The 123,608-nt window shown below is 39.5% G+C and overlaps 14 protein-coding genes and 6 non-coding genes across 24 annotated transcripts; 11 read left to right on the top strand and 9 right to left on the bottom strand.

Moving 5' to 3' along the window:
- Nucleotides 1-16,219: 16,219 nt before the first annotated feature.
- On the top strand, nt 16,220-20,118 carry LOC141656627 (protein DETOXIFICATION 35-like). The gene is made up of 7 exons (XM_074463583.1): nt 16,220-16,288; nt 16,383-17,008; nt 17,227-17,283; nt 17,382-17,620; nt 19,523-19,641; nt 19,733-19,819; nt 19,986-20,118. Exons 2-7 carry the CDS (start codon nt 16,389-16,391, stop codon nt 20,064-20,066), a joined length of 1,203 nt encoding a protein of 400 aa, XP_074319684.1. The 5' UTR covers nt 16,220-16,288; nt 16,383-16,388; the 3' UTR covers nt 20,067-20,118.
- A 4,209-nt stretch (nt 20,119-24,327) lies between these two features.
- TRNAL-CAA (transfer RNA leucine (anticodon CAA)) lies at nt 24,328-24,411 on the top strand. Its single transcript has one exon. It is a non-coding gene; the product is annotated as a tRNA-Leu (tRNA).
- An 18,498-nt stretch (nt 24,412-42,909) lies between these two features.
- LOC141654759 (zinc finger A20 and AN1 domain-containing stress-associated protein 1-like) lies at nt 42,910-43,387 on the bottom strand. Its single transcript, XM_074461876.1, has one exon. The coding sequence runs from the start codon at nt 43,327-43,329 to the stop codon at nt 42,910-42,912; it is 420 nt and encodes a 139-aa protein (XP_074317977.1). The 5' UTR covers nt 43,330-43,387.
- Nucleotides 43,388-45,435: 2,048 nt separating this feature from the next.
- Nucleotides 45,436-45,804, bottom strand: LOC141654760 (carboxylesterase 1-like). The gene has a single exon (XM_074461877.1). The coding sequence runs from the start codon at nt 45,802-45,804 to the stop codon at nt 45,436-45,438; it is 369 nt and encodes a 122-aa protein (XP_074317978.1).
- A 95-nt stretch (nt 45,805-45,899) lies between these two features.
- LOC141654761 (carboxylesterase 1-like) lies at nt 45,900-46,373 on the bottom strand. The gene has a single exon (XM_074461878.1). It carries the CDS (start codon nt 46,371-46,373, stop codon nt 45,900-45,902), a length of 474 nt encoding a protein of 157 aa, XP_074317979.1.
- Nucleotides 46,374-49,599: 3,226 nt separating this feature from the next.
- On the bottom strand, nt 49,600-49,683 carry TRNAL-CAA (transfer RNA leucine (anticodon CAA)). Its single transcript has one exon. It is a non-coding gene; the product is annotated as a tRNA-Leu (tRNA).
- Nucleotides 49,684-52,350: 2,667 nt separating this feature from the next.
- LOC141654762 (putative zinc finger A20 and AN1 domain-containing stress-associated protein 8) lies at nt 52,351-52,770 on the top strand. Its single transcript, XM_074461879.1, has one exon. The coding sequence runs from the start codon at nt 52,351-52,353 to the stop codon at nt 52,768-52,770; it is 420 nt and encodes a 139-aa protein (XP_074317980.1).
- Nucleotides 52,771-54,665: 1,895 nt separating this feature from the next.
- On the top strand, nt 54,666-54,749 carry TRNAL-CAA (transfer RNA leucine (anticodon CAA)). The gene has a single exon. It is a non-coding gene; the product is annotated as a tRNA-Leu (tRNA).
- Nucleotides 54,750-55,125: 376 nt separating this feature from the next.
- Nucleotides 55,126-55,809, top strand: LOC141654763 (carboxylesterase 1-like). The gene has a single exon (XM_074461880.1). The coding sequence runs from the start codon at nt 55,201-55,203 to the stop codon at nt 55,807-55,809; it is 609 nt and encodes a 202-aa protein (XP_074317981.1). The 5' UTR covers nt 55,126-55,200.
- Nucleotides 55,810-57,216: 1,407 nt separating this feature from the next.
- LOC141654764 (putative zinc finger A20 and AN1 domain-containing stress-associated protein 8) lies at nt 57,217-57,862 on the top strand. The gene has a single exon (XM_074461881.1). It carries the CDS (start codon nt 57,336-57,338, stop codon nt 57,762-57,764), a length of 429 nt encoding a protein of 142 aa, XP_074317982.1. The 5' UTR covers nt 57,217-57,335; the 3' UTR covers nt 57,765-57,862.
- Nucleotides 57,863-64,152: 6,290 nt separating this feature from the next.
- LOC141654765 (zinc finger A20 and AN1 domain-containing stress-associated protein 1-like) lies at nt 64,153-64,539 on the top strand. The gene has a single exon (XM_074461882.1). The coding sequence runs from the start codon at nt 64,153-64,155 to the stop codon at nt 64,537-64,539; it is 387 nt and encodes a 128-aa protein (XP_074317983.1).
- Nucleotides 64,540-70,993: 6,454 nt separating this feature from the next.
- Nucleotides 70,994-71,077, top strand: TRNAL-CAA (transfer RNA leucine (anticodon CAA)). The gene has a single exon. It is a non-coding gene; the product is annotated as a tRNA-Leu (tRNA).
- Nucleotides 71,078-71,755: 678 nt separating this feature from the next.
- LOC141654766 (carboxylesterase 1-like) lies at nt 71,756-72,842 on the top strand. Its single transcript, XM_074461883.1, has one exon. The coding sequence runs from the start codon at nt 71,844-71,846 to the stop codon at nt 72,840-72,842; it is 999 nt and encodes a 332-aa protein (XP_074317984.1). The 5' UTR covers nt 71,756-71,843.
- A 2,072-nt stretch (nt 72,843-74,914) lies between these two features.
- LOC141654767 (zinc finger A20 and AN1 domain-containing stress-associated protein 1-like) lies at nt 74,915-75,334 on the top strand. The gene has a single exon (XM_074461884.1). The coding sequence runs from the start codon at nt 74,915-74,917 to the stop codon at nt 75,332-75,334; it is 420 nt and encodes a 139-aa protein (XP_074317985.1).
- A 6,105-nt stretch (nt 75,335-81,439) lies between these two features.
- LOC141656614 (pentatricopeptide repeat-containing protein At2g13600-like) lies at nt 81,440-83,935 on the bottom strand. The gene has a single exon (XM_074463565.1). It carries the CDS (start codon nt 83,670-83,672, stop codon nt 81,564-81,566), a length of 2,109 nt encoding a protein of 702 aa, XP_074319666.1. The 5' UTR covers nt 83,673-83,935; the 3' UTR covers nt 81,440-81,563.
- A 1,902-nt stretch (nt 83,936-85,837) lies between these two features.
- On the bottom strand, nt 85,838-90,488 carry LOC141656615 (rRNA 2'-O-methyltransferase fibrillarin 1-like). The gene is made up of 7 exons (XM_074463566.1): nt 90,375-90,488; nt 89,428-89,753; nt 88,390-88,485; nt 88,211-88,288; nt 87,955-88,131; nt 86,246-86,314; nt 85,838-86,147 (listed from the first exon to the last, which is right to left on the bottom strand). Exons 1-7 carry the CDS (start codon nt 90,391-90,393, stop codon nt 85,971-85,973), a joined length of 942 nt encoding a protein of 313 aa, XP_074319667.1. The 5' UTR covers nt 90,394-90,488; the 3' UTR covers nt 85,838-85,970.
- Nucleotides 87,367-87,437, bottom strand: LOC141658345 (small nucleolar RNA snoR60). The gene has a single exon (XR_012549236.1). It is a non-coding gene; the product is annotated as a small nucleolar RNA snoR60 (small nucleolar RNA).
- Nucleotides 87,524-87,595, bottom strand: LOC141658344 (small nucleolar RNA snoR60). The gene has a single exon (XR_012549235.1). It is a non-coding gene; the product is annotated as a small nucleolar RNA snoR60 (small nucleolar RNA).
- A 17,910-nt stretch (nt 90,489-108,398) lies between the features above and the next one.
- On the top strand, nt 108,399-112,922 carry LOC141656626 (BAHD acyltransferase DCR-like). The gene is made up of 2 exons (XM_074463582.1): nt 108,399-109,305; nt 111,577-112,922. The coding sequence occupies exons 1-2, from the start codon at nt 108,814-108,816 to the stop codon at nt 112,450-112,452; spliced, it is 1,368 nt and encodes a 455-aa protein (XP_074319683.1). The 5' UTR covers nt 108,399-108,813; the 3' UTR covers nt 112,453-112,922.
- On the bottom strand, nt 109,316-121,501 carry LOC141656625 (fanconi-associated nuclease 1 homolog). Of its 5 annotated transcripts, none has more exons than XM_074463580.1 (17): nt 121,288-121,501; nt 120,962-121,157; nt 119,722-120,254; nt 119,533-119,637; nt 118,882-119,146; nt 118,723-118,785; nt 117,117-117,191; nt 116,896-117,014; nt 115,934-116,004; nt 115,769-115,856; nt 115,548-115,688; nt 115,229-115,464; nt 114,555-114,828; nt 114,206-114,439; nt 113,312-113,991; nt 113,169-113,220; nt 109,316-109,600 (listed from the first exon to the last, which is right to left on the bottom strand). In XM_074463580.1, the coding sequence occupies exons 1-15, from the start codon at nt 121,381-121,383 to the stop codon at nt 113,548-113,550; spliced, it is 2,940 nt and encodes a 979-aa protein (XP_074319681.1). In that variant the 5' UTR covers nt 121,384-121,501; the 3' UTR covers nt 109,316-109,600; nt 113,169-113,220; nt 113,312-113,547. The 5 variants fall into 5 exon arrangements, with proteins under 5 accessions (XP_074319681.1, XP_074319679.1, XP_074319680.1 ...); XM_074463578.1 differs by lacking the exon at nt 109,316-109,600 and adding an exon at nt 111,977-112,105; XM_074463579.1 differs by lacking the exon at nt 109,316-109,600 and adding an exon at nt 112,097-112,147.
- Nucleotides 121,502-123,608: the final 2,107 nt, after the last annotated feature.

Consider the following 123,608-nt stretch of genomic DNA (forward strand, 5'->3'; position numbering starts at 1 on the left):
ACGGCAAGCATGTATCTAGTCGACGATGCCAAGATGTGGTGGAGGGCTAGGTACAAGGAAATCGATGTGGGCACGATTACGGTGACATCGTGGGCCGACTTCAAGAGGATCTTGAAGGATCACTTCTACCCCGAGAACACGGAGTTTGTTGCTCGGAAGAAGTTGAAGGAAATCAAGCACACCAAATCAATCCGAGAATATGTGAGGGAATTCTCAGCGTGCATGCTCGAGATTAGCGAAATGTCCGAGACGGATAGGACATTCGAGTTCATTGACGGGTTGAAGAGGTGGGCACAACAAGAGGTCATGAGGCAGAATCCCAAAACTCTGTCTTCGGCCATATCGGCTGCGGAGCGCCTACTCGACTTTCACGGAGAGCGAGAGGCACCAAGAGTTGTGGCACCAACGGGGAATATGGGTGCATCACAAAGTGGGTACAATGGACAAAGGCCACAAAACAGCGCCATTTCAGTTGGGAACAGTCGGTTCCGCTCACAAGGAAGTGAAGCCCAATCGGCGAGCACTACAAACTCGCCCTCAAGCTCGTCTTCTAAGGCGGGAAACTCTACTGCTTCCACAACGAAGAGACCGTTCGCGTGTTTTGTGTGCAAGGGTCCTCACAAGATGGCCGATTGTCCGAACAAAGCGGAGTTCAATGCCATGTTCAAGCAGATGCCGAAAGGGGCTCAAGAACGTCTTGATGGGGCGTTGGCTGACTATCACCAAGAGTGTAACGAAGACTCGAGTGATGGTGAAGACCAACCACGGATGGGCTCACTCCAACGGATCAGCGCGATGGGGAAATACGAAGATTCCTCCGCCAAGAAATCCAACGGGCTCATGTACGTGGACTTGATGGTGAATGGGAAGCAAGCACGAGCCTTGATCGACTCGGGCGCCTCCCATAACTTTGTTACGAAAGAGGAAGCGGATCGGTTGGGGCTAGTTCTGCGGGATGCTAACAGTGCTGAAGCGGTCAATGGGAAAATGAGAAGCGTCCAAGGAGTGGCTAAGAAGGTCGCGGTCCAAGTGGGTGAGTGGGCAGGGGAGCTCGACTTCACCACCGTTCATTTGGATGACTTCAAGTTAGTACTCGGGATGCAGTTCTTTCAGAAAGCATTGGTAGTATTGAAACCAAGTGACGGATCGATGCTACTAATGGGGTCTATCGTAGTGAATACGGTAGACGGCGACGAAGACAAGGGGCAGCATCGAATTTCGGCTATGAGAGTGATACCGACGCCGAAACAAGGGATGCGACCTTGGAGAATGCCTAAAGGTTCGGTGGAGCCGAGGGCGAACAAGACCCAGGCTAACTACGATGCTAAGTGGCCTGGGGGACGAAAGAAGAGTCTACCCCCTCACCGAGGAGTAGACAATGAGGGCCGAAATGCCCAAAGAAATAGGCCTCGTACCATCAGGGGGCCGCGTCGATATCTTTGAATCGACGTCCTGGGTTTTGGGTCGGTCGACCCAAGAGAGAAGGCCTCGTACCATCAGGGGGCCGCGCCGAAATGTTGATTCGGCGTCCTGGAGAACTCACTTACCCTCGAATGCAGGTACTGAAGTGGTGATGGACAAGGTGAAGGTGCGATGGAGCGAGCACCTTGAACGATCTCGTAAAATTTCCGCTCGAGCAACGAGGACTTGGACTTTCCAGAATGATCAGAGGCGAGTGATAAACTTGGAGGACATGATGTTCGGGAGTCTCGCCGTCAAGGAAATGCACTCTATTCTTGAAGGGACGATGAATCCGATCATGGTGTGGACCGAGAAGTATCTACAAGCCGGACTCAAGAGAAAGCCAACCCACAATGCAGCATGGACGACCACAGCTCACCGAGGATGTCTCACTGAAGCGCCGTTCGAGATTTTTGTGTTGCCGAGGGCGGCAACAGATTAGGTGGGGGAGAGTGTGACGATCCGCACACTTCGAACCCTTAGATTTATTTTATGCTTATGTAATTTCATTTCCCTTGTACATTTGTAGTAAGTATTTTCTTTGCAGTTTTAGAATAGGTTTCCATAAATAGGTATATCGCTATTCTGAACTAAACTTGTAAATTCAATGTCTCCTGCTACCAGGATGTAATAATCAAATTTCCCTCTTTAGGGAGTACTAGTGAATGAAAATCTACTTCCTACCTTGTGCCTTCGTATTGCTTGTTGTTGCTTTGTTGTGAACGACTCTTTGCCTTCACTTTACTAACAAGCCGTGTTTGTGGGATCGACACTAGGATCCCGACTCACACCCCGAGACCCGTGTATCGTGCTAGTGGGCGATCCCTCACTAGTACGAAGATCCTTGTCGCTTGCATCTTGCCTTGAGACGAGCAAGGGTGCACGCCACGGTCCGGCAAAAGTACCGGACCGTGACACTATGCTATAGCCGACGCAGTTTCAAAGCCAAAGACGTAGTAGCCTCAAATTTGGGCTATGGGGGCGAGGCTTACGAAGCCCAATATGATGAATCAATGTGTCCATCCCCCTACTACTAATAGAATAAACATTCTCAAAAATTTTCCCTCCAAACTCCACCTACTTATATAAGTGTTCCGGGTGTAATTCCAGAGCAGTGTTGTTTACCACGCAAGCTTGGTGAATGGATGTCCTTCCTTGCCTTGACTCTTCCTCTCGGTCTCCCCTGAAACGATGAACAAACTGAGGGCTCGGCTTTGCACCGAGCGTACTCACTCCGACGCTCAAGTCAGTGAACTTAAAGGGATTAAGTTGTATGTTACTTGACAAAGTATATTGTAGAGAGATAAGGGAGATTATACCAGATGAATAGTGAGTTTTAGGTTAGATTCTGGATCCTTTACTCAATGAGGGTTGAGGAGTATTTATAGACTTTCACCTTTTGTCACGTAGTGGCCAAGTGGCTAGCAGGTGGAAAGACTGATCTACCCTCGGCCGAGGGACCCATGGCAGGCCGGCGGGCCCTGTTGACTCCATGCCGAGGGGTCTTGGATATGAGTACGCGGATATGTGCCCCGGCTGGCTAGTTGTCCCAGCCGAGGCACAAGAGACAGGCCGACAGGCTGCGTCGGTTAGGCTGTCTAAAACGTTGACTTGCTGTGGATATCTTTGACCTTGCTCAATATGTTGACTCGGTCAGCGGGTGCAGAATATGCAGTTGGGCCACGGCGACGTTCATGGCTTTAATTATGGCCATAACGTATTCATTCAGAGGAAACCGGAGCCCATACTCCAGGTGTCTGATGTATACGCCGATTCAGCCCGGAGGAGGGCAACAGACGGCCTGACCCTCTCTAGGAATAACAATCTTATACTCCCTGCCGAAGGAGAAATGATGTTCGAAGAAGTCAGGACCAGAACAACGGGCAAATTTGTGGGTCCAAGCACGGTCAGGGCCGACCTTACAGGCGTCGCCGTGATCCAGGATGTACGGCCTCTCGTCATCAGGATGAGCCCTTTCCTCATCATCACCGTCATCATCAACATCATCATCATCCTCCCAATCCTCCAGAACTTTTGGATCAACTTCAGGAGAAGGAGACCTAGGGCCCCCAGACCTTATCGGAACGGCGGCTAGTGCCTCCTCTTCATCAAGACGCGACGGGGAACCCCCCGGCGCAGGATTACTAGGTCCGGCATCAGCAGAAGACATTTTCACAACAAAGAAACTTAAACAGTTAAAAAGTTGGAAAATTTGTTTGTTTACCTTGGGAATAGTGTTACGCCGAGTAACGCTTCGAAGACTAGAGAGAAGTTTCGTCAAAGAAAGTTAAGCAAGAAGAAGAAATTTTTTTGAGAAAATGAATTTGGAAGGCCAAATTCAGGGGCTAACTCTCCTATTTATAGGGCAAAGCCCACTCAATCCGACCAATCAGGGCAAAGCCCATGAAACGTCAACCAATCAACAACGAGACACATGTCAAGCATGCAGCCATCGAATGTCAATCGACAAACAGTGACAAAACTTCTTCAACACGCTCCTTGACAGAATGCCAATCGGCGTATCTTCTTCAACACGCCCCTTGGTATCTACTTGCTAAACGGCCCGCTGATTCAACCAAGCTTGACAGCACCGGCTGGGGGCAATCAAAAGCACACGACACTCACAACCTCGGTCTCGGCCAGCGCCACTTTCTTTTCCACATCTGATGTCCATTACACATCCATGTGGAGGGGGGATACGATACGGCACGGCCTAAGCAGCACCAAGCCGAGGTAGAAGAAGCCGGGGCAGAAAATTTTTACTTGCGCAGAATACGCTCAACACTCATCGAAGGTCCATACCACGGCATAGACTACGCTGGGGGCAAATTGATGGGGCATATTCTGCACCCGCTGACCGAGTCAACATATTGAGCAAGGTCAAAGATATCCACAGCAAGTCAACGTTTTAGACAGCCTAACCGACGCAGCCTGTCGGCCTGTCTCTTGTGCCTCGGCTGGGACAACTAGCCAGCCGGGGCACATATCCGCGTACTCATATCCAAGACCCCTCGGCATGGAGTCAACAGGGCCCGCCGGCCTGCCATGGGTCCCTCGGCCGAGGGTAGATCAGTCTTTTCACCTGCTAGCCACTTGGCCACTACGTGACAAAAGGTGAAAGTCTATAAATACTGCTCAACCCTCATTGAGGAAATGATCCAGAATCTAACCTAAAACTCACTATTCATCTGGTATAATCTCCCTTATCTCTCTACAATATACTTTGTCAAGTAACATACAACTTAATCCCTTTAAGTTCACTGACTTGAGCGTCGGAGTGAGTACGCTCGGTGCAAAGCCGAGCCCTCAGTTTGTTCATCGTTTCAGGGGAGACCGAGAGGAAGAGTCAAGGCAAGGAAGGACATCCATTCACCAAGCTTGCGTGGTAAACAACACTGCTCTGGAATTACACCCGGAACAATAAGGAAAGAAATAAAATTTTCCCATTAAACTATAATCTTTTTCTTAAAGCATGGCTTTTTTTTATTAAATTCTAAGTTATAATTATATAATGTTTTAATCAAAATAAAATAAAAGGAATATAAAATCATAAAATACAAAATCGTTAATTTTTCTTCGAAAATGACTTAATGCATACTTAAACTGTATAAAACAATAAAATAATATTATTAGCTACGTGAAAAAAACTCATTAAGATAATTTAAGCAAAGTTATAAAATAAAATCATTAACTTTATGTTAAAAAAAAAAAATCATGACATACTACGGTTTTTTTTTCTCATATTAAAATACAATTAGTTGAAATATAAAAACTTAAAGGTATAAAATTTGGAATGAATCCTCCTATATACTAAGAGAATACAATTCTCCAAAGTTTTCCTCAAAAGGGTATCAAGCTAAATAAGAAAACAAAAATACTTCTTTCTTTAAATTATTATCATTTCATCAAAATATAACCTTTTAATCAAATAATAGTATTTCCTTTGAAAATCTAAATTATAATATTTTAATTAAAGAAGATAAATTCACTATAATTTTATAAACTCTAAATTTCTAAATTTTTGTTATGTATTATTATATATGAGAGAATGACTTGACATATTTTGTATAAAACAAAATATTAAACTGATATAATTAGCTTCATCACAAAAAAAAAAAAAAAAATCATTAACATAATTTGAGAAAATTTATTATTTGTAATCATTAGTTTTATGTTAAAGAAAAAAATTATTAAACATATTTTATAACTTTACTAAATTCTCTTGATTAGTTCATAGTTCATTTTTTTTCTCATATCAAAATACGATGAGGTATATGAAAAATATGAAAAATTAATAATGTATCAATTTAAAATATTTAAATAATAACTAAAAACAAAACCTCTATATATACCGCAAATGTGCGGGAATTACACTATTAAATACCAATAGTATAATTGTTACATTCTCTAATATTCCTATTTAAAAAACCGCGCATTTGCGCGGGATCTATACTAGTAGGAGATTATGAGATGAATGACGAGGATCAGAAAGCCGGGGGGAGGGGGGTTTAAAATGAGTCCAATTTCTCTCCATTTCCTAAAAAGAAATGGAGAGACAAGTTCCTATTAATGGTTCAGATCGCATCTTGGTAACATCTAACGGTTCTCAATTTACGCATAAAAGTAAAGGAAAAATGGGAGTGAAAAGGGGTAATTATCATTAAAATAGATTGTGAGACGAAATGGAGAGAAAGGAAATGGAGACGATCCAAATCCGTTTAAAATGCGGGAAGTATAGGAGATTATGGAAACAAAGTTTTCTCGACCGTTTAAGAAAAAATAGGTCCAGTAGACAGTAGTTTATGAGAAAGTAGCAGGTCTAGGATCGAGGTGTGAGGTTCAGGAGCTGAGTGGGAGGCGAGGTCTACCCTAAAGTCGGACAATTGTGTTTTGGTGAAGCAGGGTAAGATGAAGTCCATAGAACCGGACAAGGGTATTTTTGTGAAGGAGTACTTGGTGGAGAAACTGAAGCCCGACAAGGAAGATCATAATAGGAATATTTATAATAGTTGGACCTCAACCATCACCTTAAGATTTTGGTTGAGTTGGTACATCTATCATGGTATCAGAGCCAGTGTGACCGAAGGTCACGGGTTCAAATCCTGGCAACCTCAAAACTCCTCAAAAACTCGAAGTGGAAACCCAGCACACGGTGCGGGGGAGCCGGCGCACAACTAACCATTCTTCAAGCCCGATGGGCATTTGAGTGAGGGAGCGTAATAGGAATATTTATAATAGTTGGGCCTAAACCATCACCTTAAGGTTTTGGTTGAGTTGGTACATCTATCAGATCAAGCCTTGTCTAAGGTTATTACTGAAGCCTTACCTTTTGCATAAGCAAGAGCATGAGGAGTATGAAATCGGCCTTAGACATTTATTAAGCTCGATATTTATTTCGTGCCTGAAAAAGTATCTCTTGGTGACGTTCGCATCCACCCTATTCTCTCTCGCTCTCAGATGGCCGACATTTTTACCAAAGGGCTTCCCTCCGTCCTTTTTGATGACTTTCGAGACTGAAGAAATATGATGCTTGAATATTATTGAGATCATTTTTTGTACACCAAAACATGAGATATTGTAGCCTCATTACAGGAGATATGATAGCTAATTAGTTGCTACAAAATCGGTAAAAAGTACTCGTAATACATTAGTCATAGAATATAATACATATATTTTAACACACCTCCGCAGTTGAAATGAGAGGAGGCCGAATGTTAAAACTGTTGCGAAAATCATTGAAGAGGATCGAGGGAAGTACTTTCATAAACATGTCGACCATCTGTGAACAAGAGGGAACATGGTGAACACGAATGTCACCTCGAGATACTTTCTCACAAACAAAGTTAAAATCGAGCTCAATATGTTTCGTACGCTGATGTTTTGTACACTCATCATCGCAATAGACGACTAGCTTTGCGAAGTGGGTGATCGAGCTCTACGAATAAATTACGTAGCCAACACGAATCCGAGACAACATTAGTTATGCCGCGATGTGCAACCTCATTGGACCGCGAAATGGCGGGTTATCTTTTGGATGACCAAGAGACGAGATTTTCCCCCGACAAGACGCAGTATCCACTGGTTGAGCAACGTTTATCTGGGTAGCCGGCCTAAAAAGCATCCATGTAAGACTCATGGGAGGCAAAGAACTAAGTTAGAAACCGTATGAAATAGTGCCTTGAAGATAGGGGAGAATGAGTTTCAAAGCATTCATGCGAGCCTTCATTGGATCATGCATAAATAAACAAACTCATTGCACCGCATAAGAAATGATGGGCGGATGAATGTGAGATATTGTAATGCACCTGCTAAGCGTCGGTACAGAGTTCAGTCATCAAACGGACTACTGGAAGCGGCGGAACTGATCTTTGGTTTCGTATTGACCGGCGTAGAGGATGATTTAATTTACACAAGCTCATACCAGCACGGTCGAGTACTTTAGCTGCGTATTTTTGTTGGGAAAGAAAAAGACGTGTCGCAATATGAGTAGCATTTATCCAAAGAAAATGGAGAGAGCCGAAGTCTTTCGTAGCAAATTCGGACCCAAGACGATTTAGAAGAAATACGCGCAGGAGCTCAGTTGAACATGTAAGGAAGATATCGTCGACATAAAGAATTAGATATGCAGTTTGACCTTTGTTATCACAATAAATAAAAAGAGAATTATCACACTTACTATGGACAAAACCAATCAATTCTACAAAGTCTGCAAAACGTTTATACCATGCGTGTGGCGCCTGCTTGAGACCGTACAATGATTTACGAAGGACACAAACATGATGAGGAAACCGTTTATCACGATAGCCAATGGGTTGATTCATATAAAAGGTTTCCTTTAGGTCGCCATGGAGGAAAGCATTTTTTACGTCTAATTGTCGAATAGGCCAATAGTGAGAAAGAGCAAGAGATAATACCGTGCGAATGATAGCTGGTTTGACTACTGGACTGAATGTCACACCGTAGTCAACTCCAACATGTTGAGTTTTCCCGTCACCTGCAACAAAAGCTTTGTATCTTTCAAAAGAACCGCCAGCTCTAAATTTATGGCGAAAAATCCACACGGACTGAATAAAATTCACATTAGCCAAGGGCGGATACAATATTACGAGAAAGAGGTGATATGACAACCGTGGTATTTAGAAAGAAAAAGGTCTTGGGTTTATGAATGTCATGGTCACCCCGTGTCACGGGTTTAGAGGCTAAAACACGTGTAAACGAGACGGATGATGTGGTGGTCGATGTGGTTTGAGGCGGCAGAAGACTGGTTTAAAAGTGTGGTTGGTTGGTGGGGAGAGGACTCGGTTGGGTTCAGGGTGAGAACAGTAGGAACGTGAGGAGTCAGGAGTGTCTGGGCTCATGTGATATGGTGAACAACATGTGGAGACAAACCATCATCTAAAAAATCAGAGGCACGAGAGTCGGGTGTATGCACTTTAGCGAATAAGAATAGTGATTCATCAAAAAGGACATGACGACTTAGAATGATTTTATAAATGGTGATTTCGAAACATTTATATCCACGAAGGTTACATGGGGAACCGAGTAGGACACAAGGGGTCGATCGGGCTTGGAGTTTATTTATAGTGGTAGACGGATAACGTAAACAACCAAAAACTCGAAGGTGAGAATATGAGGGTTGTTTGTGATACAACAATCTAACAGGGGACTCTAAGGCAACAACTTTGCTACGAAGAAATAGAGACAGGGACATACGCATGAATAAGTAAAATTCGGAGGATGTTGTTATGGAACGAATTTTACGTTAGGCCTTGCCTTTTGAGATGATGTGTGTGGACAGGATAGCCTAAAGGAGGACCCATGTTTTGAACAAAATTTCTAAAACGGGCCGCTGTTAAATTATTTTCCATTGTCACATTGAATAATTTTTATTGCACAGTCAAATTGTATTTTTATATAATTGTGGAAGGTGAGAAAAATATTATAGACTTGCGTTTTTTTTTTTTTTTGCAATAGGAAAAGTCCATAAAAAATTAGAATAGGCATCTAAGAGCAATAAATAGTAACGATGCCCAGAAAAGTTAGGGACAAGGGACGTCCATAAGTCGCAGTTAATGATATCAAAAGGCAAAAACGTTCTTGTTTTAGATGGCACAAAGGCTGTCTAACATGCTTTCCGAGGGAGAAATAAGGACACGTTGTTTGACTAGAATTAAAAATACAATTAATCAATTTATTATGCCAAAGAGAATTGGGACATTTGGATGACCTACACGATTGTGTCACAACGTGGACTCTATAACAACAAAGGTAGCTTGAGATTCGGCTGAGCGGTAGTTGGTAATGGGATAAAGTACGTCCCGACTCTCACAGCTCATTAGAGGTGTCCTCGTCATGAAGTCCTTCACACAAAAATCAAAAGGGTCGAATGAACATTTTCGACAAGAATGACATTATAAATAATCGAATTAATATAAGAATATAGCGTACTTGAATTCGACGTCATGTGGGACATAGCACGGTATCCATGCACCAATTCGTATCGGGAGGATGGATTCCAAGAGTGTACATAGCCTGTTGTATATCCGTTTGAGACGGAGAGGACTCGGCTGTGTAGACTTGTGGTCGATGAGTAGCGACAAGACGCATAGGTCAAGACCAAGAGGTTAGGGGATACAAGCAAGCGTATACCTCTATGGCGAAGGTCCCCACATCCACCCACCATAACCACCATATTGGGTAGGAGGTCATGGTAAGGGAGCAACTTGTGTTGTCGGGGCAGTAATAGTGAGGGTACTTCCTGTTAAATTTTTCCCGTTGTTACCCCTTTTTCCCTATTCCCTTTCTTCTTGTTATTGCGGTTCCCATTTATAGGAGAAGAATTGGAAGGACAACGACCCAAAATTGAAGCCCCGTCACCATCTTAGCGCCTAGCATATAACGCAGTCGGAAGACCTCCATTAGCAGCGGCTTGTTTTTGCAAGAACGGCTTCTTCCAAAGTAAGCATCACCCTATAGAAAAGCGGGAGAGGATTACTCTTGCGAATGATAGTACCTACGCCTTGACAGACAGTGGATATTCTTGAGACCATCAGAAGAATGAGACGGTTATCCGTCATAGGAGATCCAACGTTTTTAAGCTGGTCGGCTAGGCTTCTAAGTCGTTGACAATAGGCAGATGCGGTCGGAAAATCATCCATGGAGACATGATAGAACTCTTGTTATAGCATATCAGCTCTTGAGTGTTCGTTGTCTTGAAAAATGTCTCGAATTCGGTTCTACCATTCCGTGGCTATGGAGTTTTCTTCAACATCGGTTTCTAAGAGATCATTTATGACCGTAATGTAGATCCGTTGAAGAGCGATGGCATCCAATGTTTCCCATAGTCTTGGTCAGCGTCCGTGGACTGCTGTGGAACTTTACTCTTAGGATCGATTATGTGGTGGAGCACGCTGTTAGATTTGGCGTGATTTGTGAACAAGGCCACCCATAGTTGATACTGGTCATTGTTCAGACCAAGGGTAACAGTGTCATGGTTACGTATATTGGTCATGGCTAGAGCGGGATAAAAGACAGATGTTGCTTTCGTCCCTTTGTCGAGCATGGTGAAGAATGAAAAAAGGGCAGAAAAGAGGAAATATTTAGGCATGAGACCGGAAGCTAGGGTAGAGCAGAAGCGATTGGCCGTTTCCCTAAGAAGCTGATACCATGAAGGAATATGATGCTTGAATATTATTGAGTCTAATGATCCGTATTTGAATTCCTAAACATGAGATATTGTAGCCTAATTATAGGAGATATGATACCTAATTAGTTGCTACAAAATAAGTAACAAATTATTAATACACACTCCCTCCTATTCTGAATAACATTCCCTATTTCTTTTTCCGTCTATTCACAATAAGTTCTCTATTTTTATTTTTGGGAAGTGTTTGTGTGATCCAAATTTAATTTTATGGAAGGGTAGTGTGTTTATGTGGTCCAAATTTAATTATATGGTATGGTAGTGTGTTTCCTTAATCTTTGTGTCAAAATGAAAGGGAATGTTATGTAGAATATGAGGGACTATATTCTAACAAAGACAGTCTCAACATTCGTCCACCCCCCGTTTCAACTGCGGAGGTGTGATAGAATATATGTAATTTATTTGGTAAATAATGTATGTATGATTTGTTTCCCTAATTATACCAACTAATTAGGCATTATATCGTTTGTAATTTGGTGACGATATATCGTAATTAAGTGTACAAATACTCTTGAATTATCTCAATACAAGTGAAGCATTACATTCTTTTAAACCAAAAATCAAAATAACAATCCATGGATGCACCATTGCTAAAGAGTGTAGGTACGAAGGGTGTAGAAGATTATGGACCCGTGACGGATGCAAAAGAAGCGGCTAGGGTATTTTGGGTTGAGACGGTGAAACTATGGTCGATAGCGGCACCAATGGTGTTTTTAACATTTTGTAGCTATGCTACTAATTCCGTCACCACTATTTTTGTTGGACATCTTGGGGACCTACAGCTTTCCGCTGTTTCCATTTCTATGTCCGTTATGAACACCTTCTCCTTTGGCTTCATGGTATGTATGCTCTTCCTCGTTTTTATCCACCAATGGAGTCAACGTTGTTTAACACAGTAATAAACTGCTGGCGGGATTTGAACTCAGGATATAAATATTAAATACCACCCCTCATGACTTTACAGGCTATAATATGGTTGATTTACCTGCGTTTTTTTTTACGAGTATTTGAATAGAAAATAAAAAATGAGTTCGAGTTAAACTGTGAATTAGCAAAATGAGTTATAATGGGGGAGGACGGGATTGATACCGAGAATTTGTGAACAAGCGTTGTCATATCGTGCTTCCAGTCCCATGAGAAAATCCCGAGCCCGTTTCTTCTCCCTCCGAGCATCCATTTTTGTGACCCAATTACAATTGCACGGGTTACAATCACAGGTTGGCAGAGGGTCGAACATAGCAATATCGTCCCAAATTTTGATGATTCACCCATAATAAGTCATCAACGATTCTGTCGGGCCTTGACGACACGCAATCAGATCGGCTTCCAATTGAAAATGCGTGGGTCATTACCTTGACAGAATCGAGTCTTTATGTCAAGCCATATTTGTTTCGCTTCTAAACTAGTCGAAATAGTGCGTCGAGTAGATGGTTCGATGTAATTGAAAATCCATCCGGTGACCAAAGCGTTGGTGGCCCTCCAGGTGGAATAGGAGGCGGCAGTTTCAGCAGGTTTAGGAGTAGTGTCGTCGATATAGCCCTCCTTCCCTTTCGCGATGAGAGCAAGGTAAAAAGAACGGGACCATTCATCGTAATTGGACCCGTTGAAAGCGATTTGTGTTAGTACCGGTATTTTCGACTTGAATAATAGAATATTGTTGAGATGGCGTATAATTGATAACTTTAGAGCCATCCGGGTTCGTCATAGTGATTTGTAGTTCGATTTTTTTTTTTCCGATTTGTAAGCAGAGGAAAAACGAAAGAGGTAGAGTAAAACCTTAGCCTGATACCATGATAAGTTTGGAATATATGATGAATGGTTATATTGTATATGGTTAATCATACTTTGCAAAGATACATGAGTAGTTATTTATACAAATGTGCAATCTATCTATTTACGATAATTACAAAGCAACAGCTATAATATATTTCATATAAGGAAAGAATCATGGCAAATCCCATGATTGAAGGAGAGACCAACGGTTCTCTTGGATATGGATTGCTATTAAGTAAATTAATTGTGATAAAAATTAAAGCTTGAAAGGTCCGTCACATGATCGTAATGTACGCGAAAGTGTTAACTAACCTCCTTAGCTACTTTGCCTAATAGTGAAATTAGGCCCCTTAGATTTCATTTGTGGGAATTAACCCATAACTTTAGTTGAAAGTGAAATTAAACCTAGTTATTTAATTTTTCATTAATATTTCACCAAAATTCAATTTATAATTCAATGAATGAAATATAAAATTCAATTTTTATAACCTTTTAACTTTTCTAATATATATCATTGTAATAACGGGTAATTCTAATAATTTTACAATTGTTAGACATTTATTATAAATGTAAGAATAGTTCATGAAATTTTATATGTTATTAATTGTATATAGATTAATAAATTTAAAACTAATAATTTTTATGTGTTATTAATTGTATAATATCAATATAAACTGATTTTTTATTGAAGTTTTAGTGAAAAATAAAAATTAGGGTGAAATTTCATTTTTTGTTAAAGTTAAGTTACGTAATTGCCAACGTCGAAACTTAAGGGGTCTAATTTTACTATTGAACAAAGTTACCGGTTCATGAAATATACGTACGACAACTGGTGTGATTATTGAGTTTTATAATAATGTTTTTGAGTTTTGTTTGAAAAATTATATGTTTTTCCTATGTTTTACGATAACAATTTTGAACTCGTTCACTTAAACATTGGAGGTGTCTCAAACTCTCGGTTAATTGTTTACCTTTTTATTTTAGCAATATCTTTGATGAGTAATTTGATTCCCCACACTCAATTTAGTTCATTTTTTTTTGAAGGGAAAACGTGCCGTTTTATTTATTCGCCATTAGAAAATAAGAGGACATCATTGTTTACTACATCCGAGACTAGCTCCGGCATCGTACTTACCCACATTCTAGTAGAGTAATCTATGGGGTTTAGATGGGCAAGACAGTGAGCCGCTCTATTCCCGTCCCTACCAACAAAATTAAACACGATAGAATTGAAACAACTAGCTAGATTTAAAATCGACCGTCCCACGTTGCCCAAATAATTTGACGGAAAACTCTTCGCTTTCATCATGGTCACAAGCGCCATGCAATCCGATTCCACCACTATATTTTCAAGTCCCATTTGGCGAGCCATTCTCACCCCGAACTCCATAGCTCTCGCCTCAGCAATGTCTGGCTCCCACCGGTCCCTAACCTGCTTCACCCCTGCCCACTCAACTACTCCAGCATGGTCACGAACAATCGCTCCCAGACCGCATCCCATCGTCCCCATTATCGCTGCATCAGTGTTTACCTTTTTGAATCCTTCCTGTGGTGGCTTCCATTTTGTTACCTCCGCCGTATAACCCCTCCTCTGTTCCTTGCCTTTCCCTTGGACCTCGTTCCAAGCCTGCCAATAGCCCCACGCTGTTTCGACTACTTGGCTAGCTGTCAACTTCTCCCCCCCATGCAACTCCCTGTTCCTCTGATTCCAAATAGCCCACAGGACCATAATCAGCTTGCTCTGCTCATCCCCTCGAAAATTACTTATAATATGATCAATCACATCCGGTAACAGCAGCATTCGGTCCCAAGCCTCTTCGACCTCTATTCCCGCCTTTTCCCACACTGTCTGGGCGTGTGCACACCAAATCAACGCATGAGCATCACTTTCTATTTGTCCTCGACACCGGAAGCATGATGGGTCTGCTTCTTTTACTCGTCGTTGGATATTCATCGCACTCGGTAACGCTCCTTTAAAAGCACGCCATACAAAACTCCTAACTTTCGGTGGTACTTGGAGTTTCCACAGCTTTCCCCACACACTCAGTCCTTCACTCGCACTCCCCCCACCTTCCCTTTGCTCCTTCTTCCATCGAATGAAATGATAGCCCGTCTTCACCGTGTATTTGCCATGCTTCTCGTAATGCCAGATTAGCTTATCTTCTTCAACTCCCTCACAAAGTGGGATTTGTGCCACTTCGTGTACTTCGAACTCGAATAAGTGGTGCTGCAACTTTTCTATATCCCACCTCTTTGGTCCCTCCAGAATCCAGTCAGCCACTCTGCTCTCCAATTCCCCCCTAGCCGGTGAGATAGGCCGAAATGTAGGTCCTCGATTCAACCAGGGATCCTTCCAAAACGCTATATTCCTTCCATCTCCAACTAGCCATCTAATGCCCTCCCTAAATACCCACATTGCTTCCATCAAGCTCCTCCATATATACGACGGGTGGTGCCCCAAATCAGCGGATGTCATATCTCCATTCGGGAAATAGCGGGCAGCGAGGATGCGTGCTACCGGAGAGCTTGGGTTTTCATAGATTCTCCATAATTGCTTTGTGAGCATGGCTGTGTTGAATGATTCAAAGTGACGATATCCCAGGCCTCCGTCTCGCTTTGATTTGCACATTTTATCCCATGCAATCCAATGAATCCGGTGCTTTTCCTCTCCATGTCCCCACCAAAATCTCGCCAAGCTACCTTCGATATCAGCACATAGCTTCAATGGAAATTTGAACAAACCCATTTGGTAATCAATTTAGTTCATTTGCTATCCAATAATTGAGATTTTTACTTAATTGGGGTTGAAAGGAAACTATTTAACAAAAGTTAGTTTGAAACTATTTACCAAATATAAGTCTATATCATCATGGGGACCATTACTTCACTTTTTTCCCCAAAATACCATTTTTCTTCTTCTTCCTCCTAATAGATGAACCATTTCAACCAAAATTTTAAGGTGATGGTTGAGGCCAAACTATTATAAATATTCCTATTACGCTCCCTCACTCAAATGCCCGTTGGGCTTGAAGAGTGGTTAGTTGTGCACCGGCTCCCCCGTACCGTGTGCTTGGTTTCCACTTCGAGTTTTTGAGGAGTTTTGAGGTTGGCTCTGATACCATGATAGATGAACCATCTCAACCAAAACCTTAAGGTGATGGTTGAGACCCAACTATTATAAATATTCCTATTACCTCCATCTCCTACCTTTCCAGCCCAAATCTCCATTAAAACACACAATACAATGTGATTCTTCAAATATGAAACAGATGCAGATGAATAAATTGGGTCATCCAGTAATAACCTCTCTTGATCTATGTGCTTCAAAACACGACTAAGCTATCCGTTGAGGTACTGAGCTGATGTAGTTTGGTTTTGTTTTGAATGAATTTATTCTACAAATTTATTCTTGCAAGATTATGACATGTCTATGTTAAAAATGTAGCTTGGCATGGGAAGTGCACTCGAAACGCTATGCGGCCAAGCGTTTGGAGCAGGACAAGTTCATATGCTTGGAATATACATGCAAAGATCATGGATCATCTTAACCTTCAGCGCTCTGGCACTCACACCTTTTTACATTTGTGCAACGCCGATACTCAAACTTTTAGGCCAGGAGAATGATATAGCTGAAGCTGCAGGAAGATTCACAATCCTTACACTTCCAAATTTATTCTCCTTGGCCTTAAATTTTCCCACCCAAAGGTTTCTACAAGCACAAAGCAAGTTAGCCGTGCTAACGTGGATTGGGTTTTTCACTTTTATCGGCCATTGTTTCATGCTTTGGCTTTTCATATATATACTTGATTGGGGATTGGTCGGAGCTGCAATGGTTTTTAACATCACGAGCTGGGTGAGAGTCATCGCACAAGTCATTTATGTAATTTTTTGGTGTAAGGATGCTTGGACGGGTTTTTCAATGGCGGCTTTTAAAGACTTGGGGGCATTTTTTAGGCTTTCTATTGCCTCAGCTCTGATGCTTTGCCTCGAAATTTGGTATGTACCTAGCCTTTCTCTTATGGCTGGTGGACTTGAGGATGCTGTGGTTGCTGTTGGGTCTCTTGCTATCTGGTGAGTTGCGGATATAGTTAGCAATTTTTGTTTGTCTGTTGAGAAACTCATCTATCATACCTAGAGGCGTAACCACATATATGGTTGTGGGGTCTTGAGACCCCACAACTTTTCGACAATTGACTTTTTTTATCATTAAAATTTGTCCGTTTTGAAAACTTTATGTCTTTAAGACCCTGTAATAAGAAATGATTAACAATTTCATGCTTCTGATTCAGCATGAATATAAACGGGATAGAGCTCATGGTATTCCTTGGTATTAGTGGTGCAATAAGGTAATTTATCTCTTCCTCTCCGATATATTTTTTTCCTGGCAAAGATTAACCAAGAGTACTGACGATTTCTGAAATGGTTTTTGGTTACTATTATGTAGTGTTCGAGTATCAAATGAGCTAGGAATGCATCGTCCAAGGGCGGCCAAGTACAGTGTCTTTACAGCAGTTTTTCAGTCTTTAATTATCGGACTTGTATGCATGGTAGTAGTCCTTGTTGCTAAGAACCATTTTGCAATCATTTACACCGACAGTGAGGTACTAAAGCTAGCAGTTTCCAAACTTGCTTGGCTTCTTGGGGTCACCATGGTTCTTAATAGCGTTCAGCCCGTCATATCAGGTACTGAACATGCCTTTTATTGTTTTCGTTGGCATCTTCTGAAGAGTTAAGAACGATTAACACCTAAGAGGGGGAGGGGGTGAATTAGGTGTACCTTTTAAAAATTTTATCCTTAACTTAATTAATTAACTACTTTAAGCTAAGAATAAAGAAGTACAAGACTTGAGAAACTTAATTGAATGTAAGTTCACAAGAAGGTACAAAATGATTCTATGTCACAAGATATAGGTGACTGTGACACTGTAACTTGATTAGGTACATGCGAGAAATAGCAAAGTGGAAGAACGTAAAAGTAAATGAACAAACAAACGACATTTTAAAAATTGGTTCAGCCTCTACTCCGAGGCCTACGTCCAACCGTTATTTTATTGCTTGTTTAGAAATTTACTCAAACTTACTAAACCCCTTACAATGAAAATAACTCGCCAACCTACTCCGGTTGCACTCAAACTTAAAGCTACTCCGCTTCAAGAGTTTATGGGTTCTATCTCAAGGTGTTACAGAATCTTGAATCTCAAGAGTTCACTCAAATGAACATGGAGATTACAATGAAGATCTAACACGAGAATCATGGAACAAACTCATCATGTCACAAAGATCTGAATCGATACTTGGAGGTTTTGACTTTTTTGAAAACAATTTTGAAGACTTAAAATCGAAAAACGTTTTGCAAACACTTGAAGAACAAAGCTTTAAATGCACAAATGATTTGCAAGGTTTTTACAATAAATGCTTTGGAAGTCTTAAGAAATAAATGTGACTAGGACACTCTATTTATAGTGGATTTAGTCTTAGGTAAGTACACTTTGAAAAATTAAATCCAATATTAAAATGATAGCTTTGAGTGATGGTAAGTGTTAGACTTATAGGCTTGGGGCTTAAGAAATCAGAAAACTTAAGCTTCTACACTCAACATGTGACAATTTACCAAAATGGCAAAAAACTTTTCTTACTTTAGAAGTTTGACAAGTCTTTTTTGCCATTTTAGTAAAAGGTGTTTGCACAAATCTAGAGGCTTAGACAAGTGGGCTTGTGACTCCAAAATTTCAGATTATTTTCAAGCTTTTGAAAATTCAAATGTTTAAGGTTTAAAGTTTGCAAAGTTTTGACACTTAAAAACATTTGGTCGAAAATTCCTCCTCCGTATGATAGTACCGTAAAACAAAGATGTCAACAGATCGTTGCATGGTTTTGCCATTACTTGACTTAAATGAGAATGTTACACTTACTCTTACATATATCGACTAAGGCTTTGGAAAGTATCATTGTCTTGACTTCCTTGATTAGCTTGATCATCTTGAATCATTGTTGAAGGTCCATTCGATTGCTTCATTCACTAATTAATTCAACTAAGAGCAAACAATCAAATAACAAAGGGACTTGGCATCATCAATTCAATGTGTTCTAACATCTTCCAATTAATATTACGGAAATTTCGCAGCGTACCCCTTAATTTTGTCAGATTTCTCATGGTACCATTACTTTTAAGAATCTACCTATTATACCTTGAGGTTGCATTTTGTGCCCCATGGTACCCCTAATGTAACGAGCGTTAATGACCGTCAAATTTTAATGGTGTGGCAATGAATTCATAATTAAAAATTATTACATAAATATGAAAAAAAAATGAAAAGTAGGGGTACTATGGGAAATCTCACAAAATTAAGGGTACCACGGGAAATTAATTACCGTAATTTTCAATTACTAATTTATTGCCACATCATCAACTTAACCTGTATTTAACGACTGTTACATTAAGGGTACCTTGGGCACAAAAATGGAACCTCAACGATACCATAGGCAGATTCTTTAAAACAGGGTATCATGGGAAATCTGACAAAATTAAGGGGTATCATGGGAAATTTCCGTCAATAAAGTTAATCTTGATTGTAAATATTGTAGGTGTTGCTATCGGAGGGGGATGGCAAGCGCTTGTGGCATATATAAACTTGGGTTGCTATTATGCATTTGGAATTCCTGTTGGATACTTACTCGGCTATGTAGCGAATCTGGGAGTACAGGTCCTTAAGTTCCCTTTCTATTGTTGATTGTGGATAGTTCTATTTTTTCTTTGTCCGTCTCTGAAATATAAAGCCTCCGGTGAATGTGCAGGGTATCTGGGGAGGTAGGATTATCGGAACCGCTTTGCAGACACTGATCCTGCTGGTTATTCTTTACCGAACTAACTGGAACACAGAGGTGAGTTATTACCTCGCTACAATTTACCTATGCAGTACATTAAGTAATTATTCTTGGATCCTTCCTATTGGAGAAGTTCCCGTCAACAAAATATTAGCTGACGTTGAACGATAAAGTCAAATGGAGACAATATACTAACTACAGGTGAAATGTTTATTAACTACAGGTTGAAGAAACAAGCAGTAGAATGCAGAAGTGGGGTGGTCAGGACATCAAGCCTGTTAAGAATGGTGATAGTACCTTGTAACATAAGGCTGTCATATTTCGCGTTTCCGATGTATCGCCTGAGCCTTCGTTCTTTATGTCTTATTGTGCAGAAGTGGGACATTCTTCCATATGTAATGCTTCAGGACTATTATGCCATCCTTATTTAGATGTTTCATATAGATTCAGAATCCTTTGTTTCATTTTGTATCCCGTCCTATTTTTCTCTCTCGATATTACGAAGTATATAAGATCATAACGATGTGTCGATGAGAATGAGTGGAACACTAGATGGGGAATGTATCCGGAGATCACATAGAAAAGTCGCGAATAAAAGAGTGGCAAATTGAAATGTTCGGATTGCTAAAGGATACAATCAAAAAACGAGATAATGTCAATATGCGATTCATTCATTCATATCCCTTGTACGAAAACTAAAATGATTACCCGAGCAATCATCTTGGAGTCCGACTCTATGAGGGCCGGATGAGGCTCATCTCGTGGCTTAAAGAAAGGAACGCGCCCTCAAATTGTATGGGTAATGTGGTCTCGGATGTACTTGAACTCTATACAAGTTTTGATTCAATGTCCTTTAGTTTTATTAAGAGGAGTGGTAATGAGGCGACCCACTATATAGTTCATTACATCCCGATAGTTTGTGGGTTGATTCGTGATTTGATTCCGTGTTTCCATACCAAATAATAAAACTTTTCCCTCTTCAAAAAAAAAAAAAACTCTAAAATGTGAAATTTCTTAATATGATGTGAATGTTATTCTCCTTGAATAAAACCAACGATGTACATGGTTATATATACTACTCCTACAAGATACATTACCTACTTCTCCAAGATATCATCCTACACGTAACTAATATATCTATATCTATTTTACCTAAATACAAAGACATAATATACATCATATCTTTCGATCTTATCTTCTTAATATTCTTTCACCCCCCCAAGATGGAGCTCGTGGCAAACCGAGACCCAGCTTGTATTGTAGATGATCAAAAGACTCCCCTCCTAATGCCTTGGTAAACAAGTCCGCTATTTGCTCTTTACTCCGTATGTGAAAAGTTTTGATGTCATTCGAAACCAGATGTTGCCGTACGAAATGACAATCAACTTCAATGTGCTTCGTTCTATCATGAAATACCGGATTTTTTGCTATATGAATCGCGACCTGATTATCGCAGTACAAACTCATGGGCTTCGTATGAAATATTCCTAATGATGCCAAGAAAGCTTTTATCCAAATCAACTCACTAGTCGCTGCTCCCATAGCTCGATATTCAGCTTCGGCTGTGGATTTTGCAACTGTCAATTGCTTCTTGGCCCTCCATGACACCGGTGACTCTCCTATGGACACGAAGTAGCCACTCAACGATCTCCTGGTTAGAGGACAACTCGCATAATCGGAATCGCAATATCCTCTAACTTGTAAATCCGCTCCCTTCTTAAATAGAATTCCTTTGCTCGGGTTTCTTTTAATGTATCGAACAACTCTTAATGCGGCTTCCCAGTGCTCTTTCTTTGGTTCATTCACGAATTGCGATAATATATGAACTGCATAGACTAGGTCCGGCCTTGTAATTGTCAAATATACTAACCGACCCACCAGACGATGATACTTCATTATATCTTTCAAGACATATCCCTTAGCCATAGCCAAATTGTGTCTCGGCTGTATTGGTGTCGAGGCTGTCTTGGCTCCTGCCATCCCCGACTCCTCAATCACGATCTTTGCATATTTTCGCTGGTTTAAGAATAACTCATTCGTTCCATGTGCTACTTCTATGCCTAGGAAGTATTTGAGCTTCCCCAAATCCTTTATACCAAAACTCTTATCCAAGAAGGCCTTAAAGTTCACGCATGCCTTATTGTCACTACTAACTACGATCATGTCATCCACATACACAAGCACTCCAATAAAAACACCATTCCGATTATAGGTAAATAACGAGTAATCGGCCAATGATTGTACAAAACCATAATTCTTCATTGAAGCGGCCAATTTCGCAAACCAATTCCGAGATGCTTGTTTTAAACCATAAATCGATTTTAGCAGTTTACATACCTTATTTTTTGCATTCCTTTCAAAACCTTGTGGAATTTTCATATAAACTTCTTCTTCTAAATCTCCATGTAAGAAGGCGTTGTTCACATCCAGCTGCTCAATGATCCAACCCTTCATAACTGCAACGGCTAGCATACATCTCACACTAGTCATTTTTGCTACGGGCGCATAAGTTTCATGAAAGTCTATCCCTTCCACTTGCGTGAAACCTTGAGCCACAAGCCGTGCTTTGTACCGCTCCACTGTTCCGTCTGCTTTGTATTTTATCTTATACACCCATTTACATCCAATGAGTTTCTTACCTTCTGGCAATGTCACTAGTTTCCATGTCCCATTTCTTTCCAAAGCATCTATCTCCTTCCTCGTGGCTTCGCACCATCTCTTGTCCTTTGGCGCTTCATGATAATAATTAGGCTCGGTATTCTCATCAATTTTAGCTAAAAAAGCTTTATGGGGGTTAGAAAAACAATTAGTAACAACATAATCCGACAAAGGATAACGCGTACCTGACCTTGAGGATTTCGATTGGAGATGATGAGCATTTGGACTGTGGGTAATTACTCTCGTCGACTTGCAATAGTAGTCTTTTTTCCAACTTGGTTCGAATTTCTGTCGCGCTCCTCGACCCATATTTTCTTCATTCGAACCATCACTCGTCTGCACTCCTATCTCTGTCTCGCCATTACCATTCGAATCGTTCGAATCAGTAGCATTCGGATCACCTGTAGCATCTCCTCGTGACCCATTCTGACCTGTAACAATTTCACCACCTTCGGCCAGCACAATTTCTTCTTCCTCTGACCCAACACTCCCCCTCACGACTTGGGGTGAGTCCTCATAATCAATGAAATGTTGAGCCTCAGTATTGACCGCAAGTTGTGTGTCTTTTTCATTTGTTGTCACAGCATATGGATATATATTTTCAAAGAAATTGACATCACGTGATACGAAAACTCGCTTCTTTTTCAAGTCGTACACTTTCCACCCCTTTTTACTATGCGGGTACCCTATAAAAATACATCGTTTCCCTCGTTCTCCAAATTTATCATGTGGCTTATCTTTGTTGTGAACATAGCATAAGCACCCGAAAACTTTAACATTATCATAATTAGGCTTCTTTTGATATAAAATTTCATAGGGGGTTTTTCCGTCCAGTAAAGGTGTGGGTGTGCGATTTATCAAGTAAGCCGCCGTAAGTATGCATTCTCCCCAAAAAAACAGAGGTAATCCTCCCTCAAAACGCAACGCCCTTGCTTTTTCTAGAATATGACGATGCTTTCTTTCTACCCTACCGTTTTGTTGGGGTGTCTCTACATTACTAGTCTGAAATAAAATGCCATTTTCTTCATAATAACGTTGCATGGGCCCAGATAACAATTCCGTACCGTTGTCACTTTGAATAATTTTGACATTTTTCTCAAATTGTGTCTTGACCATTTGGCAAAATTTTTTTAAGTATTCACCTGCCTCGCTCTTATCTTTCATTAAGTATACCCATACTCCCCGACTGTGGTCATCAACTATGGTAAAAAAATAATGAGCACGACTCAAACTTGCTATACGATACTTTCCCCATATATCACAATGAATAAGGCCAAACAGAACATCACATCTTTTATTATTGATCCTAAAAGGACTACGAGTCCACAACGTATAAATGTGGGACAACCCTCACATGTGGGACTTTGGGTTTCTTCTCACTCCCCCTCACATGTGAGGCCCACTTTTCACACAGACTAGACAAATTCATTCAACTGAGCAACTTTGCTCGTCCGGTACAAACATGGCCAAAAGATTAACTCGCACCAGGACAAATTCAACTGAGCAATTTTTGCTCGTCCGACTGCAAACTTTGGCCCATGAAACCCAGGTCTTTAGCCATGGGCTCTGATACCATGTGAAATTTCTTTATATGATGTGAATGTTATTCTCCTTGAATAAAACCAACGATGTACATGGTTATATATACTACTCCTACAAGATACATTACCTACTTCTCCAAGATATCATCCTACACATTAGGTAACTAATATATCTATATCTATTTTACCTAAATACAAAGACATAATATACATCATATCTTTCGATCTTATCTTCTTAATATTCTTTCATAAAATGATTGGAGATATCCAGCAGAAGTGCAAACTAAAGTACTATGATACAGCGTAAAACAGTACATCAATTGTAAAACTTGTCAAATAATTAGTGTCAACAAAATAAGCAACAAAGTCAGGATGGCCGAGTGGTCTAAGGCGCCAGACTCAAGTTCTGGTCCTCTAACGAGGGCGTGGGTTCAAATCCCACTTCTGACATTTTTATTTAATTTTTTTTACACCTTAATTATGCATTGATACCTGCAGCTGTAATGTTTGTTACAAACCCTCAACAAAACAAAGTGCGGAGTGTTATATTAACTATTTTAGCGTGTAAAGAATAAAGACGGTTTTGTAATGCTTATACGATTACACATTTCATTTGTTACTATTATCAGATAACAAGGTTCTGGATAATAATCTATTTATCTATATTATTAAAACAAGCTTTTTTCGAACGATTATAGAGACTCCAACTTCGTTTAAAGACTAAAAAATATTTAAAATTAATCAGATGAGTTTTGCAATAGGAAGAGAATATAAGATAAGACTTAAGAGGTATGTAACGGCGGAACATATTTGTGTTTGTCTCATACACTAAACATAAACACAAATTCTTATTTGTGACGGAGGGTATCCGTCACAAACAAGAGACGGGTACCATATTGTCTCACAAAAAACCCATAGAGGGTGAGAGAAGGAGCACATGGGGTGGGTGCCCACCTTGTCCCCTCTACCCATTTTCACTCACAAAATACCCGTCGCAAGATCCGACCCGTCACAAGCAAGACTTTTTTTTTTTTTTTTTTTTTTTTTTTTTTTTTTTTTTTGATGACGAGGAGGTTGGATCCTCTCCGGATACAGGACCCCACCCTGCTAGGCGCCTGTACCATGTGAGTTCTTTCCCGCGGGGATTATTCCCTCTCCGGGCGTCAGGTCCCCAGGAAAGTGTTCATCTAGGGAATCGAACCCAGGACCTCGCAATTCCTCCTTAGGAGGCTTTGAGGTTACCCTGGAATTCCACTAGAAGTGCTTCTGTTGGACCTCAAACACCTAACATACATATAAAATTATAAATACACGTTTTATGCAAGGAGCAAGTAATATGCATGTATACACGTTTCTAGATTGTTCATATGTTTCTAGATTATTTTAATTGCTTTGTTGGCATTCCTTTTTATCAAAATTGCTATATCACGCCCCCTGTTTTACTTGTTACGCCCCCTACTTTTTCATTTATTCCTATTTTACCCTTGGACTATGTAATTAATTAAAGTAAAAAATATTTCTCGTTTTTTAGTTTATGATTTTCGGAGACGGTTTTTACAAAATTATAATCGGAGATGTTTTTTAAATTATTGTTTCATAATTATTGGATTTTGGTAATATCTTTTACAATAACTGATAATTGTATTATAGTAAATGATTTTGTTTTTTCATTTTTGATTTAATTATCGCTTTGTCGTAACTGAGTTTGGGGCGATTTTTAGAATAATTAATTTAATATGTACCCGGTCTGAAAAAGACGTATTTTCCACCAACTATTGCATTTACTTAAAATTTTGCTAAAAAAAAAAGTGGCCTTGTCTTGTGAATTACAAGACGTGGCCATGGTGGTGTCATGTGAATTACAAGACGGTGCCATGGCCATGTCGTGTGGTTTACACGACAGAACCATGGGTGTGTCACGTGGTTTACATGACAGGTCCATGGCCATGTCTTGTAAGCCACATGACAGTGCCATGGCCGTGTCTTGTAATTCACACGACAGGTCCTTGGCCATGTCTTGTAATCCACATGACGGGTCCTTGGCTGTGTCTTGTAAGCTACAAGACGAGGCCAATTTTCGTATTTTTTTAAATCGTGTTATGTGTGCCGCTAAATTTTATTTTATTTTTTAAATCTTGTAATCATTATTCTTGAAACGATATAATCTTTTCATTCATTCAAGACGATTTTTTGTAACGATTTAAAATCGTCTTGAATGAATGAGTATGATTTAATTTTATTTAATTTTGTAAAAAACCGTCTCCAAAAATCATAAAATAAAAAACTAGAAATATTTTACTTAACTAAATACATAGTCTAAGGTCAAAATAGGAATAAATGAAAAAATAGGGGGCGTAACAAGTCAAACAGGGGGCGTGATATAGCAATTCCCCTTTTTATCCCTGTTTGCTCATTGTTTACGTTTTATCACCCATTCCATTAATTCAAAGTAATTAATTTTTTTCAATTTGCTTATTTGTAGGTCAATAATCTTCATCGGGAAGTGGAAGCATTGGATTAGGCAATCAGACGGATACATGCATATTACCGTTGTAAGGCTTTTAACACAACAAATACAAATTTGTGGTCATGGCAAATTGATGGGGCATATTCTGCACCCGCTGACCGAGTCAACATATTTAGCAAGGTCAAAGCTAAAAGACAGCAAGTCAACGTATTAGACAGACCCTAGCCGACGCGACTGTCGGCTGTCACTGGGTCTCGGTCTCGGCAATTAGCCCGAGAAGCATATCCGCGTACTCACATCCGTCCCCTCGGCATGGAGTCAACCAGGCAGCCGGCTCGCCATGGGTCCTCGGCCGAGGGTAGAACAGTCTTTCCACCTGCTCTGCCACTTGGCCACTACGTGACAAAAGGTGAAAGTCTATAAATACTCCACTTCTCTCATTGAGAAAAGGATCCGAAAACTATCTCACAATCCACTAATCTGGTATAAACTCTCTTATCTCTCTACAATATACTTCGCCAAGTAACACACAACTTATCTCTCTAAGTTCACTGACTTGAGCGTCGGAGTGAGTACGCTCGGTACCAAGCCGAGCCCTCAGTTTGTTAATCTTTACAGGAAAGAGTGAAAGGAAGAGACGATCAACGACATCATTCAACAAGCTCACGTGGTCACAATAACTGCTTCGGAATTACACCCGGAACAATTGGAGCGTCTACATAATATTTAAATGTCACTACCAAAGGCGAGAAGGAACCTTAATGAGATGGTATGAGTACGTATTTTTTGGTCGATTTACGCATTTGTTAGGTTACGTGTAGTGCTTTGAACAATTGCAAGCACGAGTGTAGCCTATCCTAGGCGATGCACGGATTAGAGTCAAAACGAACCTTAGGAGACGATATTAGTCTTTTGATCGATTTTATCAAACGAACCCGAATTGAGAAAAGTTTAGGAGCCAAGTCATATCAATATCAACCTGGCAAATATCGTTCAACCAAACCCGAATATGGTAGTACCCGAGCATGGTCATGACGAAAGATGAGAAGAAACCTTTGATTTGAATAGTTTACCTATAAAGTTAGTATTTTATGCTGCAAAATCTAACTAAACAATAGTACGGAGTATAAAGAAGAGTTTTATTAGGTTTCATTCAACTAACTTTGTAAAGGCATATAAAGACTCCATAATATATAGAATAAAGATCAATCTTTTACCCATATTATTCTATTTAATAAAAGCGTTTTTCTAACGTGTGCCCTTAGGGCACACATTAATAACCTAAATGTGGTAAGATTCGCAAGTGATTCTCACTAATTATGGTAAATATGAATTTATGAGAATCTCTTGCAAATCTTACCATATTTAGGTTATTAATGTGTGCCCTAAGGGCACACGTTAGAAAAACTACTCTTTTATTAATTAAAGGTTTTTAAATTTGCAATTTGGCCGATGATGTAATATAAATATATATTTGCTACTCTGGATGGAAATTAATTTTTATTTGACGTAAACTAAGCTTGAATGGGATTTAAGAGGGTATGACCTTGAGATGGAGGGGTGTTTGGTTAACGGCCGCTAGGTAAATTATTAACATATTTAAGGATTGTATCATGTTTAATTTCCAAAAACTAATTTATTTGTTTAGTAAATGAGATATTGAAATGGTAGATTGAATTCCAATCTAATGTTTTCTAATATGCTGCTCCTTTAACATATTCACTTTATCAGATTGTAAAAAATGAATTGAGATATTTTATGTACCCCTCAATTTTTTCATTTTCTAAGATGTACTCTCTTTTCTTGCAAAAAAACTTTGACCGTCAATAACTCTTGGTTACAAGTTCAGAATACGATTTTTTTTGTTCAAATTGACCGTCTTTAAGAGGTCTTCAGATTGAAAAAGAGGTCACCGACGTCTCAACTCCTAGTCGGAATTATGGTCGGTCAAAGTTTATTCGTTAAAAACGCTTTCACCAAACATTTCTACTAATTTTGCTAATTAAAATATTAAAATATACTACTCAAACTCGTCAATCCAATTTATAATTTATAATCTACTTGACTAATCTATTTTTGCTAAAAACAACCTACTTAGTACCAAAAATGGTTGGAGTAATGAGAAGAGCTTATTATTGATTGAATAGGCAAAATAAAAATAAGGGTATTTTGGGTATAAAGGCAAAAAAATTTCTAAAAAGTCAGAAATTGTTTAAATGATGATATCGACTCCTAATGGGTAAATAATTTCAAACGAGCACTATTGATAAAATAATTAAGATTTAATCCGATTTAAATTAAAAATTCATTCAGTTAATAGATTATAAAATCAATTGTTCTATAATTGGCGGTGTAGAATTTGAGTTTTATCCAAAAATTTCCAAGTTTTGTTTTAAAAATTCTGAGCTATTATAAACTTTTGGACTCAACCTCTTTAAGTATAAAAGAAATAAATTCTATCAAAGCTCGAAAAAACTGCACATAAATTCAGTTAGATACTCCCTCCATCCCGGTCAATTGTTGTTCTTTGGTTTTGGCACAAAGAACAAGGAAAGGTGAGGGGGCCAATTAGTAAATGACAAGTGGAATCAATTGAGTGTGAATGATCAAATTACTCATCAAATTCATTCTTAAAATAGAAAGGATAACAAATGACTGAGACACCTCAAAACGGACAAAGGGAGTATATATTAGTTGTACAATGCCACTATATAATTGGTTGTAGAATAGTATTTGTGAAATTCATTGGGTCAAGATCAAACGGGCCCGGGGCTCAAAATCTGTAGGTCTTACCCCAAATAAAATGGATCAATTAATCAGATTTATGGGCCGAGTTAAATTTCACAAATAATAATACTATACATTAATCTGAGCTTATGTGTAATTTTTCTGAGTTTTGTAAGAGTTTATTTTTTTTGTTTAATTGTGTGAATTCAAAAACTTTACAGCATAACTCAAATTCTTCTAAACAAAACTCGAAAACTTTAGTACACAGCTCGAATTTTGCATCATACAACTGCAACAGGTTGTATAATCTACTCATTGATCAAATTTTGGGGTCTAGTTTAGTGCCATCTCATTTTATTTTTGTAATTTGTTTTATGCAAAGTTGCACACCCATGTCGGCCATGTGCCTGTGTCATGCGAGTATACGACGGATCTATACTCTACTTCACATTCATTGTTGTCAATAAAAGTCAACAACAACAAAAAAAACGAAAATGGATCTCGGAACAGTGTTATCGGTGGCGCAAACCCTCTTCGCCGCCTTGCAATGCAAGGAGCTCAAAGATATTTGCGTTCTTTTTGGATACGAGTCGGAACTGGAAAACCTCACGCGTACCGTGTGCACCGTAAGAGCCGTGCTCAAGGATGCGGAGGCCAAACAAGATGGTCTCACGTCATTGTCCAATCAAGCTCAGTTATACATTGACGAGCTCACGGATGCTGTTTACGATGCTGATGATTTGTTGGATGAGTTCATCACCATACATAATCGACCAAAAGAAGGAGCTCATAACTCAAAAGGGTGCAACTCTTGGTGAGGTTCGTCTTTTCTTTTCTCATTTCAATCGTCCGAGTTTCGCTCGAAACATGTCAAAAAGTGTTAAGAAGATTAGGTTGAAGTTGAATGCTATTGCTGTTAACTATAGTCAGTTCGGGTTTAAGATTGACTATGAGCCTCTTAAGGTTAGGAGGGAGGAGTCTTGTTCTTATGTCAACGAGAGTGATATTATTGGTCGAGATGCCGATGTCCGAAAATTGTTGGACATGTTGTTGGTATCATCTGAAGCTAATCATAATGGTTGCAATTTCCTTAGTATAATGACCCGAGGGTGAAGGCCATGTTTTCGTTGAGGATGTGGGCGTGTGTAAACGATCAAGATCAAGATCAAAATCAATAATAAAGAGTTGCCCAAAGATTTGAGAAAGCTACATAAGCTTCATATCTTAGATATATCCGGATGCAAAAGGTTGAAGTATCTACCATTAGGCATGGCTGAACTGTCTTATTTGCGCACACTGAATAGGTATATGGTGGGCCAGGTGGGGTCGACAAATTCGAGTGTGAAGGAATGTTTTGATCAGCTGGAAGATCTAAAGAATCTGACTAATTTGAAGGGTTCGCTTGAGATTGACATCCATGTGCCTAAAAATGCAACATATGTCAAGGAAGACCTGGTCGCGAAGATCGGTGAACAATGATCTCAGGGTTGGTGTTGAGCCAAATCCATTACCTCTTCCTCGATTTAAAAAGATGTTGTTAATTGCCTGCCCGAAAATGTCGTATACTCATGTGGAAGACCTAAAAATATATGTGATGGGGCATATTCTGCACCGCTGACCAAGTCAACATGATTGAGCAAGGTCAAAGATATCCACAGCAAGTCAACGACTTGGACAATCTAGCCGATGCAGCCCATCGGCCCGTCGACTGGTCTCGGCATGGTAACTGCCCGGTAGGGACACATATCCGCGTACTCATATCCAAGACCCCTCGGCGGCGAGTCAACAGGATCCGCCGGCCAGCCATAGGCCCCTCGGCCGAGGGGTAGATCAGTCTTTCCACCTGCTAGCCACTTGGCCACTTGGCCACTACGTGACAAAAGGTGAAAGCCTATAAATACTCCTCAACCTTCATTGAGGAAAGGATCCCAACTAATCCACAACTAAACCTAAATACACTATTCATCAGTAATATCTTCCTTATCTCTCTACAATACACATTCAACCAAGTAACAACTTATCTCTTAAGTTTACTGACTTGAGCGTCGGAGTGAATACGCTTGGCACAAAGCCAAGCCCTCAGTTCGTTCATTGTTGCAGGAGAGGCCGTGAGGAACGATTGAAACCAAAGGAGAATCCAACTCAAGACATCATTCAACAAGCCAAGGGTGGTAACTATACTTGATCTGGAATTACACCCAGGAACAATTGGCGCCGTCGTGGGGAAGACACTAGAAGCTAGTCACATTCATTCCCAAACAAAAAAAAAAAAAAAAAACCCACCCAAAAAGCTAAGAAGATGTCAAAACAACAAGACGCGGTCGTGACCGACGAAACCGCATTTTACCACGATGACACTTTCAACAGTGCAGAGTCGTGCGGCCCTCCACGCGGAGTAATCCAACCGGAGTTTGGGATGCCGATAATGCCGGACACGTCGCCGCCCACCAACCAGGTCACCATCATGGGACACGTGGTTGACATAGCAAAACTAAAGATGGTCCTGGACCTAATTAGTAATACGCCCGCTCCTTTGTCACGCCGACAAGAGCGGCGGAAAACGCCCAGGAGACCAGGGCCGAAACGTAACTCGAGAAATTTGAACGGAGCACCTTTGGGGAGAAGCCGACCCAGCCAAGTCGCGGGGAGCCCAAAGTGGGCGTGGTAGACCTAAGTCCTTCCCGCACTCATGGGAGGACAGCGTCCCCGCAACACGAACGAGGCTTACCCCGGAGGAACCAGAGGAGTCCGACTCAGCAGAGTTGGAGAAGAAGTCCGAGTCGAAGAAGAAGTCCTTCCCGCTACGAGGAGAGGAGCCGGATTAGGAATGCGAGGAGCCGATCGCCGCGCGTGGTTCGATCGCGGTCGACGGCCCCTCAACGCCCACGTCCTAGGCGTCCGGTGCCAACTAAGCTCAAGTTACCACCTCTATCATACAAGGGAGACGGTGATCCGGCCGACCACGCCGAGGCTTTCGAGTCTTACATGTCGGTATGGGAACGGCCCGATAGACGAGGTGCAGTGCCGAGTCTTCCCGACAACTCGCATGGGATGGCTCAAAGTTGGTACAAGGGATTCCCGACGGCTCGGTATACTATTACGCCGACCTAAGAGACGCCTTTCTAGCCCAGTACTCTTGCAACAAGAGAAGGGCCGTGGAGACATCGGACCTCCTAACTATCAAACAGGAGGGGGGCGAGTCTCTACGAAGCTACGTGAAGAGGTTCGACGGAAAGGTCCAGCAGATTCGAGAAATTAATCCCGAATTGGCAGCCTTGCGGCGATGAAAGGCCTCCCAAGGGGAGACTTGAAAAATGAGCTCATCAAGTGCGGAGGCCTGAACTTGGATGCCGCCGGGGAGGATGGCCGACCAGGCCATCAAGGTAGAAGACTATCACAAGACATGGGTAGGCCCAGCCGAAGCCGAGCCCTCCGAAAGAAGAGTCACCGGGAGGACAACCCGGATGAGAGGCGCCGTGACAACAACGGGTCACGGTCCGATGAAAGACGCCGTGACAATAACAGATCACGGCCCGACAAATCTACCAGGAAATGAACTCGGCGGATGCGGGGAGCTCGGGAACGTACTACAAAAAACGGTACGATGATCACACCCCCTTAGTCGTATCGGCCGCCGAGGTCTTCGCGTTGAGCAAGAACGAGGGCCAGAAGTGGGAAATACCCCCTAGGCCGAGGAGTGACGGTGACACGAGCCAAGATCTTGTGAGTACCACGGCCACACAGGACACTTAACCAACGATCGCCGACATCCGAAGAATGCCATTGAAGAAGCGATCCGTAAGGGGAGCCTCGGCAAATATGTTGCCGGGGCGAAACCGATGCCGGCAGTCGCATAGCAAGTCCGTCTCTGAACGGGTAGGAGTAATCCACGTGGTCATCGGAGGCAACGGGAACGATGGGTCCGCTCATGGGCACAAACGGCACCTGAATGAGCCATATCAGGCCATCAACTTCGTGCCCAATACTGACCACCCCGCTCCCAACATCCCCGATATGACCATCGGGCGGGGAGGACTACGAGGGAGTCATCGCTCCTCACGGCGACCCACTTACGGTCCACCTGGACATAGCCAACCATTTGGTGAAGAGGTGCACGATTGACACGGGCGCCGCACAAACATTATGTACGAGAGAATGCTTTCTCGGCCTCGAGAGTCGAAGATTTGAGCCCCCGCACCAACCCGTTGTACAGACTTTTCTGGGGTCGGCCGGTACCCCCGGGGGTCGGTCGGACCGCCGGTGAGGTTCGGCGAGGAGCTGAGCCGGGAATATTATGTCTGAGTTTATAGTTATCGACGGCACATCCGCCCACAACGTGCTCATAGGTCGGGTCACTTTGAGTGAAACCGACGCCGTAATTTCCATCCGGGCCTTGACATTGATATACGTCTCGGACCGGGGGGAAGCACATAAGCTCGCCTCGAAGAACGAGAAGGAACCCGGCGTATGGGAGATACACACCAACGGCCCCTCCAAGACGGATAGCTCGAAAGCCAGCATCGTTATTCTTAGCCCAAGCGGAGACGTGTTTGAGCACGCCTTGAAGCTTACCCCCTTGACCTCAAACAACGAATCCAAGTACGAGGCAGTGATAACCGGAGTCAGGCTAGCCAGAACCGCCGGGGCGGAGCATGTCGTGGTAAAAACAGTTCGCTCTTATTGACCAATCGGATCAAAGGAGAGCACAAGGCTCGGGACCATAGGACGACAAGGTATCTAGAGAGGGTGAGAGCCGTCGCCTCAAAATTAAAATCCTTCGGATACAACACACTCCCGGGGGCCGACGACGACCGAACCATCGGCATGGTCGAAGGAGCAGAGGCGAGGAGGTGGAGATTGACCCAGGCCGCACCGTAACCGTCGGTGTCAACACGGAACCAAAATTGAGCCGAACTCTGGACTGCTAAGGAAAAATAAAGACGTTTTCGCCTACTCAGCGGCCGAGATGTCAGGCGTGAGCCGGGAGGTAATTATTCACAAGTTAAACGTACTCCCCAACGCTCGCCCTGTCAAGCAAAGGATGAGGAACTCCTCAGTCGAGAAAGATGAGGCCATCAAAGCCGAGGTAGATAAACTACTTACGGCGGGTTTTATTATGCCTTGCACTTACCCTGAGTGGTTAGCCAATGTTGTGATGGTAAAGAAATCATCGGGGGCATGGAGAATGTGTGTAGACTTTACCCAACTTAATAAAGCCTGCCCCAAAGATTGTTACCCTTTGCCTCGAATAGATAGCTTGATCGACGCCACGGCGGAGATACACCATCTTGCGAGCCTGCTAGACGCCTTCTCGGGGTATCACCAGGTATTCATGGCTGAGGAAGACATGCCTAAGTGCGCATTCATCACCGCTAACGGCACATACATGTACAAAATGATGCCGTTTGGTTTGAAAAACGCCGGCGCCACGTATACAAGACTGGTGGACAAGGTATTCCAAAATCAGAAAGGACGAAACATTGAGGCTTACGTCGACGATGCTATTGTGAAAAGCAAGTCGACAATGAGCACCTGGCCGATTTACACGAAACATTTTGTTCACTAAGGAAATACAAGATGAAGCTCAACCCAATGAAATGCAACTTCGGTGTCCGGGCAGGTAAATTCCTCGGTGTACTTGTCAGTGCCAGAGGCATCGATGCAAATCCAGACAAGATCCAAGCAATCCTAGACCTTCCGGAACCAAGGAATCGAAAAGAGGTTATGATCTTGTGACCGGGAGAATGGCGGCTCTCGCCCGTTTCATCTCTCGATCAGCCGACAAGAGCACCCCATTCTTCAAGGTATTGAAAGGAAATAAAGACTTGGTGGGGGGGAGGAACAAAGCACGGCTTTCAAGCAAGCGAAAGCCCATCTTCGACTCTCCCAACTCTGTCCAGGCCGATCTTTGGGGAGACGCTATACCTATACATAGCGATTACCTCGCCACGGTCGGCGCCGTGATCATCGGGAAGAGGACAAACAAGCAACACCCAATCTACTTTGTCGACCATATATTTGTTGCCCGAGAGAAATTACCCACTAATTTGAAGCGCAGCCTTCGCGTAAATGTCGTCGTTGCCACAAGGAAGTTAAAACCCTACTTGACGCACACCCCGTGACGGTCCTAACCGATCACCACTTGAGAAAGCTTTGGAAAGATTCGAACAATCGGCAGCTCATCAAGTGGCGGTGGAACTCTACGGTTTCGGCATTCAAGTACAAACCAAGACCTTCGATAAAGGGGCAAGCACTTGCAGATTTCCTGGCCGAATGCACATATCAAGAAGAGCCAAACCCAGGCATATGGGAGGTTTACACCGACAGCTCCTCCACGACGAACGGCTTTCAGAGCCGGCATCCTTATCATCAGCCCAAACGGAGACGAGTTTGAGTACGCCTTGAAATTCACCTTCTCGGCCTCGAACAACGAATCCGAATACGAGGCGGTGATAACCGAAGTCGAGCTAGCTAGCTAGTCACGGAGCAGAACACATTGTGTTGAAGACGGACTCACTTTGTTGGTTACTAACCAAATCGAGGGGAGTTTGAGGCTCGGGACGACGGAATGGTAAGGTACCTAGAGAGGGTAAAATCCGACATAGCGAAATTGAAATCTTTCCAAATCCAATGCGTTCCCAGATCCGAAAACAACCGGGCCGACGCTCTCTCCAAACCGCCAGCTCAACCATCAAGAATGTCGGCCGAACCGTCTTTGGTAGATATCGAGGAATACGAAGAGCATCACGTAGACCGTCGGCATGGTAGGCAACATAGAGACCGAAACAACGTGGATGACCCCGATCATGAAATACAAACTCACGGTGAATTCGGGAGGGCCGCAATCCCTCGGCCAAAATAAAAGGATCGCCACCGGTACTTGATGTTCGAAGGGGAACCGTACGGAAGATCCGTAATAAGACCACTCTTGAAGTGTGTCGGTCCGGCCGCCTTGAGCGAATCTTGTGAGAGATTCACGAAGGCATCTGCGGACACCACATGGGGACAAGAACACTAGCCCATAAAGCTCTCCGAGCTGGCTACTTCTGGCCCACCATGCTTCAAGATTCCAGAACAAAGACCAAGAAATGCACAAATTGTCAGATGCATGCCCCGGTAATACACGCTCCCTCCAGGGACCTACAACCGGTGCTTAGTCCCCCCTTCCTTTCGCACGGTGGGGATGGACATGCTAGGACCCTTCCCCACGACCTCCGGAGGAAGGAAGTTCTTAATCGTCGCCGTTGATTACTTCACCAAATGGGTAGAAGTCGTAGCGAGTGACCCGGCCCGAAGACCACAGTAATTTGTCGAAAGGTAATTTGGGAAAATGTGATAACTCGCCGGGTTGCCCCAAGTTATGGTATTCGACCACGGCCGAGAATTTTGGAGCGACCTGATAATGAACTGGTTAGAAGAGCTTGGCATCAAGTTTGCGTACTCCTCGTCGCCACCCACAGAGCAGGGGCGGGCGGAAGCGCCAACAAAACAATCCTCAACGGTTTGAAGAAAACGGTTGAAGACCTTAAGGAAGGTGGGCCGACGAACTACCGGCGTCTGTGGTCCCTTCGGACCACGGAGAAAGAAGCAACGGGGTACACCCCCTTCCACCTGGTCTACGGTTCGAAGCGATCCTACCAATTGAAGCAACGGTGCCGACATTGAACGGCTACCTTTAACCCAGGTGAAAACGAGGAGGGCCTGAAAGCCTCCCTAGACCTGGTCGAAGAAAGCCGAGATACAGCACGTCTCAACTTGGCAGTATATCAAAACCGGATGAGAAGAGCCTACAACCGAAGGGTCCACAAAAGGGACTTAAAAATAGGAGACCTAGTCCTAAGGAAGTCGGCTGCCACCAACAAAGGAAACATTCACGGTAAGCTGACGGCCAACTGGGAGGGTCCCTACAAAGTGGTTGAAGAGATGAGGCCGGGTACATACCGACTGACGGATATGGAGGGTGTGCCTTTGATGAGCCATTGGAATACCGACAACTTAAGAAAGTACTTTGTATAGCGGCGGAGGTGTCCAAGCCCATTGTCGACACCCCAACGCGTAATCATAACAAATGAAGAATCACCCAAATTTTCCATCAAAGTGCTTGTCCCCTCCATAAAGTTGCCACCGGTCAGTCACCCAAAGAAGAAACGTATACTCAGTGCAGTTGAGACGCAAGTCTGGCGGTCAATATGCCTACAGTTACGAATGCTATCGAGCCATAACCCCGATTACCTCGGCCCTAGCCGAGAGCGCGACGGGACACAATGACCGATCACGCGCTATCGAGCCGTAACCCCGATTACCTCGGCCAAAGCCGAGAGCGACGGGAACACAACGACCGATACGCTAGAAGAAACGTATACTCAGTGCAGTTGAGACGCAGGTCTGGCGGTCAATATGCCTACAGTTACGAATGCTATCGAGCCATAACCCCGATTACCTCGGCCCTAGCCGAGAGCGACGGGGACACAATGACCGATACGCGCTATCGAGCCGTAACCCCGATTACCTCGGCCAAAGCCGAGAGCGCGGAACACAACGACCGATACGCTAGAAGAAACGTATACTCGGTGCGGTTGAGACGCAGGTCTGGCGGTCAATATGCCTACAGTTACGAATGCTATCGAGCCATAACCCCGATTACCTCGGCCCTAGCCGAGAGCGACGGGGACACAATGACCGATATGCTAGAAGGAACATAGACTCGGTGCAGCCGAGACGCAAATCAAGCAATACACTAAAGACGTTAGACACAGTTGAGATATGTATTCTAACTGCCTCAGCCATGCTGGCGGTAAAAACAAAGGCACTCAATTAATAACGCAAGAAAAGCAAAGGTTCGTGACCAAAGTCCCGGCCAAGCCGAGGACCGAAAAGACAAAACTTTATTGAAAATGATTGCAAGGAGAGTACAAACGACGGCCGTCCCCTTAGGGATAGCCTAAACTCTACCTACCAAAGCTTTACAAAAGCTAGGAAACAAAAAAACAAAAGGTTACAGACTTGGATTTGAAGCGCCAAAAGATGGCAGGGAGAGAAGGCTCAATAATTGGCCCCCGAACAGCTGAAGCTATCCGAGACGCCGGGTGAGTCTGGTGACGACCGCCCGTCTCCCTATGCCTGTTGCTTCCCTCCATCAGCAACAGCAGCATCTTCGGTGGCCGGCTCAGAAGAGGGCTCGACATTTTCAAGTACCTTCAGCCCGTCACCCTCCTTCACCTCTGCATCACGGGCCACCTTGGCCTCAGCTATCTGAGCCGCCTTCGCCGCCTCCGCATCCGCTGCTTCCGCAGCATCAGCCATCTCATCCAGAAGCTGGTCAAATTTATCCCACGGGAAGGTGCCGTCGGGGAGAAGTTTCTTAATTGCCTCCCTGGTCGCCTCCTCGGCCCGGCCCCAGCCCAGGCACACATTTTAGGGAGGAGATCATCTTGAAGCATTTCAATATCCTTCTCCTTTTGGGCAACGACAGCCTGCGCGTCCCGAGCGCCTCCTTTGGTTGTCGAACTGATCCTTCCACTGATCCCTCTTGGCAACCACGGCGTCATAAGCATCCTTATACCTGTTCCGCTCTTCCATCATCTTGGCGGTGGCGGCATCAGCTTCCTCAACTTTGGCCCTCTCGGCCCCTAGCAGCTTCTCAACTTCCTCCACACGCTTCGTGGCAGAAGAGAGATCCAGTTTAGCCTTCGCGGCTTCCCCCTTTGCGGCGAGAGAGATCCGATTTAAGCTTTGCGGCGATGCGACTTGGGCCATAGTTTTCTCTGCTCCGTGATGTAGGAGCCGGCCGATTGGGTCCACCTCCCAGCCTCTTATACGATTTCGCACCCTCGCCACAAGCTCGGAGGCGAGAAATCTTCGAGCCGAGGAGTCAACGATGACATTTTGTCACTAGCCTTCTCTGTGCTTCCACGATTGCCGTTAAAGAAGAACGGCGATCGTCGAGGGAGGATCTACAAAAAATTTACACAGAGCATCCATGTCACCTTGCATTGACACATCGTAAAGCGGTCATCGGGGATGTCCAACGAACCAAGCTAAATCCGAACCGCAAGTTAGATCCGTACCAGTTTGGACCCTCTTAGTTGGAGGGCCGGTAGGCTTCTCCCCGGCAACGGTGGAAGCAGGTGGTGGCTCCTTTCTCTTCTTTGGGGAAGAAGGACCCTTAGCAACGGTCACCACCTTGTCAGTGATGTCGATAATCTCCACATTATCATACGCACCACAGGGTCGAGGAGGAGTGGACACCGATGCCGTCGCCGCCGGGACGCTCCTTTCTTTGTTCTCTTGCACGCCTCCGAGAACCGTACTTGGGCCGCCGACAGATCCAACGACTTTTGCTTCTCCATAAGGTCGTTAGGAGCCGGTCTACGATCACTTTTTTCACCCGTAGGATCTTTGCTGAACGACCTTCCCGTCCTTATCAAGGCCTATCCTCTTTAAGGTACTCTCGGACGATTCGGCCAGGCCGGTGCAAGAAATCAAACAAGGAATTACATGAAAGAAATGAAACATAGCTCTAAAAACAGGAACATAACAAGCTAAGATGGGCCTCACACCGACCCCACTCACCCCGGGCCGAGGGCGGTATGAGGCCGACGTGGGGCTGGACTCATCTCGAAGAATAATCTGAGTCTGGGGCAGCCATCCCTTCTCGGCGTCAAAAGCAGACGCCCGCTTCTCATCCTCAAGAAGGACCATCGAAGCATCCATCTTAGCCTTACCCGGGAGATACATTTATCGTACTCTTCCGCTCTCACACCGAAAGTGAACAGGGCTCGGAAAGACCGAGGCAAAGGGTAATCCTCCCGGCACTTGGACATACACCCACCGCCGTTGCCGTCTTTGCAAGAAGTAAGCTTGTTCACGGAGACATAGCCGGCTCCGTCTGCTGTTGTACCACCCCACTTTACCGGAAATTGACGGCCGAAGACTGTGAAGTCGGCGGAATAAGTTGACTGTCGGGATCTCCCCCCTAAAGAGACAAAGCCACACAAAGCCAACTATCGTCCTCATGGCCAGCGGATGTAGTTGGGCCACCGCGACGTTCATAGCACTGATAATGGCCACGACGTATTTATTCAGAGGAAACCGCAGCCCATACTCCAGATGCCTGATGTACACGCCGGTGTGACCCGGTGGAGGGCAACAGACCGCCTGACCCTTCTTAGGAATAACGATCTTATACCCCTCACCGAATGAGAAATGGCCTCCGAAAAATGTCTCGCCGAACAATCGGCGAACTTATGAGACCAACCACGTTCAAGACCAATCGTGCAGGGCTCGCCATGATCCGGGACAGACACCCTCCCACCATCAGAAGGGGTCCCCTCATCCTCATCAGCATCGTCACCCTCATCCTCCCGTCCCTCCAGAATTGGTGGATCGACTACGGGAGAAGGAGACCTAGGGCCCCCAAACCTTATCGGAATGGCGTCTAGTATCTCCTCCCCATCAAGACGCAACGGGGAACCCTCCGGCACAGAAGTGCTAGTCCCGGCGTCGGCAGAAGACATAATAGCAATAATTGTTCAACAAAATAAAGAGAAGAAGTTTGTTTGTTTACCTTGAAGAAAAACACTCGCCGGAATGACAACTGAGAAAATTAGAAGACAAAGAAACCTTCGAAAGTTTAGAGGAAAATTTTGGAGAATGAAATTGGTGACCAATTTCACGGAGCAACTGCCCTATTTATAGGGAAAAGCCCACGAAGAAGGACCAATCGAGAGAAATGACCCATGAAGCGTCAACCAATCGGCGTGCGGACACGTGTCGGACATGCAACCACGGGATGTCAATCGTTGCAACGATTAGACGTCAATCAATGCAACAGTGACCAAGCGTCTTCAACACGCCTATTCATATCTCCTTGCCTATTCACCTTCCTCAACAAATTCCCAAGCATCCGCTCTCCACCGGCCACATAATCAACCAAGCTAAAAAGCGCGGCAGGGGCAATCAAAAACAACCAAGCACTCTCAACCCTGGTCTCGGCCAGCGTCACTTTCTTTTCCACATCGGATGCCCTTTACGCATCCATGTGGAGGGGGGATATGGTACGGCCTAAGAAAGACCAGGCCGAGGCAAAAGAAGCCGCCGCAGAAGAAGCCGATGCAGAAATTTTTTTACAAATTACTTGCGCAGAATATACGCTCAAACATACATCGGAGCCCATACCACGGCATAGACTACGCTGGGGGCAAATTGATGGGGCATATTCTGCACCGCTGACCAAGTCAACATGATTGAGCAAGGTCAAAGATATCCACTGACAAGTCAACGACTTGGACAATCTAGCCGATGCGACCCATCGGCCCGTCACTGGGTCTCGGCATGGTAACTGCCGGTAGGGACATATATCCGCGTACTCATATCCAAGACCCCTCGGCGGCGAGTCAACAGGATCCGCCGGCCAGCCATAGGCCCCTCGGCCGAGGGGTAGATCAGTCTTTCCACCTGCTAGCCACTTGGCCACTTGGCCACTACGTGATAAAAGGTGAAAGCCTATAAATACTCCTCAACCTTCATTGAGGAAAGGATCCCAACTAATCCACAACTAAACCTAAATACACTATTCATCTGGTAATATCTTCCTTATCTCTCTACAATACACATTCAGCCAAGTAACAACTTATCTCCTAAGTTTACTGACTTGAGCGTCGGAGTGAGTACGCTTGGCACAAAGCCAAGCCCTCAGTTCGTTCATTGTTGCAGGAGAGGCCGTGAGGAACGATTGAAACCAAAGGAGAATCCAACTCAAGACATCATTCAACAAGCCAAGGGTGGTAACTATACTTGATCTGGAATTACACCCGGAACAATATGATTACGCTATAGTTTGGAGAGCTGATAAGTCCCGTCAGAGGTGGAAGCAGGATTTGTAGTCAGCGGGACAAAAATTTCAGCATCGGCGAAGAAATAATTGTATAAGGTAACCTCGAAAAAATTCAAAAATTTTAACTAAAACTTTCGGTTGGGTTTGTGCTTTGATTCTGTTAGTTGACTATGCGGGGGTCTGTCATGGGCCTTTATTAGGTCATTCTGTATTAGGTCAAGCCTCCACCTAGCAGAGTCATGCTTATCATACCGTCTGAATCTGTAATCTGAAAAACTCCTCACATATCAATAAAACTCTCTCCCTTCTGCCCTGTGGACGTAGCTAACACACTGTTAGTAACACACGTAAATCTGTGCGTTTTGTCTTTATTATTCTTTTATTTGTTCTTTCTTGCTTCTGTTACAACACTTTCGAAAGTATAGGTTCTTTCTTTCTTATGTCGACATGCAAAAATTCTACTAGTCGTACAATTTATGGTATTTGTCAGCCTAGTTTAGATTACTCAAGGTCAGATGCAACAGCAATTCATATGAACTGTAATAGTGTACAGATTTACTGATTTACTTAATCTGAGGAGTGCAGCACCCTGTTATATTGTTTCCATTTAACTCAATGTCAAATTATTTATGATTTGGTGACGGAGTATCATTATTAGTTTATTACCCCTTAATTTTCACTAGGAGGATGGAGGCTATACTATAGCGAAAGTCTTTTATTTATGTCAGCCACGATAAAAATATGTTTCGTAATATTTTATTATAATTATAAGGCCGGCTTACATATAAGAACTAACGCGTATGCAAATTCTACAATCACTAGAATCAACACATTTACATAAACGACCATATAACAAAGAAAGGTAATCAGTGGATAATAAATCTGAACTATAGATTAAAATGATATTATGAAACGCTAATTACAAGCGATAATGAAGCTTATCGGCCTTGCATTCCGCCGCTGAATACAAAGTCTTGGACAAAGACTCAAGTTCGACTCCCTTGAAATCAAACGGACAAGAATGCAACTCAGGATACCTGTGGGACCCACAGTACACTTCTCCGCACCTGCACTCGAAACCCGTCAGCCCAACCCGTTTCTTGCAACAACCACACCTCTTCTTCATCTTCTTATTCAACTGGGTCTCACTCCCACTTTCGACATCGACCTTAGTGACGATGTCGTCTTTGTTGTTATTATTTGTACGAGTTTGTTGTTGTTGTACGACTGCTTGCTTGAGGGAATCTTTGTAACACTTAGAACAAAGATTGTGTTGGGTCGGATTCCCATAGAATCCGCATCCATTTGCACAAAGAGGTGGGTTATTCATGTTGCTCATCTTCTCGTTCGTTTTCAAGTAAGTCGCTAGAAAAAAGTCTCTTTTTGTATTAGGATGCCAATTTAGGATGACAGCGTATGCTTTGTTATTCTTAGCAGTTATGTGTAAATAATTTTAGTGTTAGATGGGGTTGTGACTTGTGACTTGTGTGTATATATATAGATGTTCAATTTTTTTTCTTTGATTTCAAGTACATTTCCTAATTCCATCTTGCCTAGGAAAGATTATGATTTAGGCTATATTAGGAGTATCTAGAACTTATAGTATTCAAAAATTAATTTAATAGAACTTGCCTTAAAACTTATTTTTATTACCTTGTAATAATTTCCAAAAATAGTTGCTAAATCCCGCACCTAAAATTACTTTATCCCACACATTTTGCCCATAAATTCCATAACTACCCTTCATCTTAAAAAAAGAATTGAATAAAGTTATCTCTATTCTCTCTCAAAATCTAACCAATTCGGCAATAGCTCAACATTTATGGATCGTAATTTGTAGACATCACCAGTGATTTCTCCGTTTTATCAACAATTTTATTAATAAACCTATCTTTTAATTGATCTAATTAATGTTCTATTTTTTTTAGAAAAAAAGGGATTTTTTTACAATTAGGGTTTAAATTGATGATGGATTACAATTTACAAGCCTAATTAATTACGAACAATTAGAACATGAATACTTGTTTGTTTAACAACTTTGAGTGAACAAATCAAGTGCTAGAGAAAATGGAAAACATGTTTGACAATTCTGCAAAACCATGCTGTGACATTTTACAATTGTAAAATTAGACCACGAACAGAAATATCGAGCGATTATCTTTGCCAGAGAAACCAACGAACGGTCATCAACCACATCGCTATCAACCTTCCGTCGTCGACGTCGGTTCAGTTTCGAGGTGGGGCTTGGTGGTCCGTCGATTTGGAATTTTTTTATTTTTTTATTCGGTTTTTGATTTGTCCCTCTCTTGGTGGGTGTGAGAAATGAGAGGGGTATATTCGGAATAAGGCGGGAAAATGTGCGGGATTTAGTAAAATTGTGTAGCATATCCCTTTCCAAAATATTACATACTAATTAATCAATAAGTCTCCCTTGTGACGGTCACAAATAAGAGACGGCCAAATGTGACCACTTTTTGATAAAATGTAACCACTCATAAACTGTTCATAAAATGTTACCTATGAAAAATGGTCACATTTTCTCATAAAATGGTCACATTTGGCCCGTCTCCAATTAGAGACGAATAGTACCCGTCGCAAATAAGAATTTGCGCTAATTAATAGCATAAGTGGGGCATGTTTATTTTAAGAAAAATCACCATATTCTGGTTTTTTCTAACTTTATAATTCAACCAAAACTCTATAGTATAATTAATATGTATATATTTATTTAAGTGTTTAATTACATTGAAATCTCTTAATTTCCGGATTATATGTATATACTATATAGTATTGATGGATCGTATGATAGGTTATAACTTGGGAGAATTCGCATAAACTCTAGATTTTAAAGAACGTGCAAAAAACGATAATACAGCTCGTTAATTTTGTTGAAACAAAACAATATTATCAAATTATACAATTTCTGATTTATATCTCTTTATGCTTTGTAAATAATGGCAAGAGATTGGCAAAAAGAACTTGCAGAGCGTCTTATTTATTCCGTTATTTAACCTGCTTTAGTCTTAGGCTCTGTTTGGTAAAGCTACTTGAAAAAGTAGCTGAAAGCTGAAAAAGTAGCTGAAAACTGAAAAGCTAACTGAAATCTGAAAAGATAACTGATAATGTAATTGAAAATTAGGAACTGATAATTTAACTGATTATATAAAAATTGTTTGGCAAACTAGCTGAAAAGGTAGCTGGTTTTTGGTAAGATGACGTAAAAATGTATGATAATTATTTAATACTCTGTATTAAAGATTGTTGAGGTAAAAAAATGGAAGAAAAGTTATTTCAGGTATTGAAATCTCAAATGCTACTTTATGTAGCATTTCATTTCAGGTAGCTTATTTAGACAAATAAACTACTCAAGAAACACATCAAAAAAAATCAGGCAGCTGAAATATTAATTAAATAAGCTACCTAAAGTGTCATGTCAAACAAAGACTTATGCGGACATGAAATCTTTTACAAGAAGAAGAAAGGAACGAAATTTAAGTTGATCAAAGACGTCAACAGCATGATAATCACCTTCAGTGAAATGCCCTTTCACCATAACTCCCTTCTCCTTCAAAAGCTTAACAAGTTCCACCTGACGATCCACAAGCGGATCTCCACTACACCCGGTTACCAAAACCCGCCACCCAACCTGCTTCATCCGATTCCACAATTCCATACCCTCGCCTATTTTCAGGTTACTATACTCATGGTCACGGTCTGCTCCAACTGGTAAACTCAACTCCCAAAACAAATCATTAGCTGATAACGGAACGTATGGATCATCGATCAGGTTCAGTTCTGACCCTGTTCGTACCATCCCTCCGAAATAAGGTTGGTGTAGAATCAACCCCTTAATCTCTAAGGGTCCCAAATTAGAAACTAACTTCAACACCTTTAACCCTACAATGTATGCTATATTCCCTCTTGATCATGCTCCTCATTTCGAATCCAACGCAACGCGTCTATGGAATCATCATACGCTGCAGGAAGGCGGTGTTCAGGCGCAAGACGGTACTCAACCGATACAACCAGGGCACTGGTGAATACAGCAAGTTCAGAGCACAAGTCATGGAACATGGTAGAATTAGCATGGTGGAACACGAACCCACCACCGTGAAAGTAGACTATAACAGGCAGCTTGGAGGAAGACGAGGAGGGATTTAACGCGATTTTAGGAAGGAAAAGTCGTAAGAAGGTGTTGTCGACTGTGTTGAGAGGGCAGTCTTTGGTGAGAACAAGGGAAGTAGAGTTTGGATCAGATGAAGCTTGGGTTGATGGAGTTTGTGTTAATCTCATTACGGATCCGTCTCGGTTTTGTTTGAGTTGGAGAAATTTGTAAGGATCAATTGTCGATGTTGGGTATGAAGGGTTGGTTTTGTTTGCCATGTTTAATTTGTTTGTGTTGAGAGATTTTTGCTGGGAAAAAAAAAGCATAAATTCTTTACTTTGTTGATATTACTAGATTTTGTGCCCGTACGTTGTACGGGTTATAATATTGATCTGTCTCTAATTGTATCTTCGCAATTGAGAAGCTATGTTTACTTTCTTAACATTAGTTTTCTCGTGAGAATGTGAGTATATACAAATACATTGAAATAATTTTTTAAGAATATGAGTATATACAAATAAATTAAGATTTTTTTTATGATTTGTGTATATAAAAGTTATAATCGTCATGCACGAGTAACTAAATAGTGTTCTGTTTGTAAGTGAGTTTGTACAAATGTAGTTTTTTTTGCATCTGGAAAATATAAGTTTTTGATCTTCGTAGAATAAATAATTAATGAGTTTAACATGTATGAACCGTGAGTTTGTACAAATGTAGTTTTTTTTGCATCTGGAAAATGTAACTTTTTCGACCCGTGACCCGTATAAGCCCACCCATATTTAGTCTGACCCGTATTCGAGTTTAACATGTATGAACCGCCTGACCAGCCGACCCATCCAGCCCGTTTGAGTGGTCTAGAGTTATTTTGTGAAGTGATATTAATAAAAAGAAATATTTGCCTTTACAAGTCCTTACAAATTTACTTTCAAAAAAAAAAAGTCCTTACAAATTTGTTAAGAATTGTTTGGTAAATATATGCAAACACTCAAATAGATTCTACTAATCTTACATAATAGGATATTGTTTGGTTGATAGAAAACAACATGAAAATTATGTTTTCTTTTAGACTTTATGAAGATACTTGATACTTGTCTATTACCTTCATCCAGATCAAATTACGACTAAAGTTTTTACTTGATATTAATAGGTCATGAATAATTAGTATAATTAGTGTTCTTTTCTGGTCATTTGTTGACCTATTTTATTTATGAGTGTCTTATTCATTTGTTAACCTTTCTATATTGAGAATAGTTTTAAAGCATAATTTGATCTTCCATCCAACCTATTTTATCCATTTGTTACTTAATCAACACCTAGGATATAAAATACCTATCAATTAATCGCATCAGTAGTATGGAATGATAGTGGATCCTTTGTGAATTATTACCTGGTTAGTTGGTTACCATGACATATCATAATTATTTACCGTCGTGGAAGCCTAATTAGTTCTAGCTGCACAAATATAAATTTATACTTGTAGAATTTTTACTACTCCGTTTCTTTCATCTAAATCCAATCCAAAACTAAAATTAGATGCAAAACCACTTATTTTAAGTCCGAATTTGCCGCACATTACCGAAACCACGGTCAATATGTAAGTCTCATAAACGAATTTCTATGATAAACAACTCTAATAACAAATTTGCAAACACAATACTGGTATACACTATAAAATATAAGATCAACATTGGACCTCACATTAATTATGTTTTGACGGTTTCCTATTTCTAAATGTACCAAAAATTATACTCCGTATTCTATAGTGTTTATTTTACTTTAAGAATCCTTTTGTGTTGTTAGAAAGTATGTAAATCGTCTATGCATAATTGGTATTGTTACAATTATTGAAATCGATCAAATAAGAAAAGAACTATGATATTCATTACATTGCTTGAAAATCATTCTTAAATTTTAACTTGGACTATATGTAAACACTCGAAAAGTTCTCATTCATCATGCTGTGTTCACAATAATAGACTACATAATGTTTGAGAATTAATTAAGCAATACTCGTACGGGATTATGCATGGAGAACCTCATGGTCCTCGTCTGTTAATATAGAGTAGATATGCTTTATGTCTGTTAATCATATACTCCCTAGTCCCTCCGTCCTGGTCATTTGTTTACCTATTCTATTTTAGGTATCTCGATCAATCGTTTACCTATATATGGCAAGCACTTTCCATACACAACCTATGTGTTGAGAGGGTACAACCTTTTATTTGCCAGGGAAGAGCTGCATACCGTATTAAATAATGGAATGTGGTAGAAAATTATAGTCATCATTAGAAATTATAGTCATCATTAACATAATACCCCTGTTAAAATACAATCATAGAAGTAAAACGGGTAAAAATTTCCTGCAAAAAAAATACCAATAGTGACAAATTAGATTTTGAATTAAAGCGTAAACAACGTAATCTCAACGAAAAAACTAAAAAGCATACTAAAATATAAAAACACCAAAGAAATTGTAGTTTGGAGACGAACCCAAGCTCGGTCCTCCTTTCGGTTAAAGCTCCTAAAATTGAACCTCCTATTTCAATCTTCATATTATATCCTGCGATACCGACGAAGTTTATTTAATAAGCATACATATCATAGGGAAATAAAATAAAGGAGCATATTGAATTACGTAGTGTGTAACGTTTGAAGGTAAATAAGAAGAATTCAATCACATTCGTACGTAATAAGATGAATATTATTGTATGAAATCGTAATCGTGCTGCGAAAAGAAAAGAAAAACAAAGAAAGAAATCGCCAATCAATGTAATACGACATGAACAAACCAAAAAAAGTTGCGTACAAAACAATAGAAAGAAGTCCAATGGTTTATGATTAAGCAAGAGGATTGAGTATATATAATACTGTAGCCGGTGTTATAGAAGTATTTGAGTCATATTAGACTTTTTGTTTGGTACAAATATGAGACTTATTTGACGTTTATTATGGCCTATATTACAAACTTTATCTTTTAGTTTGATTTGAGTTTGTTTAGATTTAAATTATTTATTTATTATTGTATATCCTTTGTTAATTGTTATACATATTTTATAAAACTTAGATAGATAGATATAGATATATTTTAGTGTTTTAGAATAGTTGGAGTCTCTCAGAATGCCTGAAAAAAGCCTCTTTTATATATATATATTGATTTTGTGTAATGATTCATTTGGCTTTATTAAAGTGAAAGATTCTGATTCTTGACCACTAGTTAGTTATCAAGTGTATTTTTATTAAGAAATTATAATAATGGGGTGTTTAGTGTATTACGGTCTACGGAGTACTAATTATCTCGTATAACAGCTGTACGTTATATAACAGTTATTATCTAGAATCTTGTTATCTGATAATAGTAACAAATGAAATGTGTAATCGTATAAGCATTACAAAACCATCTTTACTCTTTACACGGTAAAATAGTTAATATAACACTCCGCACTTTGTTTTACAGCTGCAGGTATCAATGCATTATTAAGGTGTTAAAAAAAAGTAAAAAATAAATGTCAGAAGTGGGATTTGAACCCACGCCCTCGTTAGAGGACCAGAACTTGAGTCTGGCGCCTTAGACCACTCGGCCATCCTGACTTTGATGACTTTGAGAAGCAGAAATAAGAATCTATAAACTTTGATGTATTATTAATCTGATTGAATTGTGTGATTACAAAAGTGATCTTTTTGATAATACATGACTACTATTTATCTTTAATCATAACCGACTCAACTAATACTCTCTCTGTTTTTTTATATGACTTTCTCACATTTCGAGACACTCTCTTCTCTCTTCAATATCTCTTAAAATATAAGACTAAATATTATGATATGTATACTCATATGAAAGAGTTTTTCGTAAGGAATTTAATGGTACCATTTTTATATTTTTTGAACAAATATATTTTTGTAAATATTAAAATCAAAGGCTTACCTCTTAAATGTAAAACGTCATATATTAAAAAATGGAGGGAGTATTGTTTGCTACATAAGCTATTGTGATAGGGAGTATTATTTTATAATAAATATAATACTGGTAAGTGTTTGTGTTTCTATTACTATTGAACTAGTATAGATCCCGCGCAAATGCGCGGTAAATATAGGTGTTTAAATTTTTAGTTTAGTTACAAATTTTAGATTTATATCTCGGGAATTTTTATAAAAAATAATTAATATTAAAATTAATCAAAAGAATTGAATAATTTCATGAATTGTGTTTTTTATGAAAATATTTTAACTACATCAAATTATTTTAAAGAAATTCTTTTTTCATCACGAAGTTAATAATAGGAGATACAGATTTTATGTATAAATTATTTTAAATGGAAAATTAGTTTAATAAATAAAAAACTAATTTGTTTCCATATATAAGTTTGAGCACTTTGGAAAGAAACTTTAGAGAAGTTGTATTCTCTTAGGGGACGTTTGGTTGGAGGGAATAAAGAAAAGGAAGGAGAATAAAAATGGATTCCTTTTGTTGTTGTTTGTTTAACACAAAGAAAGGGTAACCCATACCCCTACCCCCAAAACCATTCTCATCCATACCCCCCCCCCCCCCCTTGGGTAAGCCCATAACCCCATAATCTCTTCTTCCTCCTACTCCCTATTTCCACCACTCCCACCAACACCCACCACCCCCTCCCACACCGTCAACCACTGCCACCTACACCCTACATCCACCACACCGACACAACCACCACAAGCGACGCCGCCACAACCACCACCAACGACGCCGCATGTCAACGCTACCCCATATCCTCAACCACTAAACACCACATCAACACCTTCCAAATACAATAGAGAAGGATTTATACTTTTTAAATTTGCACCTCATTAATATTTATCAGTTCACTCTATTGTATTTTGATATGAAACAAAAAAATTGAAATGGAAAACTAATAAAAAAAATTATTTAAGTTGTGAATTTTTTTTAGTGAATGTTTTTTAATTTGTCATGAAGCTAATAGTAAGCATGTGTCAAGTTATTCTCTACAGTAATAACTAGTTTGAATGCCCGTGCGTTGCAACGGGATAATTAACTTATTTATAATGCAAAAAAAAAACGTTATAAGGGTTTAATGTTTACATTCTATGTCTAATGATTTGCTTACATATTATTAAAATATTCTTTCAAAAAAAAAAAGATTAATATATACGTGGGTTAACTCTTATTTATAATCTCCCCACCTTATATTAATCTTTTGATGTGGGACAATTATACTATTTATAAGCACAAATACTATCTTACAACCAGTTGTATATTAACATTGTACAACCGCCTCAGAGTTGTTGAGTTCTTTACACAAAGTTGTCGAGCTATTTTATAAGTTATTGAGCTAGTTTAAAAAGTTATTGAGTTTAATAATTATTCCTCTTAAGCTCAATAATTTTGTATTGTAACTCGACAATTTTGTTAGTAAAGCTCGACAACTTTATAACAAAACTCGACAACATTAAAAAGGTTGTACATAAACTACATACAACCAGTTGTATAATCTACTAATTGATTTATAAGTAACATTCACCAAACTTAGATTATTTTTCTGATGTTTCTACTATTTATACGTAGTATATATTTATCAAACCTGCATTATTTTTCAATGTGGGACAAATAACATACTCATAATTACACCATCTTTTTTGCATGTAGTTCGACATCCAACCAGATCCCGAATACCGAATACGGACAATTGCTACTCATTATATCTAATAGTTATATTTAAATTTAATAATATGATCAAGTACTCTTCATTAATAACGTTCCGACATTAACTTAGTTTGAATGCCCGTGAGTTGGAACGGGGTAATTAACTTATTTATAATGCAAAAAAAAAAACGTTATAAGGGTTTAATATTTACATTCTATGTCTAATGATTTGTTTACATATTATTAAAATATCTCTTTCAAAAAAAAATAAAAAGGATTAATATATACGTGGGTTAACTTATTTATAATCATATAATCACTCCGCCTTATACTAATCTTTAGTTTTGAATACTAAAAGTTCTAGAAACTTCTAATATAGCCTAAATCATAATCTTTCCTAGGCAAGATGGAATTAGGAAATGTACTTGAAATCAAAGAAAAAAAAAGTTGAACATCTATATATATACACACAAGTCACAAGTCACAACCCCATCTAACACTAAAATTATTTACACATAACTGCTAAGAATAACAAAGCATACGCTGTCTTCGTAAATTGACATCCTAATACAAAAAGAGACTTTTTTCGAGCGACTTACTTGAAAACGAACGAGAAGATGAGCAACATGAATGACCCACCTCTTTGTGCAAATGGATGCGGATTCTATGCGAATCCGACCCAACAGAATCTTTGTTCTAAGTGTTACAAAGATTCCCTCAAGCAAGCAGTCCTACAACAAGAACAAACTCGTACAAATAATAACAACAAAGACGAAATCGTCACTAAGGTCGCTGTCGAAAGTGGGAGCGAGACCCAGATGAATAAGAAGATGAAGAAGAGGTGTGGTTGTTGCAAGAAACGGGTTGGGCTGACGGGTTTCGAGTGCAGGTGTGGACAAGTGTACTGTGGGTCCCACAGGTATCCTGAGTTGCATTCATGTCCGTTTGATTTCAAGGGAGTCGAAGTTGAAGCTTTGTCCAAGACTTTGTATTCTGCTGCTGAATGCAAGGCTGATAAGCTTCATTACCGATTGTGATTAGCGATCCATAATATCGTCTTTATTATCTAATTATTACTGCTATAGTTCAGATTTATTATCCACTGATTACCTTTCTTTGTTATATGGTCGTTTATGTAAATGTGTTCTAGTGATTGTAGAATTTGCCTACACGTTAGTTCTTATGTAAGTCGGCCTTAATAATAATATATTACGAAACATGTTTTTATCGTGGCTGACATAAATAAAAGACTTTCGCTATAGTATACCCTCCATCCTCCTGGTGAAGATGGGGGGTAATAAACTAATAACGATACTTCGTCACCAAATCTTAAATAATTTGACATCGAGTTAAATGGAAACAATATAACAGGGGTTGCATCTGACCTTGAGTAATCTAAACTAGGCTGACAAATACCATAAATTGTACGACTAGTAGAATTTTGCATGTCGACATAAGAAAGAAAGAACCTATACTTTCGAAAGTGTTTAAAAGCGAAAAACAAATAAAAGAATAATAAAGACAAAACGCACAGATTTACGTGTGTTACTAACGGTGTGTTAGCTACGTCCACAGGGCAGAAGGGAAAGAGTTTTATTGATATGTGAGGAATTTTTCAGATTACAGATTCAGGCGGTATGATAAGCATGACTCTGCTAGGTAGAGGTTTGACCTAATACAGAATGACCTAATAAAGGCCCATGACAGGCCCCCGCATAGTCAACTAACAGAATCAAAGCACAAACCCAACAGAAAGTTTTAGTTAAAATTTTTGAACTTTTTCGAGGTTACCTTATACAATTACCTCTTCGCCGATGCTGAAATTTTTGTCCCGCTGACTACAAATCCTGCTTCCACCTCTGACGGGACTTATCAGCTCTCCAAACTATAGCGTAATCATATATTTTTAGGTCTTCCACATGAGTATACGACATTTTCGGGCAGGCAATTAACAGCATCTTTTTAAATCGAGGAAGAGGTAATGGATTTGGCTCTACACCAACCCCGAAATCATTGTTCACCGATCCTCGCGACCAGGCTTGCAGCTTTGGCAACCATTGTAAATGAACATGTACAAGGGAGGGAAACGGTAACAGTCCCCGTTCACTATATCCATCCACCACATATTCCAATTTTGAAATTGCTCGCAAAATCTATTTTTGTGTTTTTATGATGAAAATGCCCTTGTTTTATTCAGTTCTCAAATTATTTCCTCATCCATCAAAATTGTCCACCTTCACCTTTTAACCACTAACACCCACCGCAAACCACCGCAGTCACCCACTCTGTCCCCAACACCATACTCGTCGGAGTCCGTCGCCCCACTCTAAACACCCTGAGCATATTTCTACTTCATAAAGTTAACTAAACTATTAGGATATTAGGCCCATTAGGGCCAGCTATCGTCTTTTTTTTTTTTTTTTTTTTTTTTTTTTTTTTTTTTGTCAATCGAAACGCACACTTAGTCGCATTACAATATAGGGGAGGGGGGATTCGAACATCGGACCTATTGTTCACAATACCTCCGTCTTAACCACTAGACTAAGACATCTTCGGTTATCGTCTAGGGTTTATGATAATAGGTGTATTATATATACACTCATGTATTCAGTTAGAATCACAATCAATAATACAATTCCTTTTATACAATCATCTACCCTCTATAATCTTAACATAAACTGACAAATATTTATAAAATAGCTTTTGCTCTGTCGACATGATTGAGTATATACAAAGTCAACAGAATAACAGTTGACTATTAGTTAGTTGGCTAATTAGATATATAATTTATATTAATTGAGTCGGTTTTGATTAAAGGTAAATAGTAGTCATGTATTATCAAAAAGATCACTTTTGTAATCACACAATTCAATCAGATTAATAATACATCAAAGTTTATACATTCTTATTTCTGCTTCTCAAAATCATCAAAGTCAGGATGGCCGAGTGGTCTAAGGCGCCAGACTCAAGTTCTGGTCCTCTAACGAGGGCGTGGGTTCAAATCCCACTTCTGACATTTATTTTTTACTTTTTTTTAACACCTTAATAATGCATTGATACCTGCAGCTGTAAAACAAAGTGTGGAGTGTTATATTAACTATTTTACCGTGTAAAGAGTAAAGACGGTTTTGTAATGCTTATACGATTACACATTTCATTTGTTACTATTATCAGGTAACAAGGTTCTGAATAATAATTGTTATATAACATACAGCTGTTATACGAGATAATTAGTACTCCGTAAACCGTAATACACTAAACACCTCGATCATTATTGTAATTTCTTGATAAAAATACACTTGATAAGTAGTGGTCAAGAATCAGAATCTTTCACTTTAATAAAGCCAAATGAATCCATACACAAAATAATATCAACAAAGTAAAGAATTTATGCTTTTTTTTTTTTCAATAGTTCATCCTTTAAACTCAATTCCCAGCAAAAATCTCTCAACACAAACAAATTAAACATGACAAACAAAACCAACCCTTCATACCCAACATCTTCAATTGATCCTTACAAATTTCTCCAACTCAAACAAAACCGAGACGGATCCGTAACGAGATTAACACAAACTCCATCAACCCAAGCTTCATCTGATCCAAACTCTACTTCCCTTGTTCTCACCAAAGACTGCCCTCTCAACACAGTCGACAACACCTTCTTACGACTTTTCCTTCCTAAAATCGCGTTAAATCCCTCCTCGTCTTCCTCCAAGCTGCCCGTTATAGTCTACTTTCACGGTGGTGGGTTCGTGTTCCACCATGCTAATTCTACTATGTTTCATGACTTCTGCTCTGAACTTGCTGTTTTCACCAGTGCCCTGGTTGTATCAGTTGAGTACCGTCTTGCGCCTGAACACCGCCTTCCTGCAGCGTACGATGATTCCATAGACGCATTGCGTTGGATTCGAAATGAGGAGCATGAACAAGATGAGTGGCTTGCAAAGTATGGAGATTGTTCGAAATGTTTTTTAATGGGATCGAGTGTAGGAGGGAATATAGCATACATTGTAGGGTATGGAATTGTGGAATCGGATGAAGCAGGTTGGGTGGCGGGTTTTGGTAACCGGGTGTAGTGGAGATCCGCTTGTGGATCGTCAGGTGGAACTTGTTAAGCTTTTGAAGGAGAAGGGAGTTATGGTGAAAGGGCATTTCACTGAAGGTGATTATCATGCTGTTGACGTCTTTGATCAACTTAAATTTCGTTCCTTTCTTCTTCTTGTAAAAGATTTCATGTCCGCCTAAGTCTCTGTTTCACATGACACTTTAGGTAACTTATTTAATTAAAATTTCAGCTGCCTGATTTTTTTTCATGTGTTTCTTGAGTAGTTTATTTGTCTAAATAAGCTACCTGAAATGAAATGCTACATATTTGAGATTTCAGTACCTAAAATAATTTTTCTTCCATTTTTTACCTCAACAATCTTTAATACTCCCTCCAATTTCATTTATTGTTCCCCTTTCTTTTTGGCATAAGAAATAAGGGAATTAATTAGGACCACACAATACACATGACTCCACATCAAATTGATTTTGGACCACGCAAAGTTGTCCAAAAAAGGAAAGAGGGAACAATAAGGAAAATGGATGGAAAGGGAAAGAGGAACAATAAATGAAATTGGAGGGAGTATTAAATAATTATCATACATTTTTACGTCATTTTACCAAAAACCAGCTACCTTTTCAGCTAGTTTGCCAAACAATTTTTATATAATCAATTAAATTATCCGTTCCTAATTTTCAGTTACATTATCAGTTATCTTTTCAGATTTCAGTTAGCTTTTCAGTTTTCAGCTACTTTTTCAGCTTTTAACTACCTTTTTCAAGTAGCTTTACCAAACAGAGCCTAAGACTAAAGCAGGTTAAATAACGGAATAAATAAGACGCTCTGCAAGTTCTTTTTGCCAATCTCTTGCCATTATTTACAAAGCATAAAGAGATATAAATCAGAAATTGTATAATTTGATAATATTGTTTTGTTTCAACAAAATTAACGAGCTGTATTATCATTTTTTGCATGTTCCTTAAAATCTAGAGTTCATGCGAATTCTCCCAAGTTATAACCTATCATACGATCCATCAATACTATATATATACATATAATTCGGAAATTTAATTTCAATGTAATTAAATAAATAGATCTATACAAATTAATTATCTTATAGAGTTTAGGTTGAAGTATAAATTTTGATAACACCAGAATATGGTGATTTTTCTTGAAATAAACATGCCCCACTTATGTTATAAATTTTGAGAACACCAGAATATGGTGATTTTGGAAATTATTACAAGGTAAATACATAAAAATAAGTTTTAAGGCAAGTTCTATTAACTTTATTTTTGAATACTAAAAGATCTAGAAACTTCTAATATAGCCTAAATCATAATCTTTCCTAGGCAAGATGGAATTAGGAAATGTACTTGAAATCAAAGAAAAAAAAATTGAACATCTATATATATACACAAGTCACAACCCCATCTAACACCAAAATTATTTACACATAACTGCTAAGAATAACAAAACATACGCTGTCTTCGTAAATTGGCATCCTAATACAAAAGAGACTTTTTTCGAGCAACTTACTTGAAAACGAACGAGAAGATGAGCAACATGAATAACCCACCTCTTTGTGCAAATGGATGCGGATTCTATGGGAATCCGACCCAACACAATCTTTGTTCTAAGTGTTACAAAGATTCCCTCAAGCAAGCTGCCTTACAACAAGAACAAACTCGTACTACTCGTACAAATAATAACAACAAAGACGACATCGTCACTAAGGTCGGTGTCGAAAGTGGGAGTGAGACTCAGATGAATAAGAAGATGAAGAAGAGGTGTGGTTGTTGCAAGAAACGGGTTGGGCTGACGGGTTTCGAGTGCAGGTGCGGAGAAGTGTATTGTGGGTCTCACAGGTACCCTGAGTTGCATTCTTGTCCGTTTGATTTCAAGGGACTCGAACTTGAGTCTTTGTCCAAGACTTTGTTTTCTGCGGCCGAGTGCAAGGCTGATAAACTTCATTACCGCTTGTAATTTGCGATTCATAAATATCATCTTAATCTAATTACCGCTATTAATTTCAGATTTATTATATCCACAGATTGTTTCCAGTGATTGTAAACATTTTTTCGAGTTCCTTGAGCCAATTGAAAAATTATTTGAGCCGTTTTAAGACATAGAATTCGCCTACACGTTCTTATGGAAGTCGGCCTTTTAAATTTTTTATACTACTTCATCTATCCCAATGAATAGTTTACATTTGCTTTATTTTGTAAACTATTCGCTAGGACGGAGGGGGTAAGATGTAAGGCAAGCTGTATCCTAAACGGCATAAACAAAAGACCTACATATATGATACGCCGTGTTAGAGGCTGCAGTGAGCCACTGATGCACTAATCAACAAACAACACACCAAGGAATTGTAAGATATTGAAAGGTTATAATTTTATTGAATGAATAACAATAGATACAAGAGACGTTTATATACTCGATACAAACTTGGAGAATAAGAAAGGCTAATTACATAAATTCCTAAAAGAACATAAGGAAAAGATATGAACAAAATATTGACAAGGCAATTAAGGAAAGACAAATAATACAAACTATAGCTACGAATATATACGAAATATTTACGAGATATTTCTAACACGGTCCCGCAAGATGGACGACCCAAAGGCGAGGCCAATCTTGGAAAAGAGATCAGAAAAACGAGCACGAGATAACGGTTTAGTGAGAGCGTCCGCAAGCTGATCATTACCGGAAATATGTTGAACACGTAAGTCACCATTTTGCACAAGTTCACGAACAAAATGAAATGCAATAGCCAAGTGCTTCATACGCGAGTGAAAAACGGGGTTGGCAGAGTAGTGGGTGGCAGAAAGATTATCACAGTAGATAACCGGTGAAGACGGGAGAGAAACACGAAGCTCACCAAGCAAAGAACGGAGCCAGAGAAGTTCCGCGGTTGTTTGAGCGACAGCGCGAAATTCCGCCTCAGTAGAAGACTGAGCTAAACCACGCTGCTTTTTAGAACCCCAAGAAAGCGGATTTCGACCAAGATAGGTAACAAAACCAGTGGTGGAGACATAAGAATCACGATCACCACCCCAATCGGCATCACTATATGCATGAAGCCGGGAAGGAGAAGTGCGATAGAGTTGAATCCCAGCATGAGTGGTACCATTAAGATAACGAAGGACACGTTTTAAAGCCATCCAGTGATGATCGGTGGGGCATTGCATAAATTGAGCAAGTTTATTAACACAAAATGCAATATCAGGCCGTGTAAAGGACAGATACTGCAGGCTGCCAACAATGGCACGGTACTCCGTCGGGTCGGAGTGAGATGGACTGCCTTCTCGACACAGGGTAGGGGAAGACGCCATGGGTGTTGGACTCGGTTTTGACTCAAGCATTTTGAAGCGATCAAGAAGGTCATGGGTGTATTTTGATTGAGTGAGAAGTAGTCCATGGGTGTTGGGGGTGACCTCTACACCTAAGAAATAGGACAGTGGTCCTAGGTCCTTAAGGGCAAACCGTGATGAAAGACCCGAAATAAAAGACGCAACATGAGATGGGTTCGGACCGGTAACGATTATATCGTCAACATAGACAAGTAAATAAATAGTGATAGACGAGGTGACATACAGGAATAAAGACGGGTCAGATTTTGCGGGTCGAAAACCACACGAGACCAGGTAGTTTTTGAGAGTTGTGTACCAGGCACGCGGGGCCTGTTTTAAGCCATAAATGGCTTTTGATAATTTACAGACAAAGGTGGGATTAGACGGGTCGACAAAATCAGCCGGTTGAGACATGTAAACGGTATCAGTGAGTGCACCTTGCAAGAAGGCATTATTGATATCAAGTTGTCGTAAAGGCCAGCCGTTGGTGAGAGCAAGAACAATAAGAGTACGTACCGTGGTTGGTTTAACAACCGGACTGAAGGTGTCCGAGTAGTCGATGCCGGGTCGTTGATTGAAACCCTTGGCAACGAGCCGAGCTTTATATTTATCGATACTGTTATCAGGTTTGTATTTGACCCGATAAATCCATTTGCAACCAATCACGTTCTGAGAGGGGTGAGGAGGAACAAGCGTCCCAGTCTCATTGTTTGTGAGAGCATTGTATTTGGTGAGCATGGCATCTCGCCATCGTGGGTCTATAAGAGCCTGTTTGGTGGTATTGGGAAGACGAGAGGGAGGTGTAACCGTGGCAAGCTTGGCATATTTCGGGTTGGGCTTGCGAATATCATTGGTGAGCCGGGTGACAACAGTTCGTTGTGGTGGTGGTGGTGGGGGTGGACGGGTTGGTTGGGCTGGAGTTATGGGAACAGAGGTGTTGGATGGTGGAACAGGGGATGTGGGAGGACTGTCGGATTGAGGAGTTGAGGGAATTTCAGTGGTGGGTGTGGAGTGGGAAGGAGGATTCTGGTCAGAGGAGTGGGCAGGAGAGGCAGGTGGGGTGGGTGGAGGTACCACTGTCGTGGTGGTAGGGATTGCAGCGGTGGTGGGAGGTGTGTCTTCAGGAGGAACGGGAATAAGGGTATGAAACCAGTCAAGGGGATTGGGAGTGGAAGAAGAGGCAGTAGTGGCGGGTGTAAGGTGTGGGAATGGGAACTCAGTTTCGACAAATTTTACATGTCGGGACACATATATCTTATTTGTGGTTGGATCAAGGCAGTAATAACCACTTTGGGTTGGAGAGTAACCGACGAAAATGCAAGGTTTGGAACGAGGTTCCAGTTTGTGTCGTGTGTAGGGACGTAACCATGGGTAACAAAGACACCCAAAGCTACGTAGTTTGTCATAATTGGGAGGATGCCCGAAGAGAGCAAGGAAGGGTGAGTTGTTGTTGAGAGTAGCAGTCGGAAGACGATTAATAAGATAAGTAGCTGTGGTGAAGGCGTGAGGCCAGAAATCCGTAGGTAAATGAGCATGAGTAAGGAGTGTGAGTCCGGTTTCGACGATGTGTCGATGTCTACGTTCAGCATACCCATTTAGTTCCGGAGTGTGAGGTGGAGTGGTGAGATGACAAATACCATTGTCAGCTAGAGTGTGAGCCATTTTGATATATTCGCCGCCGTTGTCAGAGTAAATTTGTAAAATAGGACGGTTGAAGTATTTTTCGACAAGCTTGCGAAAACGAATGAAAATTGCAGTGGAATCAGATTTGTTTTTCATAGGATAAAGCCAGACAAACTTGGTGTGATGATCAACAAAAATGATGTAATATTTAAAATTATCATAAGATAGTACGGGTGATGTCCAAACATCGCTAAACAATAGCTCAAGTGGAGCGGTAGTAGAAATAGTAGATTTAGAAAACACTAGCTTGTGACTCTTATTAATGTCACAAGAGTTACAGGAAGAGAAAGCTTTATTAGAAGACTTTAAATGAAAATTACGACTTAAGAAATTAAAGATATTCGCCGAGGGATGTCCAAGACGATGGTGCCAATTGAAGGTGGAGGAGACGTGGCTGTGATGGACGGCACTGACAGTGGGATGCCACTCATAAACGCCTCCATTAGACCTTCCGTGGAGGAGAATTTGACCTGTGTCCCGGTCCTTAAGAAGAAAAGAGGAGTTAGTGAAGACAAAAAAGGCGTTGTTGTCGGTGCATAATTGAGAGACAGAGAGAATATTACGAGAAATACGAGGGACACAAAGGACATTGTTAAATTGCAAGGAAGTAGTAGAGTTGAGTTTTAAGGAGAACGAACCAATATGAGTAATATCAAGGGCAGAGCCGTCTCCAATGAGAAGTTCATCGCTTCCATCGTAGGGAGCATGGAGAGCGAGGTTAGCGAGATCATTAGTTACGTGGTGTGTAGCACCACTGTCAAGTAGAAACGGGTCAGAAGAGGTAGATGGACGATGGGTGGTGGCAATATGAGCTTGATGGCGGGGTGGGTAACGAGAGCTAAGAGCAGCAGAGGACGGGAACACCACATCAGGATAGTCACGCTTAAACTTGTAGCATGAGGAGATGACGTGACCAGTGGCACGACAGTACTGACACTTGCCTTTGAAGGGTGTTTCAGTGCGAGTGTCAGGTTGGGATTGGGGTTGTGGTGAGGAGGTAGGAGCAGGAGTGTTGGTACGGTTGGGCGAGGCATAAGAGCGGTTGGTGTAGGGACGGTAGGATGCAGCATTAACAGTAGCAGGGAAGGGTTGAGGTGGGGTTTGGGTTTTCAGTTTGAGTTCAAAATTGATTAATTTTTCATGTAACGCATCAAAAGAAATAGGTTCATCACGAGCATTAACGGCATCGATGATGGGTTTGTAGAGGGTTTGGTCAAGGCCTTTCAAAACTTTATCAATGATGTCCTCGGGGTCTAATGGTTTGCCAAGGATAGCTAGTTGGTCAGTGCAAGAGCGGATGGAGTTCATATAGTCTGAGACGGTTTGGTTATCTTTAGAAAGAGAGTGAAAGCGATCTTTTACCTGAAGAATATGACCGCGGGATGGATTGGCATAGGTGGAAGAGAGAATTGTCCATGCTTCACGCGAAGTAGTTGCTCTCATAACAAGAGATTGAACGGTTGCAGGTAGAGTGCCAAGAAGGGCACCTTTGATGAGGTGGTCCTGGCGTAGCCAGGTTGCGTATTTGGGGTTTGAAGTGGTGGCAGCCTTGTCATCCGTGGAGGTTGTGATGGTGGCAGGAGGACACGGGTGTGTGCCATCAAGGAATTTGAGGAGATCGTACCCAATAAGGAACGACTCGACTTGGGTTTTCCATTGTTGATATGTGAGTGGGGTGAACTTGTCAACCATGGAAAGATTGACAAGAAGGAGAGGAGCAGACGGCTCAGTGGAGTTGGGAATTGTTTGAGCGGAAGACATTGTTGGTGTTTTTAGGGTTAGGATCGTTCCTAAGCTGATACCATGTAAGATATTGAAAGGTTATAATTTTATTGAATGAATAACAATAGATACAAGAGACGTTTATATACTCGATACAAACTTGGAGAATAAGAAAGGCTAATTACATAAATTCCTAAAAGAACATAAGGAAAAGATATGAACAAAATATTGACAAGGCAATTAAGGAAAGACAAATAATACAAACTATAGCTACGAATATATACGAAATATTTACGAGATATTTCTAACAGGAATAAAGAGGACTTCCGTATTACATTACGTTAAATATGACATCGAGTTAAATGGAAACAATATAACGGAGACTAACTGACGCCAACAGTAGCTGCACTCCTCTGTGTAATTAGATCTGTACACTACTAGAGTTCATATGAAAAAAAGAACCTATACTTAGTTTAAGATAAATAGTACCCGTCTTAAATGAGAATTTGTGATAGATGCTACTCTTATCGTTTCAAACAATGAACATTATAAATACAAGTCGGAATTTTCAACTTTTCTTGGTAGTTACTTTTACTACAGATTTATAGATATAACTTCAACTTTGTTGATGTTTAAATTCCAACTTCGCCACTGGCAATTGAATTTACTCGTATGTAGAGGTAGCAATCGTTTACTCTTTTACACGAATCCAACACGACAAAGTTAGAGGGTTTGGGTTAAGACGTGTGACTCATTTAAGTAATTAGGTTAATACGGACACGACACGAAACTTAAATGCTGGATCGGGTTAGGGTTGAACTCTTTTGACACGAATAACCCATTTATTTAAAAGTGGCATAATATACTTAGCTTCAATCAATAATTCAACCAAACAATTTAAAAATAAATATTTTCATTCATCGGTTTTGGGATAATAGACCTATAAAGTGTTGTTTATTTTATTACTGTAGTTTATTGAATTATTTGGTTAAACGGGTTATGGGTTAAGTGGTTAAAAATGATCTGGTTGAAGATAAATGGGTTAAATAGGTCGAGTTGGGTTATAGAAAAATTAAATGGGTTGAGTTAAGGTTGAGAAAAGTGACTTATTTGTGTAATTGATTGTATTGTATCGATTTAGTGGTGAATGGTGATCCGTTTAATTAAAGTTGACACGAATAAGAATATGACATGACCTAATCTGTTTGATATCTATACTCATACGTAAATTTTTTAGGATTTCTTTCCCTGCATAATTGGAGCCAAATTCAAATTTTTTTAAGACTTTATAGTATATACAACACCAAGAGAAGGAAATAGACAGACCAATAAGGCAAGTTCTATTAATTAACTTTATGAAGTTCTCAAAAGTTATAGAAATTTCTAATATAACCCAAGTAAATCTTTCCTAGGCATGATTGAAATAGGGAAAATTACTTGTATTTTAAGAAAGAATTTGCACGTCTATATTGACTATATATACACACATCACGCTTCACAACAAAATTATTTACACCCAACAAAGCATACGTACTCTTTATATATTGGCATATACAGGAGAGGTATTTTTCGAGCGACTTAATCAATTAAAAACGAAGGAGAAGATGAGTAACATGAATGATCCACCTCTTTGTGCAACAGGATGCGGATTCTTTGGGAATCCAACCCAAAACAATCTTTGTTCTAAGTGTTTCCGAGATTCCCTTAAGAAAGCAACCGTAAAACCAGAACAAACTCGTACGAGCAGCAACAAAGACGACATAGTCACTAAGGTCGCTAATGTGGGCCAGACAATGAAGAAGAGGTGTGGTTGTTGCAAGAAACGGGTTGGGCTGACGGGTTTCGAGTGCAGGTGTGGACAAGTGTATTGTGGGTCTCACAGGTACCCTGAGTTGCATTCTTGTCCGTTTGATTTCAAGGGAGTCGAAGTTGAAGCTTTGTCCAAGACTTTGTATTCTGCTGCTGAATGCAAGGCTGATAAGCTTCATTACCGATTGTGATTAGCGATCCATAATATCGTCTTACTCATCGAGTAATTATTACTGCTATAGTTCAGATTTATTATCCACTGATTACCTTTCTTTGTTATATGGTCTTTTATGTAAATGTGTTATGGTGATTGTAGAATTTGCCCACAAGTTAGTTCTTATGTAAGTCGGCCTTATATTAATATATTACGAAACATGTTTTTATCGTGGCTGACATAAATAAAAGACTTTCGCTATAGTATACCCTCCCTCCTCCTGGTGAAGATGGGGTAATAAACTAATAACGATACTCCGTCACCAAATCTTAAATAATTTGACATCGAGTTAAATGGAAACAATATAACAGGGTGCTGCACTATTACAGTTCGTTCATATGAATTGATGTTGCATCTGACCTTGAGTAATCTAAATTAGGCTGACAAATACCATAAATTGTACGACTAGTAGAGTTTTACTTGAATAAAATTGCTTTCCCTATATCGACATAAGAAAGAAAGAACCTAGACTTTTAAAAGTTTTCGTTAAAATTTTCAATTTTTTTTAAACTTACCTTATATAGTTATTCCTTCGCCGATGCTGAAATTTTTGTCCCCGTTGACTTCAAATCCTGCCTCTGCTGTTAGAATATAAAAACCGGTTTTGGGACTCCAACCATCAACTTAAGCTTTTGGTTGAGATGTTTTCTCGACACCACTGACGGATCTTATCAGCTTCCCAACTTATAGCGTAATCATATATTTTTAGATCTTCCACATGAGTACACGAAATTTTGGGGCAGGCAATTATCACCATCTTTTTAAATCGAGGAAGAGGTAAAGGATTTGGCTCAACACCAACCCCAAGATCATTAATCACTGATCCTCGGATTCCTCGCAACCAGGCTTGCAGCTTTGGCAACCATTGTAAATGAACATGCTCAAGGGAAGGAAACGGTAACCGTCCTCGTTCACTATATCCATCCACCACATATTCCAATTTTGGCATATACCTATTCAGTGTGCGCAAATAAGACAGTTTACTTATGCCTAATGGTAGATACTTCAACCTTTTGCATCCGGATATATCTAAGATATGAAGCTTATCTAGCTTTCTCAAATCTTTGGGCAACTCTTGCAATTCATCACAATTAGCTAATTTCAGCGTCAGCAGATTATGTAGCTTTATTATTGATTTTGGGAGTCCCTTAAGGATATAATTATATGAAAGATCTAAATATCTTAAATGAAGTAAGTTACCTAATGATTCAGGTAAAATTATGAGCGCGGTATGACTCAGGTCTAATGATCTTAAGCGCACACAATTCGTTAGTATGAAACCTATCAGTAGCTCGTTATCTTTCCCTCCAACTCCAAGACGACTACGAATGTGAATCTTAGCTGAAAACCTTTTCAAGAAATTATCTTCTGCGAATGACAGGTGACGGACTCTTTCACCCAATCCTATGGTATTCGAGAACACTTCACAAATTTCTTTTCCGGCCACATCTTGTGCAAGGTCATGCATAAGATCATGTATTTTGAATGAGACAATCTCACCGTACACGTTCCTCTTTACGTCTTGAAAGAAACATCTCCTTATCAAAATCAATAAACATTCTCTTTCCCTCCAATTCCATGGCCTTCACCCTCGGGTCATTAACTCATTATACACAAGTTGAGCAAGTGCGATTTTTCCCAAACCTCCAATACCCACAATACTAAGGAAATTGCAACCATTGTGATTAGCTTCAGATGATACCAACAACATGTCCAACAATTTTCGGACATCGGCATCTCGACCAATAATATCACTCTCGTTGATAAATTGGATTGACGAGTTTGAGTAGTATATTTTTGTTAGAATATGACTCGTCCGAGTCATTTTCGGTTTGGATATATGAGAGTGAGATTAAAAGATAGAGCAAAAATAAACTAAGCAAAAGACAAAGAACTCTTAACAGACGGACAATACATGCGTTTCGCATTGTTCAGTGACTTGCTTAGCGTTTGTTGTTGGATGCAAACATGGAATTGGAAAGTCAACGTTGCCTTCTACTTTCCTAAAGTTTAGTGGGTATTTTTACTTTCCAAATTGTTAAGTCTTTGCCGTATTAGTCACTGTAATTGGCTGGGACTTTAGTTTGTTTCGTACTCTTATTTCCTAATTAGTTTAGGTATATAGTTTTGGGTGGAATAATACTATATAAAGACCCGACTATATTCTAGGTTAATTAAAGAGAGAAAGGTAGAAAACTTGGTGAGGCAAGTTTGAGGGCTCGTCTTTTGTAATCTGTAATTCTCTCCATACATAGTGAAATATTTCCCTGGCCCTTGTGGACGTAGCTATCATATTGATAGTGAACCACGTAAATTCTTGTGTTCTTTATTTTGCTATTGTTTTTATATCGTCTCAACACGCTTCCGCGCATAACAATTGGCATCTGAGCTAGGTTATTTGATCTGGGAGAGATGATGGCACAGCAGTTAGCTACAAAGATCGACAGATTTACGGGAAGGAATAATTTCGGACTATGGCAGATAAAGATGAAGGCTTTGCTTAAGCAGCAGTGTATCTGGAGACCGTTGACGCCGGGTTTCTCCACAAAGGTGACAAAGACTACCGCAGGGGGCGGTGGCGAGTCTTGAGTCGTCGATCCACGGTGGATCGAGGATCTGAGTTGGTAACAATGGAGGAAAGGGCTCATGCTACAATCTTGTTATGTCCGGGACGATGTTATTACGAAGTTGCGGTGAGGAACCTGGTGGCTTGTGGGCAAAATTGGAGAGTCTTTATATGACTAAAACACTCACCAATAAATTGTTATTGAAACAACGTTTGTTTGGCCTCAGAATGCAAGAAGGTATGTCACTTCGGGATCATCTTGATAAGCTTAACTCTATTTTACTAGATCTACGTAATTTAGATGTTAAGATAGAAGATGAGGATCTTTGCGCTTATTTTGTTAGTTTCTTTACCGTTATCATATGAGAACTTTGTAGAGTCACTTGTGGTGGGTAAGGAGACTTTGACCCTAGAGGAGGTGAAGTCGTCGCTTCACACTAGGGAGTTACGCTTGAAGGCAACTAATGTTGTGGTAGATAATCGGGCTTTGGGATTGGTTGCTAAAGTGAAAAGGAAACAGATTCAGATTGGAGGGAAAAAGAAGAAGTCTTATAGGCCTAAGTCAAAGGGACCAAGTTCTAGTGATTATTGCCATAATTGTGGGGAAAAGGGTCATTGGAAGTTAGAATGTCCTAAGCCAAAGAAGGGAAATTTTGCTTCTTTTGCATTTGCACAACAATCAAAAAGTGATTACGACTACGAGGATGATCTAGCATTGGTGGTCCAAGAAAAGAAGCATCTAGGTGATAGATGGGTTCTTGATAGTGGATGCACATCTCATATGTGTTCTAAACGGGGATGTTTCGACATATAGTCATCATAGGAGCAATTTGTTACCATGGGTGATGGAGCGGTTTGTGAGGCTGTTGGAGTAGGCTCTGTGAAGTTTTTAATGCATGATGGAAAGGTTAGATATCTCAAGGGTGTAAGGCATGTTCCACAACTTAAGAGTAATCTTATTTCTCTTGAAATGTTAGACAGAAGGGGTTTTCGATTTCAAGGAAAAGGTGGAGTATTGAGTGTGTGCAAGGGTCCATGGGAGTTGCTTCGTGGTGTGAAGTCAAGTGCAGGTAACTTGTATCTTTTACAAGGTAAGGCATTGACTAGAGGGATGTCACCTTCTAAACATTATGGTAATGTAGAGGTGAGTCATACTAGGCATGTTGGTCTAGAGGGTTTGAATCTTGCTTCTGGGTTGATAGTTGATGATGTCGAAGGTGAGGTGGAGCTTGCCGAGGCTCTAGTGGTCGATGGATCAGGATCAACAAGAAGAAGTTCAACAACCGAATTGAAGAGTTCGTCTTGTCTTGAGGATGATTGTGTCAACTGGAAGGTGGAGTTAGGGGATACTCCTAAAGGCCGGGTTGATAAAACAGATCGTCAAGAAGAACAACAAAGAGTCTTTCAATTGCGGAGTGGTATGATAAGGTTTGGAAATTTCGAGCCTTGTATACTAAAAGGTAGCTATTTTGTCTCAAGCAACAAGTCTAAGCCAGAAGATGTTGGGTCAAGAGGTGATTTTATGGGGAGTCACCAGTTAGCTAGCGCGTCACGGTGAGGCGCGGGATCACCCTGGCGAGGGTGTGAGTGCTCCGGCGCGAGCACAGGTAAGGAGCCCCGACGGGGGCGTCCATGCCTCGGCGTAGGCATTAGACTCCGGCGTGGGTCAGGTTCTGGCTATAGTGTAGCTTATCTTGGCTAAGGTGGAGCTAGCACGGTGTCTCATGGTTTGAGACTGGTATCGGCAATCATAGTGTAACTATGGTGGAGGGCTCAGTTGACTGGAAGTTGTTCGTAGATCCGACTGTCCGAGTCAAGGTGGAGATTGTTAGAATATGACTCGTCCGAGTCGTTTTCGGTTTGGATATATGAGAGTGAGATTAAAAGATAGAGCAAAAATAAACTAAGCAAAAGACAAAGAACTCTTAACAGACGGACAATACATGCGTTTCGCATTGTTCAGTGACTTGCTTAGCGTTCGTTGTTGGATGCAAACATGGAATTGCAAAGTCAACGTTGCCTTCTACTTTCCTAAAGTTTAGTGGGTATTTTTACTTTCCAAATTGTTAAGTCTTTGCCGTATTAGTCACTGTAATTGGCTGGGACTTTAGTTTGTTTCGTACTCTTATTTCCTAATTAGTTTAGGTATATAGTTTTGGGTGGAATAATACTATATAAAGACCCGACTATATTCTAGGTTAATTAAAGAGAGAAAGGTAGAAAACTTGGTGAGGCAAGTTTGAGGGCTCGTCTTTTGTAATCTGTAATTCTCTCCATACATAGTGAAATATTTCCCTGGCCCTTGTGGACGTAGCTATCATATTGATAGTGAACCACGTAAATTCTTGTGTTCTTTATTTTGCTATTGTTTTTATATCGTCTCAACACGCTTCCGCGCATAACAATTTTAATATTTTAATTAGCAAAATTAGTAGAAATGTTTGGTCAAAGCTTTTTTAACGTATAAATTTTGACCGACCATAATTCCTGATTACGAGTTGAGATGTCGGTGACCTCTTTTTCAATCTGAAGACCTCTTAAAGACGGTCAATTTGAAAAAAAAAATCGTATTCTAAACTTGTAGCCAAGAGTTATTGACGGTCAAAGTTTTTTTTACAAGAAAAGAGGGTACATCTTAGAAAATGAAAAAATTGAGGGGTACATGAAATATCTCAATTCATTTTCTAGCATCTAATAAAGTAAAAAATTGAGGGGTACATAAAATATCTCAATTCATTTTCTAGCATCTAATAAAGTAAATATATTAAAGGAGCAGCATATTAGAAAACATTAGATTGGAATTCAATCTACCATTTCAATATGTCATTTACTAAACAAATAAATTAGTTTTTGAAAATTAAACATGATACAATCCTTGAATATGTTAATAATTTACTTAGCGGCCGTTAACCAAACACCCCTCCATCTCAAGGTCATACCCTCTTAAATCCCATTCAAGCTTAGTTTACAAAGAAATGCTTAACCATCGTCAAATAAAAATTAATTTAATTCCATCCAGAGTAGCAAATATATATTTATATTACATCATCGGCCAAATTCCAAATTTAAAAACCTTTAATTAATAAAAGAATGATTTTAAACATGATGTAATCATGAACGCGGTTGAATAATGAGTAAAATATCAATTATTTCTTTTTATAATACATTTTCAAACCTACTTCCCCTTAAAAAAAATTAAAAAGTTCACCCAAAAAATTGCCAATATTTTGAAATTGCTCGCAAAATCTATTTTTGTGTTTTTATGATGAAAATGCCCTTGTTTTATTCAGTTCTCAAATTATTTCCTCATCCATCAAAATTGTCCACCTTCACCTTTTAACCACTAACACCCACCGCAAACCACCGCAGTCACCCACTCTGTCCCCAACACCATACTCGTCGGAGCCCGTCGCCCCACTCTAAACACCCTGAGCATATTTCTACTTCATAAAATTAACTAAACTAATAGAATATTATACCCATTAGGGCCAGCTATCGTCTAGGGTTTATGATAGTAGGTGTATTATATATACACTCATGTATTCAGTTAGAAACACAATCAATAATACAATAATTCCTTTTATACAATCATCCCCTCTATAATCTTAACATAAACTGACAAATACTTATAAAATAGCTTTTGCTCTGTCCACATTATTGAGTATATACAAAGTCAACAGAATAACAGTTGACTATTAGTTAGTTGGCTAATTAGATATATATTTATATTAGTTGAGTCGGTTATGATTAAAGATAAATAGTAATGTATTATCAAAAAGATCACTTTTGTAATCACACAATTCAATCAGATTAATAATATATCAAAGTTTATACATTCTTATTTCTGCTTCTCAAAATCATCAAAGTCAGGATGGCCGAGTGGTCTAAGGCGCCAGACTCAAGTTCTGGTCCTCTAACGAGGGCGTGGGTTCAAATCCCACTTCTGACATTTATTTTTTACTTTTTTTTAACACCTTGATAATGCATTGATACCTGCAGCTGTAAAACAAAGTGCGGAGTGTTATATTAACTATTTTACCGTGTAAAGAGTAAAGACGGTTTTGTAATGCTTATACGATTACACATTTCATTTGTTACTATTATCAGATAACAAGATTCTGGATAATAATTGTTATATAACGTACAACTGTTATACGAGATAATTAGTACTCCGTAAACCGTAATACACTAAACACCCCATTATTATAATTTCTTGATAAAATTACACTTGATAACTAGTGGTTAGAAATCAAAATCTTTCACTTTAATAAAGCCAAAATGAATCCATACACAAAATAATAATATCAACAAAGTATAGAATAAAGAACAAAGTGTGGAGTGTTATATTAACTATTTTACCGTGTAAAGACGGTTTTGTAATGCTTGTACGATTACACATTTCATTTGTTACTATTAGTATAATCATATAACAAGGTTCTGGATAATAACTGTTACATAACGTACAGCTGTTATACGAGATAATTAGTACTCCGTAAACCGTAATACACTAAACACCTCATTATTGTAATTTCTTGATAAAAATACACTTGATAACTAGTGGTCAAGAATCAGAATCTTTCACTTTGATAAAGCCAAAATGAATCCATACACAAAATAATATCAACAAAGTAAAGAATTTATGCTTTTTTTTTTTCAATAGTTCATCCTTTAAACTCAATTCCCAGCAAAAATCTCTCAACACAAACAAATTAAACATGGCAAACAAAACCAACCCTTCATACCCAACATCTTCAATTGATCCTTACAAATTTCTCCAACTCAAACAAAACCGAGACGGATCCGTAACAAGATTAACACAAACTCCATCAACCCAAGCTTCATCTGATCCAAACTCTACTTCCCTTGTTCTCACCAAAGACTGCCCTCTCAACACAGTCGACAACACCTTCTTACGACTTTTCCTTCCTAAAATCGCGTTAAATCCCTCCTCGTCTTCCTCCAAGCTGCCTGTTATAGTATACTTTCACGGTGGTGGGTTCGTGTTCCACCATGCTGACTCAACCATGTTCCATGACTTCTGTTCTGAACTTGCTGTTTTCACCAGTGCCCTGGTTGTATCAGTTGAGTATCGTCTTGCGCCTGAACACCGCCTTCCTGCAGCGTACGATGATTCCATAGACGCGTTGCGTTGGATTAGAAATGAGGAGCATGATCAAGATGAGTGGCTTGCAAAGTATGGAGATTGTTCGAAATGTTTTTTAATGGGATCGAGTGTAGGAGGGAATATAGCATACATTGTAGGGTTAAAGGTGTTGAAGTTAGTTTCTGATTTAGGACCCTTAGAGATTAAGGGGTTGATTCTACACCAACCTTATTTCGGAGGGATGGTGCGAACAGGGTCAGAACTGAACCTGATCGATGATCCATACGTTCCGTTATCAGCTAATGATTTGTTTTGGGAGTTGAGTTTACCAGTTGGAGCAGACCGTGACCATGAGTATAGTAACCTGAAAATAGGCGAGGGTATGGAATTGTGGAATCGGATGAAGGAGCTTGGGTGGCGGGTTTTGGTAACCGGGTGTAGTGGAGATCCGCTTGTGGATCGTCAGGTGGAACTTGTTAAGCTTTTGAAGGAGAAGGGAGTTTTGGTGAAAGGGCATTTCACGGAAGGTGATTATCATGCTGTTGAGGTCTTTGATCAACTTAAATTTCGTTCCTTTCTTCTTCTTGTAAAAGATTTCATGACACTTTAGGTAGCTTATTTAATTAAAATTTCAGCTGCCTGATTTTTTTTCATGTGTTTCTTGAATAGTTTATTTGTCTAAATAAACTACCTGAAATAAAATGCTACATAGGGTAGCATTTGAGATTTCAGTATCTGAAATAACTTTTCTTCCATTTTTTACCTCAACAATCTTTAATACTCCTTCAATTTCATTTATTGTTCCCCTTTTTTTTGGCATAAGAAATAAGGGAATTAATTAGGACCACACAATACACATGACCCCACATCAAATTGATTTTGGACCACACAAAGTTGTCCAAAAAAGGAAAGAGGGAACAATAAAGAAAATGGATGGAAATGGAAAGAGGAACAATAAATGAAATAAGAGGGAGTATTAAATAATTATCATACATTTTTACGTCATTTTACCAAAAACCAGCTACCTTTTCAGCTAGTTTGCCAAACAATTTTTATATAATCAGTTAAATTATCAGTTCCTAATTTTCAGTTACATTATCAGTTATCTTTTCAGATTTCAGTTAGCTTTTCTGTTTTCAGCTACTTTTTCAGCTTTCAGCTACAAGTAGTTTTACCAAACAGAGCCTAAGACTAAAGCAGGTTAAATAACGGAATAAATAAGACGCTCTGCAAGTTCTTTTTGCCAATCTCTTGCCATTATTTACAAAGCATAAAGAGATATAAATCAGAAATTGTATAATTTGATAATATTGTTTTGTTTCAACAAAATTAACGAGCTGTATTATCGTTTTTTGCATGTTCTTTAAAATCTAGAGTTCATGCGAATTCTCCCAAGTTATAACCTATCATACGATCCATCAATACTATATAGTATATACATATAATTCGGAAATTAAGAGATTTCAATGTAATTAAACCCTTAAATAAATCTATACAAATTAATTATACTATAGAGTTTTGGTTGAAGTATAAATTTAGAAAACACCAGAATATGGTGATTTTTCTTAAAATAAACATACCCCACTTATGCTATTAATTAGTATGTAATATTTTGGAAAGGAACATGCTAAATCCCGCACACAATTTTACTAAATCCCACACATTTTCCCGCCTTATTCCGAATATACCCCTTTCATTTCTCACACCCACCAAGAGTGGGACAAATCAAAAACCGAATTAAAAAATAAAAAAATTCCAAATCGACGGACCACCAAGCTCCACCTGGAAACTGAACCCCGACGTCGGCGACGGAAGGTTGATGGCGATGTGGTTGATGACCGTTCGTTGGTTTCTCTGGCAAAGATAATCGCTCGATATTTCTGTTCGTGGTCTAATTTTACAATTGTAAAATGTCACAGCATGGTTTTGCAGAATTGTCAAACATGTTTTCCATTTTCTCTAGCACTTGATTTGTTCACTCAAAGTTGTTAAACAAACAAGTATTCATGTTCTAATTGTTCGTAATTAATTAGGCTTGTAAATTGTAATCCACCATCAATTCAAACCCTAATTGTAAAAAAATCCCTTTTTTTCTAAAAAAAATAGAACATTAATTAGATCAATTAAAAGATAGGTTTATTAATAAAATTGTTGATAAAACGGAGAAATCACCGGTGATGTCTACAAATTACGATCCATAATTGTTGAGCTATTGCTGAATTGGTTAGATTTTGAGAGAAAATGGAGATAACTTTATTCAATTCTTTTTTTAAGATGAAGGGTAGTTATGGAATTTATGGGCAAAATGTGTGAGATAAAGTAATTTTAGGTGCGGGATTTAGCAACTATTTTTGGAAATTATTACAAGGTAGTAAAAATAAGTTTTAAGGCAAGTTCTATTAACTTTATTTTTGAATACTATAAGTTCTAGATACTCCTAATATAGCCTAAATCATAATCTTTCCTAGGCAAGATGGAATTAGGAAATGTACTTGAAATCAAAGAAAAAAAAATTGAACATCTATATATATACACACAAGTCACAAGTCACAACCCCATCTAACACCAAAATTATTTACACATAACTGCTAAGAATAACAAAGCATAAGCTGTCTTCGTAAATTGGCATCCTAATACAAAAGAGACTTTTTTCGAGCGACTTACTTGAAAACGAACGAGAAGATGAGCAACATGAATGACCCACCTCTTTGTGCAAATGGATGCGGATTCTATGGGAATCCGACCCAACACAATCTTTGTTCTAAGTGTTACAAAGATTCCCTCAAGCAAGCAGTCCTACAACAAGAACAAACTCGTACAAATAATAACAACAAAGACGACATCGTCACTAAGGTCGATGTCGAAAGTGGGAGTGAGACTCAGATGAATAAGAAGATGAAGAAGAGGTGTGGTTGTTGCAAGAAACGGGTTGGGCTGACGGGTTTCGAGTGCAGGTGTGGAGAAGTGTACTGTGGGTCCCATAGGTATCCTGAGATGCATTCATGTCCGTTTGATTTCAAGGGAGTCGAAGTTGAAGCGTTGTCCAAGACTTTGTATTCTGCTGCTGAATGCAAGGCTGATAAGCTTCATTACCGATTGTGATTAGCGATCCATAATATCGTCTTAATCATCTAATTATTACTGCTATAGTTCAGATTTATTATCCACTTATTACCTTTCTTTGTTATATGGTTGTTTATGTAAATGTGTTGATTCTACTGATTGTAGAATTTGCATACGCGTTAGTTCTTATGTAAGCGGCCTTATAATTATAATAACTACTTTACGAGGGAGAAAATGACACTGCGACTTGTGAAGAATAAGTATTGCTGACATGTAGATGACGTAAGCAAGATAGTTAGTTAGGAATCTGTTATTAGAGCATGCTATAAATATAAGCATCAAGCAATGTAATTGTAACTGATTCACTACAATATATTACAACAACTTCTCTCTCTTACTTCTCTCTATAACAAACTCTCTATAATTGTTCATACTCATTAAGCTTTAGTGTAGTCATCAATGGAGGAACTACATCTTCACATGGTATCAGGAGACACGGGGGATTGATTCTGGTTCATTTCTGGTTCTTTTCGTCTCTAGCGTGTTGAAATTCTTCAGTTTGTGAGGATATCTCTTCTTCTTTCTTGTTTTTTTTCCAGCTTCCGCAGAATTTCTCCATTTTTGATTACTTTTTTGCCTCTTTTTTCTGCATCTGCTTGAAGTTCTTGCTTATTCAATCTGTTTGCTTTGAATCATCATAATCATGTCGTCTGATACTGCAAATTCTGTTGTTGCACCTTATGCTGTTCTTGATGATCCACTATACATCTCTAATACTGATCAACCGAATTTAAAGTTGACTGAGATAAAATTCAATGGAAATACTAGCTTTCTTCAATGGAAACGTGAAGTTTATAATGCTTTGATTGCTAAAAATAAGGAAGGATTTATTGACGGTACATGTAAGACTCCTGATAAAACCGGTAATACTTATCATCAATGGAGGAGGTGTGATCTATTAGTTATGCGTTGGTTGACAAATTCTGTAGAATCACATATTGGTGAAACCTTGAAGTATTGCTCCAATGCTAAAGAAATGTGGGAAGAATTACTTGAGAGATATGGTCAAACCAATGGACTAGAGATTTATTCATTAAAAAAGGAATTAGGCCAAATTTCTCAAGAAAACACTAGCTTAATTGAATATTATAGCAAGATGAAGACTGCCTGGGAGTGTCTTGATGAATTAGATCCTATACCTTACTGTTCATGTGGAGCATTGACTAGTTGTACTTGTCAACTGTTGAAAAGACTCTTAGACAGAGATAATACCTCCAAGCTTATTCAGTTTCTCATGGGCCTCAACCATGGATATGAGTCTGTTAAGACTAATGTATTAACCATGGATTCTTTACCACCACTGAACAAAGCTTTAGGTCTTCTTCAGAAAGTTGAGAAACAAAGACTGATTGCTGAACATACTGCTGTTCCTACAGAAGTGAATGCTTATGCTTCTGCTAGGTCTTCTGATGTGTCTCAGGGAGACTGGAAGAGACAAAAGTCTGATGTATCTGCTGATAAGCCATCACCAAAATTCTGCAGTAGTTGCCAGAAGCCAGGACATACTGCTGATGAATGCTACCATGGAAAACCATGTGATTATTGTGGCAAGAAAGGCCATCCTATTGCTAATTGTTACATCAGACTCAGGCATCTTGCTAACAAATCTGGTAGAGGCAGGGGCAGATACAATTCTGGTGGACGTTCTAATGTTTACCACAGACGTGCTAACAATGTTGATGTTATGCAGGGTAACAGTCCACTTGATGTCTATCCTGCAGGTAGTTCAGAATCTTCTGCCATAGAAGTTGACCAGAATGTAGTAAATGGGATTGTGAAGAATGTTGTGCAGCAAGTTTACAAAGCACTGTCAGACAAGTCTTCTGCTGCAGCTGCTGGGACTTCTACTGTGAACTTTGCAGGTACAAAGTTATATTCTGAGGCTTATACAGTAGCACAAACTTATGGGCAAATGGATTGGATTGTAGATACAGGAGCGTCTGACCATATGACCTCAAAAGTTGAAATGCTCACTAATGTTAGATCCCTGAATTCACCTATCTTAATAGGTCTTCCAGATGGTACTATTAAGTTAGTACATACTGTGGGTGATATCATGTTAACAAAAGCTATTAAGTTGCAAAGTGTTTTGGTGGTTCCAGATTTTAAGCAAAATTTGCTTTCAATTAGCAAACTAATCCAGCATACACCAATGACTGTCTTGTTTAATTCTGAGTGTTGTGTGTTCCAGGACCTTATCAGTAAGGCAACCTTGGGAATGGCTAAAAGGAAAAGAGGCCTCTCTTTGGTTTCAACTTGACTTTGGATAATAAGAATAAGACTGCCAGAGATGAAGAGTCAAGATTGTTGGTGAATTCAAGCAAGTTATCACAATCTAATGCTTGTAATAAAGAATGTAATCTTGAACTCTTACACTCTAGGCTTGGGCATAGCTCTTTTGATAAGTTGCAGCATGTAAAACATTTGACTGTCAATTCAATGCAAAAGTTCAGTTGTAATACTTGTCATTTGTCTAAGCTACATATGTTACCTTTCCAGAGAAGCCAATCACATGCTCAGGGTTTATTTGAGCTTATACACTTGGATTTATGGGGTTCATATAAGACACCCACTATATCAGGAGCTAAATACTTCTTAACCATTCTTGATGACCATTCAAGGGTCACTTGGATTTATATGTTTCAGAATAAATTTCAAGTTGCAGGTTTACTTAAAGCTTTCATGGCTTATATTGAAACCCAATTCAGTGGGACAATCAAAACTTTCAGGAGTGATAATGGGTCAGAATTTTTACAAGAGCAGTGTAGTGAATTGTTCAGAGATAAGGGTATTCTATTACAAAGGAGCATTGTTGGGAGGCCTCAACAAAATGGCCGTGTAGAAAGAAAACACAGGCATCTAATAGAAACAGCCAGAGCACTTAGAATACATGCTAATCTGCCAATCAAATTTTGGGGTGAATGTGTTTTGGCTGCTACTTACTTAATAAACAAAATGCCTACTTCAGTCCTAGAATGGAAGACACCATTTGAGGTTTTGTTTGGCAAACAGGCAACTTATGATGAATTGAGAGTGCTGGGTTGTCTATGCTATGCTCCCATGCCACCTACTCACAAGGATAAATTTGGTCCAAAAGGTAGGAAGTGCATTTTTATAGGGTATCCCTTTGGCCAAAAAGGATACAAATTGTATGATCTTCAGACTCATACTACCTTTGTAGCTAGAGATGTCATTTTTAAGGAAGATATTTTTCCTTATAAGGATCAGCAACCTATTACAGATGATATGCATTCTGTTGACAGTGATTTGGTTGATATTTTCCATTCTGATGATCCTATTTCCAATAATGGTATACCTGCTGTTGTTTCTACAGAGGTGCCACTTACATCTAGCATGCAACAGTCTGGAATACCAGGTGTACAGTCACAACCACAAGTCAGAACTGATACAGTTCAGTCTCAAACACAAGCTACAAGTGCTCCTGGTGTTTCCATCAGGCAATCAACCAGACCAACTCAATTGTCTACCAGACTCCAAGGTTATCATTGCCCTCAAAAATTGCCTGTTGATAAAAGATCTACACGACAGTCTGCTTTTCAAGCATCTGTGTTAGACACTATGGTGGAATTTTCCACAGAATATGTCAATTCTTTAGCTAAGGTCTTGACTGAGGTTGAGCCTACCAGTTATACACAAGCAAGTTCTGATCCAAGATGGCTAGAGGCTATGAACAAGGAATTAACAGCCTTGGAAGAGAATAACACCTGGGTGCTAACTGAACTACCAATTGGGCACAAAGCTATAGGATCCAAGTGGGTTTATAAAGTGAAGCATAAGGCAGATGGTTCTGTTGAACGTTTTAAAGCCAGATTAGTAGCAAAAGGTTTCAATCAGGTGAAGTATAAAGACTATGTTCATACTTTTTCACCAGTTGCTAAATTTGCAACAGTAAGGGTGTTATTGGCTATAGCAGCATCTAAAGGATGGCCATTGTTCCAGCTTGACATCAACAATGCGTTTTTACATGGGTTTTTAGATGAAGAGGTCTATATGAAACCTCCTGAAGGCTATGATAAAGCACAACCAGGGCAGGTTTGTAGACTCAAGAGATCCCTATATGGATTGAAGCAAGCTTCCCGTCAGTGGAACATAGAATTGACAAAATTTCTACAACAACAAGGTTTCACTCAATCAAAGCAGGATTACTCATTGTTTACTAGGTTTAATCCTGTTACAAGTAAATTTGTCATTGCTCTTGTTTACGTTGATGATGTCCTATTAACTGGAGAATCAGTTGAAGAAATTGAGGGACTTAAGCAAGGATTAGACAAGGCTTTCACTATCAAAGACCTAGGTAATATGCGCTATTTTCTGGGTTTAGAAATAGCCAGGAATGAAACTGGGTTGCTTCTTAATCAAAGAAAGTACACTTTGGACATTATCAAAGATCTGCAAATGGAAGAATGCACACCAGCAGATTTCCCATTACCAAGAGGTCTGAAATTGTCTACTGATGCAGGTGATATCTTACCTGATCCAGAGAAGTATAGACGCATTATTGGGAGATTGCTGTACCTAAATATGACGAGGCCTGATATATCCTATGCTACTCAACACTTGAGCCAATTTTTACAGCAACCACGAGTACCACACATGCAAGCAGCTGTTCACGTGGTTAGATACTTAAAGAAAGATAAGTCAGTGCGGTTTACCTGCTCATACTCCTTTAAGCGTAATGACCTACGGTGGCCGTGATTGGGCTAAATGTGTGTTTTCTGGACGATCTCTTAGTGGCTACTGCGTTTTTATAGGTGATTCCCTAGTCTCATGGAAGACTAAGAAACAAAAAACCGTGAGCAAAAGCTCAGCAGAAGCTGAATACCGTAGTATGTCTGCTACAACAAGTGAAATGGTGTGGATTGCTAATCTGCTATCTGACTTACGCATTGCAGTGCCTAAACCCATTCCTCTTTTCTGCGATAACAAAGCAGCACAGCACATAGCAGAGAATCCCATTTTTCATGAAAGAACTAAACATCTGGATATCGATTGTCATTATGTTAGGGAAAAATTACAGGAGGGGTTCTTGATTCCTCATCATGTTCGTACTGGACTACAGCTTGCTGACATTTTAACAAAAGCTTTGGGAACGCAACAACATGAATATCTATGTTCCAAGCTTGGTTTGCAGCATCATAGAACAGCCAAGCTTGAAGGGGGGATGTGAAGAATAAGTATTGCTGACATGTAGATGACGTAAGCAAGATAGTTAGTTAGGAATCTGTTATTAGAGCATGCTATAAATATAAGCATCAAGCAATGTAATTGTAACTGATTCACTACAATATATTACAACAACTTCTCTCTCTTACTTCTCTCTATAACAAACTCTCTATAATTGTTCATACTCATTAAGCTTTAGTGTAGTCATCAATGGAGGAACTACATCTTCACACGACTCCATTCCAAGAATCAAGAACAACAACAATTAAGTCCTAGTTCAAATATGATTTTGTAGAATTAGGTAACATGAACCGTTTTCTAAATTATGACATACAAAAATAAATATATAAACATATTACGTGTACTTGAAAAAAAAAAAAAAATTTGAAAAATTACGAATATATAAACAAAGGGCATTTTTTTCCATGGAGCCAAAGACTCATTACTTTTGATTGTTGATTATGCTGGAATAAAGCAAAATGGCTAGCTAAAGTAGCAGCTCTTTTTTCTATTATGAAGTACCCGTCCTTCCCAGTTCTAGACGAAATTTTCATTTTGCGTCATTCGGAAACAGCCTCTTTGTGTTGCTAACACAAGAATAGGGCTGCGTACATCCGACCCCCTCTTACCTAGCAATTTGCGGGAGCCATTGATGCATTGGAGTAATGTTGTTGTATAAACAAAGAGAAGTTTATTCTGAGATGAAAAAGATCATTGTAGAAGGACTACATCTTTTAGAAGTAAAACTATTCATGGCCATTTTCACTTAACCGAAGCTACGACAGTCTTCTTCCTAAGGATACTGACAGCAATTTATTTGATAGACCCTTCCACTTGTTTAAGCGATGAGTGCCCTTACTACTCACATCAATTAATTTTGATTTGCGAAAACCATTGATATTTCAACCAAAATGTCACATGTTCATAGTCTAATTAGTTTCCTGGACAAGGAGATGCATACAGTATTACTTAACAGCAAGACAGCAACGTTTACCTGATCACTGCAATTGCAATATACTTTGAGCTACAAACAGTAAGGCAAATAACCTTCCGATTCGATCATCTCTTCCTCGTCATCAATCTCATAACCACCAATAATAGGAACAGATTTAACCAGCTTAATTTGCTTAGTAAGAATCTTGAGGATGGAATAGATATCATTTGTCTGGGGGTGACTTTTATCCCTAACCATAAAGACGTGTACACGGCTCTGTATCTCAATCCAACTGCACCCCGGCTGCTTAACAACTCCCCTTTTCACCATAAGTTTACGAACCTCATTAACATCTTTCCACCTTCCAAGTTCTGCATACATGTTAGATAGAAGAACATAAGGACCCGAATTACTAGGATCAATTTCCAATAGCCTCTCTGCGACATACTTTCCCATTTCGATATTCTGATGAATTTTACAGGCCGATAGCAAAGAAGCCCATACAACAGTGTCAGGCGGGATTGGCATACTCTCAATCAAATCTTTTGCTTCATCAAAGCAAGCCGCTCGACCAAGTATATCAACCATACACGTATAATGGTCCTTCCATGGTTCAAGACCATGTAACTTAATCATTGAGCGGAAATAGTAACGACCCTCTTTCACTAGACCAGAATGACTACAAGCACATAGCACACCAAGCATTGATATGTGGTCGGGGTTTTCACCGGACATCAACAACATTTTCTTAAACATCTTAAGAGCTTCAATCCCATATCCATTTTGAGCATAACCTACTATCATTGCATTCCAAGAAACATGATCTCGATCCACCATGTTCCGGAAAACCCCTAATGCATCATCAACCGACCCACATTTCATATACATATCTATCAGAGCATTCCCTACAAAGATTTCAGAATCTTGCCCTGAATGAAAGCATGGTCCATGTTTTAACAAGTGAGCATGTGATTGCATGCCAAGATTCAAATCAGCCAGATTGGCACAAGCGTTGAGAAGATTACCAAAAGTAAAATGAGTAGGCCAAACAGATTCTTTCTTTAATTGTCGAAAAAGAGCGAGTGCCTTCTCGTTTTCTCCATTTTGTGTGTAACCTGCCATAAGTGCATTCCAGGATACTACATTCTTATCAATCATATTTGTAAACAATAAGTTAGCAGCATCTACACTTGCTGCTTTTGCAAAACCACTAACCATAGTAGTCTCAGACACGACATTCCTACAAGGCATATTTTGGAAGACCAAAGTAGCTTCCTTGATTCTACCGTTTTTCGCATACATATCAACTAATGCATTACCTAAAATCAGATCGTTCCTAAATTTGTCGTTTTTCACAACCAAACCATGAATTTGTCTACCTTCTCTAATTGCTGCTAAGGTTGCGCAAGCACTAACCACACTAGCTAGTGTAATCTCATCAGGGTAAACCCTATGACACATGATCATACTTGAAAACACCTTAATAGCTTCGCTCACAGGGCCATTCTGCTCGTAACACGTTATCAAACTATTCCAGGTCACTCTATTTCTATAATCCATCCCATCAAAAGCCTTCCTAGCCAATACCACTTGACCACATTTAGCATACATGTCGACAAGAGCAGACCCCATATACACATCCAACAAACAAGGCGTCTTAGCCATTGCGCCATGAACTTGAGTACCCATCTCCAGATCAACTAACCCAGCACAAGCACTAACAACACTCCCAAACGAGTACTGATTCAGCACAAATCCCTCTCTATGCATCCTCACAAAATACTCAACCGCCTCCTCAAACCTATCACACTGAGCAAACCCAGACACCATCGAATTCCACGAACACTGATCACGCTCATCCCCGGGTATCGCCTCAAAAACCTCTTCAGCTTCATCTACAAAACCCCACCTCGTCAAACCACTCAAAATTGTATTGAAACTAAAGATGTTTCTTTGCGGCATTTTATCAAACACCTTACGTGCACCATCCAAGAACCCACATTTCCCATACATATCAACCAGACGATTCTGGATAAAAACCTCCGAGTCAAACCGGGATTTAACGATTTTAGCATGGACACAACGACCATGGCGAACAGAGTTTGATTGAATGCACCAATCCAATAATTTGGCAAATGCTGATGAATTTGGGAGATATTGGTTTTCAACAATTTGCTTAACCACCACATTTCTTGCCATCCCATTTATTCAAATTATATTATTATACTACTGTAATTATCATAATTTCGCGAGAGCAAGAAAAGTGATTTAAAATATGCAGCCATTTTTCTGGGTTGATGATTTTCACAAATTGTTCTATATGACTATTTTTAACAAAAGACTAACCTAATGGCCCAAAACCCAACTAAGCAAGTTAATAAATTGTTAAAAAATTGTTTACTTTAGTAGCATAATACTTTATCGTAATAACTTGCATATTTAAATATGTCGGTATTCGTTATAAGATATCGGGTAATCAAAATAAAACTGAAATATAAGTAAATGTAATTATATGTTAACTTTGGGCTTTTCTCCTTTTGGGTCAGTCATATGTTATAGGACTGTCCTATAAGGAAGTTGCTGGATGATTTTTGACTCGGAAGATGGGCAGTGATGGCATCGCAAATTCATTCAAATGGAGCCCAAACAATAAATAAACCTGGCAAAATAAAACTCGAATCCGGAAAATCGAACGAAAATATCTAAATTGCTACCGATCAATCGCTTGATACGAGTAATGATGCGTGCCTTTTGTATACGTTCATTCACATGTTTGGCACGCATTTCTATATGCTTATTTGATTATTTCATTCCATTTCCTCCCGTATTTGCTACTTTGGGTGTGTTTTATGTCTCTTGTAGGTTTGAGACTCACTTATGCATTTAGAAGCCAAATCCGTTCGGTAAAGGAACAAGAGAGAAGCTTGGAAGAGTTTAGACGAGCTTAGGAGAGCAAGGAATGGAGTTTTATACATGATGTCTATTAACTTGGTGCTATTGTCAATAGACGGGGGGTTATATGTCGTTAGACATTGCCAATAGACACATACTCCATCAAAGATTGAAGTTTTTACTCTTTGTTTATTGACAACATACACGTTGTCTATTGACAAATGACACCTATATGCTGTCTATATACATTCAGCTGAGTGTCGATCGGCCATCCTATAAATTGTCCATAGACTTGCTGCACTATGTCGATAGAAACCTTTATTAGAGACAGATTCACGTTATATTGAAGGCTTTGCTCAATGTCGATCGACCACTTGCTCTATATGTCGATAGACATTGTTCATTCGACACAGGAGGAACACTGTTGGAGAGTTTTGCTCTTGTCGATCGACCTTATACACACTGTCGATCGACCAAGACCCATTGTCGATCGACATAGTACACGGATAGTCGAGTTTGTGTTTAGTTTGTTTATTGTTTTGGGCTTTAGTATAAAAGCTCTTGTATTTTTCTATTAGGTTTACACTTTTCACACTTACTTTATGCAAGCAGGCAGTTAGAAACATTATTACGTACTCTCTTATTTAAAATTTCCAATCGGGAATTTTAATTCCCTTTTCTCCTTTTCGTTCATCTTGTTTAATTGCTATATTTTCTCTTCTTATTATTGCTAGTTTTATTTTATTTTATTTTATTTTATTTAATTTCTCAATTAATTTAATTATGTATTCCTATTTCCTTCCCTCTATCGTCTTATTCAATTGTTATCGCAAGTTTCAATATGAGTAACTAAATCTCCTTTTGCTAGAATTTAAGGGAGATGGATTTAGACGGTCTTAATTGGGTGATTAGATTGGTCAATATAATTGGTTTATGTTGTTAATTGTGATATCCAATTGTACTGGTGAGCCCCGACCTAGGATCGAAAGCCTAGAAAGGGTTAAACCTGTCAAACCTGTCACACACATTAGAGTGCCCTAGTTATTTCAAAAGTAGTCTTTTTGTGATAAAGAAAATCCTTTTTTGAAAGAACTTTAATGATAAAAAGTTACGGCTATAGAATATGTTATTAGTAAATAATTGTAAAATAACATTATTAATTTTTCGGTAAAAAAAAACTTTCCAGAAAATTACTTATTTCACTAAGTTTGACGATTTAATTTCTTATTTATCAAATCAAAATATAATTATGAGAAAAATGAATAATTAATGAATTGTCAATTCAAATTCCACAAATATAACAACTCTATACTTGCATATATTGCACGAGGTCTATACTACTAATACTAGACCATAACTCATTGCGAAAGTGTAGCTTTAAGAAAACGAGTGCCTTCTCTAACATATCCTTCACATATCAGATGGTATGATATAAATGATGTCTTTCATTCTCTCTCAAAAAAAAAAATGAGGTCTTTCATTTCGTTAAAAGTAACCAACATCTCACATACTACTAAAGCAAAAGCTAAACTAGTACTGTTACTACTGTATATAGTACGGAGTACAGAAATACCGACATCAGTCACCCTAAGGCCTAAACTATTTTCAGTCTTTCTTCTTCTCCTTCTTAGGCATGCGGTAGCCACCGATAACACAAGCATGGTCACGCTCAAATGGCTCAAGGGTGACTTGTTCAGCTGGCTTGAACTGCTCTTGTTGCAGTTTCTTCACTTCTGAGGCAAACACAGCCTCGGCAGGCATTGTTGAGTCGATGCAGTTAGCCTAAAATTTTCAGATGTTTTAGTAAACAAATAAATAGTGAGGATTTACAGAACTTTGGTCAAGGCCATAAACCAAGTTATCGAATGATGAATGCTAACCTTGATAGATATAACAAAGTGGCCACCTGCTTTCAGAAAATATGAAGCATTGAGAGCCAAAATTCTAGCCTGAAACCATATTAAAACAATCAGTTCCAGAGAAAATGGATCATATTCTCAGAATTCAAAAACACTGGAAGAATGGACAAAAAGCAATTAAGAATAATATAACCAAGCCTAAAGCACGTCGTGGTGGGTATTTGCTTTATTTATGCCTAGGAATGGCTATCGGGTGAAAGCTGGGACAAAGAGCTAAAAAAAAACTAACCTGGCCACTTTCCAGACATTTTTGAATGGGTGCAAAAAAGGATGCCATCAATAAACTCACAGTAGTAAGATACTAGTTACAGGGTTTTTGTTTCAGATTTTTCAATTTTAAGTGTTTTGGTGAGGCTGATACTCTGATTTTTATCATCTGCCCTATTCCAAGTAGTAATCCTCTACTGCTTCTACAGTAGAAGCTTCTGCCTAAAAAATTGATCGATTAAGATTTTTTCTTTAGACACGCGACAACCTAAGAGGTTGTCAGCTTACAGTCTATGTTGCTCAGACTCGTTTAGAAGTATCCGACATCGGTGCGTGTCCAAGTGTCGGACTCGAAAAATATGCATATTTTGGTCTAAAATGAGGTGTCAAGTATCATACCTATGTCCGAGTGTCAAGTGTCGGACACGGGTACTCGAGGAAATAAAAAGAGTCGGAGTAACCTAGCCTATAGCACAAACAATAATTTGGTTTTGGTCTGATGGTCTCTACAATCAACAAGGAGGGCAGGTGGCTAGACTATAGCATTATCACAAACGATTAGAACCATTCACCGACAAATGAAAAACAACTAAAAGAGGAACCAATCCAATGCAATCAAAAACTAAAAAAAGGACGCTGTGAAGATGAGTCTTGCCTCTCACACAAGCATTAGATTATAGTAGTAATAACGTGGAGATCCGGCAACTAACGTGTATAAGAAAAGTAACAAAAGTAACATTTGGGATAAACAAGAGATCTAACCACCATCACATAGGTGAACAAACGGCACAAAGGGTAGTTAAAATACAAGTAAATTAAAAATACAGTTTCAAAATTTATAGAGGAAAAGTGTTCATTATCAGTTTATCGTTAACATCATCAGATATTCGGAGCTTACATCACCCATAAGTCTTGAAGGGGAATCCGATAAACTCATCACGTGATTGATTAATTGATAAGAAAAGAAGAAAAACTTGGTTCGTTAGGGGGAAAAAGGAACAAGGAAACAAATAACAAAAATAAAGAGCTCAATGCATCAGAAACTCGGTTTGTACATCACCCAATAAGTCTTGAAGGGGAATCCGAGAAACTCATCATGTGCTGAATTATGAAATTAACAAAATGTCCACTTTTAAATCTAAAGTATACTGAAAAAAATGACTTTAAAATAAAGTACAATCAACCAACTTTCACTTTTAAATCAAAGCAGTTCAACATTTTACAAGAATTAGAAAAGAAAAAAGCAGAAGTAACAAATTTCTTTGTAAACAGTTTAAGGGAGGAGTGCTTGAAGTAAAAGGATTCAAGCCAACAAAAATTTCCACATTTTCTAATCTGCTAAGAAAACTAGTACTAAATCCGTGTAACAAAAATGATTAGAAGCAGGCATAGCCACATAGGTATACCAAAGTTCAAACAAACATGGACCAAGTTAACATCAACACGAAGCAACAGTAACAGACCTGATCAGGTTGAGCAACATCCGAAAAAATTACATCAACCATGCCAACCAGCATCCTGTATTTTGCAGGATGTCTAGCATCCTCAATGATGGGAATGACATTAGTCCTTTTCTTTGCCATGTTAACCAAATCTCTACCACTCCTGTGCGAGAACTCGACTGCATAAACAACACCCTCCTGCCAGAGCAACTACATCGTCAAATACCATTCAAGGACAATTCACTTAAGCTTATCATATGTAGGAATAATCACTTACAGGTCCAACAACATCAGAGACATGAGAAACCGTGGTTCCAGAAGCAGCACCAAGGTACAACACTTTAGCACCAGGTTGCTGATAAAAACAAAACATTAATTCAATTCGTCAACCATTTAGTCCTGAAGAAACAAAAACGACAATCACAAGACATTAAGCAACAGAAAACTGAAACTCACTATCCAAATATTGTCAACTCCACCAAGAATAGCAGCTGCCAACTTCGAACGGAAAGGGTTCCAAACCCTGTATTCAATCTTGGTTCCATCATCTTGCTGCAGACATATATAGGCATTTTAAAATCCTTTCTCACATCACAATGTAAATACTATGGATGTAAAATTCGAAGCTAACAGCAAGATATGGCCATTAGTCTTGACTCTTGAACAACGGAATAAAAAAACGTAGTTGTTCTTTCATGAATGAGTTTTACTCTTTCATGTACTTTTTTTCATTTTTCTTCCATAGTATGCCCTTGCATAGAGAGAGAAACAAAAAACTCTCTCTAATTCTCTTCCTTCCAAGATTAATCGAATTCATCAAATTACACAACTATGGATGATAATTCTCATATCGGTCAAGTAATAATTCTAATGATTGAGTTTATCAATTATATTATATCAAATTAGGGAATTAGTTTACACTACTAATTAAATTAGGGTTTGTTTTAAAGCATCGCGTCGTCCGACACAAGGCAAAGGAGTAAGCAAGATGCCGACATAAGACATGGGAGTAAGACGGAGGTACGACCTACGGCATGAGTCATTGCCTGTTTAACCCCAATTTGACCACACGCAATCCAGTTCCCCTGCCTGTTTAACCAAGAAATTTGATGAAATAGTTGTTCACGTTACTTCTTGTTCTATCTTTCTGTTTTTCATTTTTTTTTTAATAATTTGTAATTTAGGGGTATAATAGTAATTTAGGTCCATAGAAGAGTAAAACCCGTCCATGAATGAGCACCACCCTAAAAAAAACCTACCAACAAATATCAGAAGAATATGAAATTCCACTCCCCTACAAGTTTCGCATCTTCTATGGTACATCGGGGGCCGTCAGAAATACTAGCAATAACAGTACGAGGTTTTCAAAAATCGGAAGTAACTCTAACATGAATACATTAACTAAATACATCATTGCAACAACACCACCACACAATGCACCATAATATTTGGTCAAAATATACAAAATAAACACGAATTCAAAGAAAATTTCACCTGCACAGAAATCCTCTTCTCATTGTAAACCGATTCCCCGGGAACCATATTCTTAGTCACAAGAGCATCTTCTTTACCTTTAGCAATAAATATCCCACTATGCTTATGGGTAACAACAATAACCTTGTTACCACCCTTCATTCCTCCCCTACCACCTCCACGACCACCACCACCGCGTCCGCCACCACCGCGTCCGCCTCCAAACCCACCACGGCCTCTGCCACCGGGTTTCGCTACTCCCCCTCTAGCTCCCATCCCAAATCCCCCTCTGCCACCTCCTCGTCCTCTTCCTCCTCCATCTCGTCCACCAAATCCTCCTCTTCCTCCTGTTTATCATTCATTCATTCAACTTTTAATCAATCGCCGCGGCTTAAATCAACAGCTTTAATTGCAAATAAACAAACTTTCCAATTCCTACCTTACTTTATTCATCATACTTCCTCTGTTCCATAATATGATAGTTTACGTATACTTTATTTCTTTTGTTCATATCTTTAGTTACATATCATTAAATATTATAAAAATCTCACATAAAACTTTTATGTTAGACATTAGAAGTTGTATTGAAAATTCTTCTCACATATGAATAGTGTCCAAAAAGCAAACGTAAACAATTCAATAGAGCGGAGGAAGTATTAATTAATCAATTTTTTAATCATTCATTCAACGTTTAGCGAATCAGCTTAATTTTAATCAACATTAAAGCTCAATATTAAGTCACAAATACTCCTTATAAAACCCGACACGACTCTCCGTCTCAATCATTTGTTTACCTTTCATTAATCGAAGCATAAATCAAATAAGTAAGATTAAGATAAAAGTACTCACTGAAAGTTAAATTAGTCAACTTTTGAAGGATGAAATTGAATGAAACTTAAGATTGAAAATAACAAATTAGTAAAGCAGTTAAATTTGAAGTAAATGAAGAGTAGAGAAGAGATTGGTACCTCTTCCTGGCGGCGCCATTGATGTTATACTACAGGTGTAGAATGAGGTGGAGAGAAAAAGGAAGAAAGTAGAATTTTTTAGGGTTTAAATGAAGAGCGATGAAAGAAGGAAGAAGGGATAGAGAAGGGGTTTTATCGGGGTTTTTGTAAAGGGTTAGGGTTTCATTTGTTGTTAAGGTTATGGGCCACGTACCCTTGCAAACGGATAAAATGGGTCTGATTCGGGTTGGGCCAGATTTGGATCGTTTTCGAGTCGGACATAATTTTGGTCGAGTCGGTCAACTCGGGTTCGGATTATTTTCTGCAATAATGAGCATTTGGGTCAGGCTATATTTGATCGGGTCTATTCAAAATCAATCTCAGATCTTTAATTCTGGTGTCTAGTCTGGGTACACATCTGGTTCTTGAGTTTATGGTTTGTTGTGGTTAAGGGAGTAATTGGATCGGATCGAATTGGGTGCGTTTGTGAATTATGTTATGTTTTTGTAATAAATTTTTAATCTGGTATGGGTAAAGACTTAGGCTCTGTTTGGTAAAACTGCTTGAAAAATTACCTGAAACCTGAAAAGGTACCTGAAACCTGATAAGGTGACTGAAATTAAAAATTTACCTGAAAAGCTAGCTGAAAATTGGAAACTTATAAGGTAGCTGATTAATTGTAAAGTGTTTGGTAAACTAACTGAAAAGGTAACTGATTTTTTATAAAATAACATAAAAGGACATTAATAATTATAATAAATTAATTTAAAAAAATGGTAAATATGTAAAATAACTACCTGAAATATTAGTCAAATCAGGCTGTTTGATCAAATTAGGTACCTGAAATGCCTTGTCAAACACAGCCATATTTAATTTTTCTTAAACTTAATTTTTCTGGACCAAGTTTAGAGGATCTTAACATTTAAAATGAACTTAGGCCCTGTTCTTTTGGGCTGAAATTGTCTGAACTGAACTGAACTTAATGGAGCTGAGCTGAGCTAATAGTAATAGTAATAGTAATAAATGTTATAATAATATTATTCATTATTATTAATAATAATAAAATATCAATATAATATAATAATAATAATAATCTAATAAGTAATATAAAAAATAAAATAGTAATATAATAATAAATATAATAATAATAATAATATATTAGTAATATAAATAATATTATTAATAATATTATAATTTATTAAATAATAAAATTTATTAATAATAATAACTAAAAAACAAATATGATAAGAATAATATAAATATTATAAATAATAATAATAATAATAATGATAATAGATGTAATATAATACAGAGTAATTAATTAATATAATAATAATAATAATGTTATTAATAATATTAATAAAAATGAATATATTAATAAAATAATAAATATAATATAACAATATAATAATAATAGTAATAGTAATAGTAATAATAATAATAATAATAATATTATTATTAATAAATATTAATACCCTAATATTTCTATTAATCATAATAATATAATAATAAATATAAATACTAATATACTCCCTCCGTACCACACCAAAGGTAACGTAGGAAAAAATGGAATATTTAAGAAAAAGTGGAAAAAGTAAGGGTAAAGAGGGAAAAAATAGGTAGGGTATGTAATTGTGGGTTTAATTATGGGTTGGTAGGTGGGGTATGTAATGGCATTTTGTGTAAATATCAAATGGGTATAAGGATAACTTGGTAATGTGGTGGGCCAAATAAGGAATGTTACCTTTGGTGTGGTACGTCCATTTATAGTAAGTGTTACCTTTGGTCTGGTACGGAGAGACTAAAGAGTAATAAATATTAAAAATAAATTTTAATAAAATAATAACAATAGTAAAAAAAATTAATATAATAATAATGATAACAATAAGAATAATAATGTTAATGTTGAAATAAACTACTCTGAAGTGAACTGAGTTGAACTGAACTGATCTGAACTGAACTGAATGGAGCTGAACTGAACTAAACTTAATAGAGCTGAACTGAACTGAACTTATTAGAACTGAAATTAAATCCAAAAGAACAGGGCCTTATATGAATTGAAATGAACTTAGGATCTGAACGTGCAGGAAGGTGAGTTTGAATTGAACTAAACTTTTATAAACTGAACATATAATATTTGAATTTTTCTAAACTAAATTTATAGGATCTCAACTAACTCAAAGGTTTTGAAATTTCTGAACTGGACTTTATAATTTGAACTAAATTTATAGGAGATGACTTTAAGTTCAAAAGACCATCGTCTTAGCATGTTGTGGTTTGGTGTCTGTGTTTGGGTTGTATTTGTAGGCACGGAAAATTTATTAATGTGCCGAATAAATAAAATAAATTAATTATTTTGAGTTAATACTAAATTTTAACTTAATTTAATTAATTTGTCCCGATTAAATGAAATGTGGGTCGATTCGGATTACAAAAGGAGTTATTCGGATCACTAAACCCAGAAAGAATCAAATTTGGGCCAAGGTTGCTTATAAACCCACAAATGGGCCTGTGACCATCAAAGTCCAATAAGGGGAATTGAAATTCATAAATAGAGCTCTTCTTATTCATTCAAAGGGTTGGAAATTCATAATTGCAAAGGAGCTGGAGAGAACAAGGTACAAATTCCTACAAATCCTCTCTGTCAAAATCATTGCAAGCAGTCAACAAGCACATCAAATCGTGCCGCCTGCGTTGAAGATTCAATCACAAGTTCAAACCTTCAAGAGAGATTCAAGTCATCGCGACCCTCTCAAGAAATCAAATTTACATCGCGCGTAGAGCAATTAAATTTGTCTACACGCGCACCCCTCACGTGTACCCCGTACACGTACCCCTTACGGCATATTAGAATCAGAGGATACATTAGAGATTGTACACGCACTTTTGATATTTATTAATAAAATATAATTGTTTCCTTGTTTTGTATTTCAGTTATCGCAATACAAAATTTGCTGTTACAAATTTTGGTGAACCCGACGTGAAAATCTCTACCTCTCATCTCTACTGTTGTTTTATTCAAGTCTACCAAAACAAGAAGATGTCTACTAAGCAAAGCATCTCCTCCAGTCCATCCAAGAAGACCTATGCGAGATATCTGCAGGTACCCCATTCTTTGCTACCTCCCCTCGCTACGCGATCGGTTAGCATCTCCACAAGAGGAATGGCGAAGAAGGTGCTTTGTCAATCTGCTCGCTTGCTGAGTCTACGCTCCGCACACGTCCCAACTAGGCCGCACAAGTTCTCTGTCGCCTCCATAGCTTGCCGCTTGCTACGGCGCTCTGGCCGCCTCTTCTCCTTCACGCGAGGAGACTAGAAGTGTTAAGGTTGACAAGAAGGCTTCTCCATGCAAACCCAAAGCGTCGCCAAAGAAGAAAGAAACCTCAACTCCTAACGTTGCTTGATCATGGTGATAAGTGGCGATACTCTTGAGGATCGAATGCAGAAAATGAATGATCTCCTTGAAAAGATGATGAAGGAGAGTGAAGAAAAGAACAAGAAAATTGATGAGCTCCAAAAAGAGGTGGTGGCACTCGTGACGGGAAGGTCGAGAGCGAGCATGGTGACACCGATAGGGATGTTGATAGCGATAGAGAAGTTGGCGAGGATAGGGAAAAGCCAAAGAATGAGATCAGCAACTTCACTGAAGAGAAGCTGCAGGAGTTAATAGCCAAGACGATCAAGTGTCAGTTGGATGATAGCTCGACAAGTAGTGGACGCTACATCAAGCCTTACACTAAGAGGATTGACAGTCTGCGCATGCCATCGGCTATCGGCCTCCAAAATTTCAACGATTCGACGGAAGGGAACCCAAAGCAACACATCGCCCACTTCGTCGAGACATGCAACAATCTTTGGAAAGAAGGTGATCGTTTGGTGAAGCGATTCGTTCGTTCGCTCAAAGGGATCGCGTTCGCGGTACACAAATCGGACTCGAGTCAATTGTGGTGGGTCACATGGAAGATGAATTCCTCAACAGATTCTCTGACACCAGGACGTGTCGTCGGCATGAGCGAATTGACAAAGACATCTCAATGGCAAGATGAGCCTGTCGTCGATTACATCAACGGTGGCGTGCGGCGAGTCCGGAATGTAAGGATCGCTTAAGTGAAGCGTCGCGATTGAAATGTGCGTCAACGGGATGAAATGGGACATTCTTTACATCCTGAAAGGGATCATGCCAAAGAGCTTCCAAGACCTGGCTACCCGCGCCCATGACATGGAGATCACAATCAAAGAACATGGTAGTGCTCGACCAAGTTCTTCTAAGGTGCCAAGTGAAAAGAAGGAGTTCAAGAAAACTGATAAGAACTCCAAATCGTCGACAAAGGAAACAATGGTCGTCGAAACCAGCAGTGCACCTGTCAAAATCTCGTCAAAGCCTAAGTATGAAAAGAAGAAAGAGTCATTCTCTTACACCTACCAACGAGACAAGCCTACATTGAAAGAGTTGCAGGCTAAGAAATACCCATTCCCAGATTCTGACTTGTCTGGAATGCTCGATGACCTCTTAGAGAAGAAGGTTATACAATTGCCCGAGTCGAAGCGCCCCGAGCAAGCAAACAAGAGAAACGATCCCAATTACTGTCGTTATCACAGGCTGGTGAGTCACCCTATTGAAAAGTGTATAACACTCAAGGAGAAGATCATGCAGCTCTCCAAGGAGGGGAAGATCATTCTTGACTTGGATGACACAGTAACTACAAATCAAACTACTGTAGTCTTGGAGCAACCGGACGAGCCAATTATACAACAAGGACAATGTGTGTATATGTTGCAATTCGGGAGTTTTGAGCTTCGTGGCATTACAGATCCAAGGGTCATTGTCGTCACTACCTCCAACGTCATTGGAAGAAATACTACCTCCTCAGGATAAGAACGAGGAAAAGAAGCATGAAGATGACGATGAGGGTTGGACTTTGGTTACGCGCAAAAAGTCAAAGAAACAAACAAACAAGGCGAGCCGCAACTGTTCACCGTCGAAGAAAACAATCAAAGAAGACGAAACCTCGCAAGACGAAGGGAAAGAAAAAGTCCAAAATAGTTGTCAAACCACATGTCTTGCCAATTGATTTGCTGGAACAAGAACCACCAAGTCCCGTCACCTTAGAAGAATTCTTCCCGCGAGATTTCATGAACAAGGTTACTGCGTGCACCATCTCGGCCTTTGAAGGTGGCGACGATGAAAAGAAAAATGAGGAAAGGGGCCTAGATGATGCGGTATCACCACAAACGGTCTCATTACGAAAAAAAGAGAACGAAATAGTGGCTGCTCTCGATGCCCTTCCTACAAACATGGGGTGGAAACAAATCTTTCATCTACCTAAAGATAAGCGTAAGCTGATAATTCAAGGACTTGAGAAGCCAGAATTGTACGCAGGCAAGATGAAGGAAAAATGCGAGCCTCCTGAGCAATCAACTGGATGTGTCTCCTGCAATGCAGCTTTGAGTTTCTCAGATGAGGATTTACTTCTTGGATCCAAGCCTCACAACAGGCCACTTTATGTGTCGGGGTACATCCGGGGGCAAAAGGTCAAGCGCATCTTAATAGATGGAGGCTCAGGAGTCAATCTCATGCCAAAATCCACCATGAATGAATTAGGGATCACAATGGATGAACTCTCGAGTAGTCGAACAATGATTCATGGTTTCAACTTGAATGGGGAGCGTGCGGTTGGCATGATCCGTGTGAACCTTACCATGGGTGATCTTTCTTCCGACACATTGTTCCATGTCATGGATGGCAAGACATCGTTCAAACTATTGCTGGGACGACCTTGGAAGCACGAAAACGGAGTTGTCGCCTCAACCCTCCATCAATGCTTGAAATATTATCGTGGTGGCGAAAGGAAAATAGACGGAGACGCCAAACCTTTCTCTAAGGTCGACTCTTTCTTCGCTGATGCAAAATTCTTTGAAGAAAATGGTACTTCCAGTGAATTCATGCCAACCACCATCTCTTCAACGGGAAAAGGAGGTAAGCGGGAAAAGAACATCATCAAAGAAGATGAAGCTGCAAGTCTTGCTAAAGAAAATGATGTTAAGAAAGATGTAGACAAGGTCAACAGAACGACTACTCTGTTGCGTCACCCAAGAAGCAAGAGACGCCGCAGAAAACTACACCACCGATCTACGCTACATCCCGAAGTCTCGCCGCAAAGATGGGGAGAGTCCTTTTGCAGAGTGTCTAACACCAAAGATAGAGCCTAAGGATAAAAAGTCAAGTACGGTGTTCAAGCGAGAATGGGTAGCCAAAGTCGTTACACCTCTACCAAGTTCATCTCAAATGAAGATTGTGAGACCTCCTCCGAATGGTTTCGTCATTCATCCATCAATCATCAAGTGAGGAAAATAAGGGGATATTTGATTCCAATGCTTACAAGCTACTTGCGAAGGCTGGATATGACTTTACAAATCCGACTCCTCTCGGCAAAGTTATAGAAGTTGAGCCGTACGGTCTTAACAAAGCGCAACATGAAGTGTTCAAGCAAGATGGGAACTTCATGGTGACCGGGGGCGGCCTCGGATATGAGTCTCTGCTTTGTGAAGATTGGTGCTCGTAGAAAAGGGGCTACTGCATCTTCTCAGCACATCACAGTAGAAGAGGTCGAAGAAAATGAAGAAGGAGAGGAAAAGATGCATCCATCTTCAGTCTTCGATCGAATAAGTCCACCTGCAGAGAAGTGTCGTCCTTCTATATTTACAAGGTTAGGGAGACCAAATTCTTCAACCAAACACATTTCTGTCTTTGCTAGGCTTGGCAATCAAGGAGAAAGTAAGGTCAAAGTGTCAACACCTTCGTTGCGCATAAAAAAAAAGGGCGCAATACATGAACGCTTGGGTGTTCCATCAAAAACAGTCTTCAGTCGACTAGGGGCTCTCAAGAGGAATAGTGGTGAGGGTCGTCCTCTCTCAACTTTTGCAACACAAAATGAAGAAGAAGTAAGAGTAAGCGATGATTTGAGAAGCGCAATACCATCTCGCATGAAGCGTATGCAAGTAGTGGATATCATCCAGCATGAGCCACTCAAAGCAAGGAGGCGCATACTAGTTCTCACAGGCCAGTCAAAAAATGTTGAGCCTATTCCTTCCTCTTCACGTCCCTCTGATGTAAAGAAGCCAGGAGATTTAGAAGTTACAACGTCGTCATATCATATCACAGTAGAAGAGATACCTGACGAGAATGAAGAAGTTGAGGCGGATGAAGCCCCTAAAACACTCGAAGACGGGGGGCAATCGACTGTAGATGAACTCAAAGAACTCAACTTGGGAACTATTGAAGATCCTCGGCCCATTTATGTCAGTGCTCTACTGACTAAGGAAGAAGAAGAGGAGTACTACAAGTTGTTGGTTGAGTACAAAGATGTCTTCGCCTGGAGCTATAAAGAGATGCCTGGACTCAGCCCAAAAATTGCAGTTCATCGTCTAGCAATCAAGAAAGGCACCAATCCCAAAAAGCAACCTCAACGTCGTTTCAGGCCGGAGCTTGTACCGAAATTGAAAAGGAAGTCAATAAACTTATTGAAGCGGGTTTCATTCGAGAAGTCAAATATTCTACTTGGATAGCAAACATTGTCCCAGTCAGAAAGAAGAATGGACAAGCTCGCGCATATGTGTCGACTTCAGAGACCTTAATGATGCATGCCCGAAGGATGACTTCCCTTTGCCGATTCTGAGTTGATGATTGACGCAACCACTGGTCATGAAGCCCTCTCATTCATGGATTGTCTTGCTGGTTACAATCAAATACATATGGCACCGAAGATCAAGAAGCAACAGGTTTCGAACCCCAAAAGGGATCTTCGCTACACGGTCATGCCGTTTGGATTGAAGAATGCTTGGCGCTACGTACCAACGCGCAATGCAAAAGATCTTTGATGACATGCTGCATAAAATAATAGAGTGTTATGTTGATGACGTGGTTGTCAAATCAAAGAAAAGAGAAGACCATATCAAAGACCTTCGAACCGTCTTTGAAAGACTTAGAAAATGTCAACTCAAGATGAATCCACTCAAGTGTGCGTTCGGTGTCACATCTGGGAAGTTCTTGGGGTTTGTGGTTAGGCATAGAGGCATTGAAATTGACCAAACAAAAATTAAAGCCATCAACGAAATGCCGGAACCAAAGACGTTAAAAGAGTTGCGCGGATTGCAAGGACGTTTGGCATACATTCGAAGGTTCATATCTAACCTAGCGGGGACGTTGCCAACCATTCGGCCATCTCATGAAAAAGGATGCTCCATTCCAATGGGATGAAAAATGCAAAAATGCTTTTGATAGCATCAAGAAGTACATGGCCGGTGCACCGGTGTTGGGGGCACCAATTCCGGAAAGCCACTTGTCCTCTACATCGCAAAGACAAGAACGCTCACTGGGGGCAATGTGTGCTCAAGAAATTGAAGACCGTAAAGAGAGAGCACTCTATTACTTGAGTCGTACCTTGGTTGGAGCCGAGTTGAATTACTTGCCCATAGAGAAGATATGTCTTGCTTTGGTGTTCGCCATCCAGAAGTTGAGACACTACATGCAGGCGCATACCATACACGTGGTCTCAAAAGCCGATCCAATCAAGTACATACTCTCAAGACCGGTCTTGTCGGAAGACTTGCGAAATGGGCAATGTTACTTAGCGGTATGACTTGGTGTTCGTGCCTCAAAAGGTCATCAAAGGCCAAGCTATCGCCGACTTCTTTTTGATCATCCGGTGCCGGCAGAGTGGGAAATTTCAGATGACCTCCCGGAGAAGAAATTTTCTATGTGGACGTCCTACCTCCATGGCAAATGTACTTTGACGGTCTTGCGAGGAAGGAGGACGGGCTGGAGCCGGAGTTGTATTCGTAACTCCACAAAATCATCTCATGCCATACTCCTTTACGCTCACTCAGTTGTGCTCAAATAATATGGCAGAATACCAAGCTCTCATACTCGGCCTCCAAATGGCGATCGAAATAGGTGTTAGAGATATGGACATCTACGGCGACTCGAAGCTGGTGGTCAACCAAGTCCTTGGTGAATATGAAGTAAAAAAGGAAGACTTGATTCCCTACCATCAACGGGCATTACAACTGTTGAATCAACTTGAGGACATCCATGTTGGTCATGTGCCAAGGAGTGCCAATAAGTTGGCTGACGCGCTTGCTAATCTTGCGACCACTTTGGCATTGGGGCGAAGAGTCTATGCAAGTCCCAGTCTGCAATCGTTGGGTAGTATCATTGCTTGAAGAAGAGGAAAATGTAGATACAACCAACATGATATGCGTCTACACAGTTGATGAAGATGACTGGCGTCAACCTATCATTGATTTTTTGGACCACCAAAAAATACCCGATGATCCCAGACACAAGGTAGAAATACGTCGACGTGCTCCAAAGTTCATTCACTATAAAGGGACACTCTACAGACGTTCTTTCTCAGGCCAATGGTTGAGGTGTCTAAGCAAGGACGAAGCTACTGAAGCCATGCATGAAGCTCATTCTAGCATTTGTGGTGCTCATCAATCTGGGCCTAAACTTCATGATCGTGTAAACAGAATGGGGTATTACTGGCCAACCATGGTGCAAGATTGTATGGACTTTGCGAAAAAATGTGAACCCTGTCAGTTCTACGCAAACTTCATACACCAACCGCCGGAGCCGTTGCATCCTACTGTTTCTTCATGGCCCTTTGAAGTTTGGGGACTTGATGTTGTGGGACCTCTTACTCCAAAGGCCTCAAATGGACACGAGTATATACTCGCGCCACCGACTACTTCTCAAAATGGGCGAAGCCATCACACTACGGGAAGTGAAGAAAGAAAATGTTGTGGACTTCATTAGAACCCAAATCATCTCTGAGATATGGTGTACCTCAACGTATCACTGGCCCGACAATGGGAAACAATTTTTCAACCATCGATGACAAGTCTGGGAGAAAAATTCAAGTTCAAACAATACAAGTCATCCATGTACAATGCCTCTGCAAATGGTTTGGCTGAAGCCTTTAATAAAACTCTTTGCAATTTGTTGAGAAAAGTAGTAGCAAAGTCAAAGCGAGATTGGCATGAAAGAATTGGTGAGGCGTTGTGGGCATATCGTACCACATACAAAACACCTACTCAGGCAACCCCGTATGCGTTGGTGTATGGAGTGGAGGCCGTGTTGCCTTTGGAGTTGCAAATTCCTTCCTTACGCATTGCTATTCAGGAGGGACTCACAGATGATGAGAATGACAAATTGCGATTAGCAGAGTTGGAAGCTCTCGATGAAAAGAGATTAGAGGCTCAACAAAAGCTCCAGTGCTACCAAGCAAGGTTGTCACGCGCATTCAACAAAAAGGTGCGCCCTCGTTCTTTCCAAGTAGGAGACCTCGTCCTTGCAGTACGAAGACCAATCATCACCTCTCACAAGCCAGTTGGCAAGTTCACCTCTAAGTGGGATGGTCCATACGTGGTACAGGAGGTCTATACAAATGGTGCTTACAAAATCGTGGATGAAGACGGCGTTCGAGTAGGCCCAATCAATGGGAAGTTTTTGAAGCGTTACTATTCTTAAATCCCAACAGTGAAGGCTCTTAAGCAAGAGCGTAAAGCGCAAGTCCAAGCTCCTAAGCAAGAGGTTAAAGCGTATACAAAAAAAAAAAAAAAAAAAAAAAAAAAACAACAAAAAAAAAAAAAGAAAACGAAAAAAAAATCTCAAAAAAAAAATCTCCAAAAAAAAAAAAAAAAAAAAAAATACTCCTTCCTTTATGAACTACGTCGGCTTGATCTTGTGAAATATACTTTGTGCTTCACAAGTACGTAGGCAACTTGGGTGAACATGTAGCTCAAGTGCAGCCACACCTCCAAACAAAAAAAATCCCTCTCTTGAACTACGTTGGCTTGATCTTGCAAGTTGTCATCTTGGTAGCTTTGCGAGTACGTAGGCAGTTTGAGCAAACACTTTGTTCAAGTGCAGCCACACCCAAAAAAAAAAACCAAAAAAAAAAATTTCAGCGAAATAATTACTCCGGCCCGCAAGAGTTTAAAGTGTGTACGGCTAAAATTACAGTCAATCATCAAGCAAGGTTATAAAAGCAAGGCCATGTTAATCGATGATGAGTTCCGCTTGAGCTGGGTCTTTACACTATTTGCTTCACGTTTAGCCTTGGATAGATCTTTAACAAAGAGGGTCACATCGCATACAGGTGATGAAATGATGTAGCAATCTGGCACATAAAGGCTTGGAACTTCCTTACAATCGACGAGCGAGTTCATTGCATGGTAAATCCAAAGGGAACCCAAGATAACCCATCCAGGAGTGACTCGTACTCTCTTGGAGTCGACGAGTCCGGTCCATTGCGAGTTGCATCCCTGCAAAAAAAAAAAAAAAAAAAAAAAAAAAAAAAAAAAAAAAAAAAAGGGAAAACTACAAGTATAGAGAATATGAGGAAGTCTTTTACAAGTAGGGGGGGACATCAAATCAAGAATTGTATTCATCCGGCAGGTCTCATGGGGAGAGGATAATGAAATAATAGTCTTCATAAGGAGGTTCATTGCATGAGTCTTCAAAACTGTGTCGCGATGACCCGAATGGGTTCACCCTGACACAACCTGTCGCGATGACCCAAAAATGGGTTCACCCTAACAGGCAATAAGTCTTCAAAACTGTGTCGCGATGACCCGAATGGGTTCACCCTGACACAACCTGTCGCGATGACCCAAAAAATGGGTTCGCCCTAACAAGCAATAAGTCTTCAAAACTGTGTCGCGATGACCCGAATGGGTTCACCCTGACACAACCTGTCGCGATGACCCAAAAAAAAATGGGTTCACCCTAACAAGCAATAAGTCTTCAAAAGTGTGTCGCGATGACCCAAAATGGGTTCACCTTGACAACTCGACTGGAGGCTGAAATATTGTCTGAAGTAATAAGTCTTCAACGGTGAACAAATACGATGGTCTTGCGTGAAGTATTGATAAATTGAAGTTGCTTGGCTAAAAAGATGCAACATAAATCCCTGCATAAACCACGGACAAACAAGGGGACCAAAAGCAAAAGCATAAGACAAACAAATTATAGAAAAAAAAATAAATTGATAAGAGGTCTAGTATTTGGCTAGTTGATCGATCCTCCTGCTTGGTGAATTTATTAGCAAAAATCAAAGAAGACCTTGAAAGTTGTGATATGCTGTCATGCTTCATCAAATGAAATCAAATGAAAAGATAAGGCTTTGTCATCATCTCCAAATAAAATAAGTCATCCCAAATATGATAAAATTTCCTTCAGCTGGTTCTCACGGGAGTGTGAAACGACGCCATTAACTCTCATATGCCACGCCTTCATTCCTATCCCCGTCGTCATCACTGCTATAGGATATACAATTCGACAATGCTAGCCACGTAATTTGCAGTATCAACGACCCGGTTTTAGGATAAGGAGACGTCGATGGTTTCGTCGCATCAATTTGATTTTCCGGTACAATAAAGTTTCGTCTACCACGGTTTATATGCTTTACTCGTTATAAAAGCTCAGTCAATTCACAGCGGAATTTAGCCTTGATCAATTAAGGTTGAAAAAAAAAAAAGAGGAGTTCGAGTGGGATCAAAGTTCAAAAGAAGACTTAGGCGTCAGTAAGGCTGTGAGATGACAAGAGGATGTTGCCGAATCGAAAGACGAGAAAGACGAGATGCACATACCTCAGTGGCTCTTAATTCGTATCGTCGCAAAAGTTGAAAACCCGGAACAAATAGTTATCTGCATTAAGGAATTGAATTCGATCGAAAGTATCGTCAATATGTTGTAAAATTATGCACATACATGGCAAACTAAAGCTACATGACGCATACAAAATAAAGGGTGATTGTTTCAGACGGTCTTTGCTGAGGTCGTTGGGGGGTCAAACGATAACGAAAATCCGAGTTATTCGATGTTTCGGAATCGTGGGACTGCAAATTTTGTGAATATGGTAAGCTTTAGGGTCAAAGATCATTCTCCATGATGTAAAATTGGTCGACAACAGGGGCTGTCCACGCGCTCTGTTTTTCACGAAATCAGGGGACGATGTGGTGTAAAAAAAAACAGCAAAACCAAGAGCAGGGAAGAAGAAAAGGCAATAAAAACTTACCGAAAGCAGTCGGATTTGTCACACGATGAAGATGAACACGGAGGATTTAATGCAAGACGATATTCGATAACAATGGAACTGTGTCATATATATAAAGAAAGGCAAAGAAGTTAAGAGTATGGTGTCATGTGCTGCTAGAAAATTTAGCGATGGGCAAAGAATAACATGCTCTATTTGATAAAAGTTCAAATCTTTAAGCTTAGAAGAAGGATGGTTTTATACCAATGATACAAGAAAAAGAAGAAGGAATAAACAAACATCAAGCATACCTGTGTTCTTCTAAATTTTGAGCAGAGAAAACGAAGTTGCTTTGGTAAGCATGGAGACTTGTTTGTCGTTGTATATATAGAATTGGGTTTCTTCTCTAACCCTATTTAGCTTGCTGACAAAGGAGTAATTAAAAAAAAAAAGAGGCCGACACTTGATCCGTGTTTCCTTAATACGGAGTAGTTCACAACTACACATGGAATTTGACGTATATTTGGCTACTAGAATGGATTTTGAGCCTATAATTACTATTTGGGCTGGAGTTGTTAAGTTGTAAGTTGACAACGATGTTCAAATTGTTAAACAAAAAAAATCCATCCGTCAAGTCAGATAATAATTGTGACTCTGAAATGACGGGTTAACTTTATAGTAAATTTTGATTGTCGGTGATTTCCAAGTCATACAAATTAAAATGAAGCTACTACCCTTACGATAAGTTCGGGAACGCCATTCGACTTCCAAGTCAAGAAAAAATTCAAATGAGCTCTCTCTCACGACTGGAAGTCAAATAATGACAGGGTAACGTCGAAAGAATTCTATAAGCGACTACCCTTACGACGAGTGTGGGTATGACTCGCCTTCCAAATCGAACACAAATTCACCCGCCAAGTTAGATAATGACAGGGTGACATTACAAGATAAAAGGTTATCCTTACGACAAGTTAGGGTGCTCAATATCGACTTCCAAGTCAAGCCAAGTGGAGGAGCCCTTCGTGATAAGTTAGGGCGCTCATCATCGACTTCCAAGTCAAAGCAAAATGTATCGAGACCTCGCCACGTCAAGACACCAAAAAAGGCGCACGTGACAAGGTCCCGAGGGGGCAATTTGTAGGCACGGAAAATTTATTAATGTGCCGAATAAATAAAATAAATTAATTATTTTGAGTTAATACTAAATTTTAACTTAATTTAATTAATTTGTCCCGATTAAATGAAATGTGGGTCGATTCGGATTACAAAAGGAGTTATTCGGATCACTAAACCCAGAAAGAATCAAATTTGGGCCAAGGTTGCTTATAAACCCACAAATGGGCCTGTGACCATCAAAGTCCAATAAGGGGAATTGAAATTCATAAATAGAGCTCTTCTTATTCATTCAAAGGGTTGGAAATTCATAATTGCAAAGGAGCTGGAGAGAACAAGGTACAAATTCCTACAAATCCTCTCTGTCAAAATCATTGCAAGCAGTCAACAAGCACATCAAATCGTGCCGCCTGCGTTGAAGATTCAATCACAAGTTCAAACCTTCAAGAGAGATTCAAGTCATCGCGACCCTCTCAAGAAATCAAATTTACATCGCGCGTAGAGCAATTAAATTTGTCTACACGCGCACCCCTCACGTGTACCCCGTACACGTACCCCTTACGGCATATTAGAATCAGAGGATACATTAGAGATTGTACACGCACTTTTGATATTTATTAATAAAATATAATTGTTTCCTTGTTTTGTATTTCAGTTATCGCAATACAAAATTTGCTGTTACAGTATTGTGTACGGATTGTTACATCAATTGGTCTCCCTTGTGACGGGTTACCATTTGAGACGGATATTTTGTGAGATAAAATGGTAACAAAATGGGTTAGTGGAGAAAGGGGACCACATGAATAGTGTTGCAGAGAGAGAAAAAGTGGGTACATTGTGAGGTAAAATGGTATCCGTCTTCAGCTTGTAACGAATATGTCATGTCTTCAATGAGAATTTGTGTTGTTACATAAGCCTTGACTTGTACCAAATTTCATCAAAAAGGGAAGTTGCACCTTTTTTTGAAAAGAAATCTCACAAATATTTTTTTTCTCTATTTTAGTTGTGTTGTTTTCTATTTCTTTTTTCTATCTAGTCGGATTTTGTTGCCTATTTTCTTCTCTAGAAACTTTTGTGTCATCCAAATTCAATTGTAGTATTTTGTGTGGTTTAAATTCATTTCCTTATTTTTTCGCAATTGCTAAATTCCGCACACCCTTTTACTAAATTCCACACACTTTGTCCTACTATTCCGTAACTACCCTTCATAGTAGAAAAAAATCTAAAAAGAGTTATCCCCCTCTCTATTCCACAAACTTAACCAATTCATTAACAACTCGACATTTATAATTGTAATTCGCACATCCCACATGTAATTTTTCCGTTTTATCAACAATTTTGTTAATATTGTCTTTAGTTGATTTAATTAATGTTTTTTTTAAACAAAAAAAATGGTTTTTTAACAATTAGGGACTAAATTGATGGATTAATTTGATAGTCAATAGGTGGATTCAAATGAAACGGCAAACCTTTTTGCCAATTGAACATGATGCGAATTGCAAGGCTACAAATATAAACCCATTTGATTGATTTTATTGATGATGGATCAATTGAAGAAGCATTTTCCAGATTTGATTGCTGCAAATATTTATCACCGTCGCCATCGTCGGAGTACAATGTCTCTGTTGACGCGGAATTCACCTGTTCGGCCGGTGTAATGGGAGCTCGACGTTGGGAAGGGTGGCCAGGTGATGGGGGAGGGTGATTGGAAGGGGACGGGTGAGATGATGTTTATTTCTTGGGAGTTTTTCAGTTTTTCATTTGGTAGGTGTGAGAAATGGGAGGGTACATTCGGAATAATAGGAGAAAATGTGCGGGATTTAGTAAAATGGTGTGCGGGATTTAGTACGTCCCTATTTTTTTTGTCAAAAAAATGGAACAAAATAAATCAAATACCGAAGTCATTTGCAAAATACAGATATCATCATTTTTATAGGGTTTTTCTAATGTGTGTCCTTAGAGCGAATCCATTTTTGAAATAATGGTCAAAAATAAAATATTTGTCGTTTTGGGTCGGTTTTGAAAATATTTGTCAAAATGGTGTCCACGTAGACTCGGGATTTCTGGACCTAAAACACGCCACTACCAATGGCGTGTTTATAATGAGTACGGAAAGAAACTTCATTAAAAAATGGACTAAAACAAACACGCCATTGGGAATGGCGGGTTTCGGAGGGGAAACACGCCACCCCTAATGGCGTGTCTTAAGTAATTTTTTTTTTTTTTTAAAGTTCAGTCAGTTGAGGAAAAAAATTGTTGTAAAGACACGCCACTACTAATGGCGTGTTTCCTTCACAAAACACGCCATTAGTAGTGGCGTGTTTCAGGTCTAGAAATCCCGAGCCTACGTGGACACCATTTTGACAAATATTTTCAAAACCGACCCAAAACGACAAATATTTTATTTTTGACCATTATTTCAAAAATGGACTCCCTTAGAGCACACATTAATAAATCAAATAAGGAAAGATTTACAACATATTCTCATGATAAATGCAATTATAAACTTAGTTTTACCATAATTAGTGATAATATCCTATAAATCTTTCCTTATTTGGTTTATTAATGTGTGCCCTAGAAAAACCTTTATAACTATTGTAAATTTGTAACTTACAACGGAAGCATAAAGCTATTTAAGCCAACTTTGGAGGGGGTATTGGTGCATATTACCCTCTTCCGTACAGAGTAAGTTACAACTTTTACAAGTAAGATTTAACTTTGCAAATGTACTACAACAAAACTAAAAAAATATTGTACTTCGTAATAATAAGGAAAATATCGTTCTAGGTTGACGTAATAACCGAAATAAAGGTAATAAATTACGGTAAAAGACATGAATATATTCCACCACAAACTTCCGACTTGTACAACTCTAACGTTAGGTCCAATCTGTCAAACATCAAATAGTAGATCATTGTTAACTTTCTCTATCGCCTACTCTCCCTCCCTTTCTTTTCCCTTCAAATTCCTCAATCCAAACACACCCTTAGAACGAAAACAAAATCCCACCAACATAGGAAATATTCAGATAAGCGGCATTCCCTCTCATCTACTCCCCCTCTCTCCCGTCCATCCCGCTCCTCTCCTTCCGTCCTAAAATACTACTCAAACATACCATTGAAGGTATACGACTATACGAGTACATCATTATAACACTCTAATCAATGAGGACTATAAATTAGTAAATTACTCAATTCATTGTGTTGGTGCTGACATTAACTCAGTAAGCCACACAACTAAGGTCAGAGTTCATCATAAGACAAAAGTCAGCTTAGGAAGGTGAGGGAATGAAGTAATTAGGCCTACATTACATAATACATATGCCCATTATGTTGGTCAGTTGACCATCTGTTCAGAATGGGTGTGACAGAGCAGAGAGGGTTGGGGGAGGAGGGACTTTATTGATTCAAAGAGTCTGTACAGACTACAATAGTGTTTTAAGAGGTAGAATTCATGACAAAATATTAAAACACAAAATCTCATTATAGACGGCACATATCCGTCTATAACTAAAGACGGGTCAAATACAATACCACATTCCTAATAGGACAAGCAACAAGTGGCTGGTGGGGGCCAAAAATGTCACCACTTTCAAGCTATTTAGCTGATATTAAAAAAAATTATGGTTTCTAAAGAAAAACAAAAATATGAAACGATTCGACCGACCTGTTACGAATTTTAATGACTTAAAACTGAATCATCTCTCTTAAAGAATTAAGGAACAAGACATCCAAAACATACTCGAAAATGAAATCACCATCTCAGTCCAGAATACAAATATTCCCGAAAAAACTCGGACTGACACAGAAATAACAGATACCAAATGCGAATAACTCGCTTACCCAAAACTGCATTTAAGACCATGTATATGATGCTCCATACTGCTCTAAGAAAACAAAAAGAAAGTGACATTCCATGTGAGAGTATGAATAGTTTCCTAAATTCCACAAATGACAGCTTCTGTCAAAGACTTCAGGTATACTTTTGTATACGATGCTCCATACTGCTCGTACAAGACTTTAATATGAAGGGTTTAGTGGATAATCATAGAGCATGCACCTTAAACACAACCCCCCACCCACAACAGCATAATAACTATAAATGTTGTCGCAGCTGCTCTCGTGAATATTCATTAATGCCACTCCTTTGGCCAACTATCAACTATTCAAGCTCACTATAAAAACACTAGTAAGAAGTAATAGAAGTCTTACCACTATCTTGTTCAAGCAAATAAACAAGTACTAGTTCTACATTTGTTTCCTTAGTTCTTCAAAAACTACCAAACAAAAGGAATTGATAATTTAAGCATGGCGAAAGAAAATGGAAAGCAAGAAACAAGTCAATCAATCAAGGTCAAAATCACGAAAAAATCCAACGTTCAGCCCAAGAAAAAAATAGGAAGAAAAGAGTGTCAATTGGTCACATTTGACCTCCCTTACTTAGGCTTCTTCTACAACCAAAAACTGCTCATTTACAAAGGGAATGGGAGTGATTATGAGGAAACGGTGACGAAGTTGAAGGAGGGCTTGAGCAAAGTGTTGGAAGAGTTCTACCAATTGGCTGGAATATTAGCAAGGGATGATGATGGGGTGTTTAAGATTGTGTATGATGATGATATGGATGGTGTAGAAGTGTTGGAAGCCATTGTTGATCATGATGGTAAGGATGGTGATCATGATGGCATGATGGTGAGTGCTGAAGAATTGGCTTCAAAAGAAATAAGTTTCATGAAAGATTTGATCCCTTATGATGGTATCTTGAACTTGGAGGGGCTTCATCGTCCTCTTTTGGCTATTCAGGTAATACTACAATATTTGTTGTGGCTTTTACGAATTAATTTGCTCAAATACACATGCTGTTTCACTTCAATAAAAGAAATTCTATTCAATTCTCCATGCAAATTTCATTTTGGGTCATACAGAAAGAACGTTTGCGTGTGGCCAATACATGAGTAAAGTGACGTCTACCTCCCGTACCTGGCAATTTACGGATCCCTTAAGGGAGGTCCTGCCGTCCTGGTGTCGTTTCCAAGCTTTACTCAGTGTTAACATTGCTTCTACCTCCAACAAGACTATTATCACTCCACATTTCAAGCTATCATAAGGCAAATGTCAATACTAAAGTTATTAAAACAATTTGGGATAAAAGTATGTTAAACAGGATCGGGGTTCTTAACTATTTCGAACATGACAAAAGCTTAGTTCTTTTCTAGTATACCACTGAGTTAAAAGTGAGCTTTTAGTCAACCACTACTCATGGTGGTAGAAAACTTGAGCCAACTTTTGGAAAATCAGGGCAAAGAGCAAATACTAGAACACAAAATCTCATTGAAGACGGCACGTATCCGTCACTCTAGAGTGACGGATACCATTTCCTCTCACAAATGACCCAAATAGAGGAGAGAGGGAAGCACATGGGGGTGCCCCCACCTTGTCCCCCCTATCCGTTTTGTGAGTGGCATTACCCGTCACTTGCTCCGACCCGTCTTCAGCAAGACTAACCGATACTAGAAAGTATAGGAGAAGCAATAATCTTTCAGCAGAAATTGCAGGTGTGATCAGTGGTGACTGAAGTAAAGTGGTAGGGTCCCTTAATAAGTGAATAGATAGATTATTAAAGATTTTACTATCCTGATTATGGGTTTCAATAAAAAAAATTGTATTTATAAATAACTTGCAACTTCTGAAGTCACCGGACAGCATTCTGGAGAAGTTTAAAGTACCAATTTGTATGAACGACAAAACAAAGGGAGTCTTTTATAAGTCGGCCTCACAAACTTAAGTATTTTTCATTTAATTACGTTTAACAGGTATTCATCTTATTCATCTAAATCGTGAAATAAATCATTAGTATACGGAGTGGTTTTTAGCCTTTGCATCTCCGGACAAAAAGAGTACAGAGTATTTAGGTTACTTTCAAGGCTGATAAGCAAAGGCCAAAGGGTATAGTCTTTTTTTTTACAACAATAAAAGATAATCCTAGAGTTACAAAGATATTTATCATATTTCTGCTAGCCTACGCCTAATATCATTGATAGCGTGGTTTAAAAAAATCGGCGAAGGAGATGTTTTTACATGGCCAAAGGGGTAACTATTGTAATTATTCCTATTACGCTCCCTCACTCAAATGCCCATTGGGCTTGAAGAGTGGTTAGTTGTGCACCGACTCCCCCGTACCGTGTGCTGGAATTCCACTTCGAGAGTTTTTGATGAGTTTTGAGGTTGCCAGGATTCGAACCCGTGACGTCACGATGGCTCTGATACCATGATAGATGAACCATCTCAACCAAAACCTTAAGATGATGGTTGAGGCCCAACTATTATAATTATTCCTATTGGTACAGTAATGTTTGAGATCTAAAGATGTCCTACTGTTTTAGTACTACTGGTGTCGTAATTTTGCTAAGTCTAATGGCTGGGAAATTATTAAGGTGGGTATTAACTATTAATTATTTCCCTCTTCTGACAAGTGGTAATACCTGCGCAGTGTGCATGTGTTACATTACTTGTAGAAAGTGATGGGTCATTGAAACTATTGATGCTCTAAACTAAGAGAAAAAAATGAGATGATTTTTTTTTTCCCTTCAACCCTCTAAGGCTCTAACTCTATACAAAAACTCCTGTTTTCATAATATCAATGGGGGACTCATCATCGAGAATAATGCAATACACCTTTCAAAAGAATACCGAACTTACATCTCGAATCCTAGGTTAGCACTTTGCCCTTAAACTCACACCTTGGCACAAACTATGTCTAGCAACTTAAGTTTTCATCATAAAAATTTAGGATTCACTGTTCCTAACATTATAATCCATTAACAGAGAAATGAATCACAAAATATAAAAAATCATCAAGCTGGGTACGTCTTCAGTCACATAAAGTAAAACAAGCAACACGAACAAGCCAAGAGTACACTAACACATTTGCAACTTAGGAGTAAGTGAGTAACGAATGAACCAGCCTAATCTTTTTTTCCTGACATTGTATGAAAATTAATTGCATTCCCTCTAAATGTGAGGTCACATTGAAAAGGTATGATAAATTATGCTTTATTGTTATGTTTATAACAGCTTACCAAGCTTCGTAATGGACTTGCCATGGGCTGCGCATTCAACCATGCTGTATTAGACGGGACCTCCACGTGGCACTTCATGAGATCATGGGCTGATATCTGCTGTGGGGCCAACACAATATCCCTCGCTCCCTTTCTTGACCGTACAAAAGCACGCTCCACACGCGTCAAACTTACCATCCCCGAAGCACCACCACAACCTGAGTCAGTTGCCCTGCAACCACTACGTGAAAAGCTCTTCAAGTTTTCCGAAACCACCATAGAGAAAATCAAAACTGCACTCAACTCTGGAAAGAGGGATGACATCCCGCCTTTTTCCACTTTCCAGACTCTCTCCACCCACATCTGGCGAGCAGTAACAGCAGCACGAGGACTCAAACCCGAGGAACCCACAGCATTCGCCATCTTTGTCGACTGTCGTAAAAGGGTCAGCCCGTCAATGCCCGAGAGCTACTTTGGAAACCTCATCCAGGCTGTGTTCACCGGTACAGCAGCGGGACTGGTGACTGGAAATCCACCGGAGTTTTCTGCCAGCATGATTCAGGCAGCGATTAAAGCCCACGATGCAGCTGCCATAGAAAAAAGGAACAAGGAATTCGAGGGAAATCCATTCATATTCCAATACAAAGATGCTGGAATGAACTGTGTTGCTGTTGGCAGCTCACCCAGGTTCAAGGTTTATGATGTTGATTTTGGGTTTGGGAAACCAGAGCGGGTTAGAAGCGGAACCAACAACAGGTTTGATGGAATGGTATACTTGTACCCAGGAAAAGATGGTGGGAAGAGCATAGATGTTGAAATAAGCCTTGAAGCTAATGCTATGGAGAAGTTAGAGAAGGACAAGGAGTTCTTATTGGATGGTGAGGTTGTTTGATATATGCAAGTTTCAACTACAGCTATGTAGAGGGCAATTGCCAAATATGAACTATACTGTATTACTAAAAGTTTGCTTGGAGGGTAATTATTAATTTATGATAGCAGTAATGGAGGAAAAACAATGGAGCAGAGGAGGTATGCTGGTAAAGGAGAGAACTGGAGAAAGAGAGGCATACTTATCTTATAACAGGTGTGCTTTCGCTAGGTAACATTAACCCAAATGGGAGTAATAGTATTCCTCCACCTTTCTCCGCCTATCACTACCACCACTTCTCTCTTCCATATAAATGCTTTGAATTACACACTAGATAATTACACTAAATCTAAAGATAGTAGAGGAACTTACTCATGTTTGCCTATTTCAATTTTCTTGAAAACATGTGTGATATCTTATAAGAAGTAATTTGTATAACAATATTAAGCATGTTTTAGTTGGTGCTTTATCACAGTTACAGTTATGGTGTGTAAGGATTTGAATACCATTTGATGTTGACTAGTAAAAGAAACTCCCAAAAATTATATGGCATTTTTATTAAACTATATTATCTTCAACAATATATCAAAAAAAATAGGTAGTTTTTTGTTACTGTTACATATAAGCATACCAGGCATAACATAAACAGATAAAAAGCCCATAGTTCAATAAATACCACTTAAAGCTATCAGTAAATTCATTCATGAACAAATGTCTGTGAAGAAAACAAAAAAACAAACCTTATTCTTTTCGAGATCTTACAGAACAGAAAAGGATTCATAGCAGCTCCAGCTGGAATCATAAAAAAAAGGACGTCAGTAGGCCGTCTAAATGTAACTCTATGTAGGTTCATATTCCTGACAACAAATTGAGCTTTGCTTACCAGCTTTTTCTACACAGTCGACATTGTTCAACACTTCAACATCATGTCACTTGCAAAGTATTATGCATGGTGATAGACTTGAAAGTTCCGTTACTGCAAGCTTGACCTCTGAATTTGGTAATGTAACAGTTCCGTAGCCCCAAAACAATCCAAATAATTTGGAATTGTATAATTTTCGTTCCATCTCGCTGATTTTCATGGTAGGGTATCATCGTGAAGGCCATGAACTAACCATTTTATTTGGATGCTGAAGGACTCACTTTGCAGACTTCAACTGTGAAGCCACAATCCATCAAGGTGAGCAACCACGCTCTTTGCTGTTCAGAGAGACGATCTCTTGGGCCTTTAACTTCAACAAGCTTAGCTTCACCATTATAGTCTCCCTGGAAGCGCCATAATAACAGATCAGGCATTCCACTAGTCCAACTTCGGTAATCCTGGGCCAAAAGTCGGCATAAATTGGCCAGGCAAGGCCCACCAATGCAGGTAACAGCAGCACGGAGCTCAGAGAGTGAATGTTTCTCCCAATTAACACCCCTGCAAACAGTTCCTACATGAGACTCCCATGACATGATGAGAATTGTCTCACTAAGACCCTCGTGGATCTTCTGCAAGTGAGCTTCAATAATGCTTCTTCTGGCGACATAGAAATTATCACTATCCATGTCCAATGGTGCATTCTGTAAATGAAAATTTCCATTTGTGTGTTACTACAACTTTAAAGTTTAAAGAATAATAGACATTTCTTTCCAAGATGTAATAAATCTGGCAAAATTATCGAGTGTTTGTACTCATGATCTAGGATTTAAACGTCAACCTGCTTGTGACTCCCTTTAAACTCGAACAAAAGAGAAATTTATAGAAAGCGACTATTCATTCCATAATGTTACAAACCTGAAATCTGGTGCGAAAAACGTCCGGTACATCAGCAAATATAATATCCCACATAAGCAGGCCATAAATTGTCAACCAAATACCACTTTCAGAATGAACACCCTGCCAACCACCACCCTCTCCAGCGTAGAATTGTAAAGCAAGCTCTTCTACTCCACACTGTTCACCATCTTCACCATAAAACCTGCTCTTCATCCCGACTTCGCTGTTTAACGGTCTCCCTTGAACAAACACCTAATGTGATACACAATCCCAAAATTTAAACTGGAAGGTTGATGACTGAAGGACATTTTTTTCAGGTCATCAAAAAAGAAAAGGGAATACACTAATTGCACAAGCTGGAAGATACCTCAGTTATCTTCCTTTTGACTGAAGCAGAGTAGCTGGGAGCTTTCCAGCGCCTTGGTGGCTTACCCAAGCGCATGACTCGCCTTTGCAATGCCATTCTAGAACCTGCACGAACCCATGGGTCTAAAACTCCATCCTCAGCAATAGAGAGACTCTCTTCAATGAAACCAACATGCTCTAAATCAATAGATAATCTTAAAATCCAGTATCCTCTTCTTCCATCGGACGTAAAAATAGTTAGCAGCAGCTTCAGTAATCTTATGGCATCCTTGTACCTACAAAAGAGAGCATTTTATCCCCATATTCATAAGCCAATAAGACATTTATCATCGGGACAGTGACTAAAAGAAGGCCAACATACAACTAAAAAGCTTAGTCCATAGAATACAGTAGACATGGAAGGAAAAACTGGTCCTACAGTTTACTTTTTCCTTATGTGAGAGGCTTTAAAAAATTAAAAATAACGAGTACACAAATGAAAACCACAAGTCTGAATTTTAATTTCGTCAGTAGTAATTCTCTTCGCCCTTGAACGAGTTTCATAAAAACAGTTCACAATCAAGAAGAATCAAGAATGGGAAAGTATGGGCATCATCTTTTACTGAATCACAAGTGAAGATATACAAAACATTAACTAAAAAGACGGCAAAATGTGGAAGTATTTGTATAGTGTACCTACGTTCCTGTTCATAATACGAAACACCAAGCAATGCTGCTTTGGAATAGACCCATGATGCAGAAAAGCATTTAAGAAACGGAGCACTGAGTTCCGTCAACTGTGGAGGGTAACATTGATTTTCTTTTTTTGAATAGTTTACCAATAGAGATTCAACTATATCTATACACTGCAGCACCCGTTCGGAGTTGTCTTCATCTAGAGATTGATCTATGATTTGTGCAACTTCAATGGCCTGCAGGAAAAAAATACAACAATTAGAAAAGACAATCTAAGGTAAAATATGATAATTATTGATGTGCAAAGTGAAGAGAGAACCTCTTCAAAAGCAAGGAAGTCACTTCGGTTAGGGCATACATGATTAGAAATAGTACATTTGTACTCCGGATACTTGACTATTCCCATGTCAACCAGAAGAAAAGCAGACAAATCTTGCTCCCCATCTAGGAAGAATAATCTCTGCATGAAACAACTATAGGTTGAGGATGACAAATTAAAAATAAAAATAAGACCTACACTCTGAATGTGATAACCACCACCTGGATGCGCCACAAAAGTAATTCAGCAAAAGAAGAAACTCGAATGCACAATCCTGTCCTGTCCAAAATGAGATTTGGCAGCGAAGGACTGCACAATCCACAAATATTAAGAGTGACTACAATGGTCAAATGTTAGATTACTTCTTTAATAGGAATCCATCATACCATATCCCGTCTCCATATGCAGAAGTAAGAGCTGCTATAAGATCCTTCTTCCTTGTGCCCACTTTGGAATTCTGAAACCAATGGCCAACATGTTTCAAATAACATCAGACTAGAGCGATTTTTATTTTCTCTCTTTTAATTTCTACGAGCCAATTTTAAAATTTATGTATTTGGATTCTGGAATATAAAGGTGAGCTGGAATGGAGGCAAATTAATAAGAGTATCACATACACAGATAGTTAGCTCTTCGTCAACTAATTTCTAGAACTACTTTTTGAGTGTGTACAAACAACAAAGATTTTGTAGAAAAACAACAAAGCACAAACTTTGAAAGTGTGATAGCTCTAGCCTCTAACCAAACCATCACGAAAAGTACAATGAACAGACTTCGACAAGAGCAGCAGACCATAACGGTCGCCCTACCACTTGATGCATTCACTAAATATTACGAGCATTGGTCGAAGTCTCCTTTAACTGTAAGGCTCAAGTATTTCAATGTATGGCCTGTATCTGTCCTCACAGCAGATCTATCACTGTGCAGTCATCATAGGTCAAAAAAATTTAGGAGCATACATCATGAAGTCATCCACACTTAGAAAGACTCAAACATCATGCTCCAACATCTGTAATTTCGTACAGCACCAAAGGAGATAACGTAAAGCCAGGGACCAAAAATGTATGACCAGATCATATATACCAGCCAGAAATTCAAAAAAAAACATGCGGAACGACAAATCTCCTCAACATACGCGCATATTTTTTATATACAATGGAATTGTTAGTAACTACCAAGTTTTATGATCATCTGACTATCAACAGCGGCGTGGACATAAATAACCAGTTATATCCAAGAGAATAGAAAATACGATCTAAAAGCTGTCACAATCTGCAAGTTCTTTATGTAAGGGGATACTAGCACAGTTAAGAATTTAAAAGATAACCACATAAAGAAAAAGGATCACCTTCTTGAATATGCGCAGGATCTCATAGAGCTCCCCCACTGTAAGAATGTCCAAAATCTCTTGCAGATCCATGTCATCAACATCGTTTTTAAACCCAAATGAGAGTACGTAAGATGATTCTGTTTTACAACGATCATATAACAAAATCATTATTGTCTCTCGACTACAGCAACTACATTCGAAAGATAAAAAAGACTGAAGCAAAATGCAAAAGATGTCACCTGACAGTTCACGAGCCGCGTCATTGTAATCTAGTATTTCTGGATATGATAAATTAGAAATGCGAAACCATGGTCCTGGAATGAATAATTGGTTAGAAACAGAAGTTTAATAGTGGAAGAGGCTTTCAGCCATGATGTTTGTGCATTATCCCTGGATGTCTCATTGGAAACTGACTTTGTTTGAGAACATCAGAAAATCAGGCAAGTGCTGAGAAAAATAAGCAAGAAAAGACTTCTATGTATGACGTTATATAACAAACGATAATGATTTTCAAATATATTTTTAAGATCAAATGTTTACGTCAACTCTCGTGGTAATACTCCCAAACTAACATCAACATGCTTCTTCTTTGATATTGAGTCTAAGACACCATACAATACCACATTATCATCTACGACGTAGGTAGTAAGTGCTAATAAAACTTTATGAAAAAAAATAATAGCATGAACATTCATTTGTCACATTCCTACTTTGATAAACCTAGAATCCATTACCATTCCACAATTTTATGACCCGCATGCCAAATAAACCATTATAGATGTCCATATTTTCTCTAAAACAAATCCTTATTACAGACATGATATGGGATCAGCTAAACAGAGAAAGAAGCAACGAGGAGAAAGAACATTGAGATATACTCTTCAAAAAATAGCTGACATGTCCTACTCTGTTTCATAATATTCTGTCAGTTCATAACATCAATTCTAGTCATCTCATATTGTAAGAATTGTATAAAGATAGTTATTATTAAAAGCTTTAAGCTTTTGTTTGGTTGGAACAATTTTGAGGAAAGGGGAGGTGACAATTTCCTCTGATAGGTTAACATAATTGAGACCAAGGGAAACAGAAGGGAGGGAAAGGTGGATACCCTCATTTCCTTCCTACCACGCAAATGAAAATCCTTGCAACATACGAAAACTTGGAAGGAAAATGATATTGTTCCATTCCCCCTCCCCTCCCCTCCCCTGCCCTCCATTCCCCTCCCATCCCTAAATCTCCTTCCCTCCTCTTTTTGTATTTAAACAAAGTGTATTTGTGTAACACTATCTCCATAGTGGGAAGGGGAGGGGTGAGGCAAGCCCCTTCAAATGAGATTTTGTGCATGATGTTTCTGCAACAGATACAAACTTCGTATTGAGTAATACTAAGCGTATTTGTGCTATCTATTACCAGTACAAAGAGCGAAGGTGTTAAATAAAACACAGGCTCATTCTCAGTTCAAACCCAACAGCCATGTTAGAAAATTCTTAGTATATCATATGAAATGGAAAGGGTACTTATAGTAAAAGTTCAAAGTGAATCAATGGGAATACCATTAAAAAAAAAAAAAAAAAGGGGGCAGCCCGGTGCACGATGGCGTCCCCGCTAGGCAAGGGTCCGGGGAAGGGTCCCACCACAAGGGTGTAATTGGGGCAAGGGCAAGCCTTCCCTTGCCATTTTGGCAAGAGGCCGCTCCAAGGACTTGAATCCGTGACCTCACGGTCACAAAGCAACACCTTAACCCGTGCGCCAAGGCTCCCCTTCAATCAATGGGAATACCATATACAAACAAAAATAATACCAATTAAATACATTGAGAAACTATTATATGGGATGAGAATAGACCTTTTCTTGTGTAAAGTCGGACAAAGAGCCTCTGGCCATCATCTGACATGGAACTGAAAGATTCTGTTTACCCCAGATCATAAATAGAAGTAGTCTATCATAAGAGAAAAACCGCCACAATATAAATTATGAATCAAACAAGATTAGGAGATAGCCTACCCAAGAAGGTCTTCTCAGCATCTGTTAATAAGTGAGCACTGCTCCTTAAGACTTCTTCGACCATGAAACGAAAATTCTGTTGATACTTTGTAGTGCTTGGTGGACACTTCTTTCCTGAGTTAATTGAATGAACTACATTTTCACACAGAGACTTCAGGGTATGAAAGTCATAACTGGTCGCTTCATTACAAGATGGTGTTGGCAAACACGTAAACTCAATGGGAACAATTTCAGTGGAGCTTCTTGGGACAGAAGTGACCACCCCCTGAGAGAGAATTCCTCACATTAAATGGAAGTCATGGACTCATGGTACAATGTCAAGGAAGGACAGCAAGAAAAACGCATAATAAATGGAGCAGCCAAACATTTAAACGTGGGCAGATTTTACTATTTCAGTGTGCTTAATCCCTACACTATAAAGGGGAGGGGATATGTGCAAAGATTCTGCTCATCGTAGGACAAAAGTTCAATAATAACGATCGTAAAATAATTATATTACAGTTGAAATTTTGCAAACAAGTGAATATAGAATTTAAAGATTCGAAAAGGATGCCATCAAAACTCTGCCTCGAAAAGATAGGGAGATAAGAGGAATGTATGAGGAGAATTAACAAGTGGTAAAAACGTAAAAGTGGAAGTATTGGTTAGTACCTCAAAATTTAGCTGGTAGTTGTCAATCAAAGGTGCTAAATGCCGAGACAATTCCCGGGGAAGATAACCTAGTACCCTTTGGCTGCCAGGGTCTGGAGAAACAACCTGACCTCACACGAGCACATAAAGTCTTCATCAGGAATAGCACTTAATGCTCAAGAGTAAGAAGAAAGAAATACTAGGTAAAACCTTGATGGCATTAGGATCTTTGATGTTATCCTGGTCTCTTACAAGACTGAAAATTTCTCCACATTTGACTTCTGATACATCACCAAACTTACGACCAACAATGTATGTCTCAAGAGCCATTTCAGACAATGTACTAAGAACTCCAGCCACATCCAAACTTGACTCCAACTTATGACATAGCGGAGGATCATCACCCACGTCATTTGTACCACTCTCATTAAACCCGTTATCCAAGGAAACCTCTGAATTATGTGGTGTTGTTGACTCCAAATAGGAGGGTTTGCTTGGGGTGCTAATATGAGAATCACCCAATTCACATTGAGTTTTGGCATGACTTCCGTCATTATTGTCGACACAGACCAACTGTAGATCACTATTAGTAGGCTCATTATCAAAAGCAATCTGACATTCATCAGTGTTCACCGAAACTCTATCACTGGCACGCATCTTGCTTTGTGAATTAGAGCTGAAACTGAACTGAAGAAGGGTGCGCTGACTCAGCTTCCGCTTGGTACCTCTAACAAGACATAAATCTGAGGAAGGGAAGACAAATGTGATTCACAGAAGAAACACACAGCCTACGAAAACAAATGAACCAATTTTTGCTCACTAATGGCCTCCTCATTAGTACAAAGTTAGAAACCATGTATGGGGGAATAGAGAATCTAACAACAGAGGTCATAGGCACATAGAAATGGAGTGTACTTAATACGAGATTTGACATGCTTCTGAAATCAAGATTGTTAACTCATTACAAATAGGCTGATCAAACTCCGCATTTTATACCATGAAGAACAACATTTGCGAAAACAATCACGTTTAACATTGTGTTTCACTAACCGTAGTTTCAACAACTTGCCAAAAATCTGTGGTTAGAAATGTCTTTCAGCTTCTTAATTACGAGACAGGTAATCAAATTCAACATTTTTCTTTATTATCAACTTAAACCATTGCAACACAATAACAACGCAAAATCAGTTTGTCAAAAGGTGAATGATACCATCAGTCTTTCCTTCTATTTATCGCCTTCGTGGCCAGTACCTAAGCCTTAAAACACTAGTCTAAAACTTCGCCTAGCCGCTATCGCAAAACTCAATCAATACACTACATGGATGATTAAACTTGTATACAATCGTAAAGTTATAACTTGATACAATATTACTCCATTTACCAAATATTCAATTTAAAACCCTAATTCAGAAATCAGCAAAAAAAACACAATTAGAAATCGAATTATTACCAATATGTGAATTAACAGAACGATTATCGCCGCGAATTTGATTGCCGCAAACCGGACATTTGACAAATTCATCAATTTCATTCCCATTAATTACATCAATTTTCTCGGCTGAACAACCTTCGTCAATTAATTTCTCACTTTTCGCCGCCGAAACTAATGTCTCCTCATTGTTATCTTTCTGCAAACTCGACGAACTCTAAAAAAGAGAGAAAATAAAATAAAAATCGACGAAACGATTAATTCAAAAAAATATACAGAAAAATCGCAAAAAAAAAAAAAAAAAAAAAAAAAAAAAAAAAAAAGAGAGGAAGTGAAAGAGACAGTACAGGTGAAGGAGAAGAGGAGAGGATGCGAGGGAGATTGGGAAGGAGACGACGTCGTTTTCCGATTAGTCTTCTCAGACTTTCTCTCCCGGTTAACATTTCTGGGGGATGGGAAAGGGCGGTAAACGGTAAAGAAATTTTACCAGTGTAAAGAAGACCGAGTATTTATTTTAGGGAATCGATGTTTAGACTAGATTGTTGAGCACGCTTTTGTTGTACACTTGTACATATTCTTTCCCGCCATTTTGTGGGTATGGTTTTAACGGCGTTTGGTAAAAAAGATGATGTTAGTGTAGGCTGCCTGAGCTCTTCAGTATCGTCAAGGTTAAAATGAGTCGAGTAGTATTTTTCTACTTATATGACGTTCATAATTATAAGTTTATTATATTTTAATTTAATTAGATTATTTTTTTAGTTTTTCATATTTTTGTTGGGATACAAATAATGGAGTTGGAATTTCCCTCTCATAAAACCATTTTATATTATTTTTTTCATTTTATGTGCTTTTTCCTTTATTTTTTGTGCTAAAAATGAATCGTTGGATCGCGGCGAAATAGAATCTACATCGTTTAGAGGAAATGGACCCTCCATTTCTTTTAGGAAATTGAGAGGATCCTAACCCTAAATAATGGAGGGATAAAAAAAAAGGTTATTTAATGTCATTAATCCAACCTAAGCCTCTCATTTCCCATTTAATCCATCCTATTGATTATTCCATATTAATCATATCTTTACTATCATTTAACTTAGTTTGCACCAAGCATCATGGTAACTTGTTATAACAAGTGAATGTCACTAATTAGCAGGTTTCCTTCTTAATTAACCCTTTCTTAACTATTTTAACTTTTAATTGCATCTTTTATCTCTCCTTTTCTCATTTATCTGGGTTCTTCCTCTCTTCTCTCGCATCCCCACTGTAAATTTTTCGCCGCTTTCATTTTATCTTCATTAAATTCTAGATTTACCCCGACAATGAATAAGGCGGTCTGGTCTTCTTCTACTTCAACAAATTCCAATAGTAGAAATCACAAAAAACTGTTGTAAAAAGTAAAAAAAATGAAACCGCCAGCAGCCCAGGAGTCCTAGCCACCGTGGTCTACTTTCCCCCGCACAATTCGAACCACCACTGGCCCGCGCTTCACAAACAGCTACTTCGACCACCACATGCGAGTTCAGTTCGGCCCTCAATCAAGCTCTTCACCTCGGAATCGAAACCCGATTCGAAGCATCACTAACTCCAGCTACTCCATGCCCGGATTAGAACTTGCTCATCCCGCGCCCGGAGTTCCGCATTCAAGTCGAGCACCTCCTGCTTTGCTCACTCTCCCGGATTAGAACTTCGACTGTCATCGGGCCCACCACGGTGCTTTGCTCACTCTCCGATAACCACCAGTGTGCAACTGTGAACCTTGCAACCACCCCGTCTCAGTGCCTAGTTCGAATTAACTTCATCCATACTCCGTTTCAATCGTCAGTGATAAGTAGCATTTTAGTCGTATTTTGCCCCGCATTTATACTTTATTCCGACTCGATTTTGTGTGCTTAATTGTCTAATAATCTCATTTAATTACTAATTTATAATAATTAGTCGTATTAGTTATATTTAATAATTAGTCGGTTTTATATAATATTAGTATTATTTTATTATTATTATTATATTAATTTATTATTATATTAATTTAATGTGTAGGTGAAATGGGAAAGCCAGGCGGAATAATAAGAATCAAGACGAGTCAAAGTGACGGGTCAAAGCTACAAGTCATAAAGGAGGGAAATGAAGGTCAACCTTTGACCTCCAATTACCAAAGTCAACCCCTGCAACTCTTCTTCAACCTCCATTCTTACCACCACTTCATCACCATTTTCGACATCACCATCAAACTCGTCCTCCATTCACCATTCATTCACTCACCTCACCTGTTTTCTCCTTTATTCACCACCATCAACCACCACAACCTCCTTTTGCCTTGTCGGAGTTCCGAGCAGCCAACAATCGAACCCAAGTTCGAGAACACCAGCAGCTTCAACCTGCATTTCACCTCCATTTCCTCCGTCATCATCACTACCCATCACACATTCAGTCACCATAAACTCCATCCTCAACCATTAACAACCTCCATCTTCACCAAGCAACCAACAAACCCGACACCAACCTGCAACAACAATACAACCACCATCATACCCGCTACTTCCATTAATTCAACCTCCCCCATCACCAATTCACCAGTCACCATTATCTTGCATCTCCTCTGATCTCCCACGACTGAAATGCAAACCCGAAAACCCGACTTCAAACACACTCACACTCACCAACTCACCATTAA

The sequence above is a fragment of the Silene latifolia genome, chromosome 5 (assembly GCF_048544455.1).
Source record: "Silene latifolia isolate original U9 population chromosome 5, ASM4854445v1, whole genome shotgun sequence".
NCBI classification, from domain to species: Eukaryota; Viridiplantae; Streptophyta; class Magnoliopsida; order Caryophyllales; family Caryophyllaceae; genus Silene; species Silene latifolia.

What these genes read in the sequence shown, in the direction of transcription:
- LOC141656627 (XM_074463583.1), top strand. Translation starts at nt 16,389, where the DNA reads ATGGGAAGTGCACTCGAAACGCTATGCGGCCAAGCGTTTGGAGCAGGA. An exon ending in TAGCGAATCTGGGAGTACAG is followed by an intron (nt 19,642 to 19,732) that starts GTCCTTAAGTTC and finishes GTGAATGTGCAG; the next exon opens with GGTATCTGGGGAGGTAGGAT. An exon ending in GAACTAACTGGAACACAGAG is followed by an intron (nt 19,820 to 19,985) that starts GTGAGTTATTAC and finishes TATTAACTACAG; the next exon opens with GTTGAAGAAACAAGCAGTAG.
- LOC141654759 (XM_074461876.1), bottom strand. Translation starts at nt 43,329, where the DNA reads ATGAGCAACATGAATAACCCACCTCTTTGTGCAAATGGATGCGGATTC.
- LOC141654760 (XM_074461877.1), bottom strand. Translation starts at nt 45,804, where the DNA reads ATGGTACGAACAGGGTCAGAACTGAACCTGATCGATGATCCATACGTT.
- LOC141654761 (XM_074461878.1), bottom strand. Translation starts at nt 46,373, where the DNA reads ATGGCAAACAAAACCAACCCTTCATACCCAACATCGACAATTGATCCT.
- LOC141654762 (XM_074461879.1), top strand. Translation starts at nt 52,351, where the DNA reads ATGAGCAACATGAATGACCCACCTCTTTGTGCAAATGGATGCGGATTC.
- LOC141654763 (XM_074461880.1), top strand. Translation starts at nt 55,201, where the DNA reads ATGACAAACAAAACCAACCCTTCATACCCAACATCTTCAATTGATCCT.
- LOC141654764 (XM_074461881.1), top strand. Translation starts at nt 57,336, where the DNA reads ATGAGCAACATGAATAACCCACCTCTTTGTGCAAATGGATGCGGATTC.
- LOC141654765 (XM_074461882.1), top strand. Translation starts at nt 64,153, where the DNA reads ATGAATGATCCACCTCTTTGTGCAACAGGATGCGGATTCTTTGGGAAT.
- LOC141654766 (XM_074461883.1), top strand. Translation starts at nt 71,844, where the DNA reads ATGGCAAACAAAACCAACCCTTCATACCCAACATCTTCAATTGATCCT.
- LOC141654767 (XM_074461884.1), top strand. Translation starts at nt 74,915, where the DNA reads ATGAGCAACATGAATGACCCACCTCTTTGTGCAAATGGATGCGGATTC.
- LOC141656614 (XM_074463565.1), bottom strand. Translation starts at nt 83,672, where the DNA reads ATGGCAAGAAATGTGGTGGTTAAGCAAATTGTTGAAAACCAATATCTC.
- LOC141656615 (XM_074463566.1), bottom strand. An exon ending in AGAAGAGGATTTCTGTGCAG is followed by an intron (nt 88,486 to 89,427) that starts GTGAAATTTTCT and finishes ATATGTCTGCAG; the next exon opens with CAAGATGATGGAACCAAGAT. An exon ending in TCTCTGATGTTGTTGGACCT is followed by an intron (nt 88,132 to 88,210) that starts GTAAGTGATTAT and finishes TTGCTCTGGCAG; the next exon opens with GAGGGTGTTGTTTATGCAGT.
- LOC141656626 (XM_074463582.1), top strand. Translation starts at nt 108,814, where the DNA reads ATGGCGAAAGAAAATGGAAAGCAAGAAACAAGTCAATCAATCAAGGTC. An exon ending in GTCCTCTTTTGGCTATTCAG is followed by an intron (nt 109,306 to 111,576) that starts GTAATACTACAA and finishes TGTTTATAACAG; the next exon opens with CTTACCAAGCTTCGTAATGG.
- LOC141656625 (XM_074463580.1), bottom strand. Translation starts at nt 121,383, where the DNA reads ATGTTAACCGGGAGAGAAAGTCTGAGAAGACTAATCGGAAAACGACGT. An exon ending in ACTACCAGCTAAATTTTGAG is followed by an intron (nt 119,147 to 119,532) that starts GTACTAACCAAT and finishes ATTCTCTCTCAG; the next exon opens with GGGGTGGTCACTTCTGTCCC. An exon ending in TCCTGCGCATATTCAAGAAG is followed by an intron (nt 116,005 to 116,895) that starts GTGATCCTTTTT and finishes CATTGGTTTCAG; the next exon opens with AATTCCAAAGTGGGCACAAG.